The sequence below is a fragment of the Vicugna pacos genome, chromosome 2, assembly GCF_048564905.1.
Source record: "Vicugna pacos chromosome 2, VicPac4, whole genome shotgun sequence".
Lineage (NCBI taxonomy): Eukaryota > Metazoa > Chordata > Mammalia > Artiodactyla > Camelidae > Vicugna > Vicugna pacos.
In genome coordinates this window covers 45,424,495-45,552,261 of record NC_132988.1, presented here as the reverse complement: position 1 = coordinate 45,552,261, position 127,767 = coordinate 45,424,495, and the positions used below count along the sequence as shown (strand labels likewise).

The window sequence follows — 127,767 nt, the reverse complement described above, 5'->3', positions numbered from 1 at the left end:
TGGCCTCATTCATAGAGAGCTGAAGGGATATGGCCAAGGTCACCAGAAATTTGGTAGCAGAGAGCCAGGATTCGAACTAGGTTTTGATGATAAAATTAAATACAAAATAGCAAATTTGAAAATCTCAAATCCAAACTTTCAAAGAGGACTGTCCCCAAAGTGGGCATCCTTGTTTGGTGTTCTGGGTCACAGTTCTGATGGTTGAGAGATTTATTTCCCCCTCCCTTTCATGATGAATGAAGGGGAGCTTCTTAATTTTTTTTTTTTTACTTGAATCTAACTATAGCATCATGGGAAAATACACACATACATTTCTACTGCATATAGGACCTGGGTTAGGAAACTTCTAGGTTATTCTTATAAAACATTTCCTAACGAAAAAAAGGAAGCACCTGTGGCACCACCACCATTTCCATTACCTGCGGCTCCCCTGTGGTCTGACAGCCCCCTGCTCACGCTCAGGCTGGCTCTTGACCTTTGACATGAGCTCTCGGCTTAGCGGGGCTTCCTTTCCTTCTCATTCTCTGACTGGAGTGCCTGCAGGACGTGGGCCCTTGACCTGGAAGTGGCAGGGCTTTTTCTGGACCACTGAATTCCAGGAAAGAGAACTTGGCCTGGGACCGGGGTGTGAGCGTGGGGGTCGCAGCTGTCTTTCTCTGGCTGAGGGTTTCCAGCCTACCAGAAAGTCACCCGGCCTGTGGACATTCTTGTATCGTTTTCAGAAAGCCGCTCCCATGTGCCGTGTTTGGGGCTGGGGAGGAATTTTGACCATCTTCCAAGCTCGGGAGTCAGGAGCAGCTTTCTCAGTCCCGTGCTCAGGTCTCCGCTGTCCACCCAGGGCTCCGTGGGGGGAAGGGTCTCATCAGTCAGGTCCTCTGCTTCCAAATCAGGGCCAGCCAGCTGCTGCTGTTGGCAAACTGAGCCTCAGCAGGATGCCAGGGGGCTTGGGTTGGCCTCCGCTGTGTTTGGCTACGCCTGTTCAGGAGGGACGGTGGGCCTGACTTCACCACGGCTGCCTCTCCTCCCTCCCCAAACTCATCTCCACACAGCAACCATGGATCTTTTACCGCATCTTCAAAGTAACTACTAGGTTTTAGATCAAGAGGATACTTCTCCCCCGCACCCCGTCCCCATCCTACCTTCTTAGTGATATTTTTGTTCCGACAATAGACAATTTGAGATTAAAAAGAAAACTGTACAATTGATGAAATAGCTTGTTGGAAAAGTGAGCCTCTGAGCATAGCCATCACCTGGACTTCAATGACGTTTTGCAAGACGGCCTTCTCTGAAGAATACTTTCAATGCTTCTGAAAGTGTCTTTGTAAAATCAAAACTGTGGCCCTGAATATCCACAAGATGCACCGTTAACAGTTTCTCAGGGGAATATGGTTGGCTAACTTCTCTTGACATCAGTCGTCAGGTATATTTCCAGTGTGGGGACTGAAATAAATGGCTCAGCATGGGGGTGAGCGGCAGAGATCTTGGAACTGAGAAACTGCAGTATAAAATCTGGTGATATAAAATGATTCCCCTCTCGGTTCTGTTCTATAGTAAATTTTCTGACTCTTAACATGTCAGCTTTTAGAAGCTTGTTTGAGACTCAACCACTGATCATTGGAGAGGGTAGAACTAATAACATTACTCACTGCTTCTACAACAGGCACTAATTACGCTTTCTCAGTTCGTAAGTTATACTTTCAACACACTTGAAACAAGCTTTTGTCTTGTCCCACCTTGGTTTAATCCCTTTAACATTTCAACCTAAGTAACCAGTTAAGTCTTAACCAAAAATACAAGGTGTGGCTATAATTTTGTGGGACTAATTTTCCTGTAAACAGGCATTGATGGTACTAGATAGTAATCTAAAAAATGCTTTGAACAATGAAAGCATTGCTGCACTTTCAACCTATTTAGTTGTGTAAATTCTGTTTTCAAAATTGGTCTCAATGTTTCATAATCAGTTTTTATTTCTATGGCAGAACAAATTTTAACTACTGAAAGACAAACATCCTATCATTGACACTACGTCTGTTCAATGTTTTATTTAAAATTAGCTGTAGCTGTTGCAGAATAATTGGGGTAAATGGTTTGTGGGCTTTGGAATTGAACAGACTTGGGTGCTAGTGCTCAGTTCCACTCTCTTGACCTCTGTACCCTAACCTCGGGGGTTACTAGTTTCCTGGGCATACCTGGCAGAATGGGCAGAGAGCTGGAACCTGCTGGCAGGGTTGTTCAGGACCAAATGAGATGATAGGTATCAGGTGTTGAGCTCACTACCTGGCCCAATAGGCTGATTGTGACCACCTCCCTCCTCGTTGCCCCATTTGGAAGGGAGCCACCGTTCGTGAACTCCTCCAGGCTTACAGAGAGCCCGGAACATCATACACCTGGGGAGTGGGCTGACGATTGGGAGCAGGCCCACGAGCCTTGTAAAAGAGTCTTAGAAGTGAAGCTTAGGGCCACCTGGGTGAAAAGAAAAGTGAGGGAGTTGCCTGCTCCACCCACCACGCAGCCGCTCCGGAAGTTCTTCCCCAGCCTTCGGAGGGCGGCTGGTCAGGGCCGAGCAAGAGGGGAGAGCAAGCTGGACGTCGTCCCGGTGAGCCGGAGAGGCGGCGGCAGTCAGGTAAGTTACGGTTTATGTACGGGCGGTAGACTGTGCGTGATTTAAGACCCCAGAAAAAAGCAAGTGCATAGGAGAGGAGTCTCCTAATGCATATGGTGATTCAGGAAACAATGGTGGATGAACATGAGAAAAGGTAAACTTCATCCTATCATAATGTCGTTTGTCAGGGCAGAGGCCTCGTGGTGCGAGAAGCCGCGGCGTCCGACGTGGGTCTCCCAGCCTCATTTCTGCAGATGCACTGTGGGGGTTAGAAAAATGTAGCCTGTTCTCAGGCAAGCAGGTATTAGAAGGGAAAATCCCCTGGAATAAGAACTCTGCCTGCTGCTCCCTCCTCTTGACTACCAGGTTTAGAAAACAGGAAACTGAGAAGCCTCCAAAACCCGGACGGGGGGGTGGGGGGTGTGGGGGTGTGCACGGAGGCACATTTGAACAAAGTGTTCTGCTTGGGGTGGTTTGCAGGACTGAACCCTAGAAGTCTCACTCTGAAACCAGGTGGAGGTTTTGCCGCGTACTTCCGGGAAGGTAGATTTCCCGAGCTTTTTCGCCTCAGTGTTGAAGTCCTAGCGAAAGGCTGAGGGTCCGGAACCGCCCGCCCCTCCACCGCATGGACCCGCAGTGGGACCAGGCAGGCAGGGGCGCCGCCAGCCCTCTGAGTCCGGACGGGTCGCGCGCTGCCCGGGGTGAGAAGCTCTTCAGCTGGCAGATGAAAACGTGGTGCAAGAGGGAGGGAAGTGGAACGAGCCCGCCGCCGCGAGGTCTGCACAGCTGTAGAGGCTTGAGCACATCCACACGCCCTCGTCTGCGAACCAGCCGCGCGTGGAGGTGTTTACAGGGAGACTGCTGCTCACGCCGCACTCGCGCTCGTGGGGTCGGGGTGGGGGGCGGGGGGCGGTCTGGCAATAGCTGGCTCGGCTTTCTTAAGTCAGAGGCCTAGGTGAGGTTGCTAATGCTCGTGCCTTGGTTTTCGCTGTTGTCCTACCTTTCAGCATGTTAGAGGTTGACTTGCGAGGAGAGAGAACAAGTGTACTTTTGTTAAAATCTCAGCTAATCCCAAATGCTGGGGAGGGGGTCATTGGGGCCAGCACTTCTCCTTCACAGGATGCGGCCCCCACACCTGCCCACTGAACCACAGCCTCCCTGGGACTCTGACCTCCAGGGTCTCTGATACCACTTTAAATTTTCCCTTCTTACTGTTGGAGGGGAGAATAGAGACAGTCATCCTAACGTTTCAGAATAAGAATTGTAGTGGCCACAATACTGAGTGTGGCAATCAGGTTGAAAGCTCATGAGAACTGGCCAGTCCGAGAGGGCTGGGTGGATGGGTTGGAGTTCTCTGGGACGGTGGAAAGAGCCCAACTGATTGTAACCTTGGAGTTAGAGCAGGCCCAGCTTGCGCTAGATGCTGGCACTTGGGGAGCAGACGAAATCGTTCAGCAGGTACCCCTAGGCCTTTGTGAGTCTCCCAGCAAGCCCCGCACAGGCCTGGCTTCGTGTGCTGCACGGTGTCCAGAGCCCGGCATGGAGGGCCAGCTCAACTAGAAAACCACGTGCTGCCCTTCTCCAGACAAGCAAGCCTGATAGGACCTGTAACAACAGGCTAGTCTGTGGGGCTTCGTTTTACTTTGGTTGTCTTTACCTTCCTGATGGGAGAACACCTCATTATGGCTTAGACCATAATTCAGTGATTCTAGTGAGTTCAAATTCTGAGACAGTTAAGTTTCGGACAGAGGAGAGAAAATGACTAATGTACTAATTCCACTGTGACTACGAAGAGAAACGGTTGTGTGACTAAGTCTACTTGTAGGAGTGTTCTCATTCCATCTGGCAAATAATACATTTTCCACCAATTTCCTCCATGTATTTAATGTAGATCAAAAATTAACTTAGCTGGTAGCATCTGAAGCTATTATAAATTGAGAAAAATATTTAATAAACACATCAGAGCAGATGACCCCACCCCCTTTCTGTAAGTATTTCCTTGGTCCTTGGGCCAAAACAGTGTTTAGTCCTGGTTACCAACTGCTTCCATGGGCAGAAGAAATGTGCCCATGTGTTCTACGGCTATAGGCTTTACAAAAACAAAGTTTGTTTTTTCTCATTGGGCAAAAAAAAGCCTGTTTAATAACAAATTATAAAACAATTCAAGGGGAAGTTCATTTACTAAGTTATTTTGTATGTGCAAGGCGTCTCTCATTTTCCACTCACTGTACCTTGTTAGAGGTCAGTGAGATCTTCGTTTGGCCCACCAGGAGGCAAAGGGCTGCCCGTGCTGGGAGTGGCTCCAAACCTGGGCTCTCCTTACTGCACGCCTCCTTCCCTTTTAACGTAAGAGCCTGTTTTGTTTGTTTGTTTTTGGCATTCTTTTTATTGAAATATAGTCAGTTACAATGTTGTGTCAATTTCTGGTGTCCAGCGTAATGTTTCAGTCATACATAAACATACACATACTCATTTTGATATAAGAACCTGATTTTTAAAGTTTAAATTACTGTTCAGGGAGAAGGATGCCTGCACATTGTAACAAGTGCAGGTGGTGAACAAGCTTACAAGCAGTAGAAACACTTTCCTAGCGGACAGTTATTTCAGCCCAGTCCATGGGCAGGTGCTCAGTAAACATGTACTGAATGAGCACATTGACCATTTCTGTTAAATGCCAGTTTATTGTGCCCACGATGCTGCTGACAGTGAACCACATGAGCATTATTTCTTCAACAGGGCAAGTGAGTGAACAGCCAGTTTCCACTTGTGTTCGTTTTACTGTAAATTATTCTGTATTACCTAATGTGTATAAAGTCCTAGTTCAGGTTGATTCATGACATTAATGTTGCTTTTAAATAACTGCCCTTGGTACACCTTCCTCTCCTACTGTCCCTCAGAACCACTCCCAGCTGCGGTGTAAGATGGTGTAGGCTTTCCCATCAGAGAGGTGCAGAAGTTTAAAGCAGCAGCTTCCAAAATGGTATCCACTAAATGATGACCAACAAAACCAATCATCTTATTTTTTCCATAATACGTAAGTAAGCAGCATTTAGAATCATGTCCTTCTATCAGTATTAAGATGTTTAACTTCACACTATTCAGTTTCTATTAAAAAGCAGATCCAGTTTTGTGTGTAAATGTATCTCTAGAAATTAGGTTTCACATGGCAGTTTTAAAATTTTCTATGCGTGAAAGGTAACATCCTGGGCAGACATAGTAATTTGTACCGCTACTGTGTCACATGGAATTTAAGTTTCTCTTTTCTGTTGGAACCATGCATTACTCCCTTGTGACTTCTCCCTTTTAAAAGGAAAGCCACGCAGACATCTTACTGCTCAGGGGCCCCTGATCAGAGGTTTCCACACTGTTGCAGCCTTAGAACAAACTGTAGAGGAAAAAATGATTGTACTTGGACAGCTATAGTTGTGAAACTGTTCAAAGCCTCCTTCCAGCTAAACAGGTAGTTGCCAGCAACCCTAGCAACCAGAGTAAAGCCAGGAGAAAAGCACCCCTTCCTAAGACCAGCACACCAGCTGTGACCTCAGAGAAAGGCTGGGCTCCAGCAGGAAGGCTGGCCTGTCCTCTCCTGTTGGCACACAGTCCAGCTCTGAGCTCGTTGCGGGGAAGGACGCCCAATCACTGCAAGATCAAAAGCAGTAGCCAGAGGGAGTCCCTCTGCCTGGTGCCCCAGGAGAACGTCCCTTGGTCTGTATGTACCTCTCAGGGGCTCTGGACTCTCCTTCCCCAGAACTGCTGCCTGAGGAAAGCAGGATTGGGGCAGATGCACCAAGAATGAGCACTGTGCCAGGACATCCAAGTTATCTGGGGAAAGTTATTCTGGAAGAAATGTAGAAAACTAGGAGGGACCAAATTGTGGCAGAGCAGCTGGCTCAGAGGATCCAAACAGCCTGCTGCTTTTGGCATTGTTGATTCACTGTGTGTCATAAAAACACAGCAGAGGAGCAAGCGAGGGGGACTTGAGTGGGCTCTGACCGAGGCCGGAGTCTTACCTCCTATCCCTGCTCTTCACTTGATGGACAGGCTTTTATTACTGATCAGTTTCTAAGATCCAGAAGAGCCAATCAGTGTGTTGCTACAACTCCCCCCACCGCCCCCCAAAAAAGTAACACTTAAATATTTATTTCTGTCACTTCCTACGCCACTTTGTTGGATGTTCTTGTTACTCCTGAAAAGAGTACAGTGGCAGTTTTAGGCAGTTATAACTTGGTTCATATACATTAAGAAAACAGAGATAATTTCAAATGAATATGAAACCTTTATAACAAGTAGGTCCCCTGGACATAATAGACATTTTTCCCTGGTTCAAGTTTAGTCTAAATGAAGAAGAATTGGAGAGGTTCCAGAGGATAGTAATGAAAATGATTAAAGGACCGATGATGAAAGGTTCAAGGAATTGGGATTACTTAGCCTGGAGAGGAGAAATTTGAGGGGTGATTTAATGGCAATCTTCAAGTGCAGTATGTGGAGGGTTATTACAAGTATGGTAGCCAGCTGTTCCCCAGCTGTATTGAAGGTTGGAAAAAGGAAACGGAACTAGAATTTCAGCAAGAGACAAGCTAGACCAGCAGTATGAGTGGTTCTCAAACTAGCTCAATGGATTGTGGAAACTTTGTGGAAGACCATGAAATACTGATGTTTTAAACTTGAAATGCATAGTTTTTGCTAAATCCAATAGCTCTATTTTAGTATAACAAAAGCTTAATTTAAGGGAGAATTATGAAGTACAAACTCAAAACTGGGAAAATGTTGATTCTGGGGAGATGTGTGGGTGTTAAAGTGCAGGGACACCTTGGTTTGGGGAGCCCAGTGGGAGAAGCAGTGAGCTCTGACCAGAGGGCACCCGCACGCCTGCAGAGGTGTGAGGGCGGGTGGCTGGAGCCCGGGAGGCTGTCTGGGTGCTCAGGAAGGAAGAGAATCACTACTGTCTGAGTCCTGGTGACCCTCTTCCTCCCGTTTGCCTGATTTCTATCTCCACCTGTGAGAAGAGGAGACAGGGGTCCAGGTGGTACGAGTACCTCTGAGGACGGCATGGCTAGGAGATGGGGAGGGTGTTGGCTGGCCCCTGGAGACGGCCGCACCCTCTCACATGGACACGCCAGCTCTGCCTGTGGATTGAGTTCACTGTTACCAACTGCAGATTGTCAGGAACTTCACTCTTTAAAAAAAAAAAAAAAAGACTTTTTTTTTTTAAATGTTTTATTACAAAGCTTCTTTTAAAAAATGCTCAGCACGTTAACTCAAACTGGAATGACAAACATTAGATGACAGTTTTGGGCAAAGGCTGTGCCTTGCTATTAAAAAAAAAATCAATGCTCATTTTAACAACTGGCATAAAATCCCACTAATTGGCTAATAAAAACAGATACAAATACAGAACATTTAAAGTAATAACAATTCAAGTGCTGGGCTTTTTACAACAAGGGGGTGAGAAGGAAAGAAATGAAAATTCACTGCAAACTGGTCTGTTGAAAGTATCTGTTAAGGTTTATCATTAAAAAAAAAAGATCATAAGAAAAATAAAATGAAAGAGGATTGCCAACTGCTACCCACAGAGTGGACTGGCTGTTGCATTTATGTAGCTCTATTGGACACCTTACAAAGATGGAGAGGCCACTATTTGTTATAGGTCATTCACAGAGAAGCCACTTGGCAGACAAGATATTGCTCAAAAAAAAAAAAAAAGGCTTCTTTTCATTTTTATTTCAAACGTTTCCAGATCTTTGAATTTTACTTAAAAGCTCATAGCTAGCAAAATATACAACAACAAAAAAATTAAAACTAAAAAGTGTAAATTAAAAAAATTCAAGTTTAAAAAAAAGAAGCAAACATACAATTGATCCTTTTGCACTGTTAAATAAAAGCTTTAGGAGAAGAGAAAGAAAAATGAAGACAGAAACAAGGAGGGAACTCTTCCACAAGTTCCCCGCGGGGATGCTGCCGGCTGTGCTGGCTGCCACTCGGTTGCTCGGGGCAGGCAAAGGTAGCCAAGTTACTGTCCTTGCCAGAAGGTTACAGGTATGGATGCAGGATGCTCTGGGAAGTGCACGGCGGAGACGAGGGGAGGAAAGCTGCTCAGCTGACCCTGGGCCTGCTAGCATTCTCATGTGCTTTGTCATTTTTCTTTTAAAAAAAACCTTTTATCCTTTATTGTGGAACTTGGCTCTTGCAGTAGATGAAAGGGAGTTTGTCAGTGATTGTCTTTATGGGTCAGCGTCTCTAGCAGTGACCTCAGGGTGAAGTTGGTGTCATTCCTCCTTTGGGGTCGACTGGGCAAGCCATGGAGACAGTCTGGGTTTTCAACAAGCTTCCATTTCCAGAAGAGGTCCCGGGGTCGCTGCCTTGGCTTTGCACGTTGGGAATGAGCTTCGTTTTCCACCTCAAGAAGGAACAAATGAAATGCTGTTAATGTGAATTTGCCACAAACCTTTACAGATTTTAACCTCTACTGCATACAGCACATGTCTTAAGATCTCTGCATTTAATGAATCCACTTTTTTGATTTGGTGATGGCTAAAACAGACTGCCCCACGGCAGCCCCCAATCCTCAGACTACGTTAGAGAAGACGTGTACTGTTATTGAAATGTTTACTTTGTTTCCAGGTTCATGTGCATGTATGTACAGGGTTACCATGTGAAATACAGCTGATACTCTGGATCATGGTTAAAGAAAAGCATCCGTTTAAGGAACATGAGGAGGGAATGGCCAAACGTGAATTATAATGGTGGGCAATGTCCAGATCAGGGAAAGATCTGTCATTCTGAAGTGTTTGGTCTTTTTAGTCCACTGTGGGGAGCCATTGTGTGAACTTACACGAGACTGAACCGTGCTCAGGCTAGCCGGTGCCCCGCACGCTCCCGCTGCCAGCCCCAGGAGTCAGGGACGCTCTCCGTCCGCTCGTATTCAGTCTGAGGTGCATAAGCCTCTCCAGTTTCACTTCAGACTTCAATTCTCAAGATTTTTTTCCTTCATAACACCTAGGATCTCTAATGTTCACTTTGGAATGTACACTCACCAAGTATTTAAAGGTATTGCTGGTGATAATACGTCCAGAAAGGAGATTCCCTAAATCCCCAAAGCTGTAATAACCTTGAGATTTAAAGAAGTGACTAAAAATAAAACATTGTACAAGATGCGAGAGACAGGAGAGAGCACATCGCAGAGACCAGCTCCTTCTCTACGGAGCGCATCCTCCTGCCCTGCGCCTTGTGCAGCTGCAGGGGAGCTCCGCTCTGCCTGGGGCCCCGGCAGCCTCAGACCAGTCTCAGCTCTTCGTCCTTGTGGTGTCTTTGTTACCAGCAGACGTCTCCTTTACAAAGTTAATTCCAAATAGTAGAGTGTGTTCCTTTATGCTTTTTATTTAAGTATAAGGGAACTCTGAGAAATAAAAGGAAGCTCTGAAATAGTTTAACAATGAAAACTAAACTCTGGATGGTGACTTACAGTCTACAAAGTGCTGTTCAGAGAAGAGCGATCTGTGGCCAGGAGCCATAAGGACGGCTCAGCCGGTGCATCTAAGGGGCAGTGCGCGGTGAGCCCCTCACAGTGAGCCCTGCTACAGGTTAGCATTCTGATTATCACTGCAGCTACTACCCCCAGTGTTGTCCCTCAAAATGACTGCTGACCAGAAGTGTGAAGAAACTGTCTGTTTACCCGGGTGGCTACTGAACAAACAAAACCACCAAAAACAAAACGGGAGAAAATCAGCCAGAGCGTTATCAGCACGACGGTCATCAGTGGCAGTTTCAGCTCCTAGTCACCGCAGTATTGACTTTGCCCCTTTGACAGAAAACACACCAGTGCTGTGGTTTTTAAAATGTAAGCAGAGTATTTCAGATGCTTCACACCGGAGGGTGGAAGAGCTTGGAAGGGCCCTGGCTTTCCAAGGAGGAAGGAGCAGAGCCCAGCTGGTGGGGGTGGGGGGCGCCCGCCTGCTCGCCCGCAGACGCCTCTTCACACCGTGCTTGTGCATCACAGACGGGCAGAGGACTGGTCAGGGTTGCTCTTGCTGGTGAGGACGGGCCCAGCAGCTGGAGACCACTGCTGTGGTTCAGGAGCGACTGGCCGTTAGCAGCCGGGAGTGTCTGCCGGCTCCCGGGCATCAGCTGCCCCTCTGCTGGGCCCGTCCCCACCGCAGCCTCAGGCCCCCTGCGCAGCTCTCCTCGCTCTCCTGCACTTGCTGTTCAAGTCGTCCTTCCTCCTCAGGGCACCCACAGTGCCGCCTCCTCCCTACTTCTCGAGCTGAGCACAACATCACAATGACTAAACCAATCCTGGCTGGCCACAGTGGCCATTTATCACAAGGATGGTATGTGCTTCCATAGAAAGAATTTTGACATTTCCCAGTAAAGCCATTTCTTTCTGTGGTCTCGCGTCTTCCCACCGTTACTTCATTATTTCAGCGTCCCTCTTACAAATCCTCCTGCAATTTGGCTTCAGAGATGCTCCGTACCACTGCCAACCAAATAGCGACTCCACCCCACCTGGGTTACTCTCCTAAGGTCAAACTGGCATTTAAAGAAATCGGCAAAGAACTGTCTCACTATCAAAATGAGGCACCTTGCTTGCACTTGGTTGCTGCTTTAAAATACAGCGTCGTCAGGGCAGACCAGTCTTCCAAATGGGAGAAATGGGGGCCTTCCAATGCAGCTTTACAGATACAAAACAAGTCAAATCAAGATTCTTTTCAAGAAACCACAGGCATGAGGCTCAGGAGACTGGAGACTTCCCACATCTAAGGCTTCACGTGGGGGGCGAGGCCAAGGCTGGGCTGGCCCTGCGAGCCCCAATGCGGCCCAACCCAGCAGTGGAGTCGGTGCAATCAAAGCTGCAATTACTGCTCCCGCTTCAAAGGGGGCCCCGAGTCCCTTCTCACACATGTCAGGCTTGGGCTCCCTCTGCCAGGAGTCACCATGTGGGCCATTTGTTGAGTGTATTTGAAGGAAGCACAAGGCAGTGCCCTACCCCCACCATCCAGCTGAAACCCCTGAAGCTCTCCTGGATCAAACTCCAATCTTGATAAAATATCCCACTAACCAGCTGGAACCAGGAACCCAAAAGGGCGGAGTCACTTATTAAGAGCCCAAGTGGGAAAAGAAAATCTCGAGATTTCAAGAGGGACCTACATCTGGGAGACGAGCAGCACAGACTGAGGCCTTAGAGCTTTTTAGGCCTTGGTTCAGAAGACATGAAGAAGGGGAAAGGGGGAACTCCTTTGCCGTAACTGGAAGCCGAGTGCTGCCCCAGCCCCCTCCCCCACGCTGTCCTCCAGCAGGAGGGTCGAGGAAATCAGCCCACTGGTGAGGCCGAGGTCAAGGCGGAAAAGAGGGGGTGGGCGTGTGACTCAGGACCCACTGGGGCAGCAGGAACTGTGCAGGCCAAGCGGGAGCAGCAGAGCTGCCAAGACCGCCCCCCCACCAACCCGTAGTGTCAGGTCCCATCACTCCTTGTCCAGAGATGGTGAGGAACCCAACAAGGTGGGTAAGAATAAGAGATCCTTCCTCCCTGTCCCAAATATTATGAGCAAGGAGTAGGAACTTTTAAGTGTTTTTAGTTATGACATGAAATTTAAGGAGAGAGTAATTAGTCTGTGACAGACGAACAGAGGGAGAGATTTTCATTCCAAAAATCACCTCACAGCAGCACACCACAAACTTCGTGACAACTGCCTAGGTTTTTCTGCTTCGTCTCGGGGCAAACCGACAGAAGGCTGCGGGGTCAGGGCGGGAACTCTAGCTCAGAGAAGCTCGGGCTCCCTGAGCAGGAAGCGAGCGCAACAGAGCTGCTCTGGCCCCGTCATTTTAGATGGAACCAAGACATTCAGTCGTCGGTAGCTGGTGTGAGGGTCCCCAAGCCCCTGGTTCCATGTAGGTCTGCTGGTCGGGAGGAAGGAAGGACAATGCCTGCTGAGCACGGCTGTGCCGGGCACGCGTACAATGTCCAGCCATCACACCAGCTCCGATGATTCCAGCCCATTTACAGAGAAGGATGGGGCTGTGTGAGGTGAAAAGCCCTGCCTACGGTCACCCAACCTACAGCTGGCAGGATTCACTTTTGAGCCCTAAACCCAAATTCTCTCCAGCAGCCCTTGCAGCTAACCGATCACTCATTCTCTTCTCACCTGCCTTGCTTCCATGCACCCATCTGTCCATCACTAGTCAACAGCATGGTTAGCCCTTGGAGGCGGAGGTGGGCTCCACCTAGACCACTGCCCACCCCAACATACTATGCTCTGTTTGAAAGCAGGATGAGAGAACAAAGGGCATAAGAAATTAACTTTGAAATGCAAATCGCTAAGATTGAAAGTATAACCTACAAGAGCCACCTTCAGCTCCTTGAAAGTAACCTTAGTATCTGAAAAAAAGGAAAAATGGTAATGCGTGGTTAGGAAGGCTGGCGCTGAGTCTTCTTTCTGCAGCTGAGTTTGTCCTTAGTCCCAGCAACCAAGACTAGCCAGTCCCCCAGTCCCCGGGCCACACGTTCCAATGCAGGATTCGCAGAACCTGGAGGAAGGGAGGAGGGTCGGTGCTCTGATGGACGCCTGGGCCTGGGCTTGGATCCGGGTTACACAGGCCGAGGCTCGGTCACTGAGTCTGCAGTTTCTTCCCCTGTGGGCATTCAGAATGGATTAGGAGCAGTGAAAGCAGACCTTGGCGAAGTTGAGATGATGCTGAGGCAGGCCTGTAACTATTACTAAATTGCTCTAGGGGAGTTTCTCCTTCTGATCAGCCCTGTGTGTCTCCCGTGTGAGGATGCACGTCTCACTGGCAGGCCGGGCCTCCCAGTGTGGGTCTCACCCACTGGGTGCTCACCTCCACTGGAGACACTGGGAAGTGCCCTTGAGGAAGGTTCTGAATAAGGGGCCTCAAAATCCACTGTAACTCTGCACACTGAAGTGCTTCAGGAGGACAATCACTGTGGAGACTCATCTACCCAATTCCAAATTCTGTATCCAACTCACTTTTCTCTCTACAAGTTCTCTTACATTGAAGATGCCAACTTCAGCTTCTAAAAGCAAGGCAACAGAATTAGTGCACACCATTTTTTTTTTTGCGAACCAAGGATGTCCAGTGTCATACCTGTGTCTGTGTACAAGTCCATGTGTCTAAGTACAGGTGGCCCAGGGAGGTTACAGTGTGTTGTGGGCTCAGAGCAGGAGCTCTGGGAACAGACAGTCTGCAGCTGGGTTTGAACCCTGACCTCCATCATACTACTTGGGGTATCCCGTGCAAGTTACTTAAACTTACCAAACGTAAGTTGCTACACCTTACAAAGCATGTTGAGGGGCTGAAAGGAGGCAATTCGTGTGACAGACGTGGCGAGTGCCTGGCATCTGACAGGACACAGGGAGTGGAGACTTGAGTCAAAGAGGGACAGAAGAACAGACCCAGGTCTGGACACCAGCCAGCTGGCCCCGGACGAGTTACTGACATTTCCTTGCCCCTCAGTCGGGCGGAGATCCCTCCCCGTACAGGGCTGCCACGGGAGCGGGATTTAAGGCCCCCAGGAGAGCGCCTGGGACAGACTACGGTCCAGAAACGACAGTCCACTTCCCTTGTTCCAATCTCACATAACACGTGCAGGGTAAAGGCAAGATTCATTCTACTTACAGGACTTTTGGTGGAAAATTAAGACCAATAGAGAATACTGTAAAACCTCTCTTACAAAATACTGTAAAATATCTCATAAAACAGTGTCCCCAGAAACACAATGATAGCTAAGAAAAGTAATCCCAAGAGGGCAACAGAAAATTTGGTGTTATATTTACAGAGGATGTGTATAAAAATTGAGAAAACCTCAGGTTCGATTTGACTTAAAACTGAAGCAAGAAAGTGGGCAGTACGGTTTCACTGAAATGCTCCCATTTTTCCCGCATTCTGTCAGAAGAGCACAGTGGCTCCCTCAGGGCTCACAGCCAGTCTAAGCGGGATCCCCATTCTTCTGGGTGTGTCACCTGGCAGCTTTACTCTTAGGGACACAGTGGAGGAAATGGAAGTACTCACAGGAGTATCAAAAAATTCACATTAAAAAAAACCCCCACATGTGCCCTTCCTAACAGAGTGCCCTTCATGCCCCACCTCAGACTCCATTTGCTTTTAATTTACATATTATTCAAATAAGCTTTGTTTTCTGGTTCCCAGATCTACAAAATGGATCAAAAGGAACGTATTTACTACCTTAGGGAAGGGTACCAGCCCAGGCAGAACAGAAAAAATAATAAATTAGGAAAAGCAGATTTTTAAAACTCTCACATTATTTGAGATCATTTAGAACAGTGTCAAACAGCATCAGTTCTTTGTTGCCATATACCGTACGGTACATCGTACACGCTATAGAACAATGGCGCGAGGTATAAAGAAATAGTTAATTTAGATGTAGTCGTGAAGAAAGAGATGCATCCAAAAGAGTTAAAATTAAAAATTATATGTTTTGACACTTAAAGAGGTAAATCTCGAGTTCTCTGGGAAACTCCATCATCTGGAAGAATAATTCTGTTCCAGATTGCTCAGTGAGAAAACCATTCTATTAAACCAAACTTGTCCAAAATAGATGTTTTTTTTAATTCCATGAACTATTCTTAAGTGCACTGATCTGAATTGCATTTCATGGGCTTTCATGAACAATACTAAATATTATGTGTCTCAAGAGCAACGAGCCTCCTCCTTCCCTCCCTCGCCAGTGATTTTTAATGGCACATGGTCACTCTTGCTAGTCAAGGGTCCAGTTTCCTGTTTCTGTTTGCCAAAGCAACTTAAACACAATTCTAGCTCTTCTGACCATTCAAGAGGGAAAAGGGATTGATGGAAAAGATGCTGCAGCACAGCAGAGATTTTAAAAGCTTTCACCACAAGTCTGACCCTCTCCTGGCTTTGTCACTAACACACAGCTGCCTAGATAGAATCACCTGCCTGCTAATCTGACAGGCGCTGCCGCCAGCTAGTCAGTGAGCTGTGGTGGACATCTGGGCTGCAGCCTGCCTCTGGATCATCCCCACGCCAGCACGCCTGCAGTGGGAGCAGGGAGCCCCCGGCAGTCGCTCTGTACTGTGTGACCATCTCCTCTGGCTGTGGTTGGTTACGGACTGGGGTAGAATTCTGACCTAAGCTGGGCTAGCCAGTGTCCCTTCTCTGCAATTTGCAAGAATCATCTCTTTGGGAGATGGACATGTGGAGCAAAGAACTGAGGAGGCCAATCTGCAGAAGGGAGGATGGGATTTGGGGGAAAGAGGCGGATACAAGAGGCAGAAAAAGCACTTGGACAGTTTTCTAAGACCACCTCCCAGAATTCTCCTTCGCCTACTGGCACTTCTGTCTTTGCCGTCCACAAGATGCTGCTGTATCCTTAACATAGAGCTCCTTAAGCTGGCGTGGGTTGTTTGTGCTCCTTGTGATCAAAAGGCTCCCATCACGAGAGTGCACATGAGGCACTGGAGAACAGTTAGAGCCAAGCACCTGCAGTCCACACACAGTGCCGTTACAGAGTCATCTTGACTTAGGACAGTGTGACCAGGACCACCTTGCTGTCAGTGTCTGAACTTCCCTTACTGAGTGTTCTCACTACGGAGTCCCTAGTAAGGACACTGCAGTCAAGTGTCACTGTCGTGCAAATTCTCTACAGATTTTCTACTAATCTGTGACAGGTTTAGCGAGGGTTTGTGGACAAACACAGAGGGGAGACATGGGGAGGCCACCAACTCAGACAGGAACAGACCCCATGCCCTAGGCAGAGTACACCTGTGATCCGGACAGGACAGACGACTCGCCTGCAGTCCTTTCCATCAGGATCTGACTGACGGGCAGACGGTCCTGCACTGGGCTGGGCCTCCGTTCAGAGGCGGCTCCGGCGGAGCTCTGGGACAGCGCTGAGCCGGGTGCAGGTGGCCGTGCCCCAGCTGGTCTCCCTGATCTGGGCGCCTCCCAGGCTCCCTTCCCCAGAGTGCTGAGCCCCCACCGTCTCCTGTTTGGTTAGTGGCAATTCTAGGCCATGGGCTTCCTAAGTGCTTGACACACTTAATGCCAAAGCATGTGACAAAAAAAGATGAAAAATGTAAAACGGGATATTTTTTCACCTTCTCATTTTTATTTTGAGACTTTGGACAAGCCTACCAATTTCTCTAGGTGCTTCCAACTTTATCACTTAAGTGCTTGGCTTTGCTTTCTAACTAGATGTGTCAACCTGGGAACAAATGCCCAGAGGCTCACTGATACTTAACGTGGTAGCTGACTACATCTGTTCTCAGAGCAAAGGTGAGACAAACGTGTCACACTTGCCAGAGCGCGCTTCACAAACTATATGAAATAAGTGTTTCTCTCAAGGAGACTACAGAAAATATTTAGACCACTCCCTGACTCAAGAGGACAGGGCTAATTCTCGTGCATCAGGCAAGGCTCCTGGAAGACCTTCAGGGTCACAGTCCTCGCACTAATCCTGAAGAGGACTCTGGTCCAATCAAATGGAAAGCTGAAAATTTTTGTTGTTTTAATTTAAAGATTAAATCCAAACACTGCACAGTTAACCACTGCATTCTGTACTGGACTAGAAATTACCTCTCCTACACACTTCTTGGCCCAGGGAAATAAAGGCTAAACTTTTTATTTAGTAAAAAACACATTTTAATTTCTCAGTTCAGGAAATGTACAAGATAAAGATTATTCCGAAGCCAAAAACATAGTGTATAGGAATAATATGAGTGCTGTGGGTATCTGTATCCATGTGTATCTCAGTGTGTTTAACCAGAGGTTTTTTGGTTTTTTTAAAAAAAATAGCTTGTTTCTACTTTTAAACTAGCTCTTTGAGTTATGCTATTTCACTGTATTTCCTTTGATTATATAAGAGTATCTTTTCAATCTCTAAAATTTTAAGATGGTAGGCTTTTTATGCTTTGCTAAATTAAGTATTAGTAAACCAATGTGTGGAACTGTTTTTAAGTTAGTAAACTCAGAATAATTCTCTCCAGCTTTTCAAAAATTTAATTCTTTGCTTCTTTAATTACTTATTGAATCTTAAGTCAGGAAGAAAGGGAAGTTTAGTATTTGATAATCTCTGACTCCTGACAAACTCTTGAGACGTTACATATTTCAAATCAGACGTATACTAAATACTGGAAACTCATAGCAACTTGATCACTGTTCTTTCAAACCCAAGATGACTGGATAGCTCACATGTTACCTACTCCAGGAAGCCTTCCTTGATCTCACTCTCGATTACATACTTCTTGTTCTTTTTATTTTTACACCATACACTGTATGTACTTTCTTCATAGCATAAAACATATTATTTTATAAGTAGCCGTTTGTATGCCTGCATCTTCTTAAACTGGGAGCTCCCCTGGGAAGGAACAGGGTCCGTTTAGCAAGTAACTCCCACTGCCTAAAGCAGTTCTTGACTTGGAGGAGTACACTTCACTGGATGTTTGCAGAGTGAATGAACAAATGATTGGCGTTTATGATACTGGCCTTCCAGCTAGACACAGAAGGTGTGCAGTCTCACAGCTTGAGGTCCTGGGCTCCCAGCATGACCACAAGGGACAAGCTAGTCCAGATTCTTCCTTATGAATCTGAATTTCTTAGAAGACTGCAGAGTTTGGGGATCACCTCTAACTTGGGGGAGTGTCTTTTATGGATCTCATTTTAATTATCCTAAAATCTGTCGCAAGGTGTTGAGACTGGGTTAACGCTCATTTCTCTGTTTCACCTGACTTCACCAGGGTGAATATTCTTACACAACGGTCAAAAGCAGAAACACAGGGAGACAGACGGTGGGGTGTGAGCAACTACATAACAGGCCAATTTCTACACTGGGCTGTGGAGGCAACTGCAGTGGCATTTCCCACCAACAGAATGAAAGTATTAAGCCAAACTTTTATCTTATAAGGAGCAGAAACACAAGTTTTCAGAGGGCTGTTTTGTTCATGGAGGAGAGTCTTCTCCTTATTAGTGGGATTCTTCCCCGTGGCCCACTGTCCCACACTAGTTCAGAGTTAACCAGAGTTCTCTAGCATTTCAGCTACATTGTGGACGTCTAAGCTCAAAGATCTTTCCAGTTTAATAGGAATTTTCTTTAAGGACACCAGGATACCATTAAGTTTCACTGTACACAGAGAAACCCTCCCCAAAATCTTCACATTGGAGTCACAGCATCTTCCCTGCCCGGGCACTGCGTTCCGTTAGCTTTCCCTTCCTGAAGGGAGGGCGGTGACTTTTGAACTTCCCTTCAGAACTGAAAGTGAGCCCTGTCAGATTTCATGTCACACTATTTGCAGGATCAATTCTAATCAAACAAACATTTTATCTGTCTTCAGCTTCTTGCTAAGGTGAAGCCAGTACTCATGTGACCAAGGTCTGGCAAACGTGACCGCATCAGTGGAGAGTGAAACCCCCCAAACCAGAGGCAGCACTCGTCTGGGGAGGCAGGGCTGATCTACTCAGGAGCTGAAGAACAAGCACATTGTGGACAAGTCATTTTCCAGATCATACAGGTGCCTTAACAGTTAGAGCCACCAAGACCTAGAATGAGGACTACATGTTAGTAAACGTACAAGAGACCCGAGTCCCTTCGGTAACACTGGGAGGCAGTGCAGCCTGCCGAAGCAAAGCAGACAGGGGAGCTGAGAGGCCAGACGGGGCCCTTCCACTCTGGCCCGAGGAACCGGAGTCTCCAGGGTTACACCAGCTGCCCCAGCCACGCAGCGTGCACAGAGGGCTGATCTGAGTGCCTGGGTGGCCTCGCTCCTAGTCTGAGCTCCTTCCACACCACGATGCTCTGTCAGGCTGGTCTTTCGTTTCTGTGCCACTGCTCTGTCCCAGAACAGCACAGAGAACACCCTCCAGAGGTAACAGCAGGTAATTACTGAGCTTCACCTCCTCAGGGGGCCTTTCCTGACCGTCAACCTAAAGCAGACCCTCAAGTCACTCCCTGCTTTATTTCTATTACAGACGTATTTCTATTACAGACGTATACTTTCCTGTATTTTTAATTTTAAGACTTCCAGGTCTTACGGAACTAACTGGCATTTATTAGGTGCTCACTAAATGCTGAGAAATGACTGAACAAGTCAACTACTACACATATAGGAGTTTCTGAATTCCTAAAACAAACGGGTGGGGAGACAGCAGGGATAGTAACATTCCCAGTTTACTGAAATCTTCATGAATGTAAATCTGAGCTCCTCTCTGCTTAGTAATTCTTATCAAATGACTGCCAGCGCTGCTGTCTAAAATAGGATAGTGTGGAGGACAGAACTTCAAAGGCTGCATGACTGATCCAGCAACGAGACGGGAGAGGAACACTGGAGACTCTGATTAAGTGCAGCCCAGCTGGCTGGAGCCTCACCGGCCACCAGTGGGTGAGAATGTTTTTCTTGGGGGGGGGGAGCTTTGTTTTGTTTTTCTGGGACAGGGTAGAGGGGACACCTTGACATTTAGAAAAAAACAAGTAAGTGACAGGAAAGCACAATGATCACTATGACATTTTTTAAAAAGAGATACCTGGGACACATTCTAGGATAGAAACGCACTCAGCCTGAAGCCTGACTGCCTGATCTAAAAGACTATATAACGTTCATCATTAAGGACAGAAAACCAAGTATCAAACTGAAGTGTAGAATTTTTGTGTGATTTTTAATAGAAACAGTTTTAAAGATTTTGGTGCAAACAGCAGACAGTAAATGAGTGAATGTTGGTCCTCAGCACGTTGCGTTTACCAGGGTTTTCCACTCAGAGGCAGAGCATAAAAGGGCTGCTGTCTGTACCTGCTCAGAAATGCAAAGGACAACAGTCTTAAAAAAATGCAAGAAAAGTACAAAAGCATGTGCTTGCTCCTAGAATTACTTCTAGTAATTCTAACTCCATGAGCAACTAGGGGCAGGGCCTGTGCTCAGAGGGGCCCGCAATTAATAGCTGTTAAGCTGAATTAAACATCAACGCCATCTGAGGTCCTTTTCTGATCCCTTGTTCGGTCACCTATGTGAAGGGCTGATCCTCTTTCCACCGGGAGGAAAGCTTGCCTCTCAGCGTTAGTTTGGAAGACTTCTGATACCACAAAACCACAAAGATGAAATTTTGAAGAACCTGGGGAGCCTGAATGAAGATCAGGAAAGGTTCACAGAGGAGGGGGAGCAGCTGAGTAAGGTCCTGGTGTGGGTGGAAGGAGGAAGGGAGGCCACATATGCCAAATAAAGAACCAGAGGTGGGAGGTGTTACTGGTCCCGTTTTACAGATGAGGAACATGAAGATTAAAAAGCTCAAGCAGATCGTCCCGGCAAACAGCTGGTTTCTATTTGGTACCCACAATCTCTGCAGGCTCCTCTGGGAAGGTCTGTTCAAATTTCAGCATCAGAATTAGTTCTAAAAGCTTAAGTGGTCGTCTGGTTCAAGTCAAGAACCAAGTGACCCGCGGGCTAGTGCTCTCCTCCTTAGAAACACCGCGCAGATCTATCCTGTTCTGAGGCCCAGGAAACGGCTTTCTGAGCACCGGGGCAGCGCATGCAGCAGCCCCAGTCTGCTTGGGGGACGGCAAATAATTTTGTTTGCACTGCGAACAGGACTCCTAGGGCCTGGCTGGAGGCAGGAGAGGGCAGAGGCAGACCCACACTAACGTGTCTGCACTTTGTCCTGCAGACAGAGGGAAGCACTGACCAGCTCTAAGTCGGGAAGTGACACAATCAGTTTGTGTTTCAGCAAATCCCTCAGGGAGTGACACAGAGGATGAACTGGCAGAAAGGAAGTCTGGAGGCAGGACAATTATCCAAAGGGATTACAATAATCCAGATGGAAAGTTTGAGCACCTGAGCTGGGGCTGTGACACCAATGAGGGTGAGTGGAAAAGATTTCAGACAGACCCAAAAGCTAGAGCTGACAGCACTGGGATGCGGGCTCCTAGAGAGAACAGAACCAAAGGGAGCAGCACCTCTGAGAGGAACTGTCCCCGGGAGAAGGTGTACACACGTGGGTTCCAAGCTGAGCAAAGACTGCAGCAATTTACAAAGCCAGGTTCCCAGCAGCATTGGTGGTCAAAAGTAAAATAACTACAATAAAAAGAAATGAAATAAATACTACCTACAAAGATGAGAGTGAGATCTAACCATGGTTACCAGTAAAGACCTTTACAGCAGAATACAGTCAGTCAATTAAGTCCCCATGCCATATTTTTAAATAATAGAAAAAATTAAGCATCTCTGTTTTTCTTATTACTTTTAAGTCTCTATTTATCATCTCAATTGAGAAGTCTCTACAGAGTAAAAGCTTCTGAGTCCTGGGCTAGTCTGGGCCTGAGCTCCTCAAACGCAGCCCCAGGTCTGTGGAGTAAGATAGTGTTTTGCTGGTTTTTGTTGCCTGTCTGGTTTTTAGCAGGCAGATTTGCCACTGGTCAGTAAGGAATGGCTGACAAGTTAGGGGAATGGGAATGGAGAAAGATTAAAGGGGCAAAAGAGGGGAGAAGAGAGATACGCATACTATGTTACAGATACATAGCCGGTATAAAAACCATCAGATGTTTGAAAGCGCTGATTGGATTTTGGTGGAGTTTCCTCTTTAAAGGAGCAATGCTGAATGGCATCAGTATGAGCAAGAAGATTCACAAGCAAGTGCCTCTGTTTATAACTAACGTCAGCAGTAGGACCAGAGAGTCGTTCTTACCATGTTTCAGATGTAGGCAGCTGTCATTCTTGGACCTGTACCTGCAGAAAATTGTGTCTTTAACAAATTTTTACTGAAGCGGTTTTTGTACATTCCAAACACGTAGTAGCTACAACATCACGTGGACTTGTTTGCTTTACTTTTTATGGTTCTTATACCAGCCATTTTTATTTGTGCAGTACAAGTGGAGGCCTTATTTTTAATGCAAGAAAACGGGGAAATAAATAGGACCTCATGGTTTGATGCCTTGAATTAATGTACAGGAAAGATAAACCCTATCATGTTTTACATTTTTAAATAACCCCAAATCGCAGAAACAATTCTCAAGGGGACACAAAGTAGTATATTACAGAATCATCATAAGAAACTGTATTGTAAGCAGTTATGCAGAGAGAGGAACAGAAGTGTTAAAGCAAAGAGAACAAAACCAAAAAACAACCACAGCTAACAACCGGGATTCCAGGTCACAGGGTCTGGGAAAGGAGTTTTCAGATGTACCTTCACATAGTCACATTTAAAAGAAAGGTCTTTCCAACATTTTTAAAGAATTTAGGAAGAAAAGCAGAGTTAAAGAATCACACGTTACAGCTGAAGAATAAAGCACTGTGTAGAAAGGTGTCGACTACTTTAAAAGGTGTTTGTCAGAAGCATGAGAATTGGCTGGAAAGTCACATGGTGCCTACCTGATGTAGATTCCTGCAGTTTCTCTCTCTTCCTCTTCTTTTTCTTACCCTGCAAGAAGACAGGCACATCGCCATGTTAGAGACTGTACTGTGAATGGGATACAAAGGACAGGCAGGTGGTCAACCAAGAGGTCAAGTTGCCTCATTATCTCCCCACCTGTACCTAGAAGCAGAGAGCAAAAGAGCGAGCGAGAATTCTTCTCTGTGACCCTTGTCTCTACCACTTCATATTTAACATGGTTAGTGCGGACGCTAGCAGTGGTCTCATACACACATTAGATTAATGATGTCCTAGGGCTGTGGCCACAGAACCCCCTTCAAGGAAAGCCCACTTAAGCAGGCATTCCTTTTATTTCTAACCACCACACTTAGAGCCCACCTCTGGTAGTGTTCATGATAAATCTCCCTTCCTGTGGATTCCACCATCTAATTAAAAGTCCATGATGTTAACTGAGGACCCTTGGCCCCCAGGGCATAGGCATGATAACAAAGGGCAGCAGTAGAAATGTTCAGGCAGAACCTGAGAAAACTCAAAAAGATAATTTTGAAGACATTTCTGGCAGTTAAGAATCTTGTTCCTAAAACAGACACAATAACATGAATGTGCCTCATTTCAAAATCATCTTAATCACAATTTTACAATGTTTGGTCCCATCTATAAAGGTTTCATTTTCTAGGTTTTTTAAAATAATTATTTTTCCCTAAAAAGTAATTGTAATAGGGCCTAGACACAGTATATATTTGATTTATATGAATAGTAAATGACCAACCTGGATTAGGATGGTTGTTTCAAATAAGTGTAACAGAACACATATCACATCCAATATCTCTATCTTATGTCTGCAGTGATAACCACATTAACAAGTAACAAAAAATAAAACCGTAAGATTATATTGAGTATACTGTGGGAATATATTTAAGTATATATTTTCAGCACCTCGAAATATTTTTTCTTCATGCCACATGACCGGACCATTGAGGCTTTATGTCTTTGGCAAGTTGACTGAAACTGTTCTCACAAACACTAAGGCAAACAGCAGATACTAGTGACCTTGGGAAGCAGCATGTCAAAAATATGGAGTGGTCTTCAAGAGTATTAAGGCCTGCCAGGAGGAGGGCAGCGGACAGAGGGAGAGCACGCTTCTCACGGGCACTGCTGTCTTCCTTTCAAATACAGTGACTGTGCTTTTCAGAAGGTGCAATAAGGTTCCATGTGTCTAGAACCTTCATCCTCATTTTCTCCTCCTAGCTATGTGCCCTTCAAGACTCATCTCAAGTGTCATTTGCTCCAGGAGCCTTCTCTGCGTCACCCCGCCGCACCCCCAGGCAGAGCTCATCACTGTAACCTAGCTCCTCACAGGCACCATGACGGGCTGCGTCCCGGGGCCCCTCTCCACATGGCTGTCAGCTCACACGCGCACCGCCTGCGTCTCAGCACGTCTCTGCCACCCAGACGTGCCTGAGGCACGCGACTGGCCGGAGGTGTCCGGCTGATGCTGCCTTTATGAGGGGCTATATTCTAGATAAAAACCAGTGCTTCAAGACAACTTACATTTAAGGTAGACAAAAGGACCCGAGGAGTCTGGATATGTCAGCTTACACAGAAACAAAATTCATGTGTGGTAAACATGCACAAAATTTTCATTAAATTTATATATAGTCCAGGGGTTTTCAGCACTACATTTAAAAGCTCTAAGGGTGGTGGTGGGGGAGTATAGCTCAGTGGTAGAGTGTGTGCTTAGCATGCATGAGGTCGTAAGTTCAATCCCCAGCACCTCCATTTAAAAAATAAACCTAATTACCCTCCCCAAAACAAAAACAAAAAACTAAATAAGAGCTCTAAGTAGTTGGCTGATCTCACCTGAGAAAATACATGCACTGTTGATTTATGAAAACTTCTGTTATGAAAAATGAAAGTTATAAAAACAAATTGAAGTTATAAAATCTATGATGCCATAGAATAGGGCATTTTCATATTAAACCATTGAGATACATATTTAATATGCTCTCAGTGAGCATATGAGGATAGCATCCTGACAAATAAATGCTAGTATCTCATTTACAAGATACAGAGCATGTACCTTGTTTGGACTCTATTCCTGTACCCTTATTTTAAAAACACACTAATATCTTTAGTTAAAGTGCTACCATTTGATTGACTTTTGTTAGCCTTAGTAATTAAGAGGCTTATTTTGATTATTATCAAAACTGTATGTAACAAAGCTGGATTTCCCCTTCATTCAAAGGGATCCTAAAATCAAGTTATGCAATTTCCTTTAAAAGTTTTAAAAAGGAAAAATCTTTAAGGATAAAGTCACATTACACTGGTTTTCTTTAAAACTACTTTCTTCCCATCTCTCCACGTGGAGAAAAGGGGAAAGAATGAGAGAGAGATAGAGAGAGGTGTTTATCTCTTTTTAAAAGTAAAGCTCACTCCTTTCCTTAAGGATCAGAAATAGAAACTTCAGCATGCAATGCTCAGTCTATGCAGATTCACAGCACAGCAAAGCTCTCCCAGACATCAAAGAAGGAAGCCATTCTGCCTTAGCAGACAACACCGACCAGGTCCAACAGACCCAGGACAGGGTATGAGGAGGCCACTTCTGAAACCCTTCAGGTAGGGGACTGACTGATCTTCCCACTTAAAGGGCACCGCAGAGGCTCTATCCACATAATGCTAATTACTGCCCAGAGAACAGAAGCCCAGTTCAGGGAGAAAACTCAACTAAAGCAGTGTTCCTAAGAAGGCCGTGGAAGACTGAGCTGGTCTGCCTGGAGGAGGGAACGTGCACAGACTGTGAAGTCAGGGGGCCTGGGTGTCACCTGCAGTTTAGCCACTACATGGCCCTGGACAAATTACTCAATCTCTGGGCCCTTCCATTTCCCTCATCTGTAAAATGTAATGCTACTTATGCCACTGGTTTATTATAAGGATTAGAAAATAACAGCATTTAAGACAGTTCTTGACAATCGGCATATGGTAGTTATTAAGTAACCAAAACAACAATCCAGGAGAGCTGACGAACCTGCTGCTCACAAGTGACAAACAAACAGCAGGACCCTTACTTCCACATCACAATTGTACATCCAGCGTTTAAGCTCCAAATCCTGACTAGTAGTGACTCAGAGCACGTTACAGGAAACGAATGTATTCCAAAAGTCTAGGTGCCTCGTTACACGGGATGTATGATCTCGCACATGCAGCCCCGTGGACCCTGTACAGCAAGGGCCACACACTAACTGACTTATTGACTTATGACTTCACCTCGTCCTCTTTAAAAGGGACAATTCCATTTCACATGAAGACTGTCCTGGCTGGCACTCTGAATGCTAGTCTCACAAGGAACATGAAAATGATCTTAAGTTATTAAAATTAACAGCCTAAATAATCAAAATCACTCCTCTCTATACAATATGATAAAACTAATATCATTTATATTTTTTCTCAGAAAGTGTTTGCTATATCAAGACTACATGAGTAAGATGTTCAGTAATATAAATGATGTGGGTTTTTTTGCCAATAAAATCAGTACAACTTAAAAAATATGATAATACCTACTCCAACCGAACAAAATATGTAATAGACATCAGGGTGCATTAATATGAAACAAACTTTTTTTATCTAGTTCTGAGTAGTCTACGGCAAAACGGTCATTTAAATACATTGTAGAAGAACTGTAAAATAATATAATCATTTTGGAAAGTAATTTGATGGTATGTATCAAGAACCTTTAAAATATTTATCTCCTTTACTCAACAATCACCAGTTGAATCTATCCTACGAAAATAAGTCCTAGATACAGAAAAAACTGTTATGCAGTTAGTTCATTGCAGGATTATTTCTGATTATAAAAAAAATAGGAAGCAAATGTCTAAAAGCAGGAAAAAAATAAGTAAATTGTGACATTCACCAAATGAAATATTGTATAGAATATTTATATATTTGAATATTTGTATAGAATATTTGTATTGTATAGAAATACTGTATAGAATTGTATTGTTAACACTGATGTATAGAAACACTATGTCACAACAGAAAAATGCATATTATATGAGCAAGCAGCACAACACAAAAGTGTGTATACACTCACCCACCAACTCACCTACTTATATCCAAGTGAAAAATAAAAACATATGCATAGAAAAAATACTGAAAGGTAGTGTAACTAGTTATTACTATGCTGCCTTCACATGATAAGATTATGGGCTTTTAAAAAGACCTTTTTTTACCAACACTTTAATATAAAGTATTTACGGGGGGATTAAAAAATTTTACTTAAAAAATTCAGTAGCACTTACAGCCAATAAAAAAAATTATGACAGCTCAAAGCTTTCAAGATTCAATAGATCCATGAAATCTTTATTATAAAGTTCATTAACTTTCAAAAATAGGAAACAGCGCCAGCATTAGATATACCCTACAACACACTTCCTTGAAAAGAGCAAGAAAGAGCACGAGTGAGGGGACAGCGGCTGGTGGGCGGGAGGCACTTACGTAGTTGTCTCTGGCCGACCAGCCTGGGTAGAGCTGCATGTGGAGCTGTCTCTCCTTCCGTGCTAATTCATAATATTTAGCCTGTTCTTCACGGGAGAGGGCATGCCACTGAAACAGAGAGGGGAAGAGGGAAAATCAAGTAAAAGCAAAGTAGCAACAGTATTACATAGTCCATATTTTAAACACTGAAGAATAGAAATATTAAGCATATAAACTTTGATTTATTTTTAAATGGCAGAACCACGTGTTGCCGAAATCCAGCTGGAGTCTGGTGGCTGGAGTGAGACTCAAACTTTGGTTTCTCTATCCTGTTCTCATGTTACATGAAACCTGTAGTGTGAAATGGCCTGTCACTCACCCCTTCTCTTCTCCAATACAAATGGAAGAGAATGTTCACTGGTGAGACTCAACACCCAACGTGGCCCTTTTTCATGGATTATAGCATAGGCTAACACCGGAGCCCAAGCATCATTTATTTATGCAAATAAGCTCATGTCCAAAGATTTCTTCCACACGGATACATCCTGGTCCTCTCTGTCATATGAATAGTCTGAAACCTTCATCACATGATGCTGTCTATAGCAGCAGAAGTCAGTCTGCCTCAGTCTCTTCACCCTCCCCTCACACTTATTTAAACACTCATTGTTCAAAGGGAAGAACACTCATAACATTGTACAATCACTCATGCACAGTTTATGGCTATGTTTTTAGCTTCCTTCTGATTGAAAGCAAGGAGCAGGATCTAAGTTAATTTTGCTATCTAGAATTTGAGACTTGCAGGTCTAATTTGAAGAATGGAGCAGCTGACTCCCTGCAAACTTTCCATTTCCCTTTACGTGACTGATGTATATCTTACAGAGCAAAACAGCTCATGTAGGCAAGGCACCATCTGGGATCTTCCGCAGCCTGTAATTTGCACTTTGTGTGTTTGCACACAACTTGCCCCACGTCCTCAATGGGCAGTTTTCAAGTACGTCCCCTACTTCCCTTCTCTCTGTCGTCAGAACCCCCCAGAACTGGCTGCACCGTGGGGGACCCGCCGGCCAGAGGTGACAGCACAGAGGCAATGGCTGCAGGAGGAGTGGACCTGAGCCCACACCACGCACACCTGCGTGCGTGTACACACACGCACACACACACGCACGCATGCTCTAGGTCAGCGTGGCTCCCACTCCAGCTCTCCCAGCCCTGGGGCGTGTTGCTGCCCATTTCTCTTCTTTCCCATTAAAAGCTGAGTGATTCTTTCTCATGTCTACCCTCCATGTTGATTTTAATTTTGTTCTTGTTTTCAAAAATGATAAAACCAAAAGAAAAGAAAGGTGTAGTTGGATTGGGGGAAGGAAGGAGCAGGAAAGGAGACAGGCTGATGAGAAAGACAGGCTGCCCTGGCGGAGGCTCCGTCTGTGTCCTCCTCAGCCTGGACGCGGCCTGTAGGGCGTGGCCTCAAGGAGACAACACCTGCTGCTCTTGTCTGTTAAGAGAACCAGAACCTGGTCTTGAGAAGAGCAGACAGCGCCCTGGGCTGCACCCACACCCCCAAAAACTCCGGACGCGGTGGGGGCGCAGCCCATTTCCTTCAGAAAGCTCCGTGGAAGCCAGGGCCTCTGTGTCGGGTAGGGTAAATGATTTCATTTCTAATTGCTTTAGAAGTGCAGACTGTAAAGTTAAGAGCCTAAAGCAAATCAGGTAATGTGCTTTTCTTAAAAAAAAAAAAAAAAGTTGAGGGAGGTGAGGTAGCAAGGAAAAAAATCTCTGAAAAAGTAACCTGAGTTACTGAGACACAGTTCTTTGTATCAGCAGAGTAATCACAGTTAAGTCGTACCTTAGAAGCCACTCCTGGGGAGCAGTGGACGTTTAGGCAGGAAAAGTCACACTGCTTCTGTCAACTGACAGCTTTTCTAAATCTGAGTCCTGGACCTGGTGCTAGGGACCATCGCAGGGAGAAGAAGCCAAAGTGGGCACAGTAGAAAACATCAGCCTACACTTTCTTCTGTTTTTTGAGAAAAGACTGACTATTAACATTTAGACAGTTCTGGTGCTAATGTGATTGGCAAGCAGCAAAGCATTACCAAGAAGGAACAAAAAAGGAGACTAAAGGGAAAAAGATGTGACCTACTTTGTAAATTTATTCATTTGCTAATCTGTCATATTATTGCAAAATATATTTTATATTTATATATAAGTATATTTTTATAATATAAAAATTGAGTAATTTAAAGTACAATTTCATATGATTATGACAGCTTTATAACTTGCTGAGAAAACTGGGAATTGTAAAGAAAACTATCTCCAAAAACACATATGGAGGTTGGGTTTTTTACCCAAACAACCAGTTAAACAAGCAGGAATTTTTCAGTTATAGCAGGAAACAGGTTGACAAGACCTAGCTAACAAAACTAAGCAAAATTCAAGAGGAAAAAAACAGGCCACAGATTAAACTGTTCACTTGCATTTTCAGTTGCTTTTAGTTCCCTGGCATTTTGAATGCACAAACTCTACTCACAATAAAACATCGTTTACCAGAGTAAAAGAATAGGTAACATGACGGCATTAAAGTTTTGCATTGAAAACAAAAATAAAGTCTGATACAAACTAGATGGTCCTTCTTTACAGGAATTTCTGAAACACAATTGACTGAAAATGCTTTTCTATCCTTTCTACTTACTGACAGCAGCAAAATACCCATTTAATTTGAAGACACTTACACAGATCCAAGATGTAAAAATTCTAACAATAAATTTCCAATAAATGGACTTTCTCTAATAGCCTGGAAGGTCTGTCAAGAAAAAGCTTAAAGTACTATTTATACTGTTATTTATAATACAGAGAAGAAAACTTTGATTCACATGCATATGAATGAACATTTCTACGCCAGAGATATAGCAAAGGTGAATAAAAATCAAAAGATAAAATGTTCCAGGATGAATTTCAGTTCCACTATTAAGAAGTCTAATTATCCCAGCGTAAAACTTCATGATTTTAGAGCCAGGAACCTTAAAGAACTAGCAAGGACAGCCCTGCCAGAGGGGAGCTATGAAAGGACAGAAAACCTGGTCTTAATCGAAGACCTCAGAGGCCTATAAGTAGAAACAGGTGTCCACACCAAAGACAGAGACCCCAGATGCGAACCATCCTTGAGGACACATGCTCTGATCTGGGGATTGTTAAGGGAGCCGAGAAAGTAGCAACTGTTGGATACATGCATTAAAAATAGGAAGCATACATCTATATCATATCCTTACTTTTCCTGAGCAGGAAAATAAATCCCACTGGAGGACCAGGGACCTTTAATTCAAAAAAAAAAAAAAAAAAAAGCTAGGAGTTTTACACAAGCTGAAATAAGAACCCTTCTTTTCCTCTGACTTCTTTCAAAGGGTCAGGGGCAATGGTCATCAGCCTTTAAGCTTTTAAGGCAGAGTTCTTCAGAGATGATGGGAATCACTCATCTGCTATGATCTCGCTTGGGAAATCATTGTAATTATTGTTATTAAGTGTTTAAGAATCCACAGGGAGATAGAGTATTGTGCACAGGGCACCAAAAGAGCTATAATCTGCCACCGCACCCTACCCCTGAAACCCTGGTGTCCTGCAGATTGGAAATAGCTGCATTTTTATGCTATCCAACAGGAATCGATAATACAAGAACGCCTCCTTTCCTCCATCTATTCACATGGCCTGGAAAGCTCCTGAATGTTTTCTGTTATAAATGCTGAAGTGTATTAGGTTTGTAACAAACATGATAAAAATTATCATCAACAGCCAAAACATGATCTCTAAGTCTCACAAAGGTTGTTAAGCCCCTCCTCCTGAATATTCATTTGCAAATCATGAATTTAAGAGGTTGCAAAAAACAGATACACAAGGTACTATATTAAGAGGCTACCACACATACATGAAGAGCACTGACAAGGGAAGATGAGGCATTTCTGAAATTATAATGCAGTTACAAGAAAAATGTTACTTGAATTAGAAAAATTCAGTTTTTATCTTCCACCCTTCAGCTACCTAACTAAATAAACCCATCTCAACCCTCAGTACGTACCAGGGAGGACTGACCAGCCTTTGGGCTGGTGGCCGGATAAAGAAATCTAAGAGGGTCTGTCCTAACTGCAGTCCCGTGCCTGGTCCTGGACAGGCGCTCAGAACAAGCTCTCAGCGTTGGTGAAAGAAGCAATAAAAGAAAAAGAGAGGGGCAACCCAGAAAGTTGGCACATGTACACTTTAAGAATCAGAGGGCCCATACAAATTCTTCTCTGGCCCATACAAATTCTTCCATTTACAGCTTCAATGTAGAACGATCTGCTTACAGGGGCAGCCACCTCTGCTTGCCGGGGTCTCCAGAAGCGTGGCTGGCCCCGCAAGGCCTTTCTGTAGCCCCCTGAGTGGGCTAAGTGCTCTCCTGCTTTGGCGTATGCACACACATGCTGCTGCGTGTGGGGGAGTCCACCCACCCTGGCCCACTCACCGCTTCCTCCCCACTCACCTCTCAGCTCTCAGCTCAAGTGCTATTGTCTCAGAGGGGCCCTTTTCAGCCCCCTGTGTTCTCAGATTCTTGCTCTTCACATTCACGGTATTTATCACAATTTAATTGGGTAATTATTTGTCTAATAGCTGTATCCTGTCACAAAACTTCAAGCTCCATGAAGGCAAGGACTACATCTATTTTACTCAGAAAAATTATCTAATGCCTACTACAGAGCCTGGCACATAAATGACACTCAATAAATATTTGTGTAAAGAATGATAACAGGGAAAATAGTTATCATTTCCAGGAAGTTTCCTATGTGCCAGGTACAATCTAAGTTGTTTACAATGCATATATCAGGGGGAGGTATAGCTCAGTGGTAGAGTGAGTGCTTAGCATGCAGGAGGTCCTGGGTTCCATCCCCAGTACCTCTGTTATAAAGTAACCCTAATTACCTCCCCCCGCCCACCAAAAAAATAAACTTACAATGCATTAAATCATTTACTTCTGAAGGTTATCATGTTACTTCCTTGTTACTTCCCCAAGTAGCTGGTGACTATACAAATGCATTCTATGACCACCTGATAGGTGAGTGCCTTGGGGTAGATTTTAATGAAGCAGTTCCACGTTACCATGATTATTTACACAGCATCCCACTACTTACCCTTCTGCCTAGAATCTGGTTGATAGCTGCACTTTCCTTTAGAGTACACTCCGCTACGACATTCGCTCTCATTTCTTTCATGTATAACATAAAAGCATTCAGAGGCTTCTTAATGTGAGGTCTTTTTGGCTCCTGCTCCTTCCTCTGTTCATGCTGAGGCTTCCTACAATGTAGGGGTGGGGGGGTGGGGAAGGGGTAGAGGAACAGGGAAGAGATGGGAGCAGATAAGCAGAGCACCTGTTTATGTCCGAGTCCCACTCAGGCTGGGACCGCCCTGGGCTCTGCAAGCCCCAGAACAGCATCAACTTTGAAGAGTGAGCCACCAACTCTGTGTGAATAAGAAAGTTCACCTCTAGCTACTGAAGTGTTTAACACAACATGGACACGGCTTTGTGTAGATGCTCCATCTAGAGCCCTGAGGCCGAGCTCCCTGGTCACAGCGGGAAAAGCTGAACGCATAGTGCAGGTGGTCCATCTTCCGCCAGAACTGAGGTTCTTCACTTTTTGGGGTTAGTGGCCCCTCCGAGGGGCTAATGAAACTTTAGACTCTCTCCCCCAAACAAATGCATGCTGGCTTTGCCTGTAATTGTAGGGGTTTTATGACACGTGCTCCCTCCATCCCAACCTCCCATCCCAGGACAAACCCTAGATTAAGAAACTCAATTACCAATCTCTTCAGAGAATGTTGCCCTGCTGTAACAGCCGTAGACAACCCTGACCCGAAAGGAAGTCCTGGGTTTGGTTTGCCCCTTTCCCTTGAATTCTGTGCTTTTGAAACCTTGATGGAGGGTCACTGCAGTTCCAGAAAGAAACACATTAAACCCTCCAAAATCTACTCCACTCCGGGCTCCCCCAACAGTCGGAGCCCAATTAAAACCTGGTAGTAAATGGTTAAAACAGCTCAAGTTGTTCAGTCCCTAAGCTCTGAAGATCACTCCCCTTTGGTGAGGTTCCCTTGATCTTTTAACGCCTGTGCTCCTTCCCAATCTCAGAACCAAAATCAGAGCAGTGGGAAACAAGCTGCTTAACGTCCTCGGGGACAGAGCTTTCAAGGCAGAGCTATACTGCTTTTCATAATCAGGGGAAGATTCAACAACAGGGAATAACTGTGTTGTCTGAATCCTCAGCACCGCAAGGCATACGTAGGTGAAAACAGAGGCACACTTACACGTGCATTAGGTCGCTGTCAGTGTGGGGGTGTTCCTGTTTGACCTGAGGCGTTACAATAGCTGGATGAGGGATGCCAGTTGTGTGGGGACCAGGAGGACCAGGAATCATATGATGAGAAAACCTAAAAGCAGGAAAGACAAGAAAACAAAATGTACTGCTGTAGCAAAAGCTGAATGGAATTCTGAAACAACCCACTAACTGTTACTGGCTGAGAATGAAAACACATCTTCCTACACAGGAGTATTAACTATAAGTGAGAGCAGGCTGATGATTAATTTCTTTCCTTTCTGTATTCATGCGGAAAATATGTATAATTATTCACCATGTAACAGATTTTTTTTTTTCAAGCTAATAGTGGAATCTGGCATTTTTCCTGGGAGGGCTCGAGGCCATAGGATTAAAAAAAAAAAGTCACTTTTCTTGCAAAGCAGTTTTCAGAGAAGAATTTCAGTAAGAGCAATTACTGGAAATATAACACTTTATTAAGATTTAGCTTTTTAAATGATTTTAAAATCTAAAGATACTACACTTAGAAATCTCTGTCTACATTCTTAAGCAAACCATCACATTTCTCATCCTGTTGGCATCTTTCCTAATACCAGGAGAGAATGATTGAGAAAATATGGGGCAGAAGGTTTGTTCAGTCCCCAGTTTAGTAAGGTTGCTTGCCATCAACATCATCCCAAATAATTTTCTACACAGAAAGAAAGAAATGTTTGAGAGATCTAGCTGAATGGAAAATTGATAACAAAATTAAGGGAAATGATTTAATTAAAGGGAAAGATAAAGTTTTGCATCAAGGTAAAAATAACACATGTTAAAATAAAGGCTTTTTCCCAGAGTATGCTTGCAGAGCATTAAAAAAAGTCTTAAAATATCCACCACCACCCAACACAAAGGAGGGAAACTGCCGTGCAAGAAAAATAAAATAAAGACAGTACTTTCAACAAACTCTTTGGATAAATTTAGATATGCTTTAGAACTTTTTGCTTTTCAAACTGTTTTAAAGTAAACATTTAATTCAACAAAAACAACATTCTCAGGTCTTTCATCACAGCCTGTACAATTAATTCCTTCATCTAGGAAGGAAAGAAGGGACTCTGATTAGATTTGTAATACCTCAGAAAGAAATTTTTAAAAATTAAGGAGGCATGGGAAAAATACAAATATTTGATTAAATAATGATGCTTTGCTAAATGTACCATTTGCAAAAATACAGGATGCTTGTTATTTGCCTGTGGGAAAATCCTGTCATCACATAGTTCTTACAATGTTAAAAAGTATAAAAATATATTTTGAGGGGAAGGATATTAATTTCATACCCTCCCAACCAGCTAGATTTATAATTTACTGAAAGAAAATAATGTTTTTTTAACAAGCTGAAATTCACCACAGAAAACTGCGAATTTCATACCTGTGTTAGAAAATAGATTCGCAACCAGTTACTAACCCAACAGTTTGATTTCCAGCGTGATAATGCTAGCTCCCTTGAAAAAGCCACATGGAACACACAGATGATACACCGCAAGTGTGTGTGCACATCAAGCACAGGGCACAGAAGCCATCCTTTCCAGAGGCAAAAGCATTACACAGAGCAGTGTGGCACAGCAGACCTCACAGAGCTTCGCTTGCACCAGTATGTCCACACAGGGCCTGATTCACACACTAGGACACACACCCGTACGGCCTGACAGCCCAGAAGCACCATTGCTTCTTTCCTGACAGCCTTGGTCTAGGAAGGCTCTAGACTAGCTGGGCATTTTCAAACACTGTCACATGAAACTGATGCAACTTTCCTTGTAGAAAGCAAATTATAGAACTCAGACCAAACCAGCCTTTACCCTCCCCCTGACCCCACCCCCAACATGTTTTGAATCGAACAAGCTCTTCTAATATCGTCCCCTTTGGGGACATTTCCCATCCCACAGTTGGGTAGCAGTGAAACCTTTTTGAGGCACGGTTCCCAGGGTGACCGAGTTCATCTCCCTGACGGGCGTGGCTGGTGCTGTGCTGTCGTTGGCTCCTACCCAGGAATCTCTAGGACGCCTAGTGTGGGAGCCAGGCACACTGCAGACAGATGCGGCTGAGCTGCGCACCCGCCTGGCCCCCTGAACGAGAGGCAAGCAGAGGCGCACGAGAGGCAAGCGCGTTAGAGCATCCTGTCCTGGAGCGCCCGGTTTCCACCTCCACCTACCTGGACATGGAAGTGTCCACTGACAGTGAGGATGGGTAGGGTTGCCTGAATCCTCCCGTGATGGGATATACAGGCTGACCTTGCCTGAGGTCACAGAAGAAAGGAACCCATCAATGACAAAACACGAGTTACCAACCAGCAATAAGAGTGTGATGAGGGGAGGACAGGGAGGAATTCAAACAGAACTTTGGGGAGTGTTACCACTGTAGGGTGAGTGCTTCAGTCACCCAGCTGCTTCCCCTCCTTATCCTCCACCCAATCCAACCATCATCATGGTCCTCCACAGCAGTCGGTGAATTCCCTGTCTTCTACCCCTTCCCCTCTCCCAGCCCTGCGAATGCTTTCAACAAAATAGGCATGTAAACAGGGTTTACTGAATATAAAAGAACCTGAGAATGGTGAAATATTCCTTTCAGGCTAGTGGATTCCTTATCAGAATCTTTGAGAATTTCAGAGAAGGGAAGAAAGAAGGAAATAAAAGTTCATATAAAAATGAATAAATATTTTTAAAGCACTGTGCTTCCCCCCTCCCCCCATATACCCATGCTACAGTCAAGAAATGAAAGCTCAATTAGTTGGAATTATTTTCTCTCCGCTCTGAGAATTCCATCTCTCTTGTTTTTTCCTACATCTCACCCTTTTCATTACAGTCTTTATTTCCAGATGCCACTGATGCAACTCAGCCCTAGATTATTGCCCCTAAGTAACTAAGTTCAGACAGAATAATTGATGTAGGTTTGAAAGTGTTGGCATAATCAATTAAATGCAAACAGAGTTATTGACTGAGAGATGTAATGCTAAAGAGGAGAGAGAAAGCTGGATGTCCACGGCAGGATGAGCCCTTCCACTCTGTGCTGAAGAAGAGATAATGTACGGATGTCAAGGTGGGGAGACTGGGCCTTGACATGGGGGCTGAAGGGACAGAGAGCCGGATAAAGAAAGGAGAGAAGACATCTGCTAAAGTTGAAGCACTGTTTCCTTGGAGTGAGCAGTGGGGAGAGGAGAAGGGATGGAGTGGGAGCAGGGAAAGTTGTGTGTGAACAATGAAATGATAAAATTAGGCTACACTATATCAAACTATTGTTTCTTCACCAAACACATTTTTCCTTTACCTTTATAATAAAAAAAAATTGAAAGCAGTGGTATAGATTTTTTTAGAAATAACAAAATAGAGATCTTTTGGATTCTGAAAAAAAAAAGTCCACTCCTCTGAACTCAAACTGGTGCTTACTTTATTAACATTCAAAAGATACTTTTGTATTTTAAACTTCTCTCTAGTTGTCATTTATCTCACTTACTCATTTATAAGCAAAGATCACTATTCAATATATCTAAGGTTATGTTTCAAAAATATAAATTGTTCATAAAGAACCAGAATAGAAAAACTACACTGAGCACTTTGTACCGGCCCAGCAAATGCCCAAAGCCAGAAATTGAATCCATAAAACTATAAGCTTCAAAGCAAATGCTACACAGTCATTTTCTACACATATTAGCAAACGGATTCAATCCATTTCAAAGTCTGTATGGTTTTTAATCTTCTAAATTGAAATGAAATAAAGTTAGCACCTTGCTTGTGGAAGTTTCTCCAACTCTACAAATGTTATCATTCAGAAAGCTAATTTCCCATGAATGGGAAGTAGAAAAACATGTGTTCGAATTTGTGGCTGAAGGTTGCAAGGAGGATCTTACCAGCCAAGAGGTGGGGTGATCTGTCCAACACCACCCGGAGACAAGGGATAAAAAGTAGGGATCTCAGGAGCTGGAGGATGTCTGGACATGCCTATTAAAAAGAGTAACGAAGAGGTAGAGTTTTCAGATCAATAGGATTTTTGACTTTAAGAGAAAGGCAAGAAAATGCTTTATGTCATTAATACTTAAGGTCTAGAATGAAACAGTATTTTTCAGATCCATTTAACAGAAGTCACTTTGTTAGCTTTTCTCAAGATTTCAGCATCTGAGAAAACAGGTCTTAAGGTAGTATATGTATCTTGAAGACCTCTTTAAAGAGTAAGTATGCTGCTAGCAAAACAAGCATCAAAATAAGACTTTAAAATTATTTAGTTTGCTCTCATTATTTCACTTTGGTTAGGAAAATAGTAGACAATTGCTTTTGTGTAGAATGGAAATGACAGCCCTTCATAAGCAGAAGGCCTGCCATGGTGTTCAAGGATTAGGTAAATTGCTACTTTCAGATTTTCATTGGCTCCCTTATGGACACATAGATTTGGGAAATGTGATACCTCAGAGGATCAAAGATTAATTAGGAATCATCTTCAGCCCCGTAATGGTCACACTTGATATGATTCATTTGGTCTCTGCCACTGCAGCTCCAGCTAAGCTCTTCATCAAGTTGAGTCCTCTGGGCTCCAAGGTCAATCTGTTCTGGATTAGTTGTATTCCACGGAAAATGAGAGCGCCACCAAACTGTTTCCTGTGCTCACACTCCCTGGAGCACACTGCCCTATAACTGTAAAAACCACCTAAAGATTATACCTAATCCTAGTCCCAAATGACATCTCTTTGTTTATATCTTACCTTGGGTACAGAAGAGAAGGGGTAAGACATACATATAAAAATGCAAAAAATAAAAACTTAGATTTATATTTGGGGGAAAGTGATTCTGAATAGAAAAAAGCCATGTGGGTTTCTTTACACAGATAATCTGGCTTTAAAGACCATTACCAAGTATGAACATATTCCCAGTTTAACGCTCAGAATATGCATTTAGTGGCTGTAATTATATTGGCCAGTATGCAAAATTAGGTCAGTACATGGAAGATGCTCTTTAAGTATTCTGATTTTTTACTATTTAAAATGCCTATGAATTTCATTTGGATCTTAAAAGATATTGAAGGCCCTGAGCATATGGGAATGGCTTAAGAAGTATTGCCTTTTAAGTTGATGTTAATTTGACTTTGAAGTTAGGACAAACTATTTCTCAACTCTCACAGAAAGTAGGAAAGAGAAAGGTCTTTAATCTCTTAATAGAGAGTTTACATGAGATCATCTCAGGTTTTGCTGTTTTTTAAAAGAACAGTCTAAAATCTCCTTTTTTAAAGCTAGATATACTACTTCTTTGGGCACAGTGGACCCCAAATTTCATACCTAGGATTTGTTCTTGGGTCTGAGGAGGTTCAGGCAGCAGGGTTGCCTAGAGTGGTGATTCTTAACATACCAGAATCACAGGGAAGTTTCTCCAACTTGTTGCCTCCCTCAGCCTGAGATCTGGATACCTCCCCAAACCTCAGAGTCTGCCAGGGGGCTACTCCGTTTTGGAAACAAAAACCAGACCAACTCAAAAGAACTTTGGAAACTTTGAGGAAATCTGAACTTGAAAATTATGCTGAGAGGTCAGAAACTACCTTCTGAATTGTCTACTTTAATTCCTTTGTCAGAGAGGTGACGTGACTCGGCATGTAGAAAATATGGTTTTTCCTGGGCTCTTACACCGGGAACAGAGAAGTAAACTGCTTCCAATCACATGTGTCTAAGCAGATGAGCTTAAAACCTTGCTCTCCATCCTCGTCCATGTTCGAGAACACTGCATTAGGGGTTCTGTGTGAGAGTAATTCAACGGAACAAAAAACACAAACTAGCTGGATTTGGCTTTACTGCTCAAAGGAGAAAGGAGGGAACTGCCACTTACTTGGCATCTGCCACATGCTAGTTGCTATGCTGGGTATTTAATTTGACTGTTCCTATTAAAATTCTAATCATGTTTCAAATACCTCTCTCCCATGGAATATTCTCTAACTTTTACAGCTCTGAGAAATCTTTGTTCTTTGAATCTACAACATTTTATTTTACTTTCAATGTGGTACTTAAGATGTTCTTCATTTTATTTTACAGTTTGCGCGTGATTTCCTCCATGAGCTTGTACACTCCTTGGAAGAAAGGGACTGTTTTCCCAATACGTGTATCAGACTATGGTTATCTCCCAAGGAGGCTCTGAATACACCTCCGAATGACTGAACAGATGAACAAGTAAACAGACCCATTCCCCATGCTGGGTCAACATCATAAACCATTTTAAATGTACGCACAAGGACATGATGTGGCTTAGGTCACTACATGACCAGAAAGTGGATCTGTGTTTTCTAAATAGCTTACTGTTGTTTTAAGATCCTATTTCCAAAGACTCCTAGAAGCCTATGCCTCTCTTCCAACTCCAGTGCTACTGAAAACACATTTCCCACCATTCATTTAACGAGTATTTACTGAACACTTACTATGTGCTAGAGGCTTTATGCAGCATATCCTTAAAGATTTTTAAACTTTTATAAATATAGCTAAAATGATTCTGGACTCAGACGGTATGGATATAGTATACATACTCACTAGCTCTACAGATCCTTGAGGAGGTTATTTAATTATTAATTGTTGTGTAAAATTAGAATAAAAATGAAATAGAGGTTGTTGTGAGGAATAAATACATTCACGTATATAATACAGAAAAGTACTTGGTATATGCAGTGTAAGTGCAATGTGTTTGTTGTTATTTATAAGGATATAAACATATAAACAGGTATGTAAACCTGGTATTTCCTAAAAGCTCTTTCGTTTTAACATTTTTATCAGACACAATGAGTGGAACAAAATGGCTGGTATTAGCTTCCTTTCCTTTTCCTACACCCACAGCCCTGTACCCCACCCCACCTCGTCACACACCGAGAGAAAGGTAGAAATGAATGTGCTTCCTAACAGGACATTAACCTAAAGTTATTTCCTACAAATGAAAATGGGTTCTGTTGACAGTTTATGAGTTTATGTTTACTGGATAATTCAGTCTAGGGTTAGATACATGATACTCTTTTTCTGCTATTTTGGATTATTTTTGGGTAGAGCTAACCAGTCTCCCAGGAACTTTGAAATCAGCAGCTCAGCACCACCATGCTCTAACTAGATGCACTACATGATATAACCCAAAGGCAGGCAGGAGAGAAAAGGAGTAACAGTAAGAGATCTAGTAAGCTTTATACTTATTCTTGGTGATGAATGTGCCTAAATGGAATGATACAAACTCACAATCATGCCAATTAATTCGTCTTAAAACAAGGTCTCATATCCCCTTAGTGTGTTACATGGTGATGGGGTACACAAAGTCCAGGACAAAAAAGTAACTAAAACCAGGATCTTTACATTAAAACAAATATAAACAGTGTATAGAGTAGAATGCAAAAGTCACACAAATTTTCAGGCCAAAATAAAGATTTCAATTTTTAGGCAATTTCTGGTCATACTTGCTAGTCCCCTCTCTAGTTCTGGGGAGTTTATTTAAAAAAAAAAAGTTTGAGAAATAAAAATTAACAATTAGCAAGGTAAAATAAAGTAAGGTAGCAATAAGATATGGAAACAGAGGACAAAGTATAAATGTAACTGATAGCTATCATAAAATTGGCTCTTTTTAAAATTGAACTGTACTAGAATTCTTGAGAGAAAAACTACTGAACCATCATGTATTATTCTTTAAAAACATTTTATAATGTTATTCTTTTAAATAAGTTATTTCAAAGTGCTTAGAACAGGGACTAGAATAGAGTAAGTGCTATGTAATTGTTAGACAAATAAATAGTTTAAATAAAACATGCTGTTGGGTTCTTTTCGCTAATAGCTTGTTTGGGGCATTTATAGCTATCTGAAACTGTCGTCCGCATCCTTATGGTTCCCAGATGTATCTCTCCAGCTCAGACCAGGCTCTGGGACTGTGACTCACATTTAAACTGCCTCCCTCACGTTCCCTTCAGAGATCCCAAAGGCACCTCAAACTCGCCACCACCAAGGCCCTGTTCTTCATCTCCCCTCTCAAACTCAGTCTTCTTCCTGAGACACCTATCTTAGGTTCCCCTTCTCATGATATATCCACAGACCTGTCTTTGATGTTTCCTATTCTTTGGAGGTTTTTGACAAAAGGAAGTAGAGAAGAGGAAGGACTGGAAATGAAGAATAAAACACAGACAAACCTGGAGACATTTGTCTGGGTGATTCCTACCTTCTCTAAGTAAAGGTGCTTGTGCTCCACTCAACACTAACCAAGTCCTCAAATAGATGCCTATTTAACAATGCTGGGAAATGAAGATGATTGTATTTAACCCGAAGTGTTCAGAGTAGCGGAAAAAATACAGCCTCTGAACTCAACTCTTTTTTACACACTAAATTTTGTTGTTCACAATCAATCAAAGATAGGGCTGGACAAAAGGGTGAAGCACTGGAGATGGCACGTTGTAGCCCTGCACATTTTTTGCCTTCACATGATTCTTTAGGATCTTTTGTTTTGAACTTCTACAGGGCCTGCTGAGGTCCAAGTGTGTATGTATGTGGAAAGCGCAGAGGCTATTCTGTAAATAAACTCCTCCTCAAAGTCTCCTCTAAGCAGATGAGACAAGGAGGTTTGGAGAACAGGAGCTTCGTGTGTGACAACCAACTCACACCCATCGGGTTAGAAACTGGGCATTTTGATTTTTCAGACCTCTTATGATGCGTGTTTCTCTGTAAAGGACACGGAAGCAGAACTTGGTAGTAATACAGATATGCAAAAGACGATTCATGTTGCTTTGACTTTAGACAGAGCTGATTTTGTACTTTAATTACATTTATATCTAAGCCGGTGCTGGTAAACAACAAAAAGAAGATAAAACACAATGAGGATATAACTGAAACCGAAAGAAATCACAAAAGACTAAAAAGATAAAAGTTGAAGAAAAAAAAGTCCTACTTTGTCCCTTTTCTAAATTTTTTTTATCATCAACACCTAGTATATGCTGAAATAAATGAATACGGCAGGCGGCACTGAAGACTGAATTTTTAATATATCTGCACAACATATTGGTTTATACTGTGATCATAGATGTTCAAAACTGGCATTTTGAAAATGACCATTTGATGCTTTTCTTCTGTTTTTTTGAATCCTGAAAAATAAAAGAAGCTAATAACAAGTTCTTGTATGCTTATAAAAAGTTGCTATCAAATAAATTATTCTTGTCTCCTATGAATGTATGTTGATGCCCCCGTGACAGGAGCAAGGCGCCTGTGAGGTCACTCAGACTGGTGACATGTGTCCTCGCTTATCCAAACAGGCCTGGGGAGGCAGGGCTCTCACCTTGCTTGGAGTTGACATCTGATGGGATGTGTGACGGGTGTGATCCTGGAGAAAAGTGCTCGTCGCTGTAAGTGATGAGAGGGGTGAGAGGATGGACTGCATGGGATGGCTGCACCACGGGCACTTTATTTGACTGCAAAGTAACCACAAGGTCAACAGTTAATACAGATGCCCAGCTGCTGTCTCCTCTCCCCAAGACAAAGTCACACAACAGCAGGAACTGGGCATCAGCATGACCCAAGAAGCTTCTCCAGACCTGGACAACTGCAATCACATTCTGTGTTCATTTAGATCTTCAGGATTTTCCCATTTAAATGCTCGTCAAGTACAATATCCCACTCAGAGACTAGCAGTTGTTTACCCAAGGCCCCTTCAGAGATTTAGGTGGCTCACTATTATTCCACATGGCATCAGTTTCTGTACATACATATTAACACTCCCTTTTGGATTCTCTCTTCAGGTTAAAGCCAACAAAGAGTTACTCAAGCAAAAGTTATGAATGTGTTACAAGCTCTTTATTCATTACATATGTCTGGCATCTTCAAAAGGCAGTCAAAAACTGCTGAATGAACAAATAAATGAATAAATATTGTCAACCTACAGGGTAAGTTTCTAAACAACTCAGTAAATATGAATTTGCTGCATTGATATCCCCTTAGTTTACAGATTCGTAATTCTAGAGCTGTACATCTTTAAGAACCACATTATACCATTTTTTCATGTTTCATACTTTTGTCAAACATGGCCAATGACGTTCTTATGCTTCAGCCCCATTCATTTCGTCGTTAGGTTCTGTAGTTTCTAGAAGCCTTAATTGATAAAAGAGAATTTCCAATCTTGAGTTCAACTGTATAATGTGAAATATAGCTTGTAAGAACACTTTAAATTAGCATTTATATTTTAACATATATTATGTCTTGTACTTGTTTAAAAGTAAATTTTATTATTTAATTTAGAATTCTAAAACTACATGACAAAAACACTTTTTAAAGGTTCAGATTATTTATTTGGATTTCATCAATTTGAAATCTGGGATTCTTTTGTTTGGATAAGTTGAATTCTTCCCCCCTCTAAGAAAGTGCTTACTAAGCAAATCAGTCATATAAACAAGACTCAGGCAGTTTAACCTAATTAGGGGACTGTTTTTTAAAGAAACTCTACACCCCTCTCCCAAAGAAAGTAAATTCAACATAATTTCATACGTGAAAAATATGCTTCTGATTTTAAACCCATCTTACTAGTTAAGGCAGTCTCAGGAAGATCTCTATTTAGAAACACTATGGTAATAACTTGTGAATTTAAGAGGAACAGACTATAATGAATTCGAAATAGTCTCTAATTCACTAGTTAGACATGCCTTCACCATAACCAGTTCGTATTAGCGAGACTGTTACCTTACTACAGATTAAAATGATGTGAAATCACTTTCTCTAGAAACAAATACCTGTATTGAGGAAGTGCCTGAAACTGCACAGCGTAAACTGCTTAAAACGTAGGCAAGTATCTGAACGGCTGAGAGCTCGTGACACATCTGTGTGTGGTGGCTACACCTATGACATACACTGATTTTGTATTTCGTGTTTTTTTACAAATTAAGTATAAAAAGTACGTGGCTCCAACAGGAAGAACCATCCTCAGGAAAATCAGGAATAATTATCCTAAGAACACTTAATTCTTTCCAGTTAGTAATAGTAATTCTCTCCACTTCATCATTACAACCTCCACCCAAAAGAAACTTATAGGGAAAAAAAGCAAAGGGAAAAAAATCACACAATTTTAGATAATGATATAATATCCATACTAGACTTTCCCCTTTTATAATCATCAGCTCCTCTCTTATGGCAAACGGGCAGCTCGTACCGCCCTTGGCGTTTATTAAATAAAGCACCATCATCAAAGCCACACACGTTTTCTCTATATACCTCAGCACAGACATCTATGCATATAAATGTGTAAAAGGTTAAAAAAAATGTTTCAGTGCTTTTTCAAGTGTTAATGATACAGTTTGCCAAACACACAGAATGAGCTTTTCTTAAATGCAAGGAATTCAGAATGCCAGAGCAAGTGGGGGGTGGGGGGTGCTAGGAAAGGAGAATATTAATATTATAAACCCTTTAAAAAATGGAAGCAAAAATCTCAACACCCAAACGCTAAAATGAATGTATTTCAACTATACTTGAGAATAACTGCGTTGAGTTTCATTTCAAAAGTCTCATGAGAAGTATAATTGCCAAACAATCTACAGAGATATTTTCTTAAGGTAGTTAAAAAGAGTAAGCATTGCAGAAACCTTCTGGAAATATATATGTATATTTTGCATGCCTTTCTTATTTTCAGAGCACCACCTTAAGGAACTTGCATTAGCAGGCAGCATCTTCTTAATGTCTGACCTATCCCTCCAGTCATATAGCTCAGAATCTGGTGCCATGAATTTTTGCTAAATTATGCTATCCTTGCTCTCCTCTTAATTTTACGGTTTTCAACACAGATTTGCTTTCCTGTGGGGAGGAGATAAGAAGCCGAGGATTTTAATTTAAGCTCTGGCCTTGTCTTATATTTTGCAAGATGGATAGCGAAAGCAGTACTAGTAGGTGTGTTAAAGCCAACAAGGATTATGTCCATTTTTGTGGCCAAATAATAAGAGCAATAGGAAAGCTCAATAATATGGGTGAGCACAATTCTAAGGTTTATATTTTGCCTCCTGCCGACCACCTCCACTATGTATGTAAACGGATCCAACAGACACCACAGATGCTTGGCACGTCATCCTCACGGTCACGTGTCCTCAGCCCTAAATCGTGGGCTCCGTCTGGTATCAGGAGTTACTGTCCTCCAATACTACATGCACACACAAGGCGAGAACCCAGGCACTGCTGCTTTGTGTAAGTTTTAAGACAGATAATATAACCATTCTTAACTCCAGTCTTCTAATCTCCAATAACAGTGTGCTGTATATGGGAGAGAGGAGTAGGTGAGGGGAGGAATAACCAACTGACTACCTAGTTTCTATAGACAAACTTACGTAAGCACATTAGAAAGCCTGGTTACATGTGTAGATGTAGGCATATGTACATATTCACTAAACACCTAACACGTGCCAAGCAACATTCTAGCACAGATGGCCAACAGAGATAAGGTCCCTGTCCTCATGTAGGTTCCTTTCTAGGGGCCTGGAAATGGGAATGAGGGTCCTGGAGACAAAAAATATATGTAAACAACAAAACAAACAAAGCAAGCAAAATCTGAAAAGATGGCATCAAGCACTATGAAGAAGAGGAAGCAGGTGATAGGAGGGACAGTGTACATTAATTATATGCCTTCCTATCAAATTAAAGCTGTAAGAAACCAGAAGTTCATTTAGTCCAACATCCTTATTTTCTAAGACTGGAAGCTGATGAAGAGAGGTCAGCAGGGAATGTGTAACCAAGCCACGACTACCGTCAGCACTTACAGTAAGACAGCCCTGCTCACTACACAACTCCAGTAACACAGGGTCACTGTGAATAAAAGGGGGATGGAAGCCCCTGGGGCACTCAATACCGTGTAACCAAGTAGTAGAGAAGCCCCATCTTTTTGGCTCCTACTCTGTGCTGGGTGATGTGCACATAGTACTGCACCTGATGGAACCCAAGTCTCCTGACTCCCACTCTGGTGCTTTTCCCAACACATCTCCCCATAAGGACAGGAGGAAGGGTAAAAACCACTTCTTTTTCATTCTCATGTACCAGACAGGTTAGGTCTCAGCTTCCAGGGGAGAACCACCAGGTGTTCCCAACATGTGTCCTTTGTGCATGCTGTCTTCCTGGGATAAACAGACAACCTCTCCACCTTTACAAGATGCCTGGCAGCCTTAAGTCATCCCAGGTCTTCCACTCCTGCTCAGAGAGGTTCAGTCAGTTGTCTAAGCTCACGCAGCAGCAAGCGGCTAAGCCAGGCCACAGACTCTGATCTTCTGATTCCAGCTCCACATCTCAGGCAGGTGATGAGTCAGGTGAGCAATGGAAAATTAAGAAAGGTGGAAAGAACAGGTACTGGAGAAGGGGCAGAGAATTTCAAGGGTGGATTCTAGAAGACAGCTCTCCTGCCCATACTCAGCACCCACTCACAGCTACCCAGCAGGAAGCCAGCAATCCTTTCCCAAACCGGAAAAACCACCATCTGTCCATCCTACCCACGTAGCAAATAATAATTACAGCAACTGATGCTTAACCAAGTAGTTCTATGTACTAAGAACTTTTAAGTACCTTTGAGGCAGGCACTATCATTATTCTCCTTTTCCAGATGAGGAAACTGAGGCACAGAGAAGGAGGTAACTTTCCCAAGGGCATAGAGCTATTAAGTGGCGAAGCCAGGTTCAGATGTAGAAAGTCTGGCTCTAAAGACCACGTTCATAACCAGTATACCATGAGGCATCCGTGAAGAGCCCAGTTCATAAAATCTTGGACACTGGGTTGACCATCTGGGCCATACCTGACAGTATGTGACATCCATAAAGTGACTGTGTGGTCTCCGTACCCGGCACAGGAATCGCATCAGACAAAGAGGCATCTCAGGAGAAGCGGTTATTGCTGCAGACTCAACGGCAGCCTTTCTCTCCAGGACTGGAAAACATGCTGAGGAAGCTAGCTTGGCTGCCACCCAGGCTGGTCCCTGCAGGTAAGGACTTCTTTGGCATCATAGCCAATAAAACCCACACCTCCTGTGGACACGAAGTGGGTGCCACTTAGGGATCTTGAGAGCCACCCCAAAGCAGCCTTCCCAGAAATGACCCGCTCACCGCTGGCACTAACTCGAGCTGTCGTGAATGTTGTCAGCTTCTGAGGATGTGGTTCTGGGAAGGACTAAAAAGTGGTTCACTCCGTCCTGGCTAAGGCCATGGCCTGCTGGTAAGTGGAGTAACTGGGGGAGAAACCTGCTGGCCCGGTGGCTAGTCCCCATTCTGCACATCTCCAGATTTCCACTCAACCCGCCGCAGCACAGGGTCTGGCTGTGCCCAATGGTCTGGAGTTCCGTTTTAACAGGCTGTGCGTTTATCAGTAGTCCTCCTGGTAATAACCGAGTCCAGGGGAGTTTAAACACACCACCAGCTGACTCAGATGAGGAACTTCATTGGGCCTCAATAGTTTCGGTGGCATTTTACTTCTTATTACACTCTTAAGGAGCCTTGGTGTTCATGAAACAGAAGCCGTGTAATTTCATATCAGGCCTTCCCTTCTTCTCCTGAGAATCTGAGCTTCTCAAGCCTTCCCAGAAAGAGGAGTAGATCTATTTTACTTCAAAAGTATAGATAGCAACGATTCTTGCATTAACTAGAACTCAAAAGTGATGCTTAGTACTAGAAATCTTTCCAAAGATCTACCAGAGCTAAACACCTAACACAGGACTGGTGTGGCTTTCAAACGTAAGACCACTGCTGGTCGTGATGTGGCAGCTCTTGTCAGATAATGACGAGGTCCCAGGCCCACAGGCTTCCAGAACAGGAGACAGCAAAACTCTAAGGCTTGTGAAGGACAGATATTCCATGAGCCCAACTCTGGAGGCAAAGGGATGGTCTCCACTGGACGCCTGGGAAGCTCTCCCTAAGAGCGGAAGGAACATGCCGTAGGGGAAAGAATGCACACGGATTGGACACTCAGGAAGTGCTGTGCTTGTGGCCATGCCTTTGTATCTCTGGCATCATCCACGTGGTGGGTGGTATCACCTCCACATTTATGGATGAGAAGGCTGAGTCCCCTTGGACACAGGGCGAAGTAATTACCGCGGAGAGACTGCTTGTGAGGCGCTGTTGGAGCCCCACGTCCCTGCTCGTCCTGCCCCACGCTGCTCACTACTCAGCTCCTCTTTCCACCTCGGCTCCAAACCACCATGCCAGCTGAGCGTGGCCTGCCCTAGGCTCCACCGTGATGAAGGGTCTGGATGGGAACAATGGGCCACCAGGAGAAGGCTGGCGTCACCAGCAGGACTACAGACCGGCCACGGGAACTGCTGCTTAGATGAAAAGGTGTGGAGTGCCCTCTGTGTTCCCAGTTCTCTGTCAGGCGATGATTTCTATACACTACCTCATTGAATCTTGAAATCATCCCTAAATTAGGAGTTATGATTTATGTTTGACAAAAGAAAACCAATGTCCTGAGAGGGTGAGTAGTTTATCTAAGATCACACAGGATATTAAGTAGCAGAGACAGGATTTGAACCCAAGTCGGTGACTCTGAATTCCACAACTTATTTCCTGAGGAACCCAAAATGGACAGTGCTGGCATCCTCTGGTTGCCAAGTGGATGAGATGAGTAATAATACAGTTTAATATTCAAGTACATGGGAACTGGAGACAGAGAGTTCAAATCCCAAACATTCAAATGCCACTGAGTTGCTATGCCTAGGTAATTCACTTTATTTTTCAGGATCTGTTTCCCCATGGGTAGAATGGGTGGAGTAATACCCTACAAGATTACTGATGATTAATGAACAAAGCAAATAAAATATCTAAAGTCCTGGCATATATGTTCAATACGTATCTGTGGAATGGATAAAGAGGGAAGGGAAAAGCGGGCCCATAAATTAATTACTCTGCTCCCAGAAGTTCAAATCACTCATCTTTAAGACACAGTAAGTTTTAGAATTTAGAACTGTGCCTTCTTTCAGATGACTTACCCACCAAACTCTCCCATCCACAACTGGTTTAATAGAGGACAGCTGGATTCTCACATCTGCTTTTACATTCAAATCTCCACTCTGCTGTTATTCTGGTTGAAATATAGGAACAAAATCTGACCTCACATAGAAACTTTGCTGAAAAGAGAAGGATTATTTTAACAGCTTTTTTCAGATAATGGTGGATCTTCTTCTTTGAAACTAAATCAAAACTCAACAAGTGGTAGTTTCCTAAAGGCTAGCTGCAATGTAGAGTCAAAAACATTGCCAATATACTTTTCCTACTCTCACATTAAAATCCATTGAGCTAATCTGCACTTTGAATTTACCCATGTGTCATTTCTGCATTGGTCATTTGGGAAATAGTGTTCACTAAGTTGACATATTTTGTTATACAATATAAAATTCACATTCATTAATATCACTCATCTGATCAGAAAAACTGTAAGGATTTGGGGAGTCATCAAGCCTACAGTGGTGGACACAAGTCTTCTAAAATTCTAATTTTTGCTTGAAAGCTCCAGTTTTATCACTTGGTAACAAATGCTGTTAGCTGCTTCTACTGAAGAGAGAAATTCACTTTGCTCATTTGTGAGAAAGCATCTGTCAGATACCAAAGTCCAAACAACCACAGTTTGTCAGTCTTTCTTCAAAGGGTCAAGATTTAATAAAATTAAAAATTTTTATTGCTTCATCAAGGATATTCTTAAGTGACACTGGCATTTTTTTTTTCTGGGGAGAGTGCTGTGGTGTAGAACTCAATGACTGTTAGTACTATTTGGTGCCAAGGAGTCAACAGTTTTACCCAGTGTTGCTCCTGCACCATTGATGCAAATGCCAACACAATGGAAAAGGCAAATAATGTGTTGCTGTTTTCATGAGAGTACTTTTGACCTCGTGGACCCACTACCCTCAGGGAGCCCTGGGGGGCCACAGGTAACACTTTGAGAACTGCTGCCTATACTGAAGTAATGGTACAGAAACAGTTGTTGACTGTAGATGATCCAAGCTAATAAACTGAAAAGTATTATTTCAGTTAAGCTGAATTCAGAGGAAAACTGACTTATGAGTTACAAAGGTGGAATGTTTTCATGATGTCCTAAGCTATTATTTTTTTCCTTCCTCCTTGCTAGTGCTATAAATCTACAAATCAAGAGAAATTTGGAAAGCAAACTATCAAAAGTAATATATACCTCATCCTTTTAAATGACATTTAAATTTTTTAATACTCCTTCAACTTCTTTAACTTGATATAGAGCCCCAGACTTGTGTTTTTTCATTCAATTTTGAATTATTTTCTTCAAAGGAATTCTTGATACACAATAGCTGGGAATACAGATTTGCACCCTCTGGTGCTAAGAAGGCTTCTCAACTCCCCCAGGTACACGCAGCACCACTGGCTCTGTGCTTGCACCCGCAGGACATGACGCCATGCATTTACCACACTGTATTGTTGCTACTTGTTTGTGCATCTGTTTTCTCTCACATGACAGAGGTCAGACCTTGGTAACTTATTGCCAGCATCTGGCACAGGTCCTGGTAAAGTGGAGACATTCAATACCTACTTCTCATGACTAATGGTCTAAATGAGGCTTTCAACACTAAGAAGTCAGCTCCTTTCAAGAAAGAATTCATACCCTTAAATTAAAAACAGGGATTGATCCTCGTATTTTCTATTGCTGCCTAAAGAATTACCACAAATTTATTAGCAGCTTAACACATCACAATGTACTGTCTCACAGCTTCCGTGGGGCAGGACCCCAGCATGGTGTGACCGGGCTCCTGGCTCAGGGTACCACAGGTGTTGGCGGGGCTGAGTTCCTGTCTGGAGGCTCTGTGAGCTCGCTCTTGCTGTTAGTGGAATTCAGTTGCTTGTGCTGTCCCCATTTCCCTGCTGGTTGTCAGGTGGGGCCACTCACAGTCCCTGACAAGCAGCTCCTCCAACTTACAGCCAGTAATGGTGCATCAAATAAATGTTTCTTGCTTTGAATCTCTGACCTCCTCGTCCATGACCACTGGAGAAACCTCTCTGCTTTCCAAGGGCCCCTGAGACTGTGTCAGGCCTACCCCATAATCACTCTTTCCTAAAGCCAACAGTGAGAGTGGGGGGATGGGAGCTGGGTGGGAGAGGCGCTGTGGTCAGCTCAGGGTGCTGCAGGACCTGATGCCATCTGTTAAGACATAGATAATCCACTTCAGTTTCTTATTTTTTCTATTTGCAAAACGTTATCACCAATTAATCTTCAGCAGATAAAAATGAAATGCCACTACAAATGTCATTACCTAGTGTTATAGTTATTCTAGTTACATTATAAAGTTCTGAGCTTTAGTTTTGTGTTTTTCTCTTTACTTTCTTTTAATCCAGAGGCTACATCGTCAAGAGCGTGTTACTCTCTCGTCAGAGCTGACCGCAGTTGTGGCTCAGAGGGGAAGGCACAGGAGAGGATTTGCACATCTTCCCCTCCCCTCCTCCCAACGTCAGGAAATCAGGGGAATTATGTGCAAGGAAAGTTCCATGCTAACTACAGTGTCATGGCTTAAAGAATGCGAAAGGGCCATCACCAAACAGAGATGAGGCTCCAAATAAATTTATTTTTAAGAAAATTTTACAAGAGCTTTGGCTTTCTCTTCAACATTAACAACCGGCATGTCTGATTTTGGCCAATCGTTTGCCTTTTAAGAAAATCTTCAGACAAATCATTATTTTATATTTAAGTACAACTCTTTTATTACATGGTTCTGTCTAACCTGAAGCTTTAATTATCTTACACTTCAGGGGGACTAAAGAGTCATATAATTGTCTTACCATTTATTAATCACTAATAATGCACTAAATGGTGTATGAAATAAACATGATAGAGGAGAAATAATATAGGTTGCAATAGTTAAAAACCTGGATTGCTTGAATGAGAAAGACAAGAGAAGGGACATTCACTGAATATTTACTGTATTCTAGGAGCTATGAACAATACTTTTACACTTGTGATCAAATTTATTCCCTCATTTTAAATGAGGAAACAAACAGGCTCAGAAAGGTTAAGGTCACACGGGTTAGCCTGTAAATGGTTGAACCTGAATTAAATACAGATCTATTCTATCCCAAACAGTGCTTGAGTGGCCCCACCTGACAACCAGATGAACTGTGAACTGCTGAAAAGAGTGGCAACAAAAGGGAATAACTCACTCTGGGAACCAAAAGGGGATCCATACTTTTCAGTAACTGCAGTCTATAAACAGAGGAACTAGGGTTAAGCTGAGAAAAGGTCAGAGTAAAAGGGAAAATGACTTATAATTATGTAAAGTTGCAACATCCTATTATTTGATTCATTTCACAACACCTTCACCACACCCCTAATCCTCTGAGTGTTGCCTTTATTTTTCATGTTAAATATTGCCCTTGAAGGATCCAAATTGGAAGGGAATAAGTAAAACTGTCACTATATGTGAATGACATGTTACTATATATAGAAAACCCTAAAGGCTCCACACAAAAACTGCTAGAGCTGATAAAAGAATTCAGCAAGGTAGCAGGACACAAGATTAACATACAGAAATCAGTTGCATTTCTTTACACTAATAATGAAATATGAGAAAAGGAATGTAAAGAGAAAAATCCTTTTTACAATCTTATCCAAAAAAAATTAAAATATTTAGGAGTAAATCTGACCAAGGAGGTGAAAGACTTACACGTGGAAAACTACAAAACATTAAAGAAATAAAGATGACTTAAAGAAATAGAAAGATATCCTCTGCTCTTGGACTGGAAGCATTAATGTTGTTAAAATGGCCATACCGCCCAAGGCAATCTACAGATTTAATGCGATCCCTATCAAATTACGCAGGACATATTTCACAACTAGAACAAATAATCTTAATATTTATATAGAATCACAAAAGACCCAGAGTTACCAAAGCAATACTGAAGAAAAAGGACAAAGCTGGAGGAATAACCCTTCCAGATTTCAGACAATACTACAGACCTATAGCAATGAAAACAGCATGGTATTGGCACAAAAACAGACACACAGATCAATGGAACAGAATGGAGAGCCAAAAAATAAACCCACAGACTTATGGCCAATTAATCAGCAAAGGAGGCAAGAATATACAATGGAGTAAAGACAATCTCTTCAGCAAATGGTGTTGGGAAAACTGGGAAGCTGCATGTAAATCAGTGAAGTCAGAACATTCCCTCATGCCATATACAAAAATAAACTCAAAATGGCTTAAAGTCTTAAACATAAGACAATACACTATAAACCTCTTAGAAGAAAACATAGGCAAACCATTATCTGACATGAATCTTAGCAACTGTCTCCTAGGGCAGTCTACCCAGGCAATAGAAATAAAAGCAAAAATAAACAAATGGGACCTAATTAAACTTATAAGCTTTTGCACAGCAAAGGAAACCATAAGCAAAATAAAAACCTATAGAATGGGAGAAAATATTTGCAAAAGATGAGACTGACAAGGCCTTAACTTCCAGAATATATGAACAGCTCATACAACTTAATAATAAAAAAACAAAAAACCCAACCCCAAAATAGGCAGAAAACCTAAACAAGCAATTCTCCAATGAAGACATACAAATGGCCAACAGGCACATGAAAAAATGCTCAATATCACTAATTATCAGAGAAATGCAAATCAAAACTACAACGAAGTATCACCTGACACCAGTCAGAATGGACATCATTAAAAAGTTCACAAACGATATCTGCTGGAGAGGGTTTGGAGAAAAGGGAACCCTCCTACACTGTTGGTAGGAATGCAGTTTGGTGCAGCCATTAGGGAAAACAGTATGGAGATTCCTTAAAAAACTAAAAGTAGACTTACCATATGATCCAGCAATCCCACTCCTGGGCACATATCCAGAAGGAACTCTAATTCGAAAAGCTATATGCATCCCAATGTTCACAGCAGCACTATATACAACAGCCAAGACATGGAAACAACCTCAGTGACCATCAGTAGGTGACTGGATAAAGAAATTGTCGTATATTTATACAATGGAATACTACTCAGCCACAAAAAATAAAATAATGAATGCCATTTGTAGCAACATAGATGGACCTAGAGATAGTTATTTTAAGTGAAGTTAAGCCAGAAATAGAAAGCAAAATACCATATGATATCACTCACAGGTGGAATCTAAAAAAGAAAAAAAGAAAAAAAAGGACACTATGAACTCATCTACAAAACAGAAACAGACTCGCAGACACAGCAAACAATCTTATGGTTATCAGGGAAAGGGGATGGGAAGGGATAAATTTGAGAGTTTGAGATTTGCAAATGTTAGCCACTATATATAAAAATAGATTTTAAAAGTTTCTTCTCTATAGCACAGGGAACTATGTTCAATATCTTTAAATAACCTTAAATGAAAAAGCATATGAAAATGAATATATGTATGTATATGCATGACTGGGACATTGTGCTGTACACCAAAAACTGACACACTGTAACTGACTGTACTTCAGTTTAAAAGAAAAAGAAGACATATGTGCCAATTTTGTTGTCCATCAAGCTGTCTCTGCTTTTAATAAGTGCTATATGTGTAAAACGGTCTCTGCTTAAAACTGGGTGTTTTGCAAAGTGAAAAGAGTAACATTTCAGTCTGTGGGGACCCTCATTTTTCTATAGAATTTGCTGAAGAGACTTTCAAAAGAAAAAAAGTACAAATTATTTTGTGTTCAGCTCCTAACAATAAAATTCTAACTGAGAGCTAAGGTTTATTAAGAAAAGCAAACCATTTTCTATGAATGTATAAATATGATATTTATACTGTAAGATAAGCACTAAGCTATACTAAGGAGCTGTTCTGTCCACTATGGTAGCCGTTGGTCACCAGCTTTTCAGGGCTTGAAATGTGTCCAGTCTGAATATAGATGTGCTATATGTGTAAAAGACACACTCGATTTCAAACATTTAATGTGGAAAAAAGAATGTAAAGTATCTCAGGAAGCTTTTAGATTGATTACATGTTGAAATAACATTTTGGTTATACTGTGTTAAAAAGTTATTGTTAAAATTAATTTTACCCATCTCTACTGTTTTGATGGGGCTACTAGAAAATTTAAAATTACATATATGACTTGCATTTCTGGACTTGCACTGTATTTCTATCAGGTAGCTCTGCTTTATAGTTTGAAAATCTGTAGGTAAAAATGCCCCTTTCTCTTTTGTACTTCAATTTGACTTAAAACAAAACACAAAAGGAGGCATGTCTGTTAACAAAAGTTCCTTTTACAGAAAAGGAAACTTATGGATAAGGAAACTGAAAATCAGAAAAGTTTAGTGGCAGAGTTGGCAATTAAACACGAGATTTCAATATTCCATACTGAGGGCCAAGTCAATATGTTTAAAACCAAATATTTACATGACAGGTAGTATAAAAGCATAACATTTCATATTATAGTATGAAAGAAATTACTAAATTATGTCCACCTTTTACAGGTCACTGACCCTTTCGAATAAATGGTTGTGTTGCACAGCAGTTACCTTCAACTTCTTCACATACTTTTAAAAACACCTAATACACACTTTCAGATTCATTACAAATTAATGATGAACTCATTCCATGATAGGTAACCATCTTTCCCATCTCTCATCAGACTATACTGCCTGAAAAAACAAACACCAAAGTTCATCTTCAGTGAAAATGATGCTGCAGCTATCACTATTTATAGGATATACTTATGAGTCAAGGAAAAAGAACCTTTTGTTTCAGATTTGAAAACAAAATCTTGAAATGAGTTGAAACTGAGGCAAAAAAACCTGAATGACCAATGAAGCAGATTACATAAATAGGATTTTATGTAATTGTGCACAACTTAAAGTCCCTAAATAAGTCAAACTAGAATAGCAAACCCTCCTTGAAGATATTTGTTTTAATGGTATAAAAAGAAGAAGTAAAATGTAAAGACCCTTTAGAAGCTCAACTCTATGTCTATATTATAAAAAAGAAATGTTCTTAGCCAACGGGAAGGTACAGCAGCAAAGATGACAATAGCTATTCTCTGCTAGTGAAAAAGGATACTCCTGTGAATATAAAATCAAAGATAAACTCTATTTTGTAGCATTCATCTTGAACAGGAAATTTCCTTTTTGAATTTTTTCTTGTACCTTTTGTGGGGGAACTTGCTGAAGAATTCGAGGCAGACACTGAATGCCGCATCTACAAATCTTTCCCAAAGCAACCAAGGTTGCCCTTAATTTACAGCACTGTGTGGAAGACAGCTTGTACTAGCTCTCCAGAGCCGACTGCTAAATTTTCAGGAATTTTGAGGGCCTGTTAATACTACGTTGGTAGCTTGAAATTGGCCATGGTGGGATTATTTACACCATGGAAATTGGCAAATGTGAAAAGTCAGTGCCAGTTCCCCCAAGCAGGTTGTTAGACATGAAACAGCACACCCCTGGCAAACACTAAATCCCTTCCTAAATGACTAGGTGAAACAAACTTTTCTTTCCTTAGTTCTCTTTGATAAGCAACAGGAACATATTCTTGATCTTGGTCTGAAACCATTCCAGAATAAGAAACTTCAAAGATTATCATTTGACATGATCTAGGATGGCCTGAACCATGCCCCCAGGCCCTGCTAACACTGGGGCAATGTGTGGCCATTGGTCATTAATTACTCTGCCTGGCTCCTTGCCTCTGGGCCTCAACACCACTTTCTTTGAGTCACTAGACAGGAGTTCTGCTGGCCGGCAAGAAGAGGCTTGTAGAAGATTTACTGGCATTTATTTTCTTCCCTCTTCTCAAGGAAACAGTTCATGTAGCCCAAAAAAGTGCAAAATACTTAATGTAATTATTTTTGAAAGTTATCCATAACAAATGAATTTTATAGAGAAAAGCAACTGAAACTATGTCAGATGTGCATTGAAGAATGCAGCTTCCAACATGAGGGCAGTATATGAGAATGCAATTATCCAGGCCAACTGTACAGAACCTGGAGTTGGACTAAATATGAAAAAAGAGGGAGATAAGAGGCTGATATCTTTGTAGTGCATTCACTCAAGAAATATGACACAAATTCTCTATAGAGAATATGAGAATCAATTTAGGGATATCTGAAAGCAATTATGAATTTTCCAGAGAGGTATAAAGGAGCAAAAATAATTTAAGGGCTAATTAAAGAATATTTGTAAGATGCTCTACTCTTTGTTTTAACAAAGTTTTTGCCTGCATTTCCATACCAAGGCTGGTGGTAGTGGACAGTTCTCGGGCAAGTAATAATAGCATATAGGATTTTAAGTTGAAAGACCTGGATAATATTCCTGGTCCTACCTGTTGCTTGTGTGAACTTATGCAAATGACTTACCCTTTTTTGTGTTTCAGATTGCTCATTAAATGAGGCTAACATTTTCCCCAGCTAAGTTTGTATAAGGATCAAATGGGATCATGCATGGAAAAACACTTTGCAAGTAGTAAAACACTACGTAAATACAATATTAATTCTACTTTGGAAAAAAAAGAAGTCATTAATCTCATTTCCTACATTGAGAAAGTTATTACCTGTGTCAACATGCATTAGTTCAGTGAATACCAGATAAAGCTAGCTTAGAAATTTGCTGACACAGTTAATAATGGCCTCAAAGAATCCTCTCAATCACTGTGTTTCACTACTGATTCGCAACCTCAAAGAAATCTCTACTTCCCTATTAAGACAACTTTTTTGTGTAAAAATGTTTTTTTCTATGATGCAAACATGCTATAATATGTTCCATCTAAATGTATGAAGGATATTTCAGTTTACCTCTTTAATATGTGGCACCTGCTTCATCTGAATACCAATATTTTAATGATGTTTGAAGGTAGTGACTGACTGGATAATACAGAAAGTAGGAATATATACACCATGGGGCTGACAAACACTGAAGATGATCTAAAACACAGGAGGCAGCAAGGAAGGTAAATACATCGGAGGAGGGGGCAGGCAAGAGTCTTAGGTGCAACAACTTGAAGTTGTGAGTCTGAGGGTTGGATTCCTACCATCAACAAAAGATAAAAGTGTGGGCCCGAATATCTTCCAACACCAACGGCCCTGTGATCCCAACAGTTCTGAAGCTTTGAATTCCCATACTTTATTGTTCTAGTGGTTCTCTATTGATTCTAGTGTAGCTAGGAGGAAGGAAGGTCAGGAAGGCAAAAGAAAGAACTGCATATGATCAGAGATGACTTATTTATCTGAACATTAAAAAAAATCAGTTTGAAGATGGGTCAATGTCACATGGCTGATGGGGCACTGGCTTGATGGCAGTGTGTGCCAGGAATCTGAAGGGACATCAATAAAGCTTGCAGACATTAAGACAGTGGGCAGGAGCATGTTAGCTGTCGTTAAGCCTGATTTCTCCCAGTCCAAGGACCTGTAAGATTGCGCTAGTCATGATCAAGAGACAGAACTTCCAGATAGATGGGTCATCCTGCCAGATTTCCACTAAGGGCTTCTTCCTTTCTGCAGCAAAGACAGGAACCATTGTGTTTTCCTGCACCTCAAGTCTGCCTTGAATCTCCACCACTTTGCCTTCACAGACAAACCCAACCGGACTAGTCTGTGACCAAGAAGTGGCAACACCTTGTCCGAAGGGCAGGGAGATGGCAGCCCCCCAAGCTGGGGGCACATGTACAAAACGGCCAGCCCAAAGCCTGCACTAACAGTGAGGAGATGCTCAGTACTTGAAAGGGCTATGAACGGTATGGCTCCAGAGCTATGGTCCTACGTAGCAGCAAATGTAGAAGAGTCCTGCGTTATTTCAGGAGTATGGACTCCAGGTGTCCACTTAAGTGCTTTACTGCAAAGAGGATGCATCTCTGGCAGTTTGATCTAGCTATGAATAAGCCACTCCAAGAAAATGTTCACAAAATGTCTTCATGCTCCTTGTCTCGTTTGGATCTCACCATCACTCTGGAAGAAAAGTATTAGTATCCCCATGTTCCAGACAAGGACAAGGAATCTCAGTAAAGTCCAACACCAGTTAACAAGAAAGGCTGGATCAATCCTATTTTCCTTCGCCAAACCACGATGCAGCCCATTTTCTGATTATCCAGTGGCCAATAGCCTGTCTTACTAGGCTGATCTCAAAAGTTGACCTGGAAAAGGCCACAGGGCCTCAGAGGCAAGTGTGAGAAATATCAAGCTATAAATGTGTAGCCAAATAAGAAATCACCACAGAACCTTCCCTTCCTCTTAAAATACTATCATTGCTGTCATCTGAGTTTATGTTTTAGAAATGGTATGCAACACAGTAATAGTATAATCAATCAGTACATTATTCACAAGCCTTCTAATTCCCAAGCCAAGCTGATTAATGTGATTCCCAAGCCAAGGAATGTCAAGAAAGACTATATGCTACCACTCTATTTGGAAAACTCCTGCTATAAAACTAAGAATCATCACTGTAAGGAGCCTATGTGCCTGTATCTGTCACCCCTCCTTTAATTTCCAGTTTATGTTAATAATGGTCATTTCTTCAGGCTCTCAAGTCTTCCAACTAATTAGCAATGCTCAGGTTATCTTCTTAACCTTGATTACTACTGCTAATTCTTGAAAATAATTAAACTTTATTTCACCAAAGTTTGAATATGTCTATTAAAAAATCCGTGGGAATTCATTTTCTCCACTAACCCTATTTAAGCCAGTTTAATGTGGAGATAACATAAATCATTGTAAATAATGTTTTCTTGTATTTAACACAACCTGAAATTTTCCAGCTCAGCTTATTACTAATTCAGTTGTGTTTTCTCTAACAAAATATGTTGACTTGTTTAACATCTGTCTCCCTGAAAATTAATTAATTAATTAATAGAGGTACCGGGGACTGAACCCAGGACCTCATGTATGTTAATTATGCACTCTACTACTGAATTGTACTGTCCCCTCACCAAATTTTTAAGCTAGGTGATACTTAGGCCTTTAAAAATATTTCAAAGAATAGATTAAAAAAAGAGTTTTTCAGTTCCTCAGAAAGTTAAACCTAGAATTGCCATATGACCTAGCAATTCCAATTCTAGGTGCATACCCAAGAGAACTGAAACCATGTGCTCACAATAACACGTGTACACAAATGTTCACAGCAGCATTATTCATAACAGCCAAAACATGGAACAATCCAAATGTCCATCAACTGATGAACGGATAAATAAACTGTGATATAGCCCCACAATCGACTATTATTCAGCCATAAAAAAGAGAGAAGCTCTGATATATGCTAGATCATGGATGAAGCTTAAAACTATATTAAGTGAAATAAACCGGACACTAAAGGTCACATATTACATGATTCTATTTCCATGTAACATCCAGAACAGGCAAATCCATAGGGACAGAAAGTAGAGTGGTTGCCAGGGCTGAGGGGAGGCGGAAACTGGGAATGATCGCTAATAGGTAAGGATTTCTTTCTGCAGTGATAAAAATGTTCTGGAATTAGATGATGGTAATAGTTCTACAACTCAGTGACTATCCTAAAAACCATTAAATTGTACAATCTAAATGATGAGTTTTATGTTACAAGAATTATATCTCAAGTTTAAAAAATAAACTAAAGGCACAAGAACTGATTTGGACTGAATGACAGCTAATTTTACTACATATGTAGGGCAAGTTGAAGTGATATTTTACTGTGTGTGTGTATTGTATCTCTGAACCTTGTAATTTACATGTAGTGATGACAGGCATCTCTGAAGGCTAAACTAGGGATTATATATAACCAAAGCACAGCCCACAGCAGAAGCATGACACACTGTTTAGGGATGTGTGTGTTTAGGGACACAGATGACACCCACATAAGTATACTGCGGACGTATCTGGGAGCGAGCCTCCCCTTCTCTGGCAGACTCACTCCTGGGCCTAACTCATGGAGACGGAGCCGGCAGTGGGGCTGTTACTGGAGTTCTCTGGAGTCGGTCCATAAACCGCATCAGTCTGACCCTGCGGATGCCGCCAGTGGATGGACAGTTGGGAACTGGAGAATTTTCCAGGCATCCTCCAACCTGCCAGAGGATGACGCGGGTGTGTGCAAACTTCCTGGGAACCAGCCCTGTCTTCTCAGCTGCCAGGTGGACTGATGGGCATGTGCCCCAGGGGGCTGAAGGCAGCATACCCTGCAGACCCAGAATCCAGGCACACGCGGAAGGAAGGGCTCCAAGGGCTCCCTGCTGGCCCGGCCAGCAGGCCGGGTTTATAGGCAGCAAACCCCGGAAACTCTGCATTTGCAACCTGGAGTGCTAAGTACCGTGGTTTCTATTCTTTTCTACACTTCAAAAGGCAGAGAGTTTTCAAAGTTACAAGTGTGTCAAGAATCCACCTCTATGTAGTATCTACTCCTTAAGAGGACTCCTGGGTTGGAATACAAAGCTTAAAAGCTATAGAATTTTAAAAATTACCTTCATTTCAAATATTTCCCTTCCCAAGTGGTTGCAAAATTAACTTCAATAATGTTCAAATCATGATTTTTACTGTTACGAATGAAAATTTTAAATCTTCTATCTCATTTCTCTATAGAGGATCTAGCCAAATTCTTATGCTAGAACAATGGAAGTGATCACATCTTCTACAGAAAAGTCTCTGCCAGGGCTCTCATTAGCCTGCCATCACAGGATATGTGCAAAATGACTCCTGGGCTTGAGATGAAATATTCATTTTATCTCATATGAGAGGGGGGGAAATTGCCACTTCAAAGTGATCAAGAGCAAAGCAGTTTATTAAAGCAGGATTCGAGTGCTGGAAGGAGCCTGAGGGCTCAGAATTCTGACTACCCTTGTGTCGTCTGCAGCCAAGCTCTGGATCTTCCCACTCCAGATCCAATGCTCCCCCCACAACAGCACGCCATTACCAGATCAACCAAAAATTCTCAAAGGTGAGCCCAAACCTGGCTCAGAGAGATTAAACAGTCCAATCAATTCAGTTCACTTCTACCCAACTCAACTTTAAATTGAGCACCAAACATGTTAAGGTGCAGGGCCAGATAAGGAAGGATGGCAAGGGGGGCAAAAATAAGTAAAATCTCATCTCTGTTCTTGAAGAACTTGGTATCTGCTCAAGGAGGTAAGACACATTTGCAAGTACCTATAATGTGATGTGTTCAAAACAAAACTAGATGAATTGGGAGAGGAGCAGGTCCAGCAGGAAGTAACAGGACAGAGAGATGGCAGTGACAGAGGAAGGGTCACAAACGTGAGCGCCACCGAGGAGGCAGAGGACAATGAGCTGAACACGGTGACAGAAAGGGTGTGGTGGTGAGGGGAAGGGCCAGGAGAAGCCTTCCAGGTTTCCACACTAGAAGCCTTGGACAATGGTGAGGCTCTCTGTGGACTAGGACGGGGTAGGCAGGCAGATGAGGAATGATAACAGCTGTGTTATCACACACGTTCTGAGAAAATTTTAGGTCCACTGAAGGGGAAAAAAATTGGGTGTTACGCCCTTTGACTATCATGAAATCCAACAGACCACTTTCACTCCTCTCCCCACCCCTGCTGCCTCTCACTGCTGTCTCCCCTGTCACACATGACTGCACCTTCCAGTTGGGGTATTCATGTTGTTGTCACTTCATGCAGCAAAATTAACAAAGGGACTTTCGTGAGGTCACTGGGCTAGAAAGTGGCAGAGCCAACACCAGACTCCAAGGATGGCCCAGGACTGGACTTCTGGCCCCTGGGCACCCTTTCCTCCATAACGCTCCCTGTAGAGTAGATGAGTTTCAAGGAGGAGTGGCAGAAATAGAAATTATTTTTCCAAAACTTAGTCATGTTGGTAAAAAATATATAAGAAAAAGCAACGTCACATGATCATTAAGAACGCTTGATAATGAAGGGCAGTTTACACATACTTATATTCCCTTTTAACTTCTGTTGAATGCTCAGAGAGAGGAAACCCATCTGAGTGAGGAGGCAGATCGGCTGAAAAATGCATAATAAGAGGGATGGGTAGAAATCAGACAGCGTTCAGACAGTGTGACAGCCAGAGTCCAGCAGTGGGTAGGTAACTCAAGCCTGATTGGAAAACATTAAAAACAAAACAAAACAAAAAAACAAAACCCACATCTTACTGCCTCTTAAGATAAAAAGGCCCATTGGTCCTGGTGGAAGGGCTGACTCGGCCTTTAAATAGCCACTCTCTCTGCCTCTTGTCATTTTTATTCCACCACGAATGCCTGGAAGTGGGGCTGGGGTCAGTGGCCTCTGCAGGCAAACATGATGGATGGAGTTTATGGGCACAGAGAGGGAAGAGGCTTTTTTTTTTTTTTTTTTTTTTTTTTAAGATCACACAGATTTTAGCAGCCTTACTTCTGGGAAAAGTGAAATTTCACATAGCATCTATGAACAGAAAAAAGACTGGAAACATGCTCTAAAATGCTAACTACAATGTTCACTTGTGAGACCAGAGGTGATTTTTGTCTCTAGCACTTTTCTGTATGCTCTAAAATTTCTACCAAGAATTTTATGCATTACCCTTACAATCAAATAAAAAAGTTTTATTTTATAACACAGTGAAATTTTAGTGCTATTTGAGCTTAAACTATATACTATTTTCTATTATACTGAATTTTATTTTGGATAGCCACTAAAGTCAGCTTCACATGTTAATTTTTAGGTTTTTCACAAAATCTCCTATGTTTCTGTCAAGTAAATGATTATCTTCACACAAACACACACTCTGAGACCATTTTAGATTGATCGAAAGAAAAAAAAATTGGGTGTTATACCTTTTTGACTATCATGGAATCCAAGAACTCACTTTCACTCCTTACCCTCCCCGACTCTGCTGTCTCCACTGCCATCCCCGCTGTTACTGATGAGAGAAAGAACAAGATAAAGAAAACCCAGGACATTCACAAAACTCGTGAGGACAATTACCACATGAAGGTCTTATAAATAGGAGCCAGGATAGCCTCACAAAGCACAACTCTGATGGCTCAGAGCCAGTCGTCCACAGGGCTAAGCTGCTGCCAAAGGACAGCTTCCCTGGGCAGGGATGGGGTGAGACAGAGTCGTGAAGTGAAACTCATCTGCACTGAACTCGAGAGAGAGATGGAAGTATCAACGAGACCCAATCATCTATTCAATCACTCTGGAAAGTGTACAGCTGCAGGGGACCTCAACCTTGATACGTGGCTTTAGAACAGAGTGCTTCAACTTTGAGGTTTCCTCTCCAAATGGCTCAGATTTTCCACATCAACCTTCAGGTGCTTTGCAAGAGATGACAGTTGTGTAACCAGCCATAACATCGTGCTGGTAATGAAAAGGTCTCAGTTTATCATCTTATCTGCAATCAGTTTGTCATAGCACCTCTTTCTTACTTTCGACTTCTTCTCGATTTGACTCACTCACAGTACCCCTTTTCTTCTTGCAACCTAATCTGGTTACGGGGTGCAGCACTAATGTTTTACTGGGCTCAGTTATTCCTACCCAAATTACAGCAACGACACGCATAACAACTGGTATTTGCCTTCTGAATGTGTACAATAACTCGTCTTACAATGGGAGATGGCTCATGGCCTTGGAACCAGGTACACTTCCATCAAAATAAGAACAGTCACATGGTCCAGAGAAACACGTGGCTAGAAAGGCCTCCCACCTCACCTTACCAGCTCTTTGCCATGGGGTAAACAGGATCCTTTATGGAACCCATACAAATCACTACCTTCTCAATTTATTTATAAGGTCCACTTGCATGAAGTTAGGATTAACAGTTAAATATTAGGTTTAAAAATAAACAGAAAACAAGCAAACAAGTCCTTCCTGTTGAGCTGCAAGTTTCTCTCTCCTCCCTCGCACTCCTACCCCTATTAACTCTCTTAATTACATTAAAAGGATCTGGAGCGAAGATCTTACTAATAATTAGGGGTGACTTGTGTGTGTTTTTCATTTTCTATCTGCAAACCAGGAATACAGGATTGGATCCAGACCAAATACGAAATTCAGTAGGTCCCTCCTATGTCCACAGCTTAGCATGCAAACTTTGGTATGTAAAAAAACCTTACATTTCTACCTAGGGATGTAGTTTTGATAAAAAAAGACAAAGGATAATTTGTTAAACCTGCTGGAAGCTACTTATCTGCTGTGGGCATGCAATCTTAAGGCATATTTGAGTTAGCACCTGTGTGGAAGAACCAATTAAATTGGAAGAAAGAAATCCACTCCCTGTATGGCCATCAACTGTTCCTCCACAGTGTTTTTCAGCCTGAGCACTTCCTCAGCGCCCAGTTTGTTTCAGTGATTAACAGACGAAAGCTAAATGCTCTTCCCTTGCTGGAGGCTGTCATCCTGAAACGCCTCTGAGGAAGAGGAACAAGCTGTCTTCCAGGTCAGTGAGGTGCTCAGGCGTGGACCCTGCAGCCAGACTGCCTGGGCTGGACTGTCACTTCTGCCACTTAACAGCTGGGTGATCTCTGGCAAGTCGCTCCACCTCCATGTGCCCAGTTTCTGGATGTGGAAAGTGGAGCCCTGAAGGACTGATGAGTACGTGTGCTGACGTGCGCAAACCACTTACAACAGGGCCCCGCTCTTGGCAAGTGCTGTGTCAGTGCTGAGCAAACTGCATGCATGGGAAGCACTTGAAATGGTGGCCGATAAGCGTCAGATATTACTACTGCTGACTAATGTAAATTTTAATCTAGAAAACAGAAGCCAAAACATTCAGGATCCTGAACACTAAGACATTCCCTGAGGTTTTAAACTATGACCCCCGACTGTATACATACAGATTTTTTAAAAATCCAGACACATTATTTTCCATCAAGTCCCAAGCTCTTCGGGTGGGGGTGAGGGGCAGGTGCAGCAGGTCCACAGAAATACCCATCTGCCCAGCCCCATAATTAAAAACAAGTCACCATTACAGAATGCAGATTTGTTTGAAGTTCATCGGAGCTTTACCAATACAAATTACTTTCTCCTGGTATTTCAAGCAATTATCACTTTTAAAGTCCACTGGGGGAGGGGTGTGAAAGGGAAAGTAATGAGGATTTGTATCAGAACTGCTTTTCCCTTCAATTGTTTATATTCAGCAAGGGTGCCGAGCCTCCAGTGGGGAGAGGAGATGGGGAAGAAAGGCAGGTGGTAGTGTTGGCGGAACAGTTTTCGGGGTAGAAAATTAACATCTCCAAACAGTACGGAGTTGTTAGATATTTCTGTCTGGCTACTTTGAGTGCAGCAACAGGGGTCACTAAGTATTATAATCATTTCCTTATGGGGCATGTTTTCACTTTCTAAAATTAACACGTTTCATTATTTTATGCTCTTTTCTCTGAAGTCAGAATTTCTCACAAGCATCACACAGTAGGGGCATTTACTATCTCTACAACATAATAGCTTCAATCTGCCCCTGGTGATACAACCATGCGTCTGTTGCCTAGAAGGTTGCTAACAGGATGGTTATAACTGTCTTTGGGATTGACACTTGTGCTGCTGGCATTTAATATATATATATTAAAAAGGGAGGTTATTTTCCAGTAAGGAGGCAGGCACTTCAACGTTCTTTATTTCTTCACCCTCCTAAGAATGCTCCCCCCTCCACTTCTCTCAGCAAGTCACCCCAGCTAATCTATGCTCCCCACCCACCCACCACATGGGTGCTCCATACAGGCCTGCAGTGGTGCAGGGCTCACAGATTTGAGTTCAAATCCTGACTCTGCATCTTTGTCTAGATACTTAACCTCTCTGTTTCCTCCACCATAAAACGAAAGTGTTTATATCCAACATCAGTGTTAATGGTACCAGTAAATGTTAGTGTTACAATAAGGATTAAGGAAAATACACAGAGAATTTAGTAGCTGTTCAATAGTACATGGCAATTCCTCATATTATTTAAAAACTTGGATGGGTCCTACAACCATAATGTCTCTGAACCCTGACTGTATTGAGCATTTACGAAACTGGAAGAAAGATGGGTCATCATTCTATACGCTGAATTTCCTAAAAACTGGGCAAATTTCCTCCAAGTTCTTCCTAAGCAGAATACAGGGCTAATTGACATCTTACTTCCCCATCACCCAGTATTTCCATAGGATACACCAAAGAACACATGAGTCACAAAATGAAGAAGAGATCATTCACGAGGACGGCTGAGTAGCACCCCTATGAAGGTAAATGAAGGGTGTCCATCTGTGAGCTGCACCCTTGGAGGCGGACTCAACTCTCCACCTTCTTCCTTTCCCATCGTTTTTTCCTGAACGTACCTAAGGCTTTGAGGACTTCACAAGTCCTGTGTTTTCATCTCGATTCCCAGTACACTGGCCTGCAGCTGTTTTTTTTTAAAGTAAGCCTGCTGAGTGTACCTGGGGACCCAGCCAGGAAACTGCACTGTTGGCTAACTCGTCCGCCTGTCAGCAGCCAGGCCAGCCGCGGAGGGGAGGGCAGGAGGGAAAACAAGAGAAGGCTACAAAAAGAGATTCTCTCCCCTTTGCAGCTATAATATAAGTTCCCAGCCCTGACTCTGACATTTATCTTCACCAGTTTACTTTGTAAGAGGGAGACTTTAGGATGAGACAGAGGAAGACAAGATGAGCAAGAAGGTGTTGGCATACTTAGATCTTATGCTTAAGGTGAACTGCTGGCACTAGAGCTTCTGACCCAGGAAATCGAGCCCTGCCCTAATTCTCTTCAGGGGTCAGCAGTTAGCAGTCAGAGTAGGCAGAAAGCTGGGTTGCTTGGAGATGGACAAAAACTGGTAATGATCCGTGAGCAGTTCAGTGGTGCTGGAATGTTGGATTGGCACCAGTCGACCTAGAGCATGCTGACATTTCAGGAACTGATACACACTGCGTGGTTGCTAGGGCTTTAGAAACGCCTATCCCTGGACCCTACTCTGTGAGCCTATGATGGTTCTGATGTAGTCAGAGGAGGACCTGAGATACCTGCTTCCATCAGAAGAGGCCCAAGAAGGGCCAGTGCCCCTACAAAGGGCCCTCAGGCCTGAAGGTCAGTTTTTTTTTTTTTTCACTGTGTGCCCTAATCCCCTATATTGAGTGTTGTCATCCTGGCTTCTCACAGGCAAAGAGAATGTACATCTCGAAATGGTACCCAGGAGACTGTTGGCCACCTCCACCCACCTGCAGGCACACAACCATGGGATGGTGGTGAAAGATGGTGTCCAGAGCCAGACTGCCAAGGTCTGAATCTCAGCTCAGTCGCTTACTGTATGACCATGGGCTAGATTACTTGCTCTTTCTGTGCCTCATTTGAAAATATGGGTTGCGATCACACTACCTAGTTCACAGGGTTGTGAAGGATTAAATGAGCTACTATTAGTTAAGTATCTGGATCAGTTCCTGGTTCATAATATTGACATACATATATGATTGTTAAGTAGATAAAAGTGTAAAAATAAATCAATATCTGCTGCACGGTAACCAACTGTGACTTGTACCTAATACAAATAAATGGCTTAACATGAACGCGGTACACCCTCCTCACTTTAAACCTAAACCCTTTTATAGAAACGGCCCTCTCAGAAAGAAAGGCAGAATCAAGTCAGGATCTAACTCCACATAGTAAAGTGTATTCTGTCCCTAAGACATACTCCAGAGACTCATAAAGTACAGTTAGGCAAAATCAAAAAGGACTGTCAGAAACCGCCCCAGTGGACTGGAAATAACACTAGAAGAGGCAGGAGCCCAGGAATGGAAGCTGGGTGCTGCCATGAGTCCACGACTGTGAACTGGAGTCTACTCTGCAAATGTGAGAGGTTAGTTACTGAAGTGAAAAATATGCCATATGTTTAATTAGTGATACTGATGGAAACCGTTCTCTTTGTTTAATGTCATATGTGACCAAAGACGAAGAACTACATCCAGCCAGTAAATTCACTAACCGAGAATTTTTTATTGGAAAATCAGACAGAGCAAGAACACATGGGACAGAACCTTTCTGATGAAGGCAAAAAGGAGGCAGGTGGGAGGGGTCCACCGGGCCACCGAAGCCACTGGGGAGGAGAGCCGCTCGGGTTTGGGTGGGACCATGGGGGACCTGGGGAGACTGTGTTAAAGGGTCAAGGAAGCACCTACGGAGCTACCATCCCTTGACATGTCCTGAAACTAACCTGCACACAAAGAAATTGAATTGTTGTGGGCGTGGAGGGGGAAATGGGGACCAAAGTCAGGGGCACCCACCCTGCCTGTACAGTCAGGCTCACCTAAAACATCCTGTTTTTGCCACAGATCACAAGCACCTTAACCCAAGTCTGCACCTAGTGCTGTCAAAATATCAAAACAGAAGACATCTACAAATCTGCTCTTCGAAGAATTCAACAAGATTTCCCTGGCACTCTTTAAAATGGGAGGAAGGGGAGATGCAAACAGCAATTGCCATGGGGGGAGGTCGGGGCCATGAATACAAGGTGGGTGCGTGTGTGCACAGGGAGGACGAAGCAGTACACCCCTCATTCTGCCATTTGGCCAGCCGTTGTCACTACTGCTTAGGATAATCATTTTGAATAAAAGAAGGCAGATTCCAGTTGAAAGTTGGTCTGTTCTACTCTCAGCTGTAACAGGTTTAGCTCTGGACACTGAGCATATTTAAAAACCACTACGTGAAGACAAAGAGTAAAAAGAAAGGCAACAAGTAAGTTTAAAGCAGTCTGGATTTCTTTCTCTTCTTGTTTTAAAAGGCAAGAATGCTGGGAAACGTCAGGAAGTTTCAAATGCTCAACACTTGTTAACCTATTAGAAGTTTTCAAAAATCCATTTTTTCATTGTAGAAATTCAGCATATTCAAGCCAGTAGTTGTAAGTATTCAAACTTGTCCAGAGTATTAAGCATTGAAGCAAAACACGAACCATAAAAAAACTGTCTTTCAAAGGTTTTCTTTCTCCTTATTGTTAGCCCACTTGATAGGCAAACTAACCTTAAAAATATTTTTAGTCAAGCAAAGGAACGTGAAAGGCCAAGCAAGGAGGAGGACCAAGCCTGCTGAAATGACAGAGGTAAAAAAAAGCAATTTGTATGCAGAGCCAAAGAGTGGTATCACCACCATCATTGTTGTTGTTGTCCATACAGCAGGATAATAAGAAGTATAAACTGGGTCATTCCAGAAAATGGTTTTTGCAGGAAGGTTTTCATCACCCCTACCACCCCAAGGGTCCTCTGTTAAAGACGAAAGGTCAAAATGAGGAAAACAGTAAAGGCACAGATGTGAAAAGGCATACAATTTGGGGAAACAGCCCAAAGTAATAGGAAAACAAGTGTTCTCTAGGAAACTTGGAGACAACTTTGGTGCCTATGAGCAGACAAACTCCATTAGCTAAAGATTCGGGATTTTAATGATTAAGGAGAGACTCTGAATAGGACTGAGCAGTGGCTAAAGGGCAAGGAAAACACCTTGTGCCCTGGAGAAGGGTTTACAGAGGGCAGTTAGGACCTCTGTCAGAGGCACACATCATATGTGATATATCATTTGTCCTTATCAAAGAAATTGCTTTTTCTGTGAACTGGCCTCTCAGCAGTCCTGCGCATGGTGAGGGCAGGGGCTTCCCGTCTAGGAAGAAAGGGATGGGAGAGACTTGTTCCCTCTGGCCTGTCACGGACAACCTAAGTCCAAGAGGCTGAATTTAAAGCAATTTATTTTATTATCCATTTTAGATTATAAGCTGTCAACGAAAGGTCCCCTTCCATTTATATATACACATATATACACACACTGGTGTAACTGATACATTCCTCCGTTGAAGACAGAAAATCTCTACTGGCCATGCAAATACCCAACTTTACACTCTGGAAATGAGCTGTCCAAATAGATCAGACCAACAGGCACAGCTTAAAGTATGTGTTACCCTGAGGGTAGGAACAGGAGTTAAGTAGAAACAGTAAAAAGATCTGATGAAGAGAAATTAGATACAATTTGGCTTAATACTGGGAAGCTACCTCCTCTCTCAGTGGCCAGGTCATTCCTTGGCTTTGTAACCTTGATAAAATTTCTATTTAAATATTATTTTAAAGTGGCTTACTTTGAGGAGATAATGGTCTTTCTAGAAACAATTTTGCTAATAACCCCAAAATTGGTAATGCTGAGCTCTCCATGGAAAATAAATTAGTAACTGATGCCCACAGTAAGAAAATTGCTATCAAAACGACAGGGCACAGCTGAGGTACTTATCATTTGGAAGAGTTTTAAGAGAGAAAGGAAGAGGGTTTAGTGGCTGCTGTAGAAAAACACAAGACTCCAACCTCTCTCTGCTGATGGAATATACTAGAAAGAAACAATATGGAACAGAAAATGCTGAAAGATGGAACAGAAAATGCTGAAAGATTGCACTGCAACTTTTCAAGGAATCAGAGCAGTGCGAGACCTTGAAATTCATTTAATTCTGTCCTTGCATTTTTCGAGTGAGGAAACAGGCCCAGAGAGGTTATGAAGTCTGCCTGCAGCATATACAGAGACGACTGAGGTACACCTGTGGTTTGAAGACCTCAGGCCAGGGGGTACCCTCTCCATTACCCTGCTTTCCCTCTCTCTATTGAGAAGCAGTTATGGAAGAGCTATTTCCGTAGGGAGAATTGAAGTCACTGACTATGACAGAAGGAAAAGAAATGGTGGCTGCAATTCTAAGTGAAGCTATAGACTCACTGATGTGCGCTCACACCCAGGTAGGATTTTGATCTTCAGGTAAAACAGACAGTAGACCCTGATAACTAAAGTGGTTTTGTGGAATCAGGACTGGGATCCAAACAGTGGAGAGAGCAGGGGGATGTGGGCTGGACTCAGCTGACAGGATAGAGAAGTAACAGGTAAGAGAAAAGGGTCCAAAGAGCCCTTTGTGCCCACTTAAAACTGCATTTGCCCACAGTGCCCCAGTTCACCTCACCACGGCTGCATGGACAAAATCTACCTTGGAAACAGCAGCGCTGTGAGAGCCTTAGCTCAGGGCCACCCGGGACCGTGTGACTGAAGCTCAGCACCACGTCTGAGTCCTGGTTTCCTGCTGTCTGTGTGAGCCTGGCTGCATTAACCTCCCTGTGCCTCAGTTTCCCATGAAGTATCAGGGATCTCCTTCGTGAAGTTAACAGATCCAGAGTGCTGAGAATGGCCCTGGGTGTGCGGTGCTCACAAAGAGAGGAACTGGCCCTGTGCACCGCTCCAAGCCCACAGCCCCTGAGGGTGGCAACACAAGTCTTCGAGGTGCTGCTGCACAGAGTCACACTCACACATCCTCTTTTCTCTGAAAGGTTAACCTTTTCGTCTGAAAGACAATTCGGTTTCTTTCTTTTAAAAAATCAGCTTTTGTTTCTCTTTATTAGAATCCTCAACTCATGTAAAACATTCAGAAAATCCAAATAAAAGTGAAGCAAAACTACCTGATGTCGGCACCCAGAAAAAAACACTTTAATACAGAGATAAAATTCCTTCCCATCTTTTTTCTCTCTTATGGTTTCACACACATACAGTTATTTAAAAAGCAAAACTGAGATGTTGTTCTGTAATCTAGTTTTTTACTCAATACGTTGTGAATATATTCCCTTGCTGATAATGTATTATGATACCACTTTTGTATTTGTATCATAATTTTCCATTTGTTATCATTTTTTCAAAATTTTTTCCTTTTTTACATATATTTATTTTAACTTTATTTATTATTTTTTTAAATTTTCCCTTTAATGGAGGTGCTAGTTATTGAACCCAGGACCTTGTGCAAGCCGAGCATGCACTCTACCACTGAGCTATGTCCCCCACCCCCTACAACTTGCTAACATCTTTGATAAGACTTGCCCTCTACCTTCCTATTCTCACCTTTTATATATCCCAAAAGAAGACAAAGTCTAAGAGTTAAAACTTCTGATGGTGACCCCCAGACAAGAATTCTCCCTTAGGTTGCGTCCCAGCTCAGAGGAGTCCTGGTGCTAGAAAAGCCTCTCCCTGTAGTGGCCAGAGCTTCTGTAGTACAGGTTAGGGAAGGGCAGCTGCTGCAGCCAGCTGAGCATCACAAAGCCAGCAATGCCTGACCTTTTGCAGTGCTGTGATCTAGCAACCTCCTGCTGGGAGCTAACTGGCTGCTAACTGGCTAGGGCTGCTGCAGGGGACAGAAGACGCATGAGGGAAGAGAGCAGGAGAGAGTGGAGGACCCTCCAGTGGGCAGTGGCCAACCTCCTGAACCAGACTCAGAATGTCCAGCTGGAAAAGTTTCTTAGAGCTCGCCTACCAACCCCACATTACAGAGATAAGAGAACCAAGGCTCTAGAAGATAACAGGACTTAATTAGTACTTGTGAAATACAACTTAATATTAGCAAGGACAACAGCCACAATTACTACTACTACCATTTGGAGCATTTACTCTGCACCAAGTACTGTGTTAAACAAATGTTTAATCCCCACGACAACCCTGTGAGATTGCTATAATTATCCCCATTCTGGGAGGTGGTAGCGATGAGTCTTGGAAAGATGAAATGAGTTCCCTAAGATCCAACAACTGGTACATGGCAAAAGTAGAGTCAAGTTCAGGTCTGGCACCAGAGTACAGGCTCCTTCCAAGCACACTGTAAGGGTGATTAATTATTATCTCCACTGCACTGGTTTTAAAAAGATGACTGTCTAAGTACTCACTGTTAATTTAGGAGCTGGCAAAGAATTCACGCTTTCATCTCTCTAGTTATCTTTTTACAAATCCACATTTCGGCATTTGCTAAACAATGACATAAAAATACTCAACAGATCAATCTAATGGCAGTCAACCTCCACACATTTCACATAATGGTTCTGATAACAGATTGAGGGTAAAGTTTAGGCTAAATGTGAACTACCAACTGCAGTGCTATGGCTGAACTAGGAAGGAGGATGGCAGACTTGATAAAACACATGCTGCCAGTGAATGACAAATACAAAGACATTTCTTCTAAACTTCTAGGCCGCTTCAGGTTTTGAAAGGCCTCAGGCCAGGGCCTCTCCCAAGGACATAATTACCATGCTTCTCTTAGATGATTATCAGGTAGAGGACAAAGATTTCAAATAGTTTGTTTACTTATTTTTTTTAAAGGCAGAGTCTCTTCTCAGAATGACTCATGTGAGCAAGTTAAACAAACAGCTGTGGCAGGAGATGGCCACTGCTGCCTGGTTTAGTGGGTAAATGCGCTGATCTGTGAGTTAATTAGATCAATCTTGACTCATTTTCTTTAATGAGACAGTACAACCAACATCCACCCAACCTGTTTTCTGGGTTTTGTTTTACACACATTTGTTGTTAGGATCAGATCTGTTCTTAAGCTTCTTTTTGGTTAAAGCAAAAACTTTGTAACTTTTTTTTTTCCAAACGTGTGTGCAAGCGCATGCTATGCACCCTCATGAGGGAGCTGTACTTCACTGCATGTGGTTTGTGATCACTTTCAAGTAACTTACACCAAAGAAAGCAACATGAAAATAAAATTTAAAAAGGAAGATTTTATTCAATACCTTTGCCTTCTCATTAGATCAGCTATGTATATCTTAAATGCAAACTGTGCAGCAGAAAAGTGGGCTTCCTAGTCTTAACGGCTTTTTTACTTTCTGGAATATTGTATAGATACACAGTAAGATGATTTTTCTCTTTCCTACTCCCACCTCTCTTAATTGTGCTTGTGGAATTCTGAGGTCTAAAGGCCAAGAGGAAAGGTTGTGATCACAGCCCTGTCTGTAGAGGTGAAGACCAACTCCCACATTCAGAACGAAAACTCAAACACCAGGTTACCGAAAATCACATACCGAGGAAAAAATCACGTCTTCGGGTTCTAACTCATTTGTTGTTGGGAAATTTTCTTTTTTACTTTCATTTAGAAAAGATCATTTCTATTCTTGAAGTGAAAAAGAAAAAGTGAATGAAGGGCCACAAATGGCAATCCTTGTTTCTTATGGGTCATTTGTATTCCATTACATATACATATATGCTGCATCTTCTTTATCTATTCAACTATTGATATGCATTTCTGGATTTCCACACTCTTTTCTCTGCAAGCAATCTGTCCAAAGTCCAACTTGGACCTAGGACTAAAATTTAGATTTTCTAACATTCCTTTCTATGTATTACCAGATTTGTTCCATGTATTTTAATGTAGCACTATTGGTACCAAGCTGTGGGAAACATTATTTTTGACTTGTTAAATCTGAAATCAATTATCTGCTGAGAGGCTAATCATATGGAATTTAGCTCCTTCCAATTTAGAATTCTAAATACCAACATATTTTCCCATTGTAGACTAGCAATTATTTTTCTCTAGACTAATGCACTGAGCTTACTAGTATTCATTATATTTACCAGTTCAATATAATTCAGTCATTATCATAACAATATTACAGTGGAAGAATTCCAGCTCTCTTTTAAATATATCCTGCCACACATTATCATTTTTAAATTTCCCACTATTACAGTTGAAATGTTTAGTGTTTTAGAATTTACTTGATAAACTACTGAAAATCCGTGAAAATTCAGCAGATATATACATATTATTGATAGTTTATATGGTATTAAGATTTTGCAACTTTGAGGTCTTTCAGAAAAATCATTTGTTTTCTGCATGACACCACCTTAGAATCTTTTTTTTTTAAAGCGTATGAATTTGGAAAATAGTTCAGTAGTCAAATTTTGTAAACAACTGACCTACAACAGATGGTTTAAATACAGTAGTGTAAATGTGCTAGTTGTTTTATCTATTCCCTTTATTGAAGTATTTAAGACTATTTGCCCTTACATTTAATTATTGTATTATAAGAATTTTTTTGTTGCATTCTTTTGGGTATTATGGCAGGGAGTGTTTCTTTACAGAAATAACTGGAAAAACTACAGGTTTGACATGAACTAAATGAAAATTACCTATGGCTAGCTATTCAGTAGTGAATGTGCAGTTTTACCACTAAAGAGAGGCCAAGGCTTGCCTGAAACTTCCATTTAATGTAATCCATAAAGGCTGATTAAATCTATCATAGTTCTGTATTATTTAGAACTCTAAGTTAAAAAAGTTACTAATCATAATAGTGCGAACACTGATCATATTTTTTACCCCTCCCAAACCAACAAAACTACCCATAACCTCCAATTCTTAAGATTTAAGTTCTTAGATGAACATGAGACAACTTTATTGGAATGGGGTAATTTTTTGTTGTTTGTTTCAGGAAATGGTCCTATTCCAGAGTCCAGTGCTCTTAATTATGTTCTGGAATTCTCTCATTTTCTACCAAGAACTTAAAGCTCCAATTATAAGTTTCTTAAATTGTAATAAGTTTTATACACAAATGTATAAAAAAAAAGTTCTAGATTTTTGACAATAATGAAAAACAGATATGATAGATACTTTTAGTAAGTGTTTAGAAGTTTTTTAAGTTACTTATGTCAACCTTCCCAATAAAATTTTTCATCTAATTAGGTCTTCAACTGATTAGTTTGAATTTGACCTTCCTGTGCCTTTTGATATGTACAAAAAAGTGTGATAGGGATGAAAGAAAGGTGGGTAAAAGGATCAGAGTTAGGTTAAGTCATAAATAGAATAATTAATCAAGACTGTAATAGTTTCTCAATATACTCATTTTTTATCCTTCTTAAAAAACGAGATGAAAACTGCCATTCACTTACTGATTTATCATTCACTGACTTGTGTTTATGTGGCTCAGTTTTAGGGACTAATCATACAAAGGTGGTCTCTGTCCTGAGGAATATGTGCACAGTCTAATGAGAGGGATGAGATGTAAATTAGTAACTTTCCATACAATGTGGAAGATGTTATAAGTGAGGCATGAATTAAAAAAAAATTCTACAGGTGTATTAAGGCCAACTAGGGCTTAAGAAGATCTTAGGAGACGTGACATGTAAGCAGGGTCAGTGGCCAAGCAGGAGTTTTCCACGTAGGGGAGCATTTTGGCGGAAAGAAGAGCACACTGAAACCTGGGAGAGGCTCGTGACTGCACCTGTAACTTCCCACCTGACAAAGCAATTCTTTGAATTATCCTTCAGAAGGGCTCCTTATGTTACCTCAAAGTCCTCCACGTTAGGGGGACTGATAAGGAATGAAAGACATCTAAAAATTGCTACTTCATCTATAAAGTTGTGTTCCTAAGGAAATGCTGAGCACGTGAAGACTCTATATAAATCACTGTAGCTGAATCTCATGTGAACATCCAGAGAGAAAGGCTGAAGAGAGCTGGAGGGAATGGAGGTAGAAAGAAGCAAGCCAAAGGTTCACTGATGGTAAGAAGTTATTTACAATTGCCCTTGTGTTGTAAATTTCAGGTTTTCCCTTTTTCTCCATGGATTTGAAAACCACCCATCAAACTACCTCAGGGACTACAGGCAGCGTCTGGAACTGATCTTACAGCACATCCCACTCAACTGAACGTGTACTGTAGCTGCTTCTCACTTATTGAAGCAGAAAATGTATTGCAGCACTCTTGCCACTGTCAGGAATCAGAGATTTTAGAAAAGTAAATACATAGTGGGGAAAAAGGAGGTCACAGAGAACTTACGGATGTATGGAGAACAACTTGTACCAACAGGGATTTACTGTGTAGCACAGGGAATTACCCAGTATCTTATAATCACCTATAATGGAATATAATCTGCAAAAAAAAAAACAAAAAAAACCAAAACAAAACCCCAAAAGACCAACTGAAGGCTGAACTGTGGGAAATAGGGATTTAAAGTTTTAAGTGTCTGGGACCAGGCAACGAGAATGAGGTCAAGGATCAGTTGTCTGTCCTTGTGTCCTTTTTTCTGGGGCTTTTGACCATGGCCCTGAATCTTCTCTGTAGGGTCTAGTGCTGGACATTTCAATCCCATAAACCCTGTTTCTTTATCTCTCTAGCCACTGGAGGTTTGCTAATGCAACATATGTAGAGTAAGTTTTCACAATATATGATTGCTGGGGAAAAACGGCAAATGAATTATGTACAGTTCTCAGGAAGAAACAGTACTCTCAAAAAGAAATGTACATGCAAATCCTAGTATAAAAATGACAGTGGTCATCCACTGTGGAGTTACCGTGAGAGGACCTTTTACTAATGGAGGGAATCCAGCAGTCAGGACCTTCACAAGGACCTTCAGTCTTACCCTCCAAAGACAAGTTAGGGGTTCAAGAAAAAAAAAAACATGAATAAAACTAGAACAAGAGCTCCTAAATGTCAATGTTTATAATATAAGCAAAATTATTTAGTTACCATTAAAAAATGTTGTATCCATAAAAGCTTGAGAAGAAATCAGTCACTGGTAGAAAAGCAAGGCAGGATTAAAATTTCAAGAAAAAAAGAGAACTTTTTTTAAAGGATAAATTGATGACTGAAAGTAAAGAGTCAGAACTTTTTTTTTCTGCCCTTTAGAAAGACATTACTTATTTTTTAAGTTGAAATACAGCTGATTTACAACACTGTGTTAGTTTCAGATGTACAGCATAATGACTCAGTTTTTTTTGCAGATTATATCCCATTATAGGTGATTATAAGATATTGGGTATAATTCCCTGTGCTACACAGTAAATCCCTGGCGGTTATCTATTTTACGTACAGTCGTTTGTATCTGTTAATCCCATACTTCTAATTCATCGCCCCCTCCTGCCTCTCCCTTATGGTAACCATAAATTTGTTTTTAAGAGCCTAACTTATTTTAAAGTTGTCTTTAAAATGTTCTTTTCTAAACTGTGAAATACGTTCATTTTAACTAGACAATAAATATACAGTTAAGATACAGCACCCATTCTTTTTGAAAGGATATATATTATCTAAACAGATGAGATTTTTTTAAATGTCAAAAATACATATGTACACGGGCAAAGACTGAAAAATAGAAAAGATCATAAATAATGAAAAGAGTTATTTATTATAGGGTGGTAGGCTGTGTATGAACTAGCTCATTTTATTTCCTTTGTTGTTGCTTTAATAATATAAAAATAAGAGGAAAAGAACCCGTAAAAATGCCTATCATAAATGGTTGTTTGTAGCAATCAAATAAACATTATCACAGATAAAAATAAATGAGCACTTCCCACACTATTAAATCATAGGCACCATTTTTACTTTACTTCAGAAAATAAAGCCAGGTGAAACCCCAAAAGTGTCCACTGGACACTATCCTTCACCCCTCCCTCTGCTGCACTCCTAAAGCTGAATCAGGACATCTCTTCTGTTTCTGTTCTTTCTTCCATTCCTGACATTACCAAACCTGCTGCTCCCAAGGAAAGAAGAAAAAGAAATACAGAAAACCAAGTTTCCCTGAACACCATGCAGTCTTCACAGTCTTTCTGATAACATGGAACTCTGGTCAGTTCCAACCAGCTCACTAGAAAGAGACAGAAAAACACAAACCCTTTCCACTCCCAAGAACCAGTGGTGAATTAGAATGCTCTCTTTGCCTCTAGTGTTATAAGAGCACTAGAATTCCAGAGAAAATTATAACTTTAGGAGGAAAAATATCTCTGAATCATAGCTTCTTGAAGATTCAGAGTCACATTTTTTTTTAGAGGGGTAAGAAAAAGATTAGAAGCTCAAACCATGTAGAGATTACATGAATTTTGAATGCTTTGTTCTCAAAAACATGGTCATTCATGAATAATGGAGAGACAGAAGGAGACAGAACAATCCAAGTAAAACAACACTTTTCTGGATTCTGAGAAAATTCCAGATATAGAACAAAAATACTGCTCTGGGTATTCCACTTAACAGACAAACAACAAAGCTATCTTCTCATTCTTTGTAAGTCTATCCAACAACAAACTGTTCCCAATTAATTCAGGTCATATCTTGGCACTTGTACTGTTTAATAAAGCTAGAAATGTATTAAATTTACCTTATGTTAGGACAAGCTAGCTGCAAATCCTAGGCACAAACACATGGTATCAATATTGGACACTCACTTGGGTGTAACCCTAGGAATCACATGGTGTATTCTTTGAACAATTTTCTCAGCCTGTCTGACGTACCAATAATAAATGGTACCAATTTAGGAAAGAAACATTGTCCTCATAAACCATCTTACAGGTAGCATTGCTATTTACAGAGTGAAGAGTCACTGAGGTAGTCAATAGAGATCCCGTTTTCATTTCTTTTTTTCCATAACCTCATCAGTCCCAATGATCACTTACAGAAAAACAGTACTTCGTTCATCTCCTTTTGAGTTTAGGAATGAGTTAAAATAGTCCTTAAAATCTCTCCCTTCATAACAAGGACTTTTAGAGTAGCAGCTGGAATTGAGGTTAAAAAAAAGGAGGCAGGACAGCCTGTAACACAGGTGACCAGAACCAATTACTAAGACTGCTTATAAGATTCTCTTTAAAAATGAAGCCATTAAGAGCTTGACAGATAACTGTCTATCCAGATAATGTTGAGATCCTTAAAGGCATAAGGATGCTCTCTTATGTTGACAGTCCTATGATGCTGTGTTATCAGCCTATGATTATATTGTTAACTGTTTACAGTTCATCAAAAGGCTTTCCAGTTAATTAGCTATGAAGTGAAAATAACATGTTTCCTTTCCCGCCTCCCCAGTTGCTTCCTGGAGTTTAGGTTCATCCTTAACCAATGAAGAAAATAAATAAGGAACACATGTTTTTTTTGTTTGTTTTGGGGTTTTTTTGTTTGTTTGTTTTAAACAACATCAAACTATTAACTATGGTGATGGTTGCTATATAGAAATAGTTTTTCCTAACTTAACCCACTCCAAAGTACCTAGGCAAAATCACACCTACAAAATCATGCAAGAGGACATCACAAAAACATACTTCCATCTATCATCAGACAAAATTTTGGTCAAAAGAAAGACATTTGGAAACACCATGAACCCTTAGGCAACAGTATTAAAGTCAGTTTCCACAAACTGCCTAAGCAGGGAAGGTTCTGGAAGACCCATCTGTGCGCCTTTGCTTTGAGTAGATGCTGACACAAGCCAGTAAGCACATGCTGCTTGTCACCAGTGTGGCTTCCATGAGGCATGGACTCTTGGGAGAGAGTAAAATAAAAATGTAGTTTCTGACAGGCTAAAAATCAGACAAAATCCTGCCGTTGGGTAGCTTATCATATAGTGTAAAGTACATCCTATAATAAAAAGCTTAAAATATAAAAAAGTCCCCAGTAAAAAATTTAGTAGTGTGTTGTCTAGGGTATGATGATAAAACAATGGGACTTTTTTTTTAAGCAAACCACACAGGAAATCAAAGTTATTTCTTTCTAGTTCAGCAAGCGCACTGACACGATGTTAGCATTTAGGTCAACCTGGAGGGAGATTTCAAATGCAAATCTGAAGTTTTTATTGATGACTTGGATGAAGATTTAATTAGGCAATAGAGGTGAGAGATTCAGGAATCCAAAACATTACAGGACTAGACGATATGCCTATTCGACCAAGATGAAATTTAACAAGGATAAAAAAAAAGGTACAGCACTTGGGTCCAAAAAGCACTGATATCACATCCAAAGTATGTGAAAAATGTAACCCAGTAGTCTGGCTGATATATTGTCTTAGCCCTCCCTTGTGAGTGCTGTGTCGATCACTGGCATTCTAGAGACAACTGAGTTCTCCAGTGGGGAGGTAACTGTTCCTTCTCCTGAGCCAGGAATACTATCCCATTCTGTACCCCCAAAGTCTTACCCATCTTAAGGCACACTCTTCCCAATAAGCCTTTCTCATTATCCCAATCAGAATTCCTTTACTCCTCCCCTACTCTTCTTCCGAATTTTGAGTTTCATTTATAGCCTTTTCAAAATACTACCTGGACTGCAGGCCCCATGGGGTCCCTGCAGGTGTTTTCTTCATGGAAAGTACTCAGTAATCTTGGTGAATTAGCATGCATCAGAATCACCTGAAAGGCTTAATAAAACAGGTTTCGGGACCTCACTTCACAGGTTCTGGGTAGATCTGGGATAGAAATAGAAATTTGCATTTCTAAGACATTTCCAGGTGATGCTGATGCTGCTGATCCCCAGACCAAACTCTGAGAACCCCTGAGTCAGATCAACCTGATGAAACCAAAGTTTATCATACAACCTTTATTTAGAATTTAAACTTTACAATGACTATAGCATTCTATGTAATCATGAGACATAAGTAATAAATGTAAAGCAACTAAGGGCTTCTCCATCTTTAGGTGTCCACACTCTGGCATGTAGGATTGGAAGAGACTTCATAGACTCAGTTTCCTACTCTATAAACTCTCTTGACAACATCTATAAGAGATGGTTTCATACTACCTCCTCACCCCCACCACGAATGATCTCAGTGTTGGAGATGTCATCATGTTGGAAAATAATCCCACTTTATTGTCAAGTATGTGAGAAAATCTTTCCTAAAATAGACTGGTATTCGTCTTGCTATGATTTCTGTTCACCCATTGGTACAGGCCCACAATCACTTATCTAAATCCCAAGGGTTTTAGATAACCCTTGGGACCATATGTTTTATAACTTAATTTTTCAGATTATAGAAAAGCAACATGGCACACATACTGTGTGTTATGTATTGCCCTCAGTGGGGTCCAGGACAGTACTCTGTAATCAAACATATTTTTGCAGTGAGGCATATGAATATTTACACTTAGTGTAATAAAGCTTATAAATAACTTCACATTAATTAGGGTCAGATTTTGCCACCAAATTTATTTTAAAAAAATACAATTTTCAGGTATTCTTCAATTTCAAATTTATAAATAAAGGACTGTGGACCTGTATAATTTCGTCCTTTGCAATTACACAAGGTAAGTCTACTCCTTCCACACCAGCAGTCCTTAACTGTCTGAAGATAGCTATCACACACCTCCCTTTTACCCACGATGCCTCCTCCTGCATGTCATCATTCTAAATTATCGAATGATAAATTAATCCAGTGCAGAAAGAGGACTAGGTAAAAGGTCAACTACTCATCCAAAGCAAACTTATTTCTTTATCTAAAGTTCAAACGTGCAGTAATGTAGGGCACAGGAGGAGCAGTCAAAGGAATTGGCACTTAATCCTAGAAAAGAGAAGCCTTGTAAAGCCAACAGGCGAGACAGTGATTCAGTTAACACAAGACCACGGATAAAGGATTAAACTTTATCTCTGTGATTCCAAAGCACAGGAAAAAAGGGATCTAATCTTTGTTGACCACTACTATGTGCCAGGCACTGTGTTAGATGATTTACGTACATGACCTCCAATCCTTACAACTGCTCTATGAAGCAGGAGGTATCATCATTTTATATATGAGGATATTAACATCTTGAGAAGTTATCATTCAAGGTCGCACTGCAACCCAAAGGTAAAACCAGGATTCTTATCTGATTCCAAAGTCTCAACAAGACTTCTAAAATACCCAAAGGGTACTGATGAATGGCTCAGTAAGTCTGTTCTTAGCCCTGCCTCTATGTACATCTTCATCAATGACTTTAAAGAGGATGAAGATGCCTGCCTTTCAAATTCCAAAAGGACAAGAAAATGGGAAGAATAAAAAACACTATTATTGGATCCAAAATGACCAAAAGTGGCTAAAAATGACTAAGTGACATTGAGAAGGGGGATTTAATATGGATTAATACAAAACTTTACAAGTTGATGGGTCCGTACACCAACATGTTGGAGGAAGACAGAAGTTTTAATTGCCCCAAATTAACTTTAAGCCTAGGTGTCAAGAAGTGATTAAGACTCTAAAACCTGTGGTTACATTAACAGAACTAGAATGAGGGACACCACAGACCAGCCCAGTGCTGCAGTGGTTAGACTCAATCTGAAGCACTGAGGAGTTCAAACCTCAAGCCTTTATTGAACCAAAACAAAGCATGAAATGAGGAGGGGAACCAGAACAGCAAAAGTTCTGAGAGTACAGACTTGGAAGAACTAAGGATGTTTACCCTGGAAAAAGAGTGAGAGGAAGGTAAATGACAGTAGTCTCAACACCATGTGAAGGAGTGATTCCATTTACTCTCAGTGATGGCCCTAAAACGCAGGTGCCTCTCCCAGCAGGGGTGGAAGATGGTGGGAGAGTGAGAGGGGAAGGGGTGACTCTCGCAGAGGGCTGGGCTCACCTGGGAGAGGCACAATGCTGTGTCTACCAGCCAGAATGTTAGGTCAGCCTACCCCTAAGGCCCTCCCCATCAGCAGCGTCTGTGTTATAGGCATTAAGCAGGGGCCTTAGGCAGCAACGCCCCGGCTTTGTCTGTAGAGAACCTCTAACAGTGGGAATTGGGAGCCAGTAGGCCGGCTGAGTGGCACTTCAATGGACTGCCAGCAGCGGAGAGATTTTTAGGCAAGCAGAGACTTGTAGGCCTCCCCAAGCCCTACAGTGCAGGTAATTATCCACTCCGCATCCTTCAGGGGCTAACCCCACTCGAAGCCTGGAATTCCTTCTACCCTCCTCCCACTCACCCCATGGGCTGGCTCCCAGGAATCTCTTCTTTTTGGCTTCATCACTCCCCTCCACCCCCACCCAAAGGTACATCAAAACAGTATGGGATTAAGCACATCCTTTTAAAATTCCTTAGGTTGACTTCTTCCTTACCCGTTCATACAGAAAGTAAATCACAAAATTATCAAACAGGCCAATAGAACAAAACCGGGTCTCATTTTACTTGGAAGCAGGGCAACCACTCATAGGAAGCTGATGACATGGGGTAAAAAGACTTAAGTCCTTCAAAGGCTAAAATTCAGGTAGAAAAACAAAACAAAACAAAACATGGTGGGCAAGAGAAAAAAAAATTCTGAACTTAAATGCAAAATAATTTCCAGAAGATACTAAAACCTTTAAAATTATAAAGCATAGTTCATCTTTTCTAAGGTGCACAAGCAAACACTATGAGTTCTATGAAGAACTCTTACCTTTAAAATTTCCATGTGGTGTTGGTTTAGCATTTTATAAAATTTTTATCTTTCTATCATTTCTGCTTTGTCCTTCTACGATACATATTCCCCCAAACCTTCAATACTTGAGTTGCCCTGACTATTCAATGACCAAGCATTCTAAAATCGAAGCATTAATCTTTATAGAAATATGTGTGTGTGCTAAATTGCCAGTTCAAATACTTCTAATGAAATAATATACATCTCCTTAATTTTCTTTTTAAAAAAAAACTTTAGATGCTTATGCTGCATAATAACATTCTGAGTTTGGAAAACTCATTCAAATCTCAAAAGCTCAGCAATACATAGGATCAAATCCCAGAAGTTTGCCTTTTAGGAGTTTTGTAACTGCAGAGCTAGAGGCAAGATTTACATGTATTATAAAATATGGTATTTGATTCTTGGTGTGCCTGAAGAGTCCAATTAAGTCCTTTAGGCTCATGTGCCCTCCAATAAGACTTGTACTTTTCTTTCAAAAGCATAAATGTTTTTGATTGTTTACCCTGCTATGCTTGTAAGATTCTAAAAGAATGTTCTAACTCCAAATAGCCAAGAGTACAAAATGGGAGATACCTGCCAATAATTTTTATGAAGTTACTAAATAGGTATGTAGTCAATGAAAATTAAAGGGCTACAATTAAGAGCTCTGAGTATTCCTTTAAAATTCTGAGAAGCTGATCAAAACATCATTTTGTACACCTTTAATATTTACAATTTTTATTTATCAATTATACCTCAAATAAGTTTGAAAAAAATCTGAGAGGCTGTCTGGGCCTTTCTGCTCAGGATAAAGCTATTTACTCAGACTAAGATTCTTCTGGCTTGTCAAAAATTCAGAGGTTTTATTTTAAATATTTTTAAATTGACTTTAATTAACTTTAATTAAGATATACTTTGGTGCCTCCTCCTAAATAATTACTCTTCAAACTGTACAAAATTTTGAAGTTAAAAGGAACAAAATTGTTAAATAAGTTATCTTCAACATTTGTTTATAAAAACAAAACAAATCACCAAAGCTGGAGATGTCCTATTAAAACATAAGGTCCAAGTAATATTTTAAATATCATAAAGATATCTTCACACTGTGATTTAGACTTTCAACTTCGGAGCAGAGAAAGGTAAAGTGGCACTGATGACTTGCTGGTGTGATGGTTAAGAGGCCGTGCATGCTGGTGGGCAGGAGGAGCATGTGAATGTAGGAAGGACAGATGTGAGTTACTGTGTTGCCCAGAGTCTGCTTTTATTCCAGAGGATTTATAATAATCCAGTAATCTGAATCTTGTTTGTCTCATCCACCATATCCTGAATATCATAAATTCTAGGTCCTTAACCCATTTCTTATTCGTAACTCAAAATATTTGACTGTCGCTCTCCTTTTTACCATTCCACGTACTAGTGAATTACATGTGCACAGACTATAATAAAGACTTACTATTGTCCTATGGAATATATCCAACTAACAAGTAAAATATGCTAAAATATAACATGTATGTAATTAAAATTCTTTTTCCTTTGAGAGAGAGAAGCTGTTTCCTTTAGCATATTAAAAGGGGTACAAAGAACATGAATTATGGTTTTGTTTCCCTCAATTCCAAATTAGAAAATCTAAGAGTTAAACAAATTATTAACCATATATTTTCTCCCATGATGATGCAGCCATTAGGATCACTGCAATAAATGCCTCTATTATTGCATCTTTAATAGAAATTCAGGCTTAGATGAGACATGCTGGACCTAACGTTTCCCTCCACAGTCTGGGCTCTACTCTGGGAATGGGTCATGAAGAAACTCAAATATTAAATACACATAAATAGATCTCATAAATTAGTAACAGAATGCAAATATCATTTCAATTGAGGGCAGAACAGATGTATTCTTTTCTAACAAGAACATCTAACATTAACACCTAAATGTCACCTATGCTTTGCATTTGCATTACCTTTACACAGAGTTCCCACATTGTTACTGCTATTACTCCCATTATACAGATAAGGAAATGAAGGATTAAAATACATAAGTAATTTGCTTAAGGTCCCATAGCCATTAAGTGGTGGAGCTGATTCAAGTATAGACAATCTGATTCATCAGCTTTTAACACTGCATTATATGTACATGTATATATGTATATACACACTCACAGGTGAATACACCCCAAAATTTATCTGGCATATATACATTTCTGCAGAAAAGGGGCTTAGGGACAGCAATCTAGTTGGAAGAAGGGATTAGAGATTCTGTCTTGAAAAATGTTTTTACTTAGCACAGGTGTTTATTTGGGGTGGTTAAGGATAATGCTGGAGATTACGGAGGCCAGCTCACCCTCATCCCCCTGTCCCCCAACCCCTTGGAGCTGCTACTGCCTGTGTGGGAGTAAAAGATCTGAGCTCAGAGTTCAGAGCTGTGATGTCAGGAATTCAAAGGTTCTTCCGCCTGGGCCAGGACAGAGCTAGCTAGGGTGTGGTAACTCTGCTGCATATATACCTTGCCCCATTTTCCTCCTGCCTTCTTTCCTTCCTTGCATGTGAACATGAAGGCACTTATAATAACATCCGCTAAGTAGCCTGGAAGGATGACAAGATGGGATTAAGGATAGGAAATGGAAGGGAGAACTGGAGTAGAAATGCAAGCTGAACCCTGCCTGAAGGAGAGTCAGAGGACAAAGGCCTAAACACAGCCTGCAGTTCTCGGCCACAGCTTAATTACAAGAGACTAGACAGAATCTTCACCCCACTTCTTCTCTCAGGGCCGACAGCACATTCTTGTAAGCTTCAGTGTTTATAATAAAGTGCATTCATTAATACTTAAAAAAATGTAACCCTCAGATGTGTGGAAACGGCTCTGCCATTTTCTGCTCATTAACTCTATACTAAGAAATAAAAGTTGCAACCCACAGTGTGTAGTTGTTTTCCATTTATTTAATTTTCAAAACAGTGAGTCATCTGAACTATGCGAATGAAAGCTATGATGATTTTACTCAAATGATAAACTACAGTTTATATATAGAACACGTTTCTTTACATAGCAAGGCATCCAGTTCCATAACGTCGACTATCTTTTTCTCCCTTAAAATCTGAAGACTGATTACCCGGCAAGAGGCAGCCCGGGCTCCACCGTGGTTAAGGAGATGCATGTGGGCCTGGCTCCTCAGACAGAAGCTCAGGGACACCACCCTATCAGTGAGGAAAACAGGGAAGCCAAGGGAAGGGTAAGAATGAGATCTGTGCTGCCATTGTATGCAATACCTTCAGGGAAGCTAATGAAGGAACTGTATCTTGGATAATTTCAGAAATGTTTACAGCTATAAAATTAGTGAGCAAATAGGTCACTATTCTATGAGAATATCTAAAAATATAAGCCTTTTTAAACTCTCATTTGAATTCATAATTATACATACTGGCTCATATATCAAAATGCTGGCCAAAATGCTTCAGATAGATTGTTAAAGTTAATCTCCAAAAATATCTGACACTAGCCACAAGAATCAGAGGAAAAACACAGATTTTTTTTTTAACCTCAAAAAGAATTCATGGGGGCTTTCCAGTTCTCCTTAGTAATTTGGCCTGAAAAAAGAACACACACTATAGAGATTTGCCCCTTACTTTTCATGTAAATCTACAGCTTTCAATAAACATTAAAAAAAAAACTCTCCTCAATTTATATTCAAAATATCAAGGGATTATTGAAACCCCTAATTTGCTGTTGAAGTCTGTGGCAAGTTTTATACCTTGAGTGAAATGCACTCTAATTCCTATGTGGTTATATTTAAAAGGGAGGAGGGGGTGGGAAAGCAACTTTATTAAAGCCAATGCTCCAGGCAGCCCTGGAGCAGACTGGATCCAGTTTGAAAAGAACTGGCAACCCTAAAACTTTTTGATAAGATAAAAATTCACTGATGTTGGCTCACACGAGGCCCACTTCAACTCTGCACTTGTCCTCCGAGTTTCCTTGGCGTATCTGCTCCTTTCCTCTATCTACTTTAGCATAACTTTATTTTTCTCTTTTATCTTTCGATAACTGCACCCAGGGACCGGAGGGGATTGATTTTTTGTTTTGACTTATTGTTTGAAGATCTGTAACTCAAAGCAGCTCTCACGCCTCTGATGTCTAAGCTGGAGCGGCATAAAAGGTAAACCCGGGCCTGGGTATCAAGCTGAACAGCAGCAATACCATTTTATAATCAGCCATCTAGGTTTTCATCTTATTTTGCCTTTTCCCCCCTTTAGCTGGGCTAGCTGGCAAAATGTGAGGTTACTCCTACGCCTCTGCTAGGTGACAAGAGCAAGTTAAAATAAAAATAAATGCCTCGACAGCTTTGCGTGCCAGGTCTCTGAGATGAAATATACTTCTACTTACAGCAAAAAGTTATTTCCTACCTAGAAAAAAGGCTTTTATTCACAATGAAAGGAAACTTCAACGCATTTCAGAAGGTTGCTTTAGAAAAATAACATTTGAAAACAAGGGAAGATAGAACAGACAAAATCATCTTCCCAAAGTGCTTAAATTAAGATGAGAAAACATAATGCTTTTTTGAGGTAGATTAACAAATTTAAAATAAAAATGTTACTCTTGAATGAGCAAATGTTTAAAGATAGACTCACATATATGAGGTTAGAAACTTAGTTGTGTTTTCAGAGTATCAGCAAATGTAATAACCCCAGGTTCACTTTCTTTTGCTCTTCTAGTCTAATTCTCAAATCACTAGGATGATTTTTGCCTTAATTCAGCTAGTATCACATTCACATGCTGGTATATATACATACAAATACCCACAAGAGTTTTTGAGGGTCTGTTCCCCGAAGTTGTTCGGCTTGCTGAAATATGGTTACATATGCAAACATTATCTCCCAATTGTAACCTCATTTTCTGCTCTGCTGGACAGCGTGACCAGCATTTGTCACCGTGCTGCCCCCACCCGCCGCATCATTCATATGTCTATAATTGTCATCGAGATGTGGCATGTCAGCAGGACTCCAGTGTTCTCTGCTCCCTGTCTCCACACAGTCACTCAGGTAACAAACCCGTAATCTCGTCCTGTTTTCATGATGGTTGAATTACACATAATTGTTTCTGCACAGTGATTGATTTCTGCCTGAATAGAGACCTCTGCCTTTTTTCAATGCAAGCGAGTGGCAGCCAAGTCTCTCCATCTAGGAGGAGGCAGCAGCCTTTGAAGAGATCAAAGCCAAGGCCGCAAGCAGTTGTGCGCCCTGGGAATATGGAAAGCCTTTATGCTCTCAACCCCATTTCCAGCATCATGTTGGATTGCAGCTGCATTACATTCTGCCAGCATTCTTAATGCTTTTAGTATTGACTCTGACATCACCGATAGCTGTTTTAAAGTAACAAAAGCCGAAAGATGACTTATTTTCACAACTCTGTAATTGGAACATGCAAAGATGGGGGTGGGGAATCAAGAATGAAGGGGAGGGAAGTACATTTGCTTTTAATTTAAAGCAGCACAAAAGAAAGCCCAGCCAAGAAGAAAAAATTATATAAGTTTCCACAAATGAAAAACATGTTTTTCATATGGAAAAACCAGCAGGGGCATTTTTATAACTCAGACCACACAAAATGAACTGATGGCTAAATACATGCTTTTTCAAGCCTAAAGGGTAAAATGAAATGATAGGGCAAGTGATTCCAATTGGGAGAGGGACTCTAACATGCACTGGGTCTGAAGACTTTGCAGACACCTGATGCAAGGTGAACCTGTGCAGCAGCTCAAGAACTGCCCCCTCCCCACTCTCCTTTCCGATTAAGGAGAGCTGAAATTTGCATCTGCAGTAAATCACAGCTCATTTGGGAAATTGTACTTAATTCCTTATTAACAAGAGAGAAGAAAAAAAAAAAAGACCCAGGAAAGTCAGGGGATGTTTACAATTCTGGCTCCAGATACACAGACACACATCAGTCTGCCATGATTATACCTTGATGTTTGAATCAAAACCTCAAGGCACCAAATAGCAGAAAAACTCTTAAGGATACAATAACCAAAGTATATTAACACCAGTATTCTACTCTTTCTTAAAATGACAAAGAAGAGTGAAGAACTCCTCATTTTTTAAATTAAGGCATTTTGGTCACTATAAATAAGTCACTGTGTAAATAATCCACTACGACATTTAAAATCAACACAAAAAACAAGCAGGTCAACCATAAATCACTATACTATGTCTCCAGGGTTACGCACAGTGCTGTGCGGGTCCTGTAACCACCACTCCCTAGCTATCAGAAAACCCTCTCACATTCCGATTCTAATACTTCAGTTTCCATTTTTGAAAATATCTGTCCCAACTTATATTTGTAGCTCTGTAGAGAAACTCCAAATGTGAAAACAGACAAGACTTTAGGATGAAGAGAGTGGGAAAGTATAACTTTTTAAAAATTTACAAAAGTGAATAATGCATCTCATTTATTAAAGCCCCCTTTCAAAAAGATTTAATATTGTGTATTTAGATATTAGTCAATGAACCATGAGTTTTTTACTCTTCCAAGTCTAAGAAGCTCTAAAACTTACTGACATCGAAGAATTGACTATGAAATAACTGCCTCCTTTCATCCTGTACAGAATCTCTTAGCTCTGAAACACCAAGTAATTGGTGAACAAAAGCTGCCTTTGTCTGTTTGATAGGATTTTGAATCAACAGGCCTGGTTGTAGGGTCCCCAACTGTAAATTTTCTCTGAAAAATCTGTCTGAAACTGTGCTGAACTGGACAACTCTACCTCAGTTTACTGTTTTGACGCTTGTTTTATTTGGAGTTCATTTTTTGTCTGTTTTGTTTGGGGGAAAGGGGTGCAAATGCACTCCGTGAATTTCAGTCAGTGAAATGCAATAGCAAAATTCAGCAAGAATATCTAAGTAATAGCATTTCAAAGGCTAGATATTTTTCTCTTGGAAAAGTGCTGTCTTTCCTTAATTTTACCATTTTCAGAAATTACCAGAAATAAGTTCCAGTTATTTTTTCTATGTTGCATTTCTAATAAGCTTATCATATTTTCCGTATCCCAAGGCCCCAATCTAATTTCAGATTATCAGGCAAAAACCATTTCTTTCATGATTCTATCATTAGCCTTCTCCAGGAAAGCCAGCAAAATAGCCACCGGAAGCATCCGCGGCCTCCCACTCGCACCTGAGGGCAGTCAGGACCAGCTGACTGGACCCAGGCCCCACTCACCACCAAGCGGCCCACTTTTCCTAGACTCCTTCCAGCCAGTCCAGTATTCTTCAAGGCTCTCTTCCGAGAAATCTGAATTTAGAATTTTAGTCACCTGAACACGACGTGAGGTGATATGAGCCCTTTGCTCAGCCACCCACCTTGAGTGTGACACCAAGCGGCTAAGCAGGGACACACTGAAAGCACACGGACCCTCAGGAGCCGTGGGCTCAACACCCCTGAGACTGCCCTCAGCAAAAATGGCCATCATTGAGAACTGAGGTGACAAGGCTGTGATAATACACGGGAGACTCGTTATACAGCAGAATCTACATGCTGGCCTGTTTAATTTACCCTTCAGGAAAGACTATAATCTCTCGGAGGACCTGAAGGGTTTGCACACTGCTGACTGAAAGAACACATAAGCGCCTCAGAGGTGACAAGCTGGGGAGGCGAAGTGGGTGAGGAACGGGCACAGCCCACCGTCCAGATCCCTCCAGGGCAGGCACTGCGATCGCTTCACACAAACAAACATTTACTCTCCAGACCTTCAAATACTCAGAGTCCATGCTCTTCCTTGATAAACCATCCCCATGTTTATTAATCCCTCCCTCTGAAGTAATTCTTCCCACCTAAATTCTTTCAACAATTTAAGCCCATTTCCTTGGCATATTCCTTCAGTGAAGAACAAAACTTGTCACAAGCTCGTTTTGAAGAAACAGTCTTGTTCTTAGGATTTTAAACTGCCCTCCTGCCTTCTCCAAGTCAAATGGCCAGCTCCGGATCGGGCGGGTCCTTCAGGGGACTAGCTGTGCCTTTGAGAGCCATGAGAGCACGTCAAGATTTGGATGGTGCCCAACTTCCAATGTGCTTAGGAAAGACCGAGAACCGTTTCAGATAGCAGAGGGCTTTCTTTTCAAGCCGTTTCATCACTTGCACACACTGTACATTTTTGGTTTAAAATAGCCAACACCCCAGCGCAGACATCTAATCTAGGGGAAGGAAGGCAGCGGAATTCCCACACAGCTGCCGAAGGGCAGGGCCACAAGAAGGGCCAACAGGAGCTGCCACAAGGTCGGTGTGAAGCACAACCTCAAATGCTGGAACTGAGCTGGGCCACACCTGGGTCACACACAGCCTCGGCCCACAGCCCAGCGGGCAGCAAAGCCAGGCGGTGCTGGGCCACAACCTACACAGCAAAGAACTTCCCTAACTGGCCAAAATGGAGTATTTCTGTGCTGCAGAATCAGCTGGTCTCATAAAAAAAAAAAAAAAAAACCTTCACAGGAAACACACAGCAGCCAGACTGCCACAAGTACCTTACTGGAACAAACAGGGATTCAGCTTCTCTTTACTTTCCCTATCAACCCAGAGCAGTGGGTTACAACATAGTACACAAAGAGTACATAGCATAACCCCCCAGGGGTGCAGGAAGAAAACATTATAATGTCAACATTTATTTTTACATTTAAAACTTTAAGCTTAACAAAGTATTTTAATATACAGATTGTCATTGGGCAAATGCCCCCTTTTGCTCTGCGTATTGGATGGGCAAGAGTGCTGAGTGAATTAAAGTTAGTGCTAATAATGTGAGTACAGGTAAACTCAAGAAAATGGCAAAGCTGACAATGACCCTATTTCTAATAACTCTGTGAGAGTCTGCGTTAGAGCTAAAATCTATGAGATGTGACATGAAGCTAACCAAAGTATTCAAGTATTCATTTTATATAAGAGTTTGCAGCTTCCATGAATGCCCATGAACAGTGCCCTAAGGGTATACTCTTGAGTTATTAGATAAATATGTAATTCAAGTATATAGTTCATAAATAATTACAGAATGGTCAATTTTTTAACTGGCAGCATTCTGTGGTCAAAAATATTCTCACTACTGACTTATATATCTGAAATATCAATTGACTTTAACTTTCCCTCCTCCCAAAATAGACTGAATCAACTTCTTTTCTCACTGTACTGATGTTCATACCTGTACCAGGGCGAGTATCTAACCTCTGGAAGGTGTGATTCAGCTATGAAGAGCCAGAGGAAAAAAGGAACGAAGTCGTGATATGTGCTACAACATGGATGAACCTCGGAAATACTATGCTCAAAGACGCAATTCATGAAGGACCACCTGTCATGATTCCATTCTTATAAAGTGTCCCAAACAGGGAAATCTATTGAGACAAAAAATAGATTAGTGGTTACTCAGACCTAGGGTTGGGGGTGAGGGAGTCGGGGAGATGGGGTGGGGGTGACAGCTACTAGATACAGGCTTACTTTCTTAGGTGATGAGAATGTTCTAAAACTGACTGTCACGATAATCACAAATCTGTGAATGCAGTAAAAGCCATTCAACCATACCCTTTAAATGGGTGAACTGTATGGCACATGAATTATATCCAGATAAAGCTATGTAAAAATTAGTAATCACTGAATAAATATTTGCTGAACAAGTGGGTAAATTCCTCTCCCTCAATTTAAAAAAAAAAAAAGCCAGAAGAGAAAAACTTCCTGGATGTAATCTCCCTGAGTAAAACTACTGTGTGACTTAGTCTTTGCCTACAGGGGTACCCTGTGACTTTAAAACAACACAATGTTTGCTTGTAAAAATGCAGCATCTGGATGGCAACTGTGGGTGACAAATTCCAGGAATACATTGGGGTGTGAGGAGAGGAGGAAAAGCAGAAATAGGCATAGCTTGGTTTTCTGAAGGCAGATCTTTAATGGTCAGCAGGTCAATTGCACAGAACCATTCAAATTAGATGCCCAGGTCTCACCTGTATGGTTAGTCTAAACTTTGTGCTCCCAGAAGTTACTAAAGCACAATGAGATGCCCTTCCAGAGCCGGGCAAAAGTAGCATGGGGTCAGTTTTCTTCCTTCCTCATACCATCAGACCTTGCTTTGCCCCTAGAGCAGAAAAACTCCTTTACCAAAGCACTGAGGTCAATTTTGACACTCTCAGTACTGATAAAACAACTCGAGAGAAATGCAAATGTGCTTCCTTCTCTGATGCGGCTCAGAGGTCTGGCACCAAGAAGCCCAGGGGCTTTTAAATAAGGCAGGCACACCACCATGACTACGCCTCCCACAGTCCACACAACCACCACCTGTCACCACTTCTAGACAAGGAAACCGAGGCTCGAAGAAGTTGGGAACTCGTTCAAAGACACACAGCTAGTGAACAAACTGCCTAACTTCACGTCAGTATTTTTACCCCGACCATGAAATTAGCAACAACAGAACTTTAAAAAAAAATAGCCTTTTAAAATTTGTCTTCCCTTAGGTAGCCTACTTTTCAAACTTCACAATGCACACACGTTATTGAATTCACACAAAAACTACTCAAAAAACAAATAAACATAACATAAAACCTCAGATGTCCCTGAATTATGAAGTGTTTTCTCAGCCATAGGCTAAACATCACATTTCTCTTGCGACTACAAGGAGGTGTCTGTTCCTTCTATCTTGGGAGGAAACATTTCTTTTTGAAAAATTTAATCTTTGACTAATTTCCTCAAATAGATATGTGAAAACCCCTCATGAAATCTAGTTAATACGATCTTACATCACTTAAATTTGGTCTTAGCTTAGAACTATTCAATAAATGGTATAGAAGACATGAAAGCAAACATCCTCAGGCTTGCAATTCACAGATGTATCTTGACACCTATGCCTAGCAGATAGTGATTCCCTGCCATGGATTTTGACCAAATATTTCCTATACGTGGTAATTAAGTAACATCATTTTCAAAGATGCCATCTCCTGCTGTGTTTCCAACTATTGGGAAAATTTTCAAACTGTGAGTAAGGAACAGGAACAGAGGTAAGAGTAATTTTGCCATTGGATAGCTAGCCAGGGGCTGATCCTGGATTTGGGCTCAGGCATTCAAGATCCAGGGCATGTGTTCTTATATACGAATGGAAACTTGTCTACCTTCCTGAGATTCCTTCCATTTGCCTAATTCTAATTGTGGTCAAGCCTGACAATGACTCTTTAAAATGTGGTTAGCATACACAGAATCAACGTCTTAACACAAGTTGAAGTTTCTGGTGGTGTACAATGAAACAGTCACATAGTATCAACAACTAAACAGAGGCTCTAACTCCTAGCCTTCATGCTTACCAACCATTGTTAACTTGGCAGTGATGTTTATAAACTTGCTCATTTAAAATGCTTTATGATGGATGTATTAACTTCACTTTTAAAATAAATAAAATAAAATGCTCTATAAATTGTTCTACGTTCTTTTCTTAAATAGTCTTAGGTTACTTACTATGCATAACATTTTAATTAAAAAAATCTTTATTGAAGAAACTTTCCTGGCCCTACCCAAATAGAATTATCTACACAAACATTTTGAAACAAGTAAACCAAATACTCCAAATGCTCCACACTGAACTAAAAGCAAATAAAGAAAAACATGTAAGAGCACTTATACAAACTGCAGCACTCAGGAACTGCATGGCTACCGGAAGACCTGCCCACTCCTGTCCTGTGCTAACTGATGTAGCTCCTGCTCACTCTGCATTCAGCTGTGGGTGTTTGCACAATCCTCTCTCCCTTACTAAACTGTAAGCTCCTTGAGGGTGGTGACCCTGTCTTCACTGCCATTCATCAACTATGCGGCTCAGCACAATGACTTTCAAAATAAGTACCTTCCATGAATATTTATGGGATGAACGGCAAATCATCCCTGAAACAAACATTTTTCGTTGTTTGTTCTATCAAAAATTTGTTTAATCCTAAACTTAAGGTTTAATTCAGAGACTGCTGTAACAACAGGTGTCTTCTTCTGATAGTGAAATGAAATGCTTTTCCAGTTACAGTATCATCCTACATGAGTCAGAAGAGCTTGGTTAACATCTCTCCTGAAATAAAATGTAAGAATAAGCCAAGATAATGCTGGAAAGCATTTTCTTATTATCAAAATGGTTAATATGAATTATATACAAAAAGCTCTCATAAATAAAGAAAGATACAATCAAGCAATTCACATAAACATGTCAAATATAAATATATATACATATATATTTACCTATAACCTACTTCAATAGGAATCTAGGTCTATAATCTATTTAAATCTATATAACCTATAAAAATAACTATTAATATGTGTTTGTAACAGGGTTTCATTTTGGCATTGTTTAAAACAAGTAACAACAAAAAATCTATAATTGAGTATAAAATCAATAAACTGAAATATTCTTATAATAGGATGGTATTCAGCCACAACTGATGATACAGACCTTTACTTAATCACATGGAAAGATGAGCAACAACATACTTTTAATTTAAAAAATTATAATAAAATATAACCTTATGAGCCCACTTATAGAAAATACTTGTATTAAAACCAGCAACAAAAAGACACTCCCTTTTGAGAGAAAGAAGAGAAGATTGTTCCTAATAATTTTCCTAACAAAAAAAGTTTCCTTATTTTTTTAAGGAAACCCACTGTTGCAACTTCTCAGGAATGATCACAATTCCAGTTAATCCTAAACTAATTTCTCTTACTTAATCTGACATCATGATACCACAAAAATCACCACAAACAGCTCCTAAAAACAAAGCACATTTTAATTGCGTATTGTGCAAAGAACATCCTGCGGCAGCAGATTTTTGCCTCTAGATGCTCAGCTCTTACGGAATAAGGGCCAACTTCATTCACCAAAGAGATTCCAAGACTCCCAAAACCTTTGGCCACGTGGCTATTTGATTAATCTATTTACTCCTCAAGACTTAAGGACACTGGGACCCCAGAACGAGCAACATGAATTCCCATAAAAATTAGACATTTATCAAAATATGGCTGATATACCCAAGAAACAAATATTTCCTGGGGATTTTCAAGAATATATTGAGCAATTACATGGTTATGTGCTGAGTGAACCAGAAGACAATTCTGAAGTATTCTTAGAACATGTTATTTAAGCTGAACGATTTACATTCTTTAATAAAGCATAAGCATAACAGACACTTTTAATCCTCAAAGTAATTTATTGACATTGACTAAAGATTATTCTTACTCTCATCACCCTTTAGAGGAAGGAACTACTTTATGAAATGAGTCCCAGTTCCTAAATCAGGGATATCTGGCTTTGAATCCAAGTTCTACCACTTACTAAACTTTGGGACTAGATAAATCATATAACCTCTCTGTGCCTCAATTTCTTGAACGGAAGGATGGGAAGACTAGTAGTATTCACTTCATAGTGGTACAGTGAGTCTCTAATAAGAAAAATGCATGTAAAGTGCATTCATTAAATATTAAATATTACATGCTAGTGTATTAACACTATTCCTCTCCTCACTGATGGTAATATGCAGTTCTATTTTTCATAATCACACAGAGGCTTCTAATCAAGGTCCAGGCAGCTTTCAGAGGTAAGTGAAGTGATTTTGTGAGGCATGGCTGACTTAAATAAATTATGGACTGAAACGATGTCCATAATGTAAAATATCTGGTTTCAGATATTAGTTAATTTTGGTTAATTTTTTTTGTTTTCTTAAGATAAAAGAGAAAACATAGGGTGGTCCTTAAGCCAAACTCATAAATGTCTGTCCTAAAACTTGCTCCTCTTTCTAAATTCATTATTTCTACCAATACTTCCCCCTCATCATCAGGCTAGAGCTTTCACCATCTTTTCCACATGTTCCCCCCTCTTCTAACCCCCCCCAACTGTATCTAACTTGTTGCCTTTGAATCCCATGTTCTCTGCTAACACCATACCTATTGCTACTAAAATAATGTTAAAGACATTTATAAAATCATATACTATCTTATTTTATACTCACAAAAGCCCTATAGTTAAGAATCATTCATATCTTCCTGATGAAAAATTCACTGATTTAACAATCATTGAGCATCTTGTGTGTGCCAGTGATGGCAGGGAAAACAAGCTGCAGAAAGCACCCTGCAGTGGGTTTCAAGGCCTAGTCCAAGCATGGCACCACTACTTACCAGTGTGTGATCCAAGCAAATTACCTACAGTATCTGACCGAGCACTTCTTGGTCTGGTTTTACAGTGGTCCTTAACGATTTCTACACTCCCTATGTCTCAGTTTCTCAACCCTCTTTATACCTCAGTCTCCTTATCTGTAAAACAGGGATATTGGGGATATCACTGGGTTATTGTGAGGATTACATGCATTAATGCATATAAAGTGCTTAGAATAAGTCCTGGCATGTACTAAGTACTCAAAATAATAGCTAATATCTAGTCCATGGACTATAATTAATGCTTAGACAATTTCTAAGCTCAGTTTCAGGTTTGTGATTCTGCATTAATATATATATTTTTAGAGTCTCTATTTAAATATAGATTGATATGCGGTGTTACTGCCCTACATAAGCGAAGTTTTAAAATTTCTGCTCTATTTATCCCACAAATATCTGTGGAATAACTTGCTCTATGCCAGGCAGTATAACAGGTTCTGGGCAATAGAGATGAATAAGCTTCCTATCCTAAAGGAACTAACAGCTAGTGAGACAAACAGACGGAGAACCAACTATTATAAGACGTAGAAACAGTTATGAAAAAGGTCCTGAGTGAACCCAAAGGCAAGAGCACTTAGTCTTAGCTGGTGGTGGAATCAGGAGGAGCTTCATGGAGGAAGTACAGTTTAGTCTGGATCTTTAAGGACGATTTTTAACAAGAACACCAGTAAGTTCAGATGTAGTTGGTCCCCCTTCCAGAAACACCACTACTAATGCAGAGTACTGTGTATTTGTAAGCAGAAGAGATGGCAGTCTATGCTACAGGTGAAGAAACCAGGGTTCAGAGAGTAGGTAACTGGCTGTAGCTGGTCAGCAGCAGACACTGAGATCTAGATCTTCTGGTCCCAACAGCAGGGCCCTGCTGCAACTTCCATCATAATCAGGCACGTATTGTACTATTACTGTCCTTGGCCCACAGTCTGATCACTCTGAGCAAGGATTATGACTAAGGAGGTAACCATGCTCTCCTTCTCCCCTCCTCCTTGGCTTGGCCAATAAAGTAGGAACTGCTCTCTTGGCAGTGGCTACAGTCTTTGTCTCTACCACCCCTTTCTTCACATTCCACAAGGAAGAGCGGCTCATCTCTGGTGATTTGGAGAAGGAATTGAGCAAGGGCAGACTGACCCTTTGTTCTCTCTTGGGGCCAGTTTGCCTGAACATGGGTTTGTTCTCATCTCCAGTTCTACAGGAGGTGAAGTTCCTTGCCCTTATTGGATGACTTAGTGGTGTGTTCCATTTGGGGAAGTCAAAAGAAGTCCAAATTTGTGTCATGGTTCAAGTCACATTCTCCAATCCAGCCTTAATAATAATTAAGCTGCTTTGATTAAAAAAAATTAAGCTGATATTCTGCTCCCCATCTGTCTGACTTCTTATCCATCCTGGACTAATTTCTTTACTGGAGGAAGGCATCAAAATGATCAGCCTCAAAACGCCAAACATAAGCAAATGTGAATATAATCAAGTAATATCTTTAAACACTGACCTTAAATAAAATTTGTTAAGGTTAAATTGCAATGTTGGATTAATCCCACCTTAAAAAGGTGCACTGCCTTTGACTCTACAATTCCACTTCTAGCAATGTACTCCAAAGAAATAGTATTTGTACAGACTTAGAAAATATGCATTCTATCACAATATTGCTCAAGATAGAGAAAAAAGGTGACACCATCTAAATGTCTCACCAAGAAAAGACTGATTAAATATATTAGGCCATCAATAAGAATGATGTTACAGAAGAGTAAAAAAGATTATCTACTGCATATTGCTGGGAAAAAGAAGTACAAAATGGTATATTATGTTCCCATTGCCAAGAATGTATGACATTTATTCATGAATGCATGTGTGTATTTCTGGTTATTTTGTTTTGTTTTCAATTTTTTTCTTTTTGGGGTGGAGGTAATTAGGTTTATTTATTATTTATTTACTTTTTAGTGGAGGGACTGGGGATGAACCCAGGACCTTGTGCATGCTGAGCAGGCACTCTACCATTGAGCTGTAACCTCCACCTGTGTGCGTGTATTTCTAAATGTGCACAGGAAGAGGTCTAAAAGGCTTTTAAGAGTGGTCATCTCTGACAGCAGGCTCCTGGGAACTGAGTATTATTCTTTTTGCTCATCTGAGTTTTCTGGTGAACATGTATTGCTTTTTAAATGAAAGTATTAGTTCTTTTTATTTTCATAAAAATAGTAAGGCATTATTGAAAAGAAACTGCCAAAAAAACTCTTCAAGATAAAAACTGCTTTTGTGCTTTACATTTTAATCAACATTATGATCAATTTAATAAGTATTTTATGTTCTGAAAGGCAAATATGGTTATTTTAAATGAAAATAAACAACTTTTTAGACCTTAGGAAGGGCAGTAACTCTACCACTTCTAAACTGAATCAGGTTACTGCTGTCCCCGAGGACGGGCCCCTTGTCTTCCACACAGGAGATTACAACACCTATTCACAGTTTCCACTCATGTAAATTGCCTAACACAGTATCTGGCACATGGTAGTAATTAGAAAAAGAAAGTTAATTGTTTTCCCTTTCAAAAATCTTTCTTGAATTTTCATTTTAAACTTTTAACATATATCAAAAAGAAAAAAAAAAGCAAAAAGCAATTCAAGCAATGTCTGGGAGACTTGATTCTTTTCCTGCTGGTGATTTAACCGGTTAGCCTAGGTGTAGTAAACAATAAACATTTTTTACTTTGGTAGCTTTGTTTTTGTTTCAGACGTTAAAAAATCTAACTGTTGAAGTCTAAGACAAAGGTTAACACAGTTAAGATCACAGTACCTTTCTTCCTTGACCCAAGTCATATGAACTAATGTGCCAAGATGATATGTGTTCATAATTATTACAAGGGTTAGTATATGATATTTAAAATTGAAGAATTCTGTACCAAGAAAGCTAACTCCACACTGAAATATATTTAAGATTCACTGAGTTTTTTTGAGAGAAAAAGGTCTTCAAAGGATGAAAGCTGGAATTTTCCAATGAGACTAGAAAAACACTGATTTCTCCTTGCTGCCTGGACAAAATATCCCCTTGGACCTGATTTTTTTAGGTGCCAGGAAAGCTGGAAAGATTTGAGTCAGAAGAAAATTCGACGGAGGAAAAATGACTCGCCTGTTGTCCTCTACACCCACAGGGCTCTTAAATCTCCTCTTGGTATAATGTTTGCAGTGAGAAGAAACCCAGATCCTAAAGAATGAAGGAAAAAAGAGTCCCCTAAATAAAAACTGATTCTTACCCCCATCCAAGGAGTTAAGAGTTACCTGGCAATTTCATATCAAATATTAGAAGGATATGAGATTTTTAACAAATATGAAATTTAGAAATCTGTTCCCTCACACACATCATTCTCTTAGTAGAGGATACGAGAGCTAAAGAGGAAAACCAGGTGGTCTCCTAACAACTGGGAGAGAAAAAAGTGCCCAAGAAAAGAAAGCCATCTCTATAAAGGACATAGTGACAATTCCCAAAACTTTTACTGATGCAAATATTTTCTGAAGATTAATGTAAGGCCTTCACACAGGGTCCAAATTCCAGGTTAGTATGGTGGCATGGTAAGACCCTAAAACTCCTCCCTTTCTCAGGAGCTTCCGGGGTACAGCCAAGCCCCTCCTGTGACAGAATTCCAACCAGGTGGGGACCAGGACACTGGCTTGCTACATCTGAGACTCCTGCTCTGCTCCTTTAATCTAGAAAACTGAGTGCTTTCACAGGCTTTGTGCCATCTGAATTTCACATCAATCATATTAGGTAGGTAAGCCAGATATTAACATGCCTCATAGTAAATGAGAAAACAAAGGCTGATAGAGGTTTAATGCCTTCCCAAGGCTTTGGAGGAGAGTGATGGACGTGGGACTAGATTCCAGATCTTTGGACATCTTCCCCAGGACTTTCCTCCTCCACAGACTCAGCCTTCACAGGGCTCACAGGTGCCTACCTCCACCTAATAAAAACTCAAAAATTGCGCTCTCCACACTGCAGAAGGGTGTAATCAATTTACAATACACACTGGCCTAGAAAAGTCAGCACGGATGCTACCGCGTGTACTTAGAAAGTATATGCAGAATTTTTTAATATCTTAAAATACCTCAACTGTTAAACTGAAAAAAGAAATATCCTTTCTATCTGGGAAAGAATAAAAATGAATTAAAAAGCATTAACCATATGATCCTGAAACATAATTGAAGATGGTTTTCTTTTTATTACTATTATATTTCCATCTCAAGCACCCTTCTGAAAAAATCATTTCTATCATCCCCTTTTCTTCAATTAGGTTTCTAGGACCTAGGTAAGAGGTAAGTGCTTTTTATGACCAGTCCTCATATGAGGACCCAGTCCCATTCCTTTTCACTCTAGCAGCAAGCTCTCCAGTTGACTATTTTCAGGTGTTACTTGGAAACAACATTCTGTAAGGACTGACTGATGTCCTCATTAAACACAATGGTCTAATGCTCATTGATCAACAAATTTGAGAAAAAGTGAAATAATAAAATACTAAGGATTATTTAGCAGACACTTTCAGATCTTGATTTTCACACCGCATTTGGTTTAATAAACACAGATCATTTGGAAATATCCAGAAAACAAATATGAAAATTTTCTAGCACATTATTTATTCAGTAGATCTACTGAAGCGTCTATTCTGTGCTAGGCTGACTCATAATATGTAACTATCTCATAATTCATCAGTAGTCCCTGATCAACTGACCAGAGGATCAACTATCATCCACAGTTGATAGGCTTTATTGCAAAAATTTTCAGGATTCAAAAAAATAAAAGGACTTATACAAATATCTTTGTCAGCTTTTAATAGTTTTGGTAACTGTTTCATTCAGAAGCTGACAATAATAAAAGAAAATTAAAGCTACACTAGAGCCACTTTGCTTTTTATATTAGAGCCTTCCTGCCACCTACCCCTCATTCAACCTTTCTCCATGTTGAGTAAAGCAGTAAAAAAAAAAAAAAAAAAGAAAACGACCTCTTTTTTAAAGTGAATGTAACATCAACAATAAATTACTATGATGAAGATCAAAACTTGATTCTGCAAAACTGTCATCAAGTTCCACAAAGTGTTATTTGTGGGCATAGCTAGAAACAATGGTCAATAGTCAAAAAAAGTTTTTTTAGAGTATGCTTGCTCCAGGATAGCTACAAAAACACATTTCTAGACCCTGTGTGAAGTAACATCTCTGTCAGTCATAGTTCTCCTACAGATGGGGGAAAGGGGACAGGCAACCTAAACTCTTGTTTGCTCTGTAATGTCCTTGCAATCTTCTCCATGCAAACTGAAGGCAGCTGAGTAACAGCAAGTGGACAATTTCAGCAGGTTTAGAGGTTTAGCTAGAGTGGGTTTCGTGCATAAATGTATTGTTTTATAGAGACTTTACAGTCCTCTGAATAGCCTGATAATAGTCTGCAAACAGGCCCAGCTAGATTGGCTAGATTATCAGAATCTGGGAGTTACCAATCCCTGTTCCCTGTCCATTCTCCATTCAACTTCTGACTCTCCTTTTTGATGAATTCGATCCGTCCCCTTCCCCATTTTTGTTGTTGGTCTCTAGATCATCTTCTGGCTTTGCACCTCCAAATCTTAGAGACTGGATTAATTTATACACCTAAAATGACTTAAAAGCTGATAATGGAGTCTACAGTTCCTATACTATGACTTCGTAAGGTTATAATTAATATTTAAAAAGTGATCATCAATCTAAAATGTTTTAAAAAATATTTAAATACAGTCCAATGGCTGCCTTTTCCAAATGTATGAGGACCTGCTGGGACAGTATAAAGCAGTACTAAGTCTCTTGACTATTACAGTATTAGCTTTCAACAGACTGGCTCAGTTTGGCATAATCACTTAAATAATGACTTTAAAGATACAAGTTCTAAATGAATACCTCCTTCTGAAAAAACCTTCAGTCCCATGATAGCAGCACCTATAGAATGCCAAGCTCTACTTTGCCTGGGAATAAAATATATGTGCTTTTCTGCTGGCCAATGGATGGTGCTAGTATATTTTCTCTTTAAATTTGAAGTCTATCTCGAAACCAAAGAGAAACCAGGCTGATAAAATTCCAATCACGTCTATGATACACAAATGAGGAAGTAAAGGAGTCAGAGAGGAATGGAACAAGCCGATTGCTTAAAAACATGTCAGTCGCATAAACCAAAAACATTTCCGTCCAAGGAACTAACAGGATTATTTAAAACAAGACTCAAAAGTTGCAAAATTTTCTCAGTTGATACTATTGAAGAATGGTTGTGAGATAAGTTCAAGTCCAGACAGATCCAATTGTGAGGTCCTTACTCTGTCCAGTTAAAATTACACAAGTCTTTGCAAGACCGAAATGGATCAAAATAATGGGGTTGATGAGAGCAAATTCAGGACCTATATGGGGGAGGGGGAGGGGGACTTCAAAGAGCAAGATTTTCTGCAGGTTGGCTCAACTGCCTTTGTTTTTGTGAAACTGGGTTGTTCTGTCTTTATGAATGAACAAGAAATGTCTAGGGTCATTTCGAAAAAAACCTATCTGAATAAAGATCACAATTCTGCCGTACAAGTCATGCAAGTGCAATGTTAGCTCCTAAAGGGTCACGTGTAGCATGGCACTTGGGACACTTGAATTAGGATGCTGTTTGGTCATAAGATATCTAAGGTATCTGAAGAGGGGATGTCATTGGTCCCAGTTATTCTGACTGTGGTCCTTTCCCAACTTTGTAGCAGTACAAATTAGATGAATCAAACAGAAGAGTCTGGGGCTCTGAGGAATTTTCCCACACATTCTCCTGACACCCACATTCAATCTGAGATAGAATATTCTTCTAAAACTTAACTTCTCCTGCACTTGAGGCAAAGAGGAAAATTTAATATACTTAGCTTCAAAAAGTATACAACTTAGATTAGAAAATTTAAAATAATTTATCAGTAAGTCAAAAGAAGTAGCTCCTTGCAGTAAAGTGAAAAGACACTCCACCTTAAAAATTTTACTTAAAATATAAGCCATAGTCTCCCTGTACCCTTGAATGAATTAATAAGCCATAGTCTCCTTCTATCTTTGGATTAATTATTGTTCCTGTGATTATTTTCAAAGCTATGCAGCAGTGTGATGGACAGCTGGATAAGGGTAAGCTTACTGATTAGACACGTCCAATTCGTTCCTTAATTCCAGATGTGAGCAGTGACAAAAATCAAATTTTATCTGTTTGTCAGCAAATACAAACATGGGTGGGGTGGGTGGAGCTTAAGATAAAGTTACACTAGGCATAATTCTGTTCCTCAGAAATCCAAATGTTGATTCCCTTAAGGTAAAATCATACTGAGTTGCTCAAAATAATGAAGAAAAATACCCTTGAAACATTTTAATAGCAATGTCTACTAAAAATAAGAAAGGAAGATGAAATGTGAACACAAACAACTGTCCTTTCCCACCTAAAAACCCATCCTCAGAAGGATGACAGAAACAAACAACGCAGCCAGCAGCAGCACTATTCTGACCAGGTGTTACTGCGGTTGGGGGGACCCGAGCTGCAATGTCTGCTGTTGCTTCCTGCGCTAAGTCTGCTGCTTCTCCCTCCCCGAGCAGCCGAAGAGAAACGAGATCTTTCACTTTGGAGGTGTTAAACATTTGGGTTGTGTGAGGGACAAATGGAAGTTTGACACCTAAGATGAATAACCACAGTGCATGAGGCCAATGGGAACTTTCACTATGTAAAGCCAGCCAAGCTCACTGTCACACGGTATTCAGCACACAAGTGCCAGCACCCAGCGCAGGACGCAACAAACTACTTTTTTTTTAAATACTTAACCGTTGGCCGCCAAGAATTTTCATAAATAAGACACAGAGAAAGAAAGTCTTGGGAGTATGCTTTTAATAAACTCTCCAGGGCCCCTGCTCTGAAATATTTAACAGGCTTCTGCATCTTCTCACTCTTGAAGAAGACGAGAATTCAAGCCACGGTTTACTGTACTTTAAGAATTCACACTGACACCAAATGTGCTATTATTATATAAAGGTGCTTTCTCCTTAGGCCCAATTCATCTGAACTAAGAATTCTTGTTTTAAATTCTCTGACACATTCATTTATAAGATTTATGGTATAGATACACCTCTAAGAATTTCTGTAAGTATGTAATTGGCCAATTAAAATTTCCCTTCAAAAGAAAAAAAGCCTGATTGGCGAAGGCAGTTCTCCTGTATAGGCAATACTCTATTCAGGTCATAGGTAAAAGCTGTGCGTGCAGACGTATGTCAGTGTTTGTCTAAAAAAGAGCAAAAGCATATGGAATTGTTACAACGAGCTACCAGCAGAAACATTTCTGTGTGTGCCAGCTGGCCACAGCTGGTATTCTCTGGATTACCTGCACTTGCATCTAAACAGAAGATTTTGTGTGGGGAAGGGGCAGGCAGGGCCCTCCCCCACCCTCAGATGTTTTTTCAATTCTAACACCTGAGGGCAGCAGATGCAGTAAACAAGCAGTTGTTTGTAATGCAAATCCAAGTAACAGGGGTGCCGGGGGACTGTTCCTGCTCCCACCCTAGGCCAAAACACAAATGGTCACCCTGCTCCTGACACCCTAGATGCAACCTATCACTGTGGATGTCAGTTACACAAACACTCAGTCCCGCTAAGGACAGAGCTAAATTAGAGCAAGAGGCAGAAGTGTGGTTAGGGGTGAAGAGGAGAGGCTGCCTTCCGGTTAAAGTGTTTTGGGTCTTAGACGCATTAAAAACAGCTGTTAGGTATTAAAAACCAAAGATTGCGACTCACTTCGGTCGGACCCTAAAAGAAAAAATTGAAGGTAGTCTTGTGGTTAAAACTGAAAAGCTTCTGGAACTGTGCAAACTGCAGAATATTGCCAAGAAAATGTGCCTAAAATAAGTGTGTTCTAAAGTGTAACAGACTAAAGCAAAGCAGTAGATAACAGGGTAAGGTAACTGTTTCCTCACCACACCCCTTTCCTCCACTCTGCACCCACCAACATTTATTCTGGCCACAGATCTTTCCTAAACAATCAATGACTGTTCAACTAACTGACCTGAAAATTTTAATACGTACACTAACAATAAATACTTCCCATTCTAGTAATTTTAAATGGGGGGTGGGAGAAAAGGCTAGAGAGACCTAAGGCAGAAAATGCTGGTTGAAAGAGGGAGAAGCTTAACTTTCAATGTTCTTGGAGATAATTTACAAATATCAATCGATTTTTATTATATTGACTTTTTAAAAATGGTTTTGAAAGGAGAAGCAGCTGAACTAAAGAATAAATTCCACAATTACTTACTAAGCATTAACTGTATACACTGCCAAAAAGTGTTAAGATTATTTTAGCAGCTATTTTCTGTTGTTACAAAGTCAGAGATTATAATTTGATTTGTTGTAAAGATTCTTTGTTACTCTAAAAGGCCTTCAGCAGAAATCTTCAATTATTCCTTGTCTAAGACGTATCTACTCCAAAACACCAGCAAAACAAAACCAGCCCAACTTAAAAGAAATATCTGATATATACGCATGTTTAATTCAACAGATATAAAGTCTCCTACACATTTGAAAACTCAGAAGCATTTATTTGGGTGGTCTCTAAATATTAAACTATATTTGCTCTTACTAGTTCATCCACTTCTTAGGTAAGAGATTCATACATACCACACAGACATTTCTATCATTAAATATTTGAAAAGCCTTTTAAAATAAAATGTGAAATCGCTACTTCCTATAACAACCATCACAAGACTTCCAAGATCTCCACGTTAGCTGTTATGTGAAAATTAGAAAAATCTTATCCCTTACCTGAAAGGTCAAACATTTTTCCAAAATTTGTGGGAAAAAATTACGATAACTTCTAAATCAGAGTGCCCACTTAAAGTGGTTTTACTTCACAGACCTATCACTTCAACAGTTGAGAACCACAGATAATCAAGATAACCACAGATACTGTTTGCTGATGACTGACTGGGAGCTACTCCTCTCTGCTACTTGGAGCATCTTGCTCCCACATTCTGTTCACTGAGGTATTAACAACAGTACGTGCCCAAACATCTGTGACTGATTTTTATCACTTGGTAGAAGCTCTGGGCAAATATGGCAAAGACTACAAATTCCATCCTATAATCCTAGATTCAACTCCCAGGAGGGCCAGTGAGACGGAAATCCTCACCTCCAAGGCCCAAATGTATGAGTTTTTCATTGGGGTTTGCGTGGTGGTGGGAGACCGAGGCCAGAAAGGTAAATATATTGACGGATCAGTAGAACTCCATTACCACCTTCAAAGAGCTGATTCTCGGGGAGAACTCCACCACCAGCACACTTCACATGTTGTACACAAGTTACCCTTTACATGTTTTCTTCCTGCCTAAATGAGGTTTCCACTTCTCAGCAAAAGAGAAAATATTATCAAATAACATCTAAAATTCTTCATAGTGTTATCATTTGCATAATGCAGAACACAGTTACAATGCCACTGCATTTTTAGAACTTAAAAGTTAACTGAACTCCGAGATTAAAAAAAAGAACAGTTTTCATTAGAGTAATCTTCAGATGATACTTTCTTAACAATTCGCAATAAAGTAAAAACAGCTCATTCCCCTACCCCACCCCAAACCGATTTTAAAGAAACATTAGCTAATACAATCAAATGAGACACTTCAGAAAGCTGAAGTAACATTCTGAACGTTCAGCTCCAAACGAGCCAAAGGAGTTGATTCTAGACAGCTCATGGGCAGTGAGAGCCATACAGCACTTAGTTAATTGAAAGATTAAATCAATCTCTTTCAATAGAGTAGAAAGCAAATACTCATAAAATCATGAATTTGCTGATTTAAATCCATTTGATTTCATCACAGCTCATGATCTGTTTTTCATTAATCTTAACTAATAAGCCAAAAGCTAAAATTCCAAGTGCAAAACATCAAACGTAGCATAATTTTAAGGCAACCATTCCACATAGCAGGTCTTATTTAGCAATGACTGGACATATATAATGAAAGCATTTCCAGTGTGTTTAAAAAAACAAACATTTTTGCCAAAATATAAGTTAATTTGCACTTCTGAAAATAATTTGCAACATCAGCATGTTACTCACTGTTCTCGGGATGGGTGGAGAAAGAGATCCATTTGACATGTATGGGTCATTATTCATATTTGGCATCATTATGTACCCTGAATAACTCGAGTAAGAGGGTCCCTTGTTGTAGAGGCCTCCATCTGGATGCTTTCCTGAGAGAATGCAAAGAACAATCAATGACACATTGACTTCCTTTTTATATCACTGTATTTTTCATTTGAAAAGTTAATGGTTCTACGACAAATCAGACCTTACATAAAAGATTTGTTTACAAAATATTGTAACTGGATTATTATGCTCTATTTTAGATTGACAGTATTTATTCTCTTAAACGGCTTAGCAGTGAACCAGATGTTTTAAAAACATGTGGTTCAATTTACTTCCACTACTGACTGGTGTTTTTACAAAAATAAGTGTTATCCATCTAACTTAATTTGTTCTAATACTAACAAACTGGACTAAGAAATACAGACAGATGAAAGAAGACACACAAATGTAAAGCTGTAATATAAATACATTAGGCCATTCAGCTCTACACACGCGTATACATTTACTCAACTTAAAGTTATGCTCCAGCTTACAGGCAGACTCAAAAATTCTACCTGTGCTTCTAAGTTTCTAGAAAATGCCTACATTTTACTGAGTGAGAGAGTTGCATCTAGTGTACAGGCAACTATCCAAATTCATGAAGGATTAACTCCAGGAGACTTAATTTTATGTGCTACACTTACATCACTCTGCCAAAGAAATTTGTATGTATTCAGTGTATACATGTCTTCTCTTCAATCTGTGTAACTACTTTGTAGCTCAGAAGGAAGCCTGATATTATAGTCTCTTCCCTTCTTCCCCTGGCTGACATATTGTACATGTGAACACTTCATTCTGGTCAGGCCAATTGTGAGTAATTAAAGGAGAACAGAAATGGACACTGTTCAACAAAGGAACCCTACAGATTATACATTCTTTTAAAGTCACAGGGAGTTCTCTTTAAATCTTAAAGTATTACATAATTTTTAATGTTTTGAGCAAGAATAAGAAATGGGGAGAAAGTCTGACTATCATGTTCTATATGCATCATTCCTAACTTTAAGAATTAAGTTTTATATTTTTAAAGGTTAGATTCTTCTTTACTGAGCCATATTTAGTATGCACATACACTATAACAAGAAACAGTAATTTTACAAGTGAAAATCCTTTTGAAACTATTCTTGTTGGAAAATAAATTGATGTAGACTGTTACTTTGTAACAATTCAGGAAAAAAATACTAAAGATCTATTTATAATTAGAACTTCAGGTAAAATGAGGAAAACTCATTATAGACATTTCTCTTCTGCAAAGAATCTGGAAGCCAACTGAAATCCAAAGGCCCCAACTCATTTAAATTCAAAGTTTTTACACTGTAAACACACATTATGGAGAAACAACAAATTTCCTGTTTTTTTTTTCCATTTTAACAAATGTCGTATTACATCTAATCTGGGTTTCTTGGACGAAAATAAAAAACATCCCTATATTCACAAATTGCACATATTAAACAAAACTGGGAGAAGTGGAGTTAGTGTCTTACCTTCATCAGGGTGTTCTCTGGCCTTGTCATGGTAGGACTCCTGAGAAGTTTGTGCTTGTCTGGCCACCTAACAGCACAAATCCCCACCCCCAAAAGAAAGAAAATCACCTTAGAATTTGTGACAATACCAAAGTAAGTGTGATTCCACACTCAAAGGAGGAAGATTAGGTGCAACTCAACCTACCTGTTTTTTAATCTTAGAGAATAGGCTAGGGTTGAGTACTGGGAAATCTTTTCCTTTTCAACATGTGTTTCTGAGAATTATCTACCCAGGATTAGAAAGTATAAATAATAATAAAAACAAATTTGGGGACGGTCCGTATGCTGTTCGCTAAAACACATCAAGGCTACTTGGATGCCCAATGTGATAAGAATCTGAGTTAATGGGGCTGATGGTTCTGATAGCTTCTTCAACCACTGTTCACTTCCATCAGAACTCATTAAACAAGTGAAGTACGATTTTGCAACTGAAAATGACATTTTAAATAAAAACAAGCCCACTACTGACAAATGAGGGTCTTAAGCAACTGTCCCAAACCAGTTCAAGCAGGAGCTCCACTCCTCCTGATCTACCATGGTTAGCTGACTACAAGCTTACAAGAGAAAAGTGAACTATTCTGTGGTCAAAGGGAGGAAAATTTGAGAGTTGGGTCATAGACACCTAAAAGGTAGCCCAGCTAATATCAGTTCTGGTAACCACCTTCCACCCAGACTTAACCACGTGCAAATCAGTGGTATTACCCCTTCACCATCTTCCTTGGGTCTGCCCCATGCCCACTTACCACCGGCAAAGATTAACACAGCCCTTATACCTGGGTTCTGGGCTTCAAACGCAGGGCCCTTCTCCGCAGGGCAGAAGCATGCAGAAAATGGTAAGTGGCTGGCAAATTTATTTATAGAAAAAGAAAGGACAAGCAAAATGGCTAGAAACAAAACAAAACAAAAAAAGGCTGCTCTACAAATCTGAGTTTGGCCTCGAGTGTTCGGGATGTTATTTGGTTCCTTGGACATACGTCCTCCCAGTGACCTCCTCCTACAACACACCTTTCAAGTAGGGCTGGCTGCAACCTAGCTGTCCCTGAATTGGCATGCTGGGATGAAAGCTTCAGGGGATAGAGAACACCCCCATGTTCTCCTTAGAACCCAGGTCCCCGGCCTTCCAAAATGCGTACTCACCCCTGCCATTGGGATAAAGAAGGTAACTCTGATGTGTTCTTAAACTTGCTGTTTAAAACCCAAAATGTCCCCGCCCTCAAAACCACAAGCTTTCTTTTTGGGGGCAGAAGGATGCCATTTAAGGAAAAAGGGTATACCCTCCAAATTTCTTTGGAGGGAAAAAGCGTTGGTGAAATCATCTGAATGTCAGGTCTTTTCTACCGGATTTCCTCCAAAGCATTGCCCAGTTGTGAACAAGTGTGGCCAGTGGAGTGTCGAGTATCAGGGTCCATCCGCTCCCCCAACCCCCCATCTTTTGAAGCTCTCCTCGCGGCCTGAAATAGCCGTTCCGCGCGGTCCGATTCGCGGCTCTCTAGCCAGCACCCACGTGTCTCTATTTACTCTACTCGGGTTACCAGCGCTATCGCCCGCAGCGGGCCAGGAGATCTGATAAAGCGCTTTCCACCCTCCCCTGAGTGGGTGCCCTGGCTTCCGCCGCATCTCGACTCTGACTCGCCTTTCTTATGCATAGATTTAAGGCCTGATCTTGGCTCAAACTAACCCCAGATAGAAGCGTGATATTTTTTTCTTCTTCTTTAAGTGAAGGTGGTTGGAGAAAACTAGTGTGGCGGGCAGTACTGCCAGGGCCCTCAAGAAGTGGCTCGACTCAGCGCTCCCACGGCTCCCGGCAGCCCGCGCCGGCGCTGGGACTCCAGCGGCCGCAAGGACCTGGTCCCGCGCCGCCCCCCGCCGCCCGAGCGCGCGCCCCCTCGGCCGGCCGGCTCCTCGCGAGCCCGGCTTGGCGGCGGTTGGGACGGCCCCGCCTGTCCCCGGCCCACGCCCGCCTCCCCTTCCTCTCTGCCTGCGGCTCTGCTCGTCTCTACCTAAACCTTTGGTGGTTTAACGCACTTTTGCAGAGACATCTACCGAGAGAGCGGGTGCACTTTGTTTTCCGTTCTACGGAAGAACTTCTCAGTTTGCTGTTCATCCTCGCTTTAAGGCATCGCACCCTCTCAACCCCAGTAAAAAAAAAAGTCCGAAGGTGAAACGTTACGGGTTAAAGGCAGCTTCTCCTGGCCGCAAACCAACAGTTTAATCTACGAACCCCAAAACTGACCCACTTGTAATAAGTTTCCCTCTACACCCCTACACACACACACACACACACACACACACGAAGAACACTGACCAGGAACCCATCATCTACCCCCATCCTCCCACCCTGCCCCCAGCAGACCTATTCGGGACCAGTCAGGCCGGGCTGCCGGGTGCCTTCCCTCCTTTATTCCCTCTGCTCTTCCCGGGACCCGCCACGCCTCTTGGAGCTCGGGGCAGCGGCCCGCTCACCTCGTGTCCGTTGCTCGCCGGGATGATTTCGGACTCGTTAACCAAGGAGGACTTGATGTCGGCTAAGTCGCCTTCCTCCTCAGGGTGACTGATTTCGGCGAAGATCTTCTCCTTCTGGGGATCGCCCTCGTCCTTGAAGGGAATCATCTCGTCCGTGGCGCAGAGTTCCGGGTCCCCCCCGCCGCCGCCGCCTGCCCCTGAGAGTTGGGGCATCCCGACCACTCTGTAATCTCCGCTCCGCTGGGGGAGCACCCCAGGCGACAGCAGAAAAAAGAATGGGTCAACGAAAGGTGGGGGAAGAAAAGGAGAATTGGAAGGATGCGTGAGGAAGGAGAGCGGGCGGAAGCCGGGCTGGCGGCCGACAATCAGAGCAGCTGCAGCGGCGCCCGAGCCCGGGCAGCCGCCTGCGCCTTCCCACTCCGCCGAGACCAACGCCGGCTCCCGTTCCCAAGGCCGAAGGACACAGAACTGCGAGGGCCGCCGCAGCCGGCGCCTCTGGGGGCGTCTGCGCGGCGCGCGCTAGGCTAGGCTAGGCTGCCGCAGCGGCCACCCCACGCCACCAGCGTCTCCCGGGTCTGCGCGCGGTGGACGCCGGTTCCGGAGGAGGTTCGACTCTCCAAAGTGCACAGGAGGGTCCGTCGGCGCGTCTCTACGCAAACCTCTCCACCCTAGCTTCCCTGGATGCCAATCTGGGAGTTTGTTTTCCGAGAAAAGAAGGGAGCTGGGCAAAACGACTCCCTTTGCCCCAGTAGAGACGGTGCAAGGAGAATCAGAAGACAACGAAATGTCCACTTCCTGGAGGGTATTACAAAAAAAACCAAACCAAACAAAAACCAGCCACCCGGGTTGGAGATGTCCGTTTTAGAGCTTCTTATTTCCTTCCCTTTCGCTTCGGTTTTCCTTCTCCTGGCGCATTTAATCTGCCGGAGGAGGAGGAGAAGGTGGGGGCGGAGGAGGAGGGGAAGAGAAAGAAAAGAAGTTTGCCAAGAATAAAGTTTGTGCCGGCGAGCGAAGGGAGTCGGTAGTGGAGGGCACGGCTGGGTCTTGGGGAGTCACAGCAGGGGCCTTGGACCCAAATGCTTCTGCCGGGAGCTGGAGTCGACACACACACACGCGCGCGCGCGCGCACACACACACACACACACACACACAACCCGACCCCTCTTTGTTCCCGGCTCGAGTTTCTCAGTCTGGCTCGCTCGCTCTCTTGCTCGCCGCTCTCCACGCCTCCGCCGCGCTGCTTGTCAAAGCAAAGAACTGCACCCCTCGGGTTCGCCGGGCCCGGGGGAGGTGACGCCCCGAGCTGGGCCGCGTGCAGGGTTGCGGGCGCGTCCCGGCTCCTCGGCCCGAGAGCGCGCAGCCTGGTCCCTCCTCCGCGCCCTGCCCCGCAGGTGAGCGGCTGCGCCTCCCCACTGCTTCTCCTCCTCCCGCGCCTCGCCGGCGCTGAAAAGCTACCCACTTGCGTCGCTTCTCCTCCCCTTCCCCTCCCCCGCCTCAAGCTCTCCTTGGCTGCCCGCTGTGGGGGAGGAGGGGGACCGCGAGGAGGTGGTGATTGAGGACTTTTTTTTTTTTCTTTTCCCAGAGCCTGTAGGACGAGTCCTAGTTGTGTGTGTGTGTGTGTGTGTGTGTGTGTGTGTGTGTGTGTGTGTGTGTGTGTGTTCGCGCGCGCGCGCTTGAGGAAAAATTTAGGCAACTTGGCGAGGAAGGAAGGACCCGACGCTTCTTGAGCTTTCACGCACTGCCCACGTGAAATTGACAAGAAACTCTGACCGAATGGTTTAACTTCACCATCTAAGTATCTTTCTCTTGTCCCTTCCCACCCACCCCCCTTCCTCCGCCAGTCTCTCCCCCACCTCCTTTCCGCCGCCCTCTCACCCTCCCCTACTCTGGCAGTGGGAAGAAGATGAAAGAGAAGCCGCCGCAGCTGTGATCGACACCACATTGATAGATGCTCTGACGGGATGAGGCGGGAATCAAGGATAGAAGGAAAAGGGGGAACAACACATTGCTCAACTAATAAGAGAGAACGGAAGCGAGAAGAACAAGAGAGTTGTGGCTTTTCTAAATATGTTGTAAAAGGACAAGGGAATACATGCTAGCAAAAACAAAATCTCCAGGCTTACCGAAAAAAATAGGACGACGAAGAAAAAACTCAAGACTGGGTCTTAATTACTGCTTTTTAAGCAAGATCTCTTTCCTTACCTCCTCACCATGGGACGCACAGGGAGTAATGCTAGGTCTCTCATGAATTTTCGGAGATACACGCCAAGGAGGGGAAAGAGAAGGCAAAAGGACTCAGGAGAGCGAAGCCAGTGGGGGTGAGGACAGGGCAGTCTCTGGCACCTCAGACTGAACGCTCAAAGGGACCCTTGAAGATGCAAATCCGAATCCAACCTCAAAAATTCCCCAGCCTCCACCGTCTCTTTGATGCTTTTTGTACAAGGACAGGACTTTTAAGGAGATGCTTTGTGAAAGTTACAGTATGAGCAAAGCTGAAGTTTGAAACACATTACATTTTGTTCCTTGGCTCTCAAACCTCCTCAGTTAAAAATCCAGGCAAAATTATTATACTCAATACAGTAGCCATCTGTAAAACCTCAGAACAGTAAACAAGGGGCAGGAAGAAATGTGTCTCCATCTCTCTTAAATTGAAAATAAGAAAAACATTACAGAATCAGACTTTAGCTCCATTATATAGGAATCGTCATGCAAAGATCCCTCTTCTTTCCCTAAGGAGGAAATTGCAAGCTGCTAGATATTGTATAAGTAAAGATCTTAACAATGCTCCAAATGAGCACTCAAAACTTCGCCTACTGATAATTACTTGCTAGGGGTAGGAATTCACTAGGAGGCAATTTTAAAAACTACATCATTTAAAGGGTTAAGTTGGTCACATAGAGTGTGGCCAGTGGTCACACAGTAAATTCTATCTGGGGGGACAGGTAAAATTAAAGGGCTGGTGACAGGATCCAGGAAGAGTGAAACATTAATTCCACTTTAAATAGCCGATAATGCTATGCCTTGGAGAAGAAAAACAAAAAGAATAATCTGCTAAAATATGTAAGGCAATATTAAAAAGGTGGGGGGGAACCTCAATTTTATTTTTTGGTTGGTAGCGATACGCAACTTCTTCCGTGTAATGTCCCAGAGATGTGAACATGTAGCTGTGTCAGACATTATACCCTCTGTTCTAAAAGATATATGGAAAACAAAGTCAAAAGTTCTCCCACAAATGCGCCAATCTGACCGATAAGAAAAGAACTGGAAAACTCTGTTTCACCAAAGCAACCAGAGTAGAAGTTCCTTTTCATCAAACGGGGGGGGGGGGGGCGGCATACAGAATGGCCAGAAGGTATTTTCTAGAAGTCAAAGAGAGCTTAAAAGACAACTCCTATACCCCCCTGTTTGTGTTGAAACTAATTCGAATCCCATTTACTCCTTCATGTTAATTATCTGGACTCCCTGAGTCATTTGGAGCTCAGCTCCAGGTGTCCTGGAGATTAGGAGTTCGAGAAGATGGGAATTTTTGGAACAATAACTAGTGGGGACCGTTTACTAGAAGGGCCGAGAGTAGGTGGCTGCGTTCTGTGTTTTGCGGCAAATCTCCTTTGGAAACACTGTTTCTAACGAAATCACCCAGAGCCTTATACTATGTGCATGGCTGTTTTCCCTCCTCGTGGCATGCGGGCTGTTGGCTGATTGTCCTCAGCATTGCTGCAAATCGTCTGATGAGGTGCGCTTAAAAGGTGCTTTCCTAGAAAACATTTTTTTAAAGCTTGGTCTGGGAGGGAGATTGACATTTCCACGTGAAGTCTGTCTCTCCAGGGAGGAAAGGCTGGGAGACGCGGGAGGGGCGAAGTAACCCTGGGAAGACGTTCCTCCTTTCCTACAGGTTCGGCGAAGTTCCAGGCAAAGGTATTTCTGTTGCGGGTAAGTCTCTTCTAATTCGTGTGGGGGCTTCTATTAACATATGCAGCCGCCTCTTGGGGCGCAAAGTCCGGGATGTGGTGGGTGCCGCGCGGGAGAAACACCGCCGCCCTCCGCCCCCTTCCCTCGGATGTAAAGGCAGGTTGTTCGTGTGAACTCGAGCGAACGACTGGAGGATGGCTGTTGCAGGTTCACTCCTTCAGGATGTGGGTATCAGGGGGCGTTTTGATGTGATTTAATTCCGACCGTGAAACAATTGCCAGGGGCTGGCTGGATTGCTGTTGGTTTTTCCCCTCTTGGTGGCTTTGGTTGGTTGGGGTTTAGTTTGGGAGCGAACAGTGACTTGTTTTATATCAACACTTCCTTCTGCACCGGGCGCCGTCAACCGCGCTGCGCGTGGGGGGCGAGGCGCCCACCCCGCGCCGGAACAGAGGACAGGGGGCGGCAGACACAGGCCTCGCAGCCCGAAGGGTAAACGCGGCCCAGCCCCCCACGGGTGCCGGCAGGGGAACTAGGAGGCTGACCCCCTCCACAACCCGCCTCCCCACCCCACACACCAGAGACCCCTCCCCCTGGCGATTTTGCTGCCAAGGCAAGTCAGCTACAGACACTCAAGTGAGTCCTTAATTACAGGGAGGAGGGAAAAGCGCGGTGTCCTCCAGAGCCCTTTCCGCCTCCTCGGTCCTAACCCCCCGCCCAGGCTCCCGGTCTCCCCCTTTGTGTGGCCTGGACTCTCTCCCAGCTACAACTTTGGTGGGATCATAAAGGAAGGAGATGGAGGGGGCCTACGGAAGAGAATGCTGGAAGAGAGAGTAGCGAGGGTGAAGGACTAGAAAAACGAATAATGTGATTCCAGAGACGGAACTCCTGCACCCTCGATTTCCCACTCCAGCATCACCAGGGGACTAAAGCTGCGGGCATCTTCAGTTTAACGGACTTCTCGGAAAGGGAGGGGTGGGGGCGAGGGAAATGGCAGTTTGTGTCCCAGGGGTTCTTCCGCCTCTTCTTGCCCCCACCTAAGACAAACAAACTCAACCCCCACACCCACCGGGGGTAACAGAGAACTCGTGGGACCGTGAAAATGTAGTTCCCAAATCCGGCCGCCTGCGGACGCCGGGCTTCCGCGAGCCGGCGCCGGTTGGCGTCTGCAGCTCCGCAGTCTCGCGGGGTCCGCCCACGGCTCCCGCCGCGCCCCTCCAGCCTTCCCGCGGCTTCTCCCGCGCTCGTGCGAGTGGGACGTTCGGCGCCCGCGTCTCGCTGGCTGGGAGGGCCAAGGCGCGCCCGTCCAAGGGGGCGGGTCCTCACACGGCGGCCCGCAAGAGAGGGCCCCATCCCACCCTGCGTACTGTGGGCTCTGCTGGCTGACCCTCTGCCAACCCGAAGGCGAGGGCCCACGTCCCGAGGGCGCCCAGAGGGAGAGGAGGCAAGTTGGGTGATTGCGGACAGGAAGGAGGGGACACGGGGCAGACTCAGAGGAGCGGCACGGGCCAGTGTGAGCTCCGCCACGCGCCCTCACCGCACGGCTCGGCGACGGGAAGCCCTGTCAACCCCCGGCGGGAACCCGGGCTCCCGCGCAGAGGAGCCGGCGTTATGTCTGGAAGGGGATCCCAGATTGGAATGGAATGGATTTGGGAGCTGGAATACATTTGCGGGCCGCAGGACGGCTCGCCTAGTGGGCTGGACGTGAAATTCTTTTCCCTCCTTTCTGAAAACTTTTCTCAGGCTCCTTAACTTGGCGTGCGGACCGGCCTCGGGCTGCGGCGGGTAGCGCAGACCTGGCGGCTCGTCCTTTGGTACCTCCCTCCGCCGCTGGTCCCCCCTCCATCCACCCTCGGGCCGAGGACGCGCGCGGGGCGCCAGCGCAGAAAGGCCGCCCGCGTGTGCGAGCCGCGCCTTATATCCGCGGAGGGCGGCGCCTGCGCAGGGCCCGGCGCGGCGGCGTGGCCTTTGAAGTCTCGGCGGCTGCCGCTTTCATCCTTTCTTTTTTCCCTTGCAGGCCCCTTTGTGTGACTAAATTTGGCAAGAATATGGATCCGAGCCAGTCTTTCCACGTGTGCTCCCAGCTCCCAGCTGAGAAGGCCAAGGGTTCTCTTCCGGGTAAGGAGACAGGGAGAAAGATCAAAGAGTTTGGGGAGCTGGATCTGAAATGTGAATTGAAAATAAAAATCAAGCCTGGACACATTCCAGTTTCTAAAGCAAAACCAACCCTCAGCAGAGGCCGTCTCTCTAGAACTCCCCCTCACCCCCGCCCCGCTCCCTATACTCTCTCTCTTTCCCGCAACTATTCTTGAGCACATGGAATAAAATAAAGAGGACATAGGGAAACACTTAATTTGTCCAGATTTTACTTTGTAGTAATTTTATTAGGGAAAATATCTTGTTCATAATTACCATTATGTGAAGCCGAATTTCTTCAGCCATAAATATTGTCTTATTTCACACTTTCTTCTGCGACCACATTTGGGAAAAGAACGTTGATACAACACATGTGCACGTGTTTGTTGTGTAGAGTGCTTCTTTTTCTACACACCGTAAGGTGTGCCACTTAGTTTCCTTGCACAGAAGTCTGGAAAACAAGTGTTAAGATTATTTTTACCAAAGCACTAGTTGTCACTTCTGGTCTTTATGATTTGAAATCTGATAGACTTTGGAAATATTTTCTTACACCCTGACTAGCCAGAAAGTTTCTGTCCTTATGGTAAAAAACAAAACAAAACAAAAATAACTCTAAGGCCTCTTCTTGCATACACTTCTTGAGCAATATTCTGTTGTTTCAGAAGTAACCAATGTAAAGAGACAGCTTTGAAATAGTATAATGCAAAGAATCAGAAATCCTGGGTTGAAGGTAGGTGCTGCCACTCGCTTGCACGCTGTGGTGACCTCAGGCAAGCCCTTTAACCTCTCCCAGACTCAGTTTCTTTTCTGCAAAATAAGTGTAATGATAGCCTACTTGACATGATTGTTAGAAAAATTTAGTGAGATATTGCATGTGAAAGTATGTACAAATGTAAGGTAGGAAGCAACGATGATTCTTAAGGAGGCTTGCAGGTGTCGAACAAAAAGCTTCTAAAGCATTAGGAATCTTTACCACAGGAGCAAATGGGGATAGTTTCACACTCATTCATTGCTGTGACCATCTCCACATCTGCAACACTTGTGTTACAAAGGCACAAAAATCACCTTAGCATTTGTTACCCCTGTTGCTGGAGAATAGGTTCTTGCCTCACCCAGGAAGGAATTCAAGAGCAAGGCATAGTGAAGAGAAAGTAAGTTTGTGTAGAGAGATACACACTCTGTAGACAGAGTGGGGTCCATCTCACTCAGAAGAGAAACGGGCTTAGAAGATACGTACTCCATAGGTAGGATGCAGGCCATCTCAAAAGGCAAGAGGGAGAGAGACTGAGAGGTGTGGGGGTGTTTAGTTTATAGTAAGAGTAGATACACACCCAATAGAGTGCGTGCCATCTCAGAAGGCAAGAGAGAGTGACCACGAGGTGTGGGGTTGTTAGTTTTTATGACTTTGATAATTTCATATGCTAATGAGTAGAAAGGATTATTCCAACTACATTGGGGAAGGGGCAGAGATTTCCAGGAATTGGGCCCGCCTACTTTTTGGCCTTTATGGTCAACCTAGGGACTGTCAAGGCACCTTATGGGTGTGCCATGAGGCTCAAGGTCTACTAGGAGTCAAATTTCCCACCATCTTGGTTATAACCAGTTTGTCTTGTCCTCAATTGCTGTGTCATTCCTTCATCGTTTGTGCCCTGTCCCCTTCCCTCCTGTCTCACCCCCAGACTGTGATGAGAGAAAGAACATTCCAGAAATAGAGATAATGTGCCTTAACTCTCCCTCATGTTTATGATAGGCTCTTAATGAATTGATAAATGAATGAATAAAAATGACATTGAGTAGAATAATTTTTGTGAGGCGTATGACACAACTCACAATAACTGTGAACAGCATTGGGAATGTGATGGCCTGTGAAAGGAGTAATATACATATGGATAAAATACTCAAAACAGGAACAGAAATAAGAACACAGGGGAGTGACTAGAAAGGTGTATAAAAGATATTCCTTAAGACTGTGTAAATCCACCGGAATTTATGTTTCAGAATAGAATGTGATTATATCCCTTAGGTTGAGGCATCTCAGGTTTACAAGGCAATGAAGATGATGGCTGGAGCCGGGTGTGAAGTGACAGGAGTACCACATGTGTAGCACTTAGGGCATTTAGCTGCATGGGCTTCAAGCGTGATCCTTTCTAACCTAAGGTAACCCCCTTGATGGAGTCATTTCCTGAGCTCCACCTCCCAGTATAAACTTTTCACTGTGACCTGTGTACAAGGTGATGAAAGCAAGAGTAAGGGGTGGTTTCCGGTGTTCCGGTCTCCTTTTACTGTGGCCCAAAGCTGCCCAGTACAGAATCTTTCTGAGATGTTCCAGCTCTTTTGGCTGCCTCTGCTAGCAGCAACATGCGGATTTCACAAATAGTGTTGAAGGGGCTCTATAGCAATGGGTGGTGGGGTGCGGAGCAGCACTTGGCGGGTAGGGAGGGGACCTTCTATTTTTATCATATCTTTCGGCAAATATCCCAGGTTAGATGTGATTGCTGATCAAGTTTACCAGTCAACTTCAGTCCTTTCTTTCACTCTTCTTTATAGATGGCAGCCATTATGAAATTTATCCTTGGATGAAAGAACATGGACCAAGGCACTGGGGGTTCTGTCTTATTTTGGGGGACAGTGAGGAGGCCCTGAAAACACTCAAGGAATATCCTGAGCCCTCCTAAAGAAAATAAATTCTCTGAAGGGGGAGGCACGGCTAAAGGATTTTTCTTATTTTCACAAGACTGTTTCCTCAGTGAATATGGTAATAGGGATGTTTCTTGAATTGTGGTAAGTGTACTTAAGATGGATGGCCTCTGTAGTCTTCTCAGGCTCCCTGGGCTGTAGGGGCAGGGCTCTGGGCTCTGTCAGCTTTGGGCCAGCGCCTAATCCCTGGTCTGAGGCTAGAAGCCAAAGCCACAACCTTCTTGCCTGAAGGCAAGAGCAGTACCAACAGAGCCATATGGAGATTAATGCAGAACAAGGTCATTAGTCTCATTGTTTATCCAGTTACTTGCAGCACAGATTTGTGTAAATTTCAGCTACAGTGGTTGCAGCCTGCCTTTGATGTGTGTAATCTGTACATTTTCGTGCTCCAGGAAAGTGCCTGACTGACAGGAACTACATCCAATGCCCAGAAAACACATTTACACAGGCACAGTGAAGCATGGAGTCGAACAATTTTCCAGTGAGTTCCATCAAAGTAAATAAACCAACCTGGAGGGTCAGGATTGAGCCTCCTTTTTATCAAGATGTGACTTTTGGAGGTCCTTGTGACTGATTTTTATTTGTTTTCATTTGAAACTCGGTGTCTACTTCAAACGTCCATTTACCTCTCAGAGAAGGAGGGACTTGACCTACATAACATTTGACCTTGAGGATGCTTTCTTTACTTGAAATACTTCTGTCTATAAAAGCAGCCTAATTGAGTGGAGTTTTCTAGACTAATTTATACGTTTATTCAAGACACAGCTTCTAGTTTTTCCTTAGCTCTGTCTTCCATGTGCAGCTATGCTTAAATTAAACTCAGAATTAGCAATTATGGGAGTAATTCAGAAGGTAGACAGAGCCAATGCAAATAGTGTAGGCTACAAAATTGTCATCTGGCTCAACGAAACACTTTTCTTTGGCAAAAATAAAGCTAGTTTGCTTGATCTGAATCTGACTTTAAGGTCCTGCAGTCCCACTCTGCCAATTACAGATCTCAAGTCCACTTCCCTTAGGTTAAATTGGCAGAAAGCAAGGGACAGAGATAAATCACTGTCCTCTGAAGTTTGATGGTGATTTTTGACTGCCAGTTCAGATAACTCTATAGACTCCCAAATTAATTTTGAGGCTTGAATTATCTAGATATTTGACCTTTGCCGTTCAAATTCTCTGCATAATTTTTAGATTATTTTACTCTGTGTTGCAGGAACAGCAAATCTCCAGAGGCTGAGTCAGACAGCCCTCGTAAGATCTCTTTTCACTATTGCAGTAACCTCCTAGCTGGCCTCTGGCTTCCACTCTTGCTGGGTTCCTCACATGCCCCACAACAGTCCATGTGTCACAGAGCAGCCAAAGCCTCCTTGAATGTTTCCTTGCCATGATGGCTTCCAGGTCACTACATGAACTGGCTCCTCAGCTTTGCCTTCTACTCCTTGTTCACTGCTCTCTAGACCACTGACTCTCCTGCTGTTCCTGAAGTGTGTAAAGTGTTCATGCATGCTCACACATGCGTGCGTGCACACACACACGCTCAGTCCTTTACTTGTTGCCTCTACCCAGAAACTCCTGGCCAGGTCGATACTGGCAGGACTCACTCCTTCATGTTTCTTTTCAGATGACCAGGCCTTGTCATCTTAAAAAGTAGCCCACCTTCACCTCACCTTAACTCTGGGTACTCTCCATCTTTTACAGGCTTCATCTTTCCTCACTCTCACTGCTGGCCATACTTTTTATACTTATGTATTACCTTTCTCTCCCACTAGAATGTAAGTTCTGTGAGAGTAGGGACTATGTTTTGTTGTATCCCCGCTGCCTACAACAGTTCTTGGGGCACAGAAAATGTACTAGATACGTATTGCATAATGAATTCATATAACCTTTGAACCTTCTGGGTCCTCATCTGTAATACATCCCTTATGGGAAATAAGGTACTTATATTTGGTATAAAATTACCTGGCATATAGTATGAACACTGAATGGGAAGTAACTATAATTATGTGGATCAGTACTGCCAACACAAGTATAATGAAGTCATATGTAATTTTAAATTAAAAAGCTGGAAAGAAACAGGTTAAATTAATTTTAATAATATATTTTATTTAACCCAAATACCCAAAACATCACCATTTCAACATGTAGTCATTATCAAAACTTATTAATGAAAGACATCACATTATTTCGTACTAAGTTTTTCAAATTTGGTGTGCCGTCCACTGACAGCACTCTCAGGTCAGACTAGCCCCATTTCGAGGGCTTAGTAGCACATCTGTAGTAATACGGCTGCAGCTGTAATCTGTCAGCCCTTTAATGACAAGTTTTTGTCTGGTTCATCTTTGTAGCCCCCAAGGTACCTTGCACAATTCCCTTGAAACAGTAGATGATCAAGAATGTATCAAAGAATATTATAACAATATGTTATATACTATTTTTCATGACAAATACAGACTTTCAACTTCATTGGAGGGTGAAATAAGTCTGTGAACTAGTTTGAACTTGTAATCCATCATCTTAAGTGTACCGTAATAGTGCTTTGCACAAAATAGAGGCTCAATGAATAGTTGTAGTTCAAGTGTGTTGCTGAATTGTTTCTTTGAGTATCTTTCTACATTCTAAATAGATTTACTATTGAACTTTGGGAGATACGTAAGTTGAAGATTTTCTGTATCATATTTTTGAGAATGACTTTCTCATCTCCTGCAAAACTGCTAAACTCGAAGCTCTCTAGGATCAAAGGTTTGTCAGGAAATATGTAACGTGGAGAGCTCCCACTCCCACCCAGACTTCACTTTCAATTCTGCTTCCTCAGTTGCTTCTTGGCCACACATGGGCCGGATAGTAAATCTCCTTTTGTCCTGTGCCTGGAGTTTTCAACTAGAATACCTTCATGGGGCATTAGCCTTAGGCTTAGGCAGATGGTTTATAGTTGCAAAGATCATTTCAGCCATTTCAGAGATTTAAATCCTGATGCAATAAAGAGAGCAGAGTAATTTCCTGAAAGAAATGGGTAGAGAATCTTATGGTGAGGTATCTACTTTAAGGTCTTGATGTACCTTTGTAGTAGAGAGGCATTACTTGGGTATAAGTACATGAACATGTCATCTTTTACTGTGACTTTGAAAATAAGCTATAGATTCTTTCATCAAAAGTACAGAGAATTAAGGATTAAACTGATGCCACTACTAAAGTGAAGGGTATTTAATGGATAACAATTATGTTAACAATGATTCCTGAAATTATTTTGCCAGCAAGAAAATCAGGAAAGATATATTCAAGAGACTCTTAATGAGATGTTTGTAGAAATGTAGGTTATAACTTTGAAAGTTCTAGTTGTTTGAACTGGGGGATTTATTAAGTTAATTCTAATATAGCTGTACTGTGGAGCACTATTCAGCTATGAAAATGATGTTGTAAAAATTTTATTCACTTGGAGAAATATTAGTGATATATTGCTAAGCAGAAAAATCAGACCATAAAAGGATAAGTACAGTCTTGCCTTATTTTAAAAATCCCTCTGTACATATCATTTATTAGCATGTAAGTCTATGAGGGTGGGCACTGTCTTGTTTGCCACAGTATACCTGGTGCCTAAAACAAGTCCTGCAACATAGCGGGCACTCACGATGTCTACTGAATATACCCAAAAGTGTAGACACTAAAATCCTGACAGAAGTTTTCTCTGAATGGTGGAGATATGGGTGGTTTTTATCTTCTTTGTGCTTTTAAAAACATTTATATGCAATGAATCAATATTAGTAGAAGAAGATAAAAATATTAAAATGTAAGATGATGAAGAAGATTTTAAAAATAAAAGAGCTGCAGGAGGAATGTATAGCTCAAGCACTAGAGCACATGCCTAGCATGAACAAGGTCCTGGGTTCAATCCCCAGTACCTCCATCTAAAAATAAAATAAAACAAAATAAAACAAACAAACCTAATCCCCCCAAAAAAGCTTAATTAAAGAAAATAAGTTTATCTTTTAAAGAGAAATGCTGAATTGAGACACTGACCAAGTGAATTCATTGAAATATCTGTATTGCAAATTGTTTTTCAATGCAATAGATGAAATGATGTTTGTGGTCCCAACAGACGCAACAGTCAGAAAAGGTCTTGGGTGCTCCAGACATGGATGTTTGAGGGAGGAGACTGGGGAGGGTAAGTTGAAAAGGAGATGATGGGGTGAGTTCCAGAGGCAGCTTCATCCCAGAGGATTGGGAATGTGAGGATCTTTGTGGGTGTAGAAACACGGCACAGCAATACAGCAGATTTGTGCTTGCCCCTCGCACATGCCTGCTGAGCTTAGCATTCCTTTGGCCTCTGTCTGATCTAGTC

General features: G+C 41.9%; 1 protein-coding gene across 5 annotated transcripts; it reads right to left on the bottom strand.

The window, feature by feature from the left end:
• Positions 1–7,795: 7,795 nt before the first annotated feature.
• Positions 7,796–116,455, bottom strand: LEF1 (lymphoid enhancer binding factor 1). 5 transcript variants are annotated; one of them, XM_072939102.1, is made up of 12 exons: positions 114,699–116,455; positions 112,197–112,263; positions 110,647–110,780; positions 43,026–43,158; positions 37,619–37,709; positions 35,927–36,010; positions 33,731–33,853; positions 32,563–32,725; positions 27,434–27,541; positions 22,939–22,987; positions 22,256–22,296; positions 7,796–8,999 (listed from the first exon to the last, which is right to left on the bottom strand). In XM_072939102.1, the coding sequence occupies exons 1-11, from the start codon at positions 114,909–114,911 to the stop codon at positions 22,262–22,264; spliced, it is 1,200 nt and encodes a 399-aa protein (XP_072795203.1). In that variant the 5' UTR covers positions 114,912–116,455; the 3' UTR covers positions 7,796–8,999; positions 22,256–22,261. The 5 variants fall into 5 exon arrangements, with proteins under 5 accessions (XP_072795203.1, XP_072795198.1, XP_072795221.1 ...); XM_072939107.1 differs by lacking the exon at positions 7,796–8,999 and adding an exon at positions 20,221–20,370; XM_072939097.1 differs by lacking the exon at positions 22,256–22,296.
• Positions 116,456–127,767: the final 11,312 nt, after the last annotated feature.

What these genes read in the sequence shown, in the direction of transcription:
- LEF1 (XM_072939097.1), bottom strand. Translation starts at nt 114,911, where the DNA reads ATGCCCCAACTCTCAGGGGCAGGCGGCGGCGGCGGGGGGGACCCGGAA. An exon ending in CTCCACCCATCCCGAGAACA is followed by an intron (nt 43,159 to 110,646) that starts GTGAGTAACATG and finishes GTTACTTTGCAG; the next exon opens with TCAAATAAAGTGCCCGTGGT. An exon ending in ACTGCAGGAATCTACATCAG is followed by an intron (nt 9,000 to 22,938) that starts GTAGGCACCATG and finishes TTCCTTCTTGAG; the next exon opens with GTGGAAAACGAAGCTCATTC.